This window comes from Esox lucius, chromosome 3 (genome assembly GCF_011004845.1).
Source record: "Esox lucius isolate fEsoLuc1 chromosome 3, fEsoLuc1.pri, whole genome shotgun sequence".
Classification (NCBI taxonomy): Eukaryota; Metazoa; Chordata; class Actinopteri; order Esociformes; family Esocidae; genus Esox; species Esox lucius.
Genome location: NC_047571.1, coordinates 23,014,323 through 23,115,926, shown reverse-complemented (window position 1 = coordinate 23,115,926; position 101,604 = coordinate 23,014,323). Strand labels below are relative to the sequence as shown.

Genomic DNA, 101,604 nt, shown 5'->3' with positions numbered 1-101,604 from the left:
CACATTTAGGCCTCAGCCAAGATAAGAATAGATTACAGGAGCAGCGCCCTCCTGGGTTCCTCTTCTGTGAATAAACCCAGTTCAAACAGAGCCAGACAGAAGGATAATTACCAGCCATGTTGGCAGATGAGCACCAGAGGAACGTATAGGACTGGTTGGGTTAGAGGGATTTTCATAGCATCTTGAGAGAGGGCTGATGGGTAGTGGCCTGGCCTGCATCCCAAAATGGCATTCTATTCCCTATATAGTGCACTACATTTGACCTGGGTTTGGTCAAAATGAGTGATCCATATATAGGCAGCGTTTGGGACATAGACAATACCCTTAGAGCATGAGGAATGAGGGGGACCGAGACCAGAGAGACAGCCCTCATCAGATCATGGAGCTGATGGTCAGAGAAGTGATCCAGTGGAGCAGAGGAGAGAGACGGGGGGTTGGGGGGGGGGGCAGCGCTGACTAAGCCAAGCACTGTGGACCAATCAGGACACAAACGCCATGAACATGGTGGGCCTATATTAACCACGACACTCAGAGTAGGCGTGCTGATTCAGGATCAGATTTGCCTTTTAGATCACAATGAATATGTTTTCATGCAGGGGACAGACCAGATCCTGGATCAGCCTGCCTGCTAAGAGGCGGGCCTTATGATTTGGAAACCCCAGGCAGAGGCCAAGCTAAGGTCTCGTTGTGGACTGTGCCCATTTCACCAGGCTGCCTAACGCTAAGTCCCCCAGTGTTCTCACTACCAGCCCAATCGGCCATGATGAACGAGCAGAAGGTAACTCTACGACATCCCCTGGACAAAAGTATGCAGGTTCGGATACATTTGTTCAATAAATGTCGAACCCTATTGAAATGGGATTTTGCTTATGGCAGATTTCATTGGAAAAAAAAAAAACTGACAAAGTGCCAGTGAAGACTAAAGAAAAAACTAAAACACAAGGGGCTTTGTATGTCCCAAATGGCAACCTATTCCCTACAGAAAAGTACATGTCACCAGGGCGAGGTGCCTTTTCTAGTGGATAGGGTGCAATTTGACGCAGAGCCAGGGCGATAAAGATGGCCTGACATCATCAAATCCATTATCCAAAGGTTACTGGCCAACGCTTGCTGGTCCTGTGGCTCAAGAAAAACACTATTGATATTCTGTGGGTTCAGATTGGGACAATGGCCGGTCCTGTCCCTCCCTCTCTCCCTCATGCCCTCGCCTGGCCGAGATGTCACATAGAGCTCCAAGCAAGAGGATGGAGGGGTGGAAAGAGAAGGCGCTGCGGAGGGTTGGAGGAGAACAAACGCATTGTTCAGGGTCAAGAAAGGAGCCATTGTGCACGAGACAGATAGCTGGGCGGGAGTGAGAGAAGACAAAAGACAGAGAGGTGAAACCCCTTATTCGCCAAGCAGCCGAAAAAGAATTCCAACACTTTGCGTTGATCCACAAGAGCGTTTAGGGACGGCCGGACGTCAGCAGGGAGGCTCTGTGTTTCAGCTGATATCTCTGGCCGCTAACCACCCCTTAGTGCTGTTCCTCCTGAGAACCACAGGGAATACAAGCTGCTGAAATAACATTTCCATTTCATTCGATGCCTGTGTGCAGGGGGCTGAGCCGAGCAGTGATGTGATTTGATGTGTCAGTTGCTTCTCCTTTACGTTAGGGATGTAGGAGTGTAGCCACTCAATCATGTGCACCATGACAGACCGTGATAAACAGCGTTGAGAGGAGGATTCCCAAACAGCCCCTATATCCCATACGGTACCCTCATTCTGTGGTTGGTCGGTCAAACGCGGTGTGTTATAGGCGGTGCGAGCGTGGAGGCCGGGAAAGGAGTGGCCTGGATGGTTTGGGGAACGACTGGGTTCTGATGGGTCGCGGTGGAAGGGGGAGTGGATGTTCTTGTGGCTGGGATATCATTAGCTTCATTTCTGTCTTGACAGTTGTCTTTTAATCTTTTTGTTGTGGTTTTTTCCCTCCTCTTATGGTGCTTTTTGGTTGCCGGATTTAGTTTCTTTGAGTATTGTAGTGTAATGTAATCTCTTCAATCTGTTCACCCGCATCTTTGCTCCTTAATAAAAATCTCTGAAACAGAAAAGCAGTCCACTAAAGTGGGAATAGGGTTTGATTTGGGACCCCGTCTTGGGTTTGGTTTAGCAGCTCCCAGGTGGGGGACTCAAGTGAGCAGGTTAGTTAATCTGAACCAACATCAGGCAGTCTGAACAGATGGTTTAAGTGGAAACCAGAGATGCCTCCCAAATGCTATCCTATTCCCTGCACAGTGCGCCACTTTGAGCCAGCAGTGCAATAAGGGAACAGGGCACCATTTGGTACGGCATAGCGCCGGCCTCTGTAGAGGGTGAGGCCAGAGCTCCACGACAGCACTATGCCCTGCAGGCACACGATCTGAGCAAGCTGCCCTTCGGTAAACACTAAACGTCGGCTCCCTCTGCTCCTCTCCAGCTCCCTCTGCTCCTCTCCTGCTCCCTCTGCTCCCTCTCTATCTGCAACACCACGACGGCATACTGCTGCAGAACCCAGGATGCAACACAGAGTCAACAGCTCTTTTTCAACTGGGCAAACAGTAGCTGCTTCTCCCTTTTCTCAGGTATCAATTAAATATCAAAAAGAATATGTATAAACTCTCCCTTAATTTATTCACGATAGAAATAGCTAGGAAAGGAAGGAAACCCACACAGAGACATGCAGAGAGAGGGAGGGAGGGAGGGAAGAGAGCGAGCGGAGAGAGAGAAAGAGAAGAGAGAGGAGGAGAGGAGAAGGAAAGAGCGAGGAAAAGAAAGGGGCTTGTGACTGAAAAGACAGGGAGTCGGTGACTAAAGACAGAGAAACACAGTGACATAAACAGATGGAAAAGGGCACGAAATCTGAATTTCCATGCCCAGGCTGGCACAATGGAGTTCTTCTCCTCCTCCCCCACTCCTGCTCCCCAGTGGAAGTACACACCGAAGCTCCAGCACAGGTCACACCACGGCCCACTCGTTTAGACATGCACACCACAGCACAGTCTTCTCCTCCAGGACCAGAACCTTATGGGTCCTGGTCAAACACGCTGCACCAGAGGGAACAGTGTGCCGTTCCAGGCGTAGCCACATGCAAATTGCACCAGCAAAATGTATGGCATCTTGACAAGCGTCTAACTAGCTCGCATGTCACTCTCACCACTGTTCAGCGCCGCGCTGAACAATCTCGCCTTACTTTCTGTAACCACCATATGTCCTTGACTGCCTTCTCTGACCTTACATCTTGTTAGAGGATTGGTTGCCGATTCCTTCTTGTCTTTTAGTGGATTTTCATTCTCTAAGGCAGGCTGGAAAAATGCATTTGTTTTGTACTGCTCCTTGAGCTGTCAACACCCTTTCGCATTTCATATACTTCATACATACCAGGCAGACTGCCTGCTTCATCCTTGTTCATCTGCATACACTGTGTAAGTGGAAACCGTGTTACAGCAATGTTCTGTATGAAGCCATGTTGAGAGAACCTTGGGTGCCTTGTTGCAGACCTTTATATTTTTTAACAGGGATATTTTTGAAACCATTAATTTCACTCTTATATAAGGTCTTTTGGGTGGACTAGAATGAAACTGTAGTTCCAAGGATACAATCAATGAACAGCAGTGTGGAGAGCTGACCTTGCCATCAATAGTGAAAGGTGAAAAAACTGAGAAGAATAGCATTTAACGTTGCACATCTTCACGGTTCACAGAGGCAGGGTGCGTCCCAAATGGAACACTAGAGTGTACTAACTTTGAGGAGAGCCATTGGGGCATAGTGCATTGAAAGGGATCCTGAGTGAACAAATAGCAGCATTTGCATAGTTATTTAATTTATTTAATGAACAAAGTCATAAAACATCTAATGCCCCTCTGTGGTAAAAGTGATTTCCCCCTTGTACTTGATAGCGCCAACTTTAGCTGCAATGACTAGCCCCCAAACACATATTTTATCTGTTGATCAGTCTCAACCCACTGTGGAGGAATTTTGGCACACTCACCCATGCAGAGCTGATTAACTATTGACATATGTGGTTTATTGAACATGAACGGCTCTTTACAGGTCTTGCCACCACATATTCAACTGGGTTTAGGTCTGGATTTTGACTAGGCCGTTCAGAAATGTAATATTTGTTCCTCTTCAGCCATTCTGATATAGACCTCTGATGTAATTTTGATCATTTTCTTGCTGCATGATCCAGGTGGGCCAGGGCTTCATTCATTCGCCACACATACTGGGCCTTAAAAGCTTCACATTTTCAGGAGTCTTCTCAAGTCTTAACATGTGGTTCCAGGCTGCATTTTGGCAAACCTGAGTTCAGCTTCGGAACAGTATTTTTAACAGTCAAGCTGGTAGTGCCATGTTTTGAGGATACTTTTCTGCCTCAGGACCATAACAACTAGCCTTCATTTACGGGACAATTATTCTGCTCTGTATCAGAGAATCCAGAAGGTCAACGTCAGCTCAACTTTCCTTAAATGACACTGAAGTGCACCCTGGGCAAGCAGCAAGACAAGCTCCGAAAATCCACAAGCAAGTCTATATTCGATCACAAAATCACAAAACATTCAGAAAATAATTGACCCAGGAATGTATAGTATTAAAGCTGTAAGAGTGAGAGGTACTTAGGGAGCAGTAAGAGCTTTTGGCTTACTTCTTGACTAAATTCAAAGAGTCGGTAGCATAATCATTCAGACACCAAAGCAGCATCACAGTGTGGTATTAGCCATAATAACATGTAGTCATAGTTCTTTCCCCTATATCTCAATATACTTTTTGTCTCTTGTCCTTAACTTCTCATTTTAATTATATCAGATTTGTGATTACTAGCCATTGCAGCAACTTCATAGGTGTGGAAGAGTTTAAAATTGAGACGTCCTCCAAAGCATCATATCATTATCTGTCTACTTTTAATCTCACTGCTCATTTAACCAAGATGTATTGGCCAGCACACACGCTGGAGGTGAACACATTTCCAGGCCAACAGACCTATCTGACCATAGAGGCAACCGATCTACCACGAGCCCAACAGATGGAACAACACAGTCCAATCCGATCACCCACCATTTTGTGCCCCCCTCAGCAGGAAGCTCAGGTGCTGTAGGTCTGCCACGAACAGGACTCGCACACCTGACGTCTTAAACCACTGAGCCACTCAGGGGGGCAAATAGTTATGTGCACAACAAGAAGGGGGACTCCTTCACCTTGTCAAACACACATACGTCTTATTCTTCAACTACACTCAACAAAAATCACATTCCAACTGAGGAAACCTTAACAATTCTTTAAAATTGGAATACGTCACATAACACACAGGAGCAAAAAAGAACCAAAGTTTGTTATTCTTAATCACCATCTTACTCTTCCCAGGATGATTTTCACCATTACGGTACCATAAGTAAAGTTCTGTCCAACATTTTCCAAAGGTTCCAGATTTTTGGTTTAAGGTTAAATATCTAATTTCCTCTGTGCTTTTCTGTCAACACAGCAACATGTCAATCTCTTGCAAGTACACCAATTCATTTGATTTGTGTGTTGATGCAGTTATTATAGTGTGGGAAAATGTGTTTTGCGAGTCTAACGAGATGGCTAAATCAATAACACTACCTGGCAGTGTGACCGTCCCACATAACCTGAAAGAACTATTTGGAAAAAGGGTTGGTATAGGTATGCAGTGCTAACAGCCCAATGCTGGCCAGTATAATAGTGATTTGAAACATACATTTGCATTGTAACTAAATCACCTGAAAAGCACACTCACCTAAAGGATTATTAGGAACACCATACTAATACTGTGTTTAACCCCATTTCACCTTCAGAACTGCCTTAATTCTACATGGCATTGATTCAACAAGGTGCTGAAAGCATTCTTTAGAAATGTTGGCCCATATTGATAGGATAGCATCTTGCAGTTGATGGAGATTTGTGGGATGCACATCCAGGGCACGAAGCTCCTGTTCCACCACATCCCAAAGATGCTCTATTGGGTTGAGACCTGGTGACTGTGGGGGCCATTTCAATACAGTGAAATACATGTTCAAGAAACCAATTTGAAATGATTCAAGCTTTGTGACATGGTGCATTATCCTGCTGGAAGTAGCCATCAGAGGATGGGTACATGGTGGTCATAAAGGGATGGACATGGTCAGAAACAATGCTCAGGTAGGCCGTGGGATTTAAACGATGCCCAATTGGCACTAAGGGGCCTAAAGTGTGCCAAGAAAACATCCCCCACACCATTACACCACCACCACCAGCCTGCACAGTGGTAACAAGGCATGGTGGATCCATGTTCTCATTCTGTTTACGCCAAATTCTGACTCTACCATCTGAATGTCTCAACAGAAATCGAGACTCATCAGACCAGGCAACATTCTTCCAGTCTTCAACTGTCCAATTTTGATGAGCTCGTGCAAATTGTAGACTCTTTTTCCTATTTGTAGTGGAGATGAGTGGTACCCGGTGGGGTCTTCTGCTGTTGTAGCCCATCCGCCTCAAGGTTGTGCGTGTTGTGGCTTCACAAATGCTTTGCTGCATACCTCGGTTGTAACGAGTGGTTATTTCAGTCAAAGTTATCAGCTTTAATCAGTCAGCCCATTCTCCTCTGACCTCTAGCATCAACAAGGCATTTTCGCCCACAGGACTGCCGCATACTGGATGTTTTTCCCTTTTCACACCATTCTTTGTAAACCCTAGAAATGGTTGTGCGTGAAAATCCCAGTAACTGAGCAGATTGTGAAATACTCAGACAGGCCTGTCTGGCACTAACAACCATGCCACGCTCAAAATTACTTAAATCACCTTTCTTTCCCATTCAGACATTTAGTTTGGAGTTCAGGAGATTGTCTTGACCAAGACCACACCCCTAAATGTATTGAAGCAACTGTGATCGCTTCAATGCAATCCATGTGATTGGTTGATTAGATAATTGCATTAATGAGAAATTGAACAGGTGTTCCTAATAATCCTTTAGGTGAGTGTATATCAATAAAGGAAAATACTGTATGAGCGCACATGAACTAGTTTATAACAGTTTTACATTTGAAGGTGACTCTTTGTAGGAATAAGACTGACGCCGACTTCCCACTACTCATAAAAATAGCCAGGCATGACAGGTATAAAATGCAAGATTGAAAATAGAGAAGTAGGTAGCAACTTCACATTGGGCCTTTGTAAACAACTGGAAATCCATATGTAACATGTAATTATGCTCAATGCCATCTGCTCTAAGTCTCTGTACTGCTAGGATTACGCGAATGTTATTAAAGTCTTAACTCATTCTTATTGCACTGGCTGACTCATAGAACAGCAACAAAGGGATCGCCATTTTTCAGTAAGTTGTATTCAACCACAGCCGGAATTATAAACCTGAATAAAGAATAAGCTTATATATCCTCAGAACAAAATTTTAAATATTGCTGAATACAGGTTGATTTATGGAATGCAACTGGGTGGGGTTGGGGGGAAGCAAACCATTTCCTTTCCATAGCATGAGTATTACTTCAATTATGCATTTATTTTAAGTGGCCATCTACTGGCAAAGTAGACACTCACAGGTATGAACTAAAATGAAATGCTTTAGAACACTGTCTTTAGATTAAATAAAGAAAGAACAGAAGTGTTACGGTGATATGCACTGCTAATGAATAATGACAACGCATGTCTATAACAACCTCATGTTCTTCATACTGTATCAGATGGCTTCCGGAACACAAATCAAGTCCTAGACTAAAAAGGTGTTTTTTGTCCGAAACCAGCCTTAAACTGTATTGGGAGAAAACAGCCTTTTCAATTCATAAAACAGATTCTAGGCTCAACAGCGGTTAAAACGAACACCGATTAAATATTTTAAAATTGGCAGAGCCTTTATTCAGTCACCATTGTAATTTTTTCATTGACAATTGTGGAACACATTCATATATGGTTAAGTTAATTAAAATGTCTCTGACAACACCAATGTGCACAAAACGCTGACATGTCATAAACATTGTCTAAGCCTACAGCAGTACCTAAAGCCAGACTACCACGCAGGTCTTTGTTTTTAGCTTTGACATGGCCCCATTCATATTATTTCTTTTTTATAAAAAATCTATGTACAAATCGAGAGTGCACCCGAGACAACGGCGACGGACAATCCATGGATGAGGTCAGTAGTAGTCCTCAAGGTCAGCCTTGTCTCCTTGGTTCTGAACAACCTGCTGCTTCTGGTACAAATCAGCAATCTGGAATAGATTAACACAATCACAGAAACACATTAAAATCTCTGAAATGTGATTTCAGACAGATAGGATACCAAAAGAACAGGCACAGGACAAAAACAGAATACCAAAGTTGTATAATGTGGAGAATTTGTATGAGGAGTAGAGCTGCACAACAAGAGAGTGATCATTCAAGCAGATATCTAGACAGTGCAGACATAGAAATCATCAATTGCCATGGAAGAAACCTGCCAGAGACCGAATGGGAGTCACACCGCCTCTCTGTTCTACAGGATGCACTGGAAGAAATAAGGTGCTACAAGATAGGGCATCAATTCAGCGCGTGACAAGTGTCTTCATGTACCTGTCCTCCTGAAGTGGCTTCTTCCGGCTTCTTGTCATCTCTGATCCTCAGGAAGCGTGGGAAGCGAAGAGAGATGCCCTTTTCTGGGTCACACTGGGAAACAAGAGGGCCAAAACAAAGCTATGAATCACCTTTTCACCTAAAACAGTTTGTTTGACCTCAGCTGCTGCTAAACAACATTGAAATGTGACGACCATAACAAGTCCCCCCCCCCCCTTCTAGTTTGCCTTTTGAACCCAGCAGCAAAAGACTTAAGATTAGAAACTATTGATTCAAGGACACCAAGACTTTATTTAATCTAACTTAATACCATGATATAATCAAGCTTGGTCTAGTAATAACGCAAAGCACTTTGAGACCTGACATAAATCAAAGATTAGGACCCATATAGACAAAGAGCTTTAGAGTAACAGAGGTGATATAAATAGGATTTTTGGTCAGAACTGCCACTTTGAGGTTGAATACAGGCCTTAGATTTAGTTGAAGTAAGACCTAGGCCTATAGAAATGTTGAGGGTAATACGGCCGCTAAATGGTAAGTTCACAAAAAATGATTTAAGGAAAATCAATGTGTCATTGCCCCTTGAAATATTTTTAGCAACTTTAAGAGACCAATCAACTGGAGAGAAAGAGTAATATCGGCCATCAAGTGTCGCCAAGTGGAATAAGAAAAGATGTGTTTACAAGTCAAGAAGGCCTTATCAGCTAACTCGATAAAGGCTAGCTAGCTTTACGTACTAGCTAACGTTATTCAACGTGTGGTATAGAATACCCATCGTCTAGCTTCCGGCAACTCACTTTTTAGGTCCATATCAGCCTCTGTATTCTTCTCTAGCCTGTAAGTGATTCCCACATTTAGACAAGTTCTCTCTAGAGCTTTTTGCGGATTTCTTTATGACTGGTAATGCTCTCCTTTCAGCAGTACTGCTATAAACGGTGGGTGCATGACATTTTCCACAGTAATCTCACCGTTACTGTTTTTGCTAGTGTATGTTGAGTGGGTTGCCCAACGCAAACACCACAGCTCCACTACATGACACCTAAACCCACGACGGCTCCTGCAACAACACACTGTAGATTTGCAAGAGGGCAGAATTCTGAAGTAAAATATTCTCTGCAGGTCTACAACTACACCGTCGGAACGTACAATTTCCAAATTCTTCGTACTTACAAATGATACCCTATTCCCTATTCAGAGCTACACTTTTATTGGGACAAAAACAGTGGACAACAAAGCAAACAGGAAATCCAAATGTTATCATGAATCAGCCAGGATACTAAGAAAGGCTTTACTTACCAATCCCATGCCAGCCTTGTAGATGGGCGAAAGTGACAGGTCAGCACACTTCACCTCCCATACCTGAACGGCATCCAGCCAGACATCCGGACCGGCGGAGGGGTCCACGCGATAATACGGACGGGGCTTGGGCAGAATGTGCTCCTGGAAAAAAACAAAGAGTTTAGTGGAGGTTTGCTAGAGACACTCTGGGCTCAGAGGCATTAACGTGCACAAAACAGGAGCAGACTGTCGGTTACCTTTAAGAATTTGTAATGTTGCTCCAAATCCTCATCCTTGAAACCCGTCCCAATCTGCAAAGACAAAAGAACCCATAAAATAAAAAATAAAAAAGTCCCTGTGGTGAGCCAGAAAAGACCTTTCGCAGGGGAAAAAAAGCCCTCACAAACACAGAAATGCAACAGAACTCCCAGTGCAAAATGCCTTTATCCTCTTTGGCCTGAGGCACTGTGTTACCTTTCAGAGAGATAAACCAACTGAGACGGAGCGACAAAAAGTTCCCTCGCAGGCAGGTACACTATGACGCACACACCATGACACAATGTCAAAGTCAAACGCGCACACGGACACAAACGCACACTGACCTTGCAGACAGACTGGAACTCCTCATTGTCCTCATCATAGCAGGCGAGCAGGAAGCCTCCATACATCCCCGTTCTCTTGCCCTTCCCCAGATACGCTCCGATCACACACAGGTCCATCGTGTCCCCGACCCCATCGAGATAGTCCTTCTTCAGCTAGGACGACACCAATGACCGGCATTCATGTGACGTCATTACGAGGTAACTCGCGCGTGCTTGTGTGTGCGCGCATGTGAGAGGCACATACCTTCAGCCAGTTGTGGGAGCGCTTGGCGATTTCGTAGGTAGCATCTTTCTCCAGAGTCTTCACCATAAGCCCCTCACAGGAGTCTGATTATTCATCACAAATAACAGACAGAATATGAAATGGGTGCCCCAAATGGAGCCCTTCTTTATATAGAGCACTACACTTGACCAAGCCCCATAGACTCAAAATGCCACTGGAGGAGGAGGTAGCCTAGCACTGGGTTTTGTCCAAGTAGCCAAAAGGTGCTCAAACCAACAAGTAGAAAATCTGTTGTTCTGACCTTGAGCAAGGCAACACACCCCCAGGGCTCCTGGGGCACCCCATGAGGCAGTACCCAACTTGGAGGTTTTTCTCCAAAAGCAGAAGGCAGATTTCAGTCGGACAAACATTATCACCATTATTCAAATGACAAACATTATCACCATTATTCTATATCGAGCACATTTTTCCTCATACTGTTTTTATCAATGCAGTGGGGCAGTCCCAACCAACATATTTTAAGATGACTGGATATGAAGGAGAGACAGCAGATTTCTAAGCCACGCTGCAGCAGAACGATCAACAGACAGCCTCTGCACCCTAGGAAATCAGAGGGAGACACTTGGAACAAGAACTCACTGGGGTGGGAATTTGGAATGTATTGGGACTCATGACACTACACTGTGGTTCCACTGCAACACAATGTTCAGGCAATAAAAAGAACAGATTGTCATGGAAGTTGAAGTCCTGAAAGCAAATGGTTTCTATTTAAAGACTGCAGCAGAGCTGCAGCTGTAGTCCAGCATAGGGCACTACATAGGGAATATGGTTCAAATTAGGGAACGGCCCAACACATGGACAAACAACTGGAGGAGAGAATCACGAGACCGGATTGATCTCCCATACATACACACCGCCCCGACACACGCTCGGCTCGGACACGCAAAAACACACCTCGGACAGATTGCTCCAGGAACTCCGCGATGGCGTCCGTGTCATTTGAGTCGATGGCGCGGGCGAACACGAACTCTCCCTCCTTTTCTTGAAAGCTCTCCTTCAGCAGAGCCCTACGCCGAGACAAGGTCTGCTTTACCAAAGACTGAAACAGACAACATCACCACTGAAATGACGATCATTACAATGAGGGCTGGTGGATATTCAAAGAAACAGCTGAAACTACATCTTCCATAATGGAACAAAAATCTAGATATATTTTTTTTTTTTTTTAGAACAGGTTCTCTCCGGCACTGCACACCCAATTCAGAAAATGTGGCACAGGTAGGACGGACTGTACTGTAGTTTACATCTAAAAGTGGAAGTCGCTTTACAGGTTCATTTACATTGTCCTGAAAATCGTAACTTCTGGTGGTTATCAAGTGGGTGATATCTGGTGAAAGCAAGGCATGTTCGATTTCGGAAACCCTAATTACATTTCCAGTTCTTTATGGGACGAAAGCTTTAAAGGGCCACTTTTTTCTGATGTCCAATTTGGGATTATGGCCTTGCCTCGACGGCTCGAGGCAAGGCCATAATGAAAGATTGCACCATGCCTTTCTGCAACATATCACAGCGCTTGCTCAACCAACGTGTGTACACCTGCACCCTGGAGGGGATTGCATTCCCCGGCCAATGACCACGACAGATTACAGGTCCCCGACCTACCACAAGGAGTCACTAAAAAACAGAGAAGGCTGCCGCGTCGAACACCCAACCACCCGGGGCAGCGATGATCCAATTCGCACCTCCCTCTGTGGGATCACCAGGCCAGTTGGTGGGTCACAAACAGGATTCTAACCCCAGGCCACATTGACGCAGCTGTACTGCGAGGAAGTGACTGACTACTGTGCAAGAACACAACTTTAATCCCTTTTTGAATCAGGCTAATTTTAAGCCAGCTAGCCAACAAGCTGATAACTTGACCTCTGACTAAGCTATGAAGACATCTAGAAAGCAAAGGCAGAACCGAAAAGGGACAGGCTATACTAAGAGAGGTGCTTCCGAAGTAGGCAGCTTACAAAAGTGGGGTGGGTGTGATTTTCTTTTACCGAACATAAAATTGCTCCTGACATGGTTTAAGCATTGTTGCAGAATTAGAACATCCAATCTGGTTGTTTTTCTATTTGAAGTATGGCTTTGAAAACAAAAACACTCAGCTGAAAGGAAACTCGGGAAAAACAAATAGATTAAAAAAAGGATTCCATAAAAGCCAGCAACTTACCTCTCCGTTGAGATAGAGCAGGTCAAAGGCGTACACACACACCTGGACCTTGACATCAGCTGCGTCCACATCCTGCAAAAATCACACAAGTCAGCGAACAGCTGTCAGAGCCATACTGGTGGGAGGTCACATTCCACTACCACAGCGGCCTGGGCAACTCCCATCGAGTTGGAAAGCTATGGAAATCACGGAGACCGTGTGACCCCGCCCCTCACCTTCCTCTTCCGCGTGGTGAGCACCTGGAATGGCTGGATCTGTTTCTTCTCTCGGTCCCAAGCAACCGCCTCAGCATCCAACACACAGGACACCACAGACTCCCTCTTAACCTGAGAAACATGGAGGCAGGAGACGAGACGAGACGGGGGGGTTATTATTCATGCAGTGTGTGTAGTAGTGTGCATATGAACATGATTAAGGGGCTGAGATGCTGTCTCAGGGGCAGTCCCAAAGGGCACCCTAAGAGTCTACATAATACACTACTTCAGATCAGGGCTCTTGTCTAAAGCAGTGCAATTTAGTAAATAGGGTGACATTTGGGATACATGCGGGAGGGCTAGTGTTATTACCGTGGGAATGCGAGAGATGATATCGGGATATTTGGTGGTATTGTCCTCCTGGTTGCGACTGAAAATGCGAACTTCTCCGTTCTCTAAGATATGGATCTATGAAAAAATAATAATCAAAACTTATTCAACCAATAACAAGGTCCGAGTTTCACATCGTAGGCGGAGTCGAGACAGACACAGGTAGAGTAAAAGGCCACTCAATTATTTTCCCCCAAATTCCTCATCTCAAACCCCATTGGAGAAATGAGGGGAGAGACCTGATCCACCAATATAACTATATAATGAGGAGACAGGATGCAATGAATCTCAAAGAATAATTGATACCCAACTGCGTGTGTAAACAGAAGCGCTAGAAACAGCATGTTAGAGCTCCTCCTGGTGGCAGTCACGCCGCAGCTTAATGGCCCAGAGAATAGGAGACGTCACACAGTTCAGAGAAAAATCAAGTGATGTCCATTGTTTTCTCCCCCCACCGACACCCCTGAATCCCTCCTCAACAAGCGTCTCTCTTCTCAGCCTCCTCTTCAAAACGCACTGGAGAGGAACCACCCTTAGATCTAGGGGAGAACCCTTAGATGTTCTGCTCCAATGTGCTTCGAGAAAGAGATGGAGAGGAGGGATGAGAAGTGAATGAGGAGAACCAACGTCACATGCCTCGACTGGGAGGGGCCAACTGCCAAAGAGATTAAGTAACAATAGACAAACGTCCAGGGATTTACCATAATGAAGATCTAATATTTGCACGGGTGCTCTTAACGTCACTGCACCACTACACACTCAGGACGACCAGAATGACTATTCATATTTTTAAATTGTCTGCACTGGGAGTATGTGAATCCTTATTCTCAAGTACTTCTCCAGAACATTGTCCCTGTCTTTCTGTGCCACTGAATGTTTTCCTGATGGTACATCTTTTAAATCTGAATTATGTTGTGGTCTAACAAATGACCAATAAATATACAAATCCAAACGATAAACACCAATAGATGGAGACTCTGCACTAAACGTTTGTGTGAACGGTTATTCTGTGCAAGGCAGTTAAGCTCTCTCAGTATCATACAGTGAAAATAAATTCTGAGATGTATAACACTTAATAACAATAATTAAAGCTAGCTACTTTTATTATTCATGTGAGAAACTACACACCTGTGCTCTCTCCCCATCATACTTATACTCGCAGGTGAAAGCGGCTTCATCAAACCTCTTCATCACCTCTCCTACACCTTTAGTGGGGTGAGCCAACATAGGCCTCAAAGGGATACCTGAGAAGAAGTCAAAATCAACACAAGCCACAGAGCCGCCCGCCATCACAAACCGCCCGCCCGCCCGCCACCACAAGTGTAGCTACCTGGGGTGAGTTTGCAGTGCCTGGGCAGTTCATCAATGCCTTCCTTCAGCAGGACAGGGAGGATGACATCATAGCTGGGCATCTCACTGGAGGGGACAGATGGAATAACAACAGTAAGAGTCTGCCAATTGAGGGAACGACACGACCCTAAAGAAGTGCACTTAATAATTAACCAGAAGATGTAGAAAGCCCTAAAACAGGTCGTGGCTCTAATATGGTAACAAGGCGTGGCCCTGGTCGTTGAGACTATTTGTCCACATACTTAACAAATAGTCATTTAATGAAAAACAGTGGTTCTGGGGGTATTCTGACATGGTAAATGACCAGTTCAGCCATTTCAGGGTACAAAAAGGCATTCTAGGGGTGTACAGTACCAGTAGGTCTGTTTTAGTATTAGGCTTTTCTCCTCTATCCAGGATTTCTGTTTTTCTGCACTCATTCCTTTTCCTGCATCGATTACCGCCGGAGGGAATTCTGGAAATACACATGAATGAACATCTCAGTCAGATTAAAAGAAGACAGAGACATAAGACATATCGGTTATACTGTGAAAACACTGGAGTGTTGATCCTGTGAATCCGAATTGAGAGCAAAACATTGTGATAGTGAAATCTTATATGAATCAGTGTTTAGTTGGAGGTAATGCGTAAATATTGATAATGTTCAGGGTGAAATGTTGTGAGAACATTGTGAAAACCTTGTCCCGGAGGAGTCAGACACACTGCTTGACTCAGGGCAGCTAGTACACTCTGCTCAGCCAAGCCAATCCTCAGCTTCCCTGCCAGAGACCTGTCAACCAACCAATCAATAAAATAACCATCCAATACAAATACTATATTATCTCACTCTGTTACCGTAACAACCAGCGCCTGCTGGTGAATGGGAAAACGTGCTCAACTGCGTCCCCTCCTCTAAAACAAATCAAAGTGCGCGCTTGGAACCAAAAATCAATCAAAGGAAAATTGAAAATATGTCAGTGTGCTCAGTGAGTGCAGACAGGTGCAAAGCACACTGCAAACTGCTCCCTCGTCCCTTTGAAGTGAACTACTTTTAGCCACTAACTGCACAGTTCGGCCAGAGCCAATTTCCGCAAGTGTGCCATTTTGGAGACATGCACATTCGACCAGTGGTAAAGTGAAGGCAGATTACCTGACAATGTATCTGGCCTCAGAGAAGCGGCAGGCTACAAAGAGGCCTTTGATGATGTCGATCTTCTTATTCATGGCCTGCAGAGAGGAAGAGAGAGAGAGGACGCAGATTGATTCAGAGGGAGTGTGGGAAAAAAAAAGATAATAAGAAAGGATACAGGGAAAAGGACACACAAAGTAGCACAGAACAGGTCAAAGGTAGTGAACTATGTAGGGAATAGGATGCAATTTGTCACGAACACTAAATGTAAGTAGCTAAGTGAATTCATGCTTTTCAAATTGTAGATTGATTCAAAATTTACTCATCTTATTCCCGGGACAGACTGAAATGCATGTAGATTTTAAATCAGTGAATTAATCAAAACGTTTTTTAGAATGTTAAAGGGGCATTTCACCCTGGGGGACCCTTAGGAGGTATGTATCATGTTTCAGAAATTTGTAGGTCAGTGAGATCTGTAGAAAACATAATTGGCCAGGAGGAACACAGGAATGAGCTTTGTGAGCTAAAAAAAAAAAAACACGAGTATGTTGGAATGTGTACTGAATAAATGTAGTCACATTTGGTTTAATTTCAAAAAGCTTCCACGGTGTGCAGATCAAACGCGAAGTCATTGTGTGTGTAGTCACGGTTGTCCGTTGGATAGAGACATTATGTAGTCTTCCCAAATCCAAAAGACTACAACTCTGGGAGTGCATTCCTTCCTGGTCTGGCACAGCACGACACCTAAGACAGCGTTTATTGAACTTCGGTGCCGGTTCGCTGGCTAGCTCTAACCAACGTTACGCGGCACAGTGGCTTTTCATCACGACTGAGGTTGGTTGAAGAGTTTCCCCAGTGCGGTTTTCCACAGTGATACTGAACAATACGTTGAAATAGGAGCATACCCAAGAGAATTTCAGACAGACGGACCTATGGCAGGGGACCTGAATTTCTGGTCAATCTCAAGCTATGCCAAACGATGTATTCGCTGCAAATAATGGGATCATGGCCAAGTCTTATTGGGACTAGCATGACTGATAATCCCAGTGTCAGTCAAAAACACGTTAGTGCATATCAACTGGAAAAGACAGCGGACACAGCAGAGCGTCAAAGATGCAAAAGTGCACTCCAAAGTATCCACGCCCACCGACTATTCCACATTTATTGTGGAAATATTATGGACTTTGTTGATCAGTGGCAAAACAAAATCCTGATTAAAACCATTCAAAAGAAATTTCAAAAGAGTGGAAATCCCAGAAGGGCATCTGTTTGCGAGATACTGAAACCAATGTGGCTGGCACAGTCAACCTCACCAAGCTCAAAGTCGCTTAGTTCACGCTATGCCCATTCTAGCATTCAACTGAGCAGTAACTGGACGTCTGCACCAGTCTGCTTACTGCGTGTAGTCAGCCAAGACCATGTAACTCACTGCAGGTACATGTTCCTTGTTTGTGAACCGGGAAGAGTACATAAACTGGCCAGTGAGTGCAGATGCAAACAACACTCACAGAGTTCCCACTCATGTTCCCAATGTCTTTCAGTTTGTTGAACACGCCCACCGCTGTCAGACTGGCTGGCTGGAACATAATTCTTTGGTTGCTACGGGAACTCTCAGCCACCAACCCCAAGTCTCCCTTCTCCGCAGCCTCCGCCTTGATTTTGTCCAACTGTCGCCCTGGCAACAACAACAATAAAGGCCATAAGATTGAGAGATCCGAGCCTTAAAGCAAACACAAAAATGTATGAATAACAAAGGACGATAATTAACAAATAACAAAGCAGGGAGCCTGTTTCTTACCAGTTGCTTGGGCAACAGCTTTCATCAGCACGGTCTCTCCAACTCCCAGCTCCAAGCCCAAGTAAGCGGGCCCCAGCTGATTGAGACACAGGTAGACACAGCAGAGCAGGTCCTCTGGGAAAATATGCCAAGAAATCAAACTCAGCGCACGCATCGCCGATTTACCTACACTTCACCTCAGTCCCAAATGGCAGCAAGTTCCCAAAGTGCATTCATTTTCACAAGGGACCGTAACCACTCTGCACATTATGCAGGAAATAGGGTTCCATTTGGGATACACAAACAAGGCTCATTTCATACTACATCTTTCCCAAGGGGTAATAGATGTTCCACATGCAAACACATTGGAGAATAACTCCAAAACCAAACAACAACGGTACCTGGAGAGAGAGCGATCACAGAGCGGAAAAGATTTGACAAAGTTTCAATGTTCCTCAACCTAGAAGAGACAAAAGGTTTGCATTTGGTAAACAACACAATGTGAAAGTAAAAATAAAAAGTAACATGGGAGGTATATGAAAATGTCTTACCTGCCAGAGTCTTCCTCTATCTTTTCAAAGGTGCGTGCAACAGCCAAATAAGGGACCCTGCGAAAGAGAAAATAGGCACAGACGGTTGAAATAAGTCCAGTATAGGTTGATGTATAGTCAAACTTCATAAAAGAACACTCCAGCAACACAAATGAAAACAACATTTAAAGCATTTCATTGGAAGAATGATAGACATGGCCTCCCGGTTTGGATCAGTTCAGCACCTAGTTCACACAGGTTGAGGCATGTAACAGATGAGTGTGGTCTTGTGACCATGGGTTGGACCTACCTCTGTCCCTGCACCCAACAGGCATGGTCCACAGGGTGGTAGTTGGGTCTGGACGGGTCAAACTGGGACCGGTCTGCCTTGCCACTGAGGAAAGAAACCCCTGCCAATTATACATTGCGTCGCACTATTTCACTGTAGGAAACCTTCAGAAACGGGGACACATTTACAGGTGAAGAGACACTCTGCTCCTCTACCAACGTGCGCACTCGCACGCAGCAATGGATCAAAAGGAGAAGAAACTCTTAATGAGATGGAGGGAGGAAGCCCAGGGGGGGAACAGCCTTTCATCTGACAGTCTCTTACCCTTTCTGGTCCTTAATGTCCTCAGAGGTACTGGGCACCTTGGCCCCTTCCTTCTGCTCCACGCTCTGGTCTCCCTCGCTCTTCTCCTTCTTGTCTCCCTCGCTCTTCTCCTTCTTGTCTCCCTCGCTCTTCTCCTTCTTGTCTCCCTCGCTCTTCTCCTTCTTGTCTCCCTCGCTCTTCTCCTTCTGGTCTCCCTCGCTCTTCTTCTCAGCTTTCTCCATCTTCATAGCGGCTTTCCTGGGAGCTAGATTACAGAGGAAACTAATATTCAGACTTCAACATAAGGTACAAAGGATTTTACATTTATTTGAACAACTGCCATGTCGGCAGTTTATAAGCCTCTTAAACACCTTCAAATTTCTTCAAAAACACCCCAAAACAAATTTCAGTTAAACATGACAACCATAGGCCTTGCAGCCATGGTAGTGCACTACGGAAGGAATAGAGCAATTTGGAACACCGACTCCTTCAGGTTTCCTGTAAACAAAATGCAGAAGGCAAATGTATTCATAGAGACGTGGAAGTGGGGGAGAAATCTCACCAAAGAAACTACTGATGGGGGCTTTCTTGGCTTGAGGGCTTTCTGACACTCTCTCCTCCTTTGTAACTATTTCTTCCTTTATTGGCTGCTTTTCATTTTTAGGACTTCTTTCCTTCTCTTTCTTTTGACTTCTCTGACTTTTTTCTTTTGCCTTTTCATTTTTAGGACTTTTTTCTTTCAGCATTTGAGCTTTAGGACTTTTTCCTTTCCCCTTTTCATCTTTTAACTTCTTTCCATCTTCCTCTGAATTCTTGGTCGCAGTTTCATTTGCATCGATTGCTTTCTCCTTCTCGTCTTGGTGGGTCTTCTCTTCATGCTTCTCTTTCTTCTCTGGTTTGTTCGGCTCCACCTCAAGTCCATCCAAACATTTTTCCTCCTCTCCTACCTCCATCGCTTCCTCTTCGTTCTCTACAGATGGAAAGAGTGAAATGGATCAAGACAATAGATGAAAGAGGCATTAAGAGACACTTGTAAGGGAGGAAAATGAACGTACCGGTGCTGTCCTGTTTTTTGTCAACCCTTGCCCTTTTATTCTCCTGGCCTTGCCTCTCCTTTGCCTCGTCCTCCTCCTGATCCTTCTCACTGCCACTCTGACTGTCCAGCTTCCTCTTTGGGAACTGCTTCCTGGCTACAGGTGAGACAGAAAACGTAGAGATGCATTACTTTGCATACTGGAAATGTTTATGGGAATTCAGTGCAACTCCGCCAACAAGTAGAGCAGATTCATTCAGGTGTGCGGTCCACGCATCAGAACAAAATGCCAGTGAAAACGGTTTGAAATGGTACAAATGCTGATGTTACAACAAATCTAAAATAACAGATTAAATCCAGACAGATTAAATCCAGGCACCACTTTGGCCACACCTCTGTTCTCTGAGCTTCTGTTCAACTCTTTTCTTTGAGAAATCAATTAAAAATTAACACACACCTGGAGCCAATAAGACAACATATCTGTTTTTCAGACATTTCTAACATCTGTGGAAATCACAATATTAGATGAGAAAAGACGAACAGCGTTTCATCAATGGCCACGAATAGGTAAAGTTAGAGGCTGACCGGTCCGGCGTTTGGGTATTCCGGACGGTGAGATAGATGTGGGGGTCTCGGGCGTTCCAGACGCTGCTGGGGTCACGGGTGTGGCTGAAGTCACAGGTGTGGCTGGGGTCACGGGTGTCGCTGAAGTCACAGGTGTGGCTGGGGCAGCAACAGGAGTCAAGGGGGTGGACACCGCCTTCAATTCTTCATCCTGTCAGGAAAACCGAGGTCTTATTCACACAATCCACCTCCTGTCTTCAACTGCAGAGACCAGCGGCCCTATTGAGTCGCCCTACAGGTTCTAATGGCTAAGATACCAGTCTATGTTACTATGGTTACTCCACAGGATATCATCTAAAAGTTGCCAGATTTTTTTTTTTATTTGACACATGGAACAGTGTCAAATAAATAGGAGTCTGGATTTCCTTAACTGGTTGTCTGGTAGTTGGCGCTTTTGGTAGGTGCAGTACTGGTGATTAAATGCCCAGAGGAAACATGCATAAATACTTTATGCATTGCTCTGCTGGCTTGTCTATATGTGGTTTGTATTCTCAATCGCTTGGCACATCCCACAGGATGCAGCACATGTAAACAATAGCGGCGATGTGTTCAAGTTGAGACAAGAACTCTAAGATGCCTGGTGAATAAAGACCCAGTTTGAGGGGGTGGAAACAATGATAATCTGATGTACATATGGAATCTATACCTGCTCTTTTTTTGGCTTGACAGGCTTGTCCTCTTTATCCTGTCTGACCGACTGTTCTTTGCCAGCCGACGGGTCATCGTCGTCACTGTCCAGGATCTGACGACTGCGTTTACTTGACTTCTTTACGGGGGAATCCGTCTCACTCTGGACCCCATTCTGCACTTTCAGCGGACATTTGACAGGTCTTGCAAAGACACAAATAAAAAGTTATTACACATCAGACCATTAGCTTTACTTTCACCTGGTCAAATGTCATCAAAGCAAGGACAACTCAGTTACCCTACTTCTTGAACAGAGCTCCACTTCAGACCAGAGGGATATATACCAGAAGAGATTTAAAACTCTGGGTCAATGAAAGGAGACTATTCTTCAGACTCTAGACCAATCACGTGCAGGCTGTCATTTTGCATCAAGCGGTTGCAAAGCTAACTTTAGCCGCAATGCAATGTGCTGCCAATTGACAACAAAGGTAATGAAACCAGTGCAGGTGGATAGGATTCCAGTTAGGTTTCCCCATCTCCCTAAAAGCAGGAGTGAGAAAAACACAGAAACTGCTTTGGAAGAATAGTATACTGGCATACTTTGAGGAAATTCCAACACACACACACACACAAGTTTGTACAGCTACCCTCATGGGGACCAGAAAAATGAAATTGCATGCTCCCTTGCCCTAAACCTAACCCTTAACCTAACCCCAATAAAGTAACATTTATGCCTAACCTTAACCCTAAACTTAACCAACAACGCCTGGACCTTAAAGAAACCCCAACTCTAACTATAAAATCAATTGTAAGTTTGACCCTAAACCCTGAGCCGGAAATTGACCTTTGCCTCACGGGGACTGGCAAAAGGTCCCAATGAGGTCAATTTTTTCTGGTTTTACTACTCATTGGGACATTTGGTCCCCATTCGTACAGTAAGACCTAACACGCACGCACGATCTAGACAAGCCTTCCCGTACCATTTACTGGCTGTTTTGGCGATCCGGATTGTGGCAACATTACTGTAACAATTTCTCCCACATCCCTGACAGTCAGGACACCCGTTTCACATCACAGCCAAAAGACAGTACCCCACACAGGGCAATGTCCCTTACATCACCATGGGCCATTGGGATATGACACCCTCTACTGGTCCTAAAACACCACTTCATGAAGCATCTGGTCACCCATACAGGGTCCAACCAGCTCCCAATCTCTGCTTAGCTTCAGAGGCAAACCAGCAGTGGGACGCAGGGTGTTATGCTATGGATATTGGCATCCACAGCAATTCAATAAAGTTTTACATATAATACTTCTATGTCCTTTAAGCTTTTGCCAAAAACATGGGCATATAAAATGCTTCTCTGCAGGGCTTATTCATGACAAAACTAATTGAATGCCATTTATTTCACTGTTCCTATAATGGTCCCTGTGATGTGAAAAATCAACAAGGTAGGGATTAGGTAGTTAATTGGGAAGCATCCACATACTGTTTATTAGTAACTTAATGAGAAACGTATCAGTTTCCTATACATGCAGTGGGGAGAACAAGTATTTGATAACCTGTAAAAATCGGCAGTGTTTCCCACTTACAAAGCATGTAGAGGTCTGTAATTTTTTATCATAGGCACTATTCAACTGTGTGTGACAGAATTTAAAACAAAAATCAAGAAAAACACATTGTATGAATTTTAAGTAATTAATTTGCATTTTATTGCATGACAAGTATTTGATACATCAGAAAAGCAGAACTTAATATTTGGTACAGAAACCTTGGTTTGCAATTACAAAGATCTAACGTTTCCTGTAGTTCTTGACCAGGTTTGCACAAACTGCAGCAGGGATTTTGGCCCACTCCTCCATACAGACCTTCTCAATACCCATCAGGTTTCGGCTGTCACTGGGCAATACGGACTTTCAGCTCCCTCCAAAGATTATCTATTGGGTTCAGGTCTGGAGACTGGCTAGGCCACTCCAGGACCTTGAGATGCTTCTTAGTTGCCCTGGCTGTGTGTTTCGGGTCGTTGTCATGCTGGAAGACCCAACCACGACCCATCTTCAATGCTCTTACTGAGGGAAGGAGGTTGTTGGCCAAGATCTCGCGATACATGGCCCCATCCATCCTCCCCTCAATACGGTGCAGTCGTCCTGTCCCCTTTGCAGAAAAGCATCCCCAAAGAATGAGGTTTCCACCTCCATGCTTCACGGTTGGGATGGTATTCTTGGGGTTGTACTCATCCTCCTTCCTCCAAACACAGCGAGGAAAAAAGCTCTATTTTTGTCTCATCAGACCACATGACCTTCTAATTCCTCCTCCGGCTCATCCAGATGGTCATTGGCAAACTTCAGACGGGCCTGGACATGTGCTGACTTGAGCAGGGGGACCTTGCGTGCGCTGCAGGATTTTAATCCATGACGGCGTAGTGTGTTACTAATGGTTTTCTTTGAGACTGTGCTCCCAGCTTTCTTCAGGTCATTGACCAGGTCCTGCTGTGTAGTTCTGGGTTTATCCCTCACCTTCCTCATGAGGATTGATGCCCCACGAGGTGAGATCTTGGATGGAGCCCCAGACCGAGGGAGATTTACCGTCATCTTGAACTTCTTCCATTTTCTAATAATTGCACCAACAGTTGTTGCCTTCTCACCAAGCTGATGGCCTTTTGTCCTGTAGCCCATCCCAGCCTTGTGCAGGTCTACAATTTTATCCCTGATGTCCTTACACAGCTCTCTGGTCTTGGCCATTGTGGAGAGATTGGAGTCTGTTTGATTGAGTGTGTGGACAGGTGTCTTTTATACAAGTAACGAGTTCAAACAGGTGCAGTTAATACAGGTAATGAGTGGAGAACAGGAGGGCTTCTTAAAGAAAAACTAACAGGTCTGTGAGAGCCGGAATGCTTACTGGTTGGTAGGTGATCAAATACTTATGTCATGCAATAAAAAGCAAATTAATTATTTAAAAATCGTACAATGTGATTTTCTGGATTTTTGTTTTAGATTCCGTCTCTCACAGTTTAAGTGTACTTATGATAAAAATTACAGACTTCGACAAGATTTGTAAGTAGCAAAACCGGCAGTGTATCAAATATTGGTTCCCCCCACTGTATATAAACACCATGCCTCCCTCACGCCAGGCCTTGAACACTTACTCTGGTTTCTCTTTCACTGGACCATTAGTCTTTTTGCTTTCCTTTTCTTTGCCTGTTTTGGGCTGAAAGAAAGACCTTTGGGGGAAAGGAAAATGTTAGATTAGTCAAAGAAATCGGATATGGAAAAATCCAAGTATCTGACAAAACAGCTACATTATGCCTTTATACAAAACAGCTACATGACTCGGCATAGAGGCTAATGGTAAGTACAGTACGTCGCTTTTATTTTCAGGCCATAAGTCGACTACATAAGCAACGTTTTACACATTAACAAAACGAGTAGTCATCCCAAGAAAGTGCATTGTTCACATCTTTGCTAACTAGCTAGAAATTTGGAAAAATCCACGATAACTAAAAAGCGAACTGCTTTATTTGTCTTAAACGCCTTGTGGCAATTATTATTTCAGTTAATTGTCTGCACTACTGGTTAGTGAACTATTCCAGTTCGCACAAAACTGCTAACTAAAACCTATCTTTAAGTTAGCTAACGTCATTAACTCGGCTAACAATGTTTCACGAAAAAGAAATCATGGTTACTTACGCTATGCTTCGCTGCATACTGTCTTGTAGTTTTCCTTAGGGGTCAAGTGAATTTATTTGAAATTCCCTGGTACGACCTAAAAAATTACTTTGTGTCTTGGTTAATAACCCGCGCAGAAAAGCTATTGAAACATTCGGCGCCAAAGTGACGTCAGGTTTGTCGCCTTGAAATATGTTCGTAGTGTTATGTTATCCCAAATACGGCTTTGATACTGCCGCCTGCTGGAGTGGAGTAATATCTTCTTCCTCTACGGTATTTAGCTAGGCGGTTGGCACGCAAAGTAGATGGTGCATTACTGCCACCCACTCTACTGGATTGTGGCCCTGAGTGCGAAGTTATGTAGCAGATCTACATTGCTCAAAAGTGCAGTGCAGTCTCAAGAGCCTGGAGGAGATACAAAAGAAGAGCTGGACAGGGCCGTAGAAGGGCATCAACCCAGCAGCAGGACGAGTTTCTGCTCCTTTGTGCAAGGAGGAGCACCAAACTGTCAGAAACAGACTCCATGAAGGTGACATGAGGGCCCGACGTCTTTTAGTGGGACTTGTGCTCACAGCTCAGCACCACGCAGCTTGATTTGCAGGTCCGTCATTGGCGCCGCATAGATGAGAGCAGGTTCACACGGAGCACACGTGACAGACATGAGTCTGTGATGGTCTGGGCAGGCATATACCTCCACGTGCTAGCTAACAGTAACCTGACTGCTGTTAGGTATCAGGATGAAATTATCAGACCCATCGTCAGACCTTAAACTGGTGCAGAGGGCCCTGGGTTCCGCATGGTGCAGGACAATGCCTGGCCTCATGTGGCCATAGTGTGTAGGCAGTTCCTGGACGACGAAGACATTGATGCCATCGACTGGCCCTCATGTCCCCCAGACCTGAATCCAATTCAGAACCTCTGAAACGTTATGTATTGGTAGTGATTTTGGTTCGCATTGACCGTTGTTACGTCATTTTGTTCTCAATGAACTACACAATGTACAGTAAAGATTTTGCTCTTTAATATATTTCGTTCATCAAGGCCCGATGTGTGTTTTAAGTGTTCACTTAATTTTGAGTAGTGTAAATCTATTATCTTACCCACAATGAACACACTTATTAACCTGACAGCACTACAACAATACCTAATCCACTAGTTCAAACTATAAGTCTATAACTATAAAACATGAAAAATCAAATGTTCTGAGGGATTATTTAATGTTACATTTGCATTGAAAACTTCCACACAATCTACTTTTGCACTCCTCCTTCTCCCCGTGATAATGCCTACATGCAAACAGCACATGATGAACCTACTCCCTCTCCTGGCAAATATCACTCTCTCCCGTTTCATGTTTCCCCACAACTCTCAAAATGTCATTCCACCCTGTATGTCCCAGTCAAAGCCTCAAAATGATTGACTCCTTTTGGCACTGACCAGTTGTCCTCCCTTGACCGAGGAGTAATATCTCTACAGTAATTATAGTATGATGTTGATGTCTGTACAGACCGTTTTATTTTATTTATGAAGTGCATCAAAACAGTTTAACAACTGAAATATTTTATTAGCATAAAAAAAGAAAATGCATTGTTCATACAGTGAAATCCTGAAAAACACTTGCACCTTCAGAAATGTGATGACTAAACAAATGATCTAAAAAGAGATTTGATTAAACTTCTCATAAAGCTTCTTCTCACATTTTTTAAATAAAATAAATATATGTTTTAATGCCCAAAACACACCCGAACGGTTTCTAAGAGCAGTTTAATTTCTGTTATTGCTTCATTCTCCTTTTTGACCTAAATCAACAAACAAGTTTTAGAATTTTGCAGTCCATGATTCACAATAAAATACACAGAGCGTGAGCAATTTTGATGAAAACAATGGGCACATTTCATCCTTACAGTTGTTAGAATATTATTTCAGATGAGTCAGCTGTATTGGCTGTCAACGTTCCAACAAATAACAACTCTAAGTAGTGTAAAATGAATACATCCTCAATTTGTATTTCTCAGTAATCTGGAAAGTGTCAAGATTTATTTTCATTTACCCTGAAAATGTTGCATAAACTGTGCGATTATTGTAATCCCTTTAAAGATGACATTTTAGGAGACCAAAATGTGTACAAGAGGTGTGCAGACTTCAATAGCGCCTGTATCTTAACCACAGCACTATTCCTCTTCTAAGAAGTGCTTTATAACAGAAAACACAGAAATATTCCCAATCAGTCTGTGAGGAATTATATAGAAAAATATCCACTAATAGCAGTTCTGACTTATTCTAAACAGAATAAAAACTACAAAAACGTATTATTGTTAACCCCGGGAAAATCTTTCCTCAGCATTTCTTCACAACCTCATCTGACTCTACTCAAAATGATCAGTTCCCCCTCTTCCCACTCCTTTGTCCCCACACTCTTTCCCTCCCTGTCCCACACAGAGGCTAGAGGTTCTTGTGATATTGTTCAAACCCCATTCTTTTCCGCTCTTGGTTGCCCAGACATTGGGGGTGAGATGTAGAGCAGCGATCGTGGCGGGTGCACAGCCTGCTGGGAGCTCCCTCAGATTAGAGTAAGAGCTCCCAGGGGCAGAGGGGACCGGTAGGAAGGGGAAATGTCCCTGAACAGGGTGGGAATGTGGGAATGGGAGGGGCTTTTGGAGGAGGTAGGGCAGCATTAGAGGATGTGTGGCCGACTGGAGCGCTGTCAATCCAGAGAAACACAAACCGACAATGATTTAAATGATTAAATGCAAGAAACGAATAAGTAATTAAGAAGGTAGAGCGTTGTTTGGGGGGGGGGGTGCTTACCTCTGTCAATCATGGCCCCTCCTCCACACTGTGGGACCCGAGCCCCCCCAACTTCAGAGGGAAGGACAGGAAATGGAAGAGGGGTACTCTGGATAAGCTGGGAAGAACAAATCAACAGTTTACGACTGTAAAAAAAAAAAAAAAACGTTTTTTTATTACATATCATTCTATTGGACGAGGTTAAATTGATTGTGAGATGGTGGCATACCATTTGTCTTCATCCCAAAATCATCCTTTATTTCTTATAAAATGCATTAGATTTGATCGGGGTTCATAGCTATTCGAAAGGTAACAGGGTGCTGATCTGGGACACCCCTTCGAGAAGAACAGAGAATACACTGACCTGGTGACACGGAGGGTGCCCAGGGTAGTTGACCAGGATCAGTTTACTGAAGTTGAACTTGTAGGTGAATCTCTTTCCTTTGGTCTTATGGAGGATCCTCTTGTTGTAGTAGTACCTGTTAGCAACATTAGTACCTGTTAGCAAGATCGGGATGGTGAAACCAGGCTACGGCTATATGAGTTCATTTTCATGAGAGCCTGAACATGCGTGTTGGAGTGTGTGTGGGCGCATGACTGGTGTGTCATAGTGCGTTTGTGGCATAACGGTCCCTCCGCATTCATTCAACATCCTCCATGTCACTGTCCTCATCACTGTTTTGTGTACGGTGGTGCTTGGTGCCAACCCACCTCAGCGCCCTGCTCAGCTTGTCGTAGTTCATATGGGGTTTGCCCTTCCTCTCTCCCCACAGCCTCGCCAGTCTTTCAGGGTCTCGGATGACAAACTCCCCCCACTCCCCCCCCCATCCAATTGCCCCACTCTCGCCACGCCCCAGAAGTTCCAACAGAAAGTGCCACAGCTGAACCTGTCTGGATCCAGGGGACCACGCCGGCTTGTACGCCCAATCAGGGAATAACACTGCTAACAGGACAGACGGGAGGCAGGACAGGAGGAGACAGGACAGGAAACGAGATAGGAGACAGACAGGAGGCAGGACAGAAAACGAGATAGGACAGGAAGAGACAGGCCAGGAGCAGACAAGACAGGAGGAGATAAAACAGCAGAGGACAAGAGAGGAGGAGAAAGGGTAGGAGAGAGGAGGAGACAGGTCAGTGCAAGTCTGTACCTTGGTTGTTTTTTCCCTGTTACTTGCTTCCTCCCTCCTCGCTTGTTTTTAAACCGTATTGGAAGATGGAAGATAGCCCCCCTGACCACTGTCAATTAGAAGTTTGGAAAAGGAAGCCAGGGGAGAGGAGGCGAGGAATCCAGAAATGACATGAGATGTACTTGCAGCACGTAATACAGAAATGGACACCTAAATAGACCACACACAAATCTCAATATAAAATTATAATAAATATATTGAAAAAGTATGTACACAGTGGCTATGTTATATAATTTATTTATAGCAAAATAGTGTCATGTTTTTGTGACGATCCAAAGTGGGAATCTTACTTCGGCTCCAATATGGTGATGGAAAAGATCCTATAGAGGAGCTACAGTTACACTGCATCTGGAAAATACCATCATCATCAGGGTTATTGCCACACACAAGACAGATATTCATGAATGTCTGTGAAACAAGAAGTTCATCCCTAGGTAAGGTCCAAATAATGGATACATCTCTTTTTTTATTCATTAACTGGATAACAAATTACATTAACAGCAGATACAGTGTGTAATGTTACTGTTCTGTAATACATTCACCAAACCATCCTAAGCAGCTGGTACATTTTCACAGCGATCAATAAGAATTGAATCATCATTGTTGTCATTGTCATTGTTGATGACATTTAACAATGGACAAGCACCAAAATAGAGACTAAAACATGCATTTAATAAATACAGAAAAGACAGCAACAGAAAATGTTAGGTAATCATCTGAAAGCTTCATTACAACTTCTAAGCGAACAGAATATATACAGTTATAAAAATCGACAACTACTGCAGCATATCGCACGTCACAGAACACTGCTAAGCGGACGTCCCCCCCCCGAACTTCATTTTTAGTTTAAAATGAACCGGTAGAAACCAGAGGCAGAAATGTGATCAGAAGGATGGTGATTTTGTTACTACTGTACCTCGGCGAGCGCTGCAGGCTGATGCTTCTCCAGCTTCTCCAGAGCAGAGATGTTCAGCCTCTCTGTTAGTCCCCTTGAAAAAGTCTCTGACGGAGTGTGGGACAGCAGGCTATCATAACCAAGCTTACCCCCCAACCCATCTACCTTTCTCCACCTCCCCTCCCTCCTTCTCTCTCTCTCTCCCCACCTCTTCTAGCCTGCCACCCCATGGTGTAGAGTTAAACACCAAGTTGATTACTACGCCGTTGTGGCAACACTCAAAATGCTAGTAAAAGCATCCCGTCCGAACCTACCCCTAAGGGTCCGATGGGCCCTGTGTAGGGATTACTAGTGCTCCATTTAGGACACAGTCCAAGTCTTCATCTAGGTGTGGCGTCTTAGATGGAGGGTAACACATTAGCCAGTATGAGCATGTAAATAACATATTTCCCATCGTGTAGATAGCCAATTGCAGCTGGTATCATTGTTATAAAATGATATACAGGATACATGACCGCTGTTCACTGGACGACTACAGGTTGAAACATCCAGGCTGCAGGTCTTGGTTCTATTCAAGTGTTAAAAGGGATAAACATTTTAAACAACACTTCTAATACAGCAAGTTTCTGAAGAGCACTTGAATCCCATAGCAATCACTTCAAAAAGGTATAGACTGTGCTTTTCTCTCTCTCTCTCTCTCTCTCTCTCTCTCTCTCTCAAACGACAGCTGACACCGGAGGCTTTTAATTCCAGTGTAAATACAAATACTCTTCCAGACAGACATAAATTATGCATGCTGCTAATTGAGATGAATGTTGTGCTTTTAGCAGTCCTGGGACCCTGGGTCACATGCGGGTGGATCGCCTGAAACCAGACACACAAGCATGCAAGCGTGCACTTAGCACAAACACCCTGGTGCACAGGCACACCTGCACACACAGCCATAGGCAGCCAAAGGCCTGGACTGGTGACAGAATAGTGTGGACACTGTAGATCCCACACACAGCCATAGGCAGCCAAAGGCCTGGACTGGTGACAGAATAGTGTGGACACTGTAGATCCCACACACAGCCATAGGCAGCCAAAGGCCTGGACTGGTGACAGAATAGTGTGGACACTGTAGATCCCACACACAGCCATAGGCAGCCAAAGGCCTGGACTGGTGACAGAATAGTGTGGACACTGTAGATCCCACACACAGCCATAGGCAGCCAAAGGCCTGGACTGGTGACAGAATAGTGTGGACACTGTAGATCCCACACACAGCCATAGGCAGCCAAAGGCCTGGACTGGTGACAGAATAGTGTGGACAATGTAGATCCCACACACAGCCATAGGCAGCCAAAGGCCTGGACTGGTGACAGAATAGTGTGGACACTGTAGATCCCACACACAGCCATAGGCAGCCAAAGGCCTGGACTGGTGACAGAATAGTGTGGACAATGTAGATCCCACACACAGCCATAGGCAGCCAAAGGCCTGGACTGGTGACAGAATAGTGTGGACACTGTAGATCCCACACATAGACAGAGGCCGGAGATCGAGGCATTGAAGTTGATGTTTAAAGTTGTATCTACTCTGCCTCTGCATGCAAAGGATCTAAGACCCAACCAGCACACATCCAATAGGAACTGGGTTTTACAACCACTCAATAGTATGCATGTATTCTGAATGGCATTCATATGTCATTGAGAAGACACTGATCTACAGAGATACCCTATCAACTAGTCAGTGCATATAGCTTACTGTGTTCAGTGCATACGTTCAACTTGGGAAGTAGCGTACTTTCTAGGGAACAGGTTGCCATTTGAGACACTGAATATGTCCACTGTGACTAAACTTGTACATAGTAAGTGGATGGATGGGATGGGAGACTAAATCAGGATTAGTTCTACTAAAAGGACTACTGTTTGTTTTACATCTGATGACCCAGAAGCTTAATCTGATACTTAGCTTAGCCTCTGTTCAATCTCTTTCCCCCACTCTTCCTCCCTTCATCCTTTGTCACCCCCTCTCCAGTCCAACCATTTCAATCCTTTCCTCCACCACATTTTCCTCCCATAGTTTTGACCTCTTTTGGTGACATCAGCGTCATGTGGATGAGCTCCAGAATCATGAACATTAACACTCCACCAACACTTGCTACTGCTGTCCTCCGGCACACATGCACAAAAAGCATCCACTTTCCCACTAAAACTCATTGACATAACGGAATATATATTTTTTTAAAACCCACTAAAACCTTCATCCCTCTTATTCCTAACAGGATTTGACCCTAAGACCCACAGCATGACCCTCATCCCAAACAACACTATCATCCTGTCTCTCATGCATCTCCCGCGTCCCAAATGGCATATCCATCCCCTTCATAGCGTCCTGCTTCTGACAGGAGCCCTGGGAAATAGTGACGTTTGGGACAAAGCCAGTGTGTTTAACAGGACCCAGATTACCACCCTGCTCTCCGCAGCAGAGTGGCTAGCAAGCTAATGCTAATGCCCTCTGAGCTAAAGCCACTTAAAGCCAGAAGGTTACAGAACCAATTGTCTTTTCCTCCCTCTTTCTTAGTCCGCATCTCAAACGGCACCCTATTCCCTCCATCAGGCCGGCCCCATAAGGCCCCCATCAAAGGTAGGGCACTATATAGGAATTAGGGCTCCATTCAGGATGCCAAACTTCTCTCCCTACCAAAACACTTGTCTTTTTTCCTGCTGACTCCTCTCTCACCCCTCCCTCGCTTTCTCCCCAGGGAGCTTGTGGTTTTTGAAAGGTTTCTCAATGTTCCTAATCCTTCCATCTCTATGTGTCTAGGAAAAAAATATATCCGCATGAAATTCAAGAAGAGCCCAAAGCGGCCAGGTTAGAGGTGTGCGTGAGAGGTCATAAAAAAAAAAACATATCACTGGCGTACATCGCAAGGCTTAATGGAACCTCTACAAACTTTAATTTTAACGCCTGTATAACTTATGAAGTGGCTAACAACTCAAAAAATACATTTGAAGCTAAACTGAATCTTTGGCCCATAGTCTTTGCATGAAGAGAAGAAGGTAACAGCAGACAGTGCTAGAGCTCAGAGTTAAATCCAAGCTCCCATATGCAAGAAACATGCCTAAATATTTGGATGGAGTGCATTTTAAGATAAATGGGAAATCTGAGAAGTTGGAGGTAAAATTTATTATAATGCATGGCATACACTTGCATCTTGGAAAATACACAGATTTCCCCAAATTATAAAATTTCATTTTCAAAATGTCTTTTAAGCATGGGTTGAATTAAATGTCTGCTGGAACACAATGATTAGCATTCAGACCCTAACAGCACATAACAGAATTACGTAACAGAACCCAATAGCATAGTACCAAGTTCCTGTAAATCCAGCACATTTATCCTTTATGTGGCCAAAACTCAACAGCACATGCCAGTAAGCAAAACACACTTGTAGTTTATCCAACAATTCAACACCACCAGCTGTAAAATGTGTTCACTAAATAAGGATCTAAAAGCAAATCCCCACTAAACTGATTGATGTTGCATGGATGTTTTACTTGTAAAATGAGATTACTTGGGTGAAGACTTGCTACAACCCCATTGGGGAATCGTTGCAATTGGGTTGGATACATGTGTGAAGAGAAAGCATTTGGTTAAGAAAAAGACAACTTTGGATTTTCTTACGTCATGTCTTTATTGTGTGTAAACAAACTCTGAAAATAGCATCAGCCAGGTTCTTGATAATCGGCATCATTAACATGATCAATATAGTACATAATATCATGATTTAAACATGATCATTATAATAAATAACATGATATTTTTTAAATAACTATCACAGCTATTGTCACAGTTCTGTCGAGCAGGGTAACCATCTTAAAGAGCTGTGTGCGAATCTTTGTGTGTGTGTGTGTATGTGTGTGTGTTTATTATATTATGCCTTTAGTCTGGAGAATGGAGTTTGTTGTTAGAGTTTAGGTTTTTGGCAAAGTGACCCTTAATTTCAGAGTCTGATGAACTTGTGGAAACTAAGTTTATGCATCTGCGTGCAGTTTGAAGAAAGTTACAACAGCATTAGCACAATTACTGTGAACTTGTAGTCATTGCAGTAATGCTAGTCAGTTTTGGCTTACAAAAGGGCGTAGTTAGATAAAAATAAGTAAAGTCCGACTACAGAAAAGGGCCTCATTATCAAAACCCAAACTATAACATTTAAAATGCTGTGTGTGTGTGTGTGGGGGGGGGTTAGGATTAGGACACATCCATGTGTCTAGTGTCTTAATGGGTTAGTAGGTAATCAAATAGTAACAACTTCTCAGATTCCTGTTAAAGTAACAAGGGTTGCAAAAATAACCCTATTAAATCAACAAAACAAAACTACAAACGTTCTCCAAGAATCAATAGTGTAGTGTTATGCACACAAATGCAACATAATATCTGCTTAGTAATAATTACTTACATAAACAACAACAAATATATGTACAATAACAGAAACTGTAAAAAAAAGAAAACTATTACCACGTTCAGAACCAGTGACAACGTCGTGTTATAAGCTTCCGTTTGAATAGGTAGTGTACTTATTTTCTTTACTGACCATTTCATTGCCACTCCAACGCACAGGGTTTACAACAACCGACATTTTGTTTATGGAGGCTATATGTACTTTGCCTGACTACTCACACTGCTATAACAATCAATACATAGTCCGAACCTCTTAGAAGTAATTTATGCGGATGTGATAACCTACTGGTTTCTGCTACTGGTTTCTGCAACCAATAAAGTCAATCAAAATAATTTAGTTTTCCCAAATGGAGAAAAACGGAAAGAAAGCAAAATCTAGACTCATCGTGAAGAAGGAATGTTACTAGGCATGGCGTTTAGGCATGGCGTTTAGGCAGATCATGTGGATGGGCAGCCCGGCAAACCATTGGATAGTGGGCTCACCCAAAGCCTGTTGCACACCGAGCATCAAAACTTTGGTCACTTAAAGCTCTCTAACACATGGGTTACACAGACAGCTTATGTTGACTTTACATCCAACTATTAGATGGACATCGCCATATTAACCACATCGTATTCATCTAAGAGCATAATAAAAATATGATCAGGAGTTCCCCAGTAACAAGTTCCTGTATATGAGTTAGTCTGCCTGCTACCTGTCACCCACACTTAAGCAGTTCTCACAATGGCCTTTTGTTGGCATGTTTGGGGGAGGAATGGGCGCGCAGCAGACTAGTCAGACAACGATGAGGCTTTCAAATCTACTTAGTGAAATCATACCCCTTCTCTGTGGCTAAGGCTGAGCAATGAAGGCGGGTAAGACAATCAAACATTGCTGGCATTTTCGGAAAACTAAATTGGGACAACAAGTTTCCATCCAGAGTTTTTATACAAGTGAAGTCATGTGTGAACACCTACTAAAAATGTATTCATTTATATTATTTTCCTGTTTGTAGAATAACAGTGGAGACATGAAGTATGAAATAACATGCAATCATGTAGTAACCAACAGTTTTTGATCAAAACACATATTGTAGATACTTCAAAGTAGCCACCCTTTGCATTCTCCCAACCAGCTTCATGAGGCAGTCAACAGCAACGCATTTCTATTAACAGGTGTGCCTTGTTAGAAGTTCATTTGTGCAATATCTTTCCTTCCTAATGCATTTCAGCCAGTTGTGTTCTGACAATGTGGGGTTGATATACAGAATATCATCATTATGTCTGTATTGTAGAAGTCCATATTATGGCAAGAAGAGCTCAAATACGCAAAGAGAACAGACAGTCCATCATTAAGACAAAGGTCAGTCAATACGGAAAATGTCAAGAACTCTGAAAGTTAATTCAAGTGCAGTCGCTGTGATTTACTTAGAATTCAAGGCACACACAATCAACATGGCTACCACCCCATTCTGCAGTGATATGCCATCCCATCTTATCTGCATTGGGACTAATTTGTTTTTCAACAAACCAAGTGCTCAGCATACGTGGGAACTCTTTCAAGAGTCTTGGTAAAGCATTCCAGGTGACAAATTCATGAAGCAAGCTGTTTGAGAGAATGCCATGAGTTTTTTTGGGTGTTTTGGTTACTACAAATTGTGTTATTTCATAGTTTCTTACCTATAATTTTAGCAATGGGAATAATATTAAAAATAAAGAAATACTCCTGAATGAGTATCCAAACTTTCGACTGGGACTGTAGGAATAAATATATATTTTGCCACACAAAATCAATTATTTTAAAGTGACAAAGGTTTTGTTAGAAAATATTTTTTTCAATAAAAACTGAAATAAGTATTCAACCCACTGCTGAAAGATCTTTGGTCAGGCTGTCAAGTGAAGCAGCTCACGTGAAGCAGACTAGTAAGAGGGTACAAAATAATATCCAAGTATTTGGATATGCCAGTAAGCAGTGGGATCAATAACCAAGGAATGGAAGCTGCATCACACCACCAAGTCACTGCCAAGAGAAGTCTGTTCCTTAAAACAGCACTCAAACAAGAAACATGTAAGAAGTCACAGGAACACAACAATCACTTTGAAGGAGCTCCAGAGTTTAACAGCTTGGAGCAGTGCACTGGCCAACCATATGAAGAGCTCTACATAAAGGGTGTATTGCAGGATGCCAAGAAGCAGTTACTCAAAAAGCCCCATCGCTTGAAAGTCCCCAAGCTGGGATGTGGGAAAAGGTTTCGTGGTCAGAAAATTTGAAGATAGAGCTACAGTAAAGTCTGATTGCAGCTTTAAGCTGTCGGGACATTTCTCATCAGCAGGGACTGGGCATCTTGTGAAAATTGAAGGAAGAATGAATGGATCAAAATACAGGGAAATACTTTAAGAACTTGAAGGAAATTCAACTTTCAGCAAGACAATGATCCCAAGTACAAAGCCAAAGCAACATTGCAGCAGCTGAAGAACAAAAGGTTAAATGCCCTAAAATGGTAGAGTAAAAGCCCAGATCTCTATCAAGAATCTGTCCCCATTTTAAAATTGCAGCCCACGATAGTGAAAGGTACCTGAGCCAAACAGTGTGTTGAGATGCAAGCAACATATTTCAGTCTTATAATTAAAAAAATATAATCACCCAATATAAAACAAATGTCACATTAAAATAATTGATATTAAGTTACTGAAAGAAAAGAAAAAAATACTGGTGTGATGGCAACAGGACAGGTAAAATATTAACACTCACACACATTTCTTTGTTAGAAATGGTGTGATCTTTCTTGGGTCCCTAAAATTGTGAGAAACTGCAGTCAAATTATTTAACGCGCAAATATTGAGTGTTAACTTGGCGTCACAGGACGATTATGTTCTGTGGCCCTTCCGCTAAGTCTTGGGATAGCATGCACTTGACTACATTACCGATGAAATAAGTTATGAACTTCACAGTAAAGTGCATGTGGATCATCTTGATGTTCTTAAAAGATTATTAGGCGTATTCTGGTGACATGATTTGACAAAAATAGCTTTGTTTATCCACAAAATTCTCATCATGTAGTCCAGGGAAGCCTACAAGCCCTGTTTGCGTGCTGTTGGTCAGATTGCACAGATTTGCTATTTAACACAACATTTAATTTTTGTGACGAAAGCTATTGATAAGAGTTGACAATGGGAGGGAAACACAGATACCTTAGATTTTCTTTCTATAAACTAGCACACAGGGATGTACGTTTTGAGTATGTTTTGATCAAAGATCTGTCCCCCGCTGGATGAAAACAAAGCTCAAAACACCTATCAGGAGAGAAGGCAACCCATCATCGCATTTCTTTGACTTATGACTGTATGATTGACTCGCAATTAGAAACATTGGTTCAGGACTGCATACTCTCTGAAAAAAAATCACAGTTTAAAATAATGTATTGATGTATAACAAAGCTTAAGGCATCCAAGCTACTTTGGATCAGACAAACAGTGCCACAGCCTAAGCACTGTAGAAATTGTAGGAGGACAGGGAAGGCGTGGAATGTAGGGTGTGTTCATCTTTCACTGGACTTATTTTAGAGTTTCAGCTCTTTCTAAAATTGCTTTGAGGGTTTACCAAAAACAAATTAACCAATCTCGTCAAATGCCCAAAAACGACATAAAATTAGGGTTACCAACTTGCAGTCTTATCCGAGTGCTAATTCATCATTTAAGACTTTGCTCAACTGAGCCAAGCCATGTTATGTTCTGGCCTGAGCAATGATTAAAACAGGGAAGTAGCAGAACATGTTAAAACAAACTAAACCCATTACTGGCCATAGGATTATAATATATCATCATTACTAGTAATGTATCAGTCAAGCTACTGCTCCACTGGAAGTACTTCATTATCACCCCATTTAGAAATAAATTGAACAACATACTAAAGGAGGAGAACTTCTTGTTGGTTTGATTTAAATAAATATTATTTTAAAAGCTCCCATCTCTCCTCAGCCCCTGCTGGGTTTCCTCTGGCTCTGTTGTGAAGCCCCCTAGGTACAGATCTAGGATCAGCTTCGATCCCCCCATTCCTAACCTTAACCATTAGCGAGGGAACTGCAAAACTGACCCAAGATCAGCCTCTAGGGGCAACTTCACCCCACTGATGTGTGCGGATCCGTCTATGTGAAGTTCTGCAGTGGCTCGCTAACACGCATGCAGGCCCAGTATAGAGCCCGGCCCAGTGTCACGAATACCAGCAGGATCAGGACAGCCCAGGAGGCATAGATTCCCCCGTAGTCCTGGGCCTTCACCCATGTGCCAGCCTACAAAAACAGACACAAAGAGATGGAGGGTGTTACACATACCAGCCTACAGGCAGAACATAGGAACAAGACGGTATGAAAGGGTATGTGTTCTTGATGTGTGGTGTCTGTCAAGCAATGTGGATGAACAGCCTGGTCACTCACCACCAGCCCAGCAGTGGAGATGCTGAAAAGCAAACACAGTAGAAAGCACCACAAGCTCCGCCTTCGAGGGTACCGCTGTCCAATAGAGGAGCTGAATGTCGAATGGCAAAAAGAGAAATTAAACAGTTTTGAATTTTATTTTTTTAACCATTAAATAGATATATAGACTGTAATTATTATAAAAATGTGTGATTTGCTTTAGCTGCTAAAATGTTTTTCTGGTAGCGGATTCTATTTGGACGAAATTAGGACAGTTCCTGACTAAAACAAATCTTGCTTGACCAGTGTAAAGTTTTAAACTTGTAATTGTCTATATATGGACACACTATACGTTTTAATTGAAAGGTTAGGATAGCTGTCAAATGTCTGTATTTTTAACAGACTTTCAACAAGGGCTCTAGAACGCAGGAAAACAGAACTGGGTCAAAACATACTTCTATTTACCTTTTGAGTAAATTGTATTATTTATGTAAAAATCCTGGAAACATTGCCTCCAATGTCTGTATCATAAAAAAAGATGTGCATCTCCATGAACGCAGTTTGTAAGAAGTTACGCAAATTTGCAGCACACACCCTTTATATACTCCTGCAAAAAGGTAAAAGGATAAGACAATTCTGGACCTTTCTAAAACACTACTTTAAAATAAAAAAACGGAACTTGAAAACAAATGTTCAATAGGCATATCTATTTAGGCTATACTTACTTTCAACACTCAATGAATTAGTCCTCAGAAAGGCACTAATTGGACATCGTTCTCATGCCCCATTATGAAAAACAATCTCCCCCGGCCAACAGTATATCGACCAAACAATCGCCCAATCGACTGAATGGGGTCAACACTAGTTTAAATTATTAGTCGCTGAAGCAAGTCACACTAACAAAAAGTTGTGTAAGAGTCATTAAGCGCCACAGTCAATAAGAAGCTTATCCTAAAGTCTAACGCAATGGCTAATGGTATAAGAATCTGACCTACTACATTGCTCAAATAACTTCTTACAGGTCACAAGGGGACACATTTCAGGAAAATATACTTTAGACATCAGTGCTGGACATTAGAAGACAGCTCAGTATACAGGCTTGAACAGATTAATGGATTAGTAACTAACATGGAAAGTAAGCATTTGAACTGCAAGTCACTCTGTTTTGAGCCTCATGAGTCTGCTTTGTGAGCATACTGTATAATGACTTTAAATCATCCCAGGATGAATGCAGATATATACTCACACTTTCCTGCAGTGTGGGCACCTGGCAAGTGTCCTGTCAGTAAACTCTGTCCACTGAAACAGGAGACAGTCATCAAATAACACCTAATTCTGTTCAGTATACAATATTATATAATACACAAATACAGTAGAATAGTCAACAGTTTAGCCAAATAAAATTCCAGAGCATACTAACTGCTTTGCTGAACACTGGTTCTGTCTTACTGTTCCACAACTCGCAGCATTCTCTCACCCTTCTCAAAACCCATCGAAGAGGAAGGTCCAAAGAGAGAAATCTTGGACCTTCCTCTCAATACAGTTGCAAAAGGCCTGAGAAGAAAGCCAACTTAGGGTCCCTTATAGCACAAATAACAGAGCGAGGCAATGCCAGGGGTGTGGGTTCTATTCCTGAAGAAAAGGAATGCCCTCACTACTGTAAGCCAATGGATGTGTCTTACAGGAAAATGACACCGTTATACATAGAGGGAAATGAAGGCAGGGTCATACCAGGAAGGTGTTGCTGCAGTGTCCACAGGAGACCCGAGCTCCAGCCGGCTGGGGGTCAGGGCTGGCTGGACCAGGGTGGACTGGACCCAGGTTAATTATCCTCTTACTAGGGGAACACGAAGACAAAGCTCAGCATTCAGACTACAAAGGAGTGTTCCTGGGTTTAAATACAGCGAGAACAGCCCTTCCAGGCTTGTCGACAGACTACCTAAGGATTAATGGTAAATCTGTCATGATACAACGCAATGTGGGAGATAAGCAACATCAGTTCTGGTTCTTCGGAATAGGATACGAGGCTCATAGATTTCCCCATAACTTAAAAAGATCGGGTGTCTTTGTTCGGGATCTGCTTTATATCTCTTTCCATAACATAGCCTGGGTAATGACAACAGGCAGTACTATTCTGATATTTTATTTCACTAATTGGTGTTTTGGTGAATCAGATGAGCTCTAAAAATGCTTTGATTTAAAATGTGACTGCCGAATGTGGAGGACCAATTAATATCCAGGCAGTGACAGTGACCAAAATAGCATCCTACTAACTACACAGGGCACTACTTTTGACCAGGCCAGTACACGACATAGGGACCAGGCCGCCATTTTGAACGCATGCCTCATGATAAAATAAAATGAGTCCGAATATTTAAAAACTAAATAAAGAAATACACAGTTGACTAGAAGATAGTGATGAGTTCTACTATGTGGTGATAAGGAGTACTCCAAGATAGGGCATCACAGTCCGATTTGGTAATTTATCAGTCCACGTATGCCCTCCAGTTTTACTCCATTACCCAAGAAGGTAATGGAGTAAAACAACAACTCTCCTAATCTTTTTCCCCTCAGACAGACACTATAAGGTACACAAGCTGAACAGGTACAACCACTTATTCAAGTCCAGCAAATCCTAAAGGTAATGAGGAAGTAAGAGCTGTGTTGAATATGGGAATGTGCCAATAGACTGTACACGGCCACGGGAGAAATGTTCAGGGTGTATGATTACAATGTGTACTGTGTTGAGGGTGTAACAGATTACTGTAAACAGCAGGGATGAATTTAAGAAAATGCTATCCTTTGGGGCAACAAAGTGCATCCTCTCTTATCCCAGATGTTTCCTGACACAACCTTAGTTCCCTCCAGAGACCGTGTTCAGAGTTCCGTCCCGTTGCTCTGGAAAGGAATAGCATCTGCGGCTGCCATGTCATCTTTTTCATTAAAAAAAAAAGACCCGGTTGTCTACCACCCTCAAATGTTGTTGTCTGTGTCCCAAACTGCGCCCTTAATCCTGATGGACTTAATTCCCTGTAGTGCACTCTGACCAAGGCCTATGTTCCAGCCCCCCCCTCTCCCCTCTTACCAGTAGGGCCGTGGACAAGCAATCCTCTGGGAGGTGACTTTGCAGATGAGCAGACAGTTACAGGGGCAGCGAACGTACTTCTTCCCGGCAGGTGCATTCTTAATGGGCTACAGAGGGAGCCAGAGAGCCAGAGGAGGAGAGACAGAAACAGGCGAGTGAACACATCGAACGAGATGAACCAGAAGGGTTGGGGTCAGTTCCGTTTCAAACATTCTGGGGTTTCTGGAATGGATTCCCAACATGTCACCATCAGCTTCAAGAAAAGCAGAAGGGGGCTACAAACAGACGCCTGGCCAATGTCCCTATAATGGGATAAAACATAAGCTTACATTGTCAGCTACAGAGACACCTTTTGACATCTTCAGTCTGCCGGACAAAAATCCAGAGCTACTCACTAAAGGGAATTCCTTTTATTTTCATCACGTTTTATTCTCACTTCCCAATTTTTGAGTCCGACTTGAGTTTACGGCCTTGCTGCAGTGCAGCATCTGTCAGGAGCCTCGGGAGAGTCACTGACAATAGCATCTCACCAAGCCATTCTGCATCTCACATAGTGCAGGTTCAACCAGGAAGTATTAGCCAGCACCCACATGCCAGGAAAAGCAAGCGTTAGGCAGCCAGCAACCACGACTGAACAGGCAGACCTGACCTACCACTGGATGTCGCACAAGTCCAACGAGAAACAACAACCCTTGTCTGACACCAACCCAGGACGGTGCTGGACCATTTTACAAAGCTACATGCCGGCACTGTGGTTATGACTCAGCAGCGATATCCGGCTCGTGTGCGTTTAATCTGTACTCAGACTACCCTGGCGGCTTAATCGATGACTGCAAAATCACATAACGATCACATTACACAACAGAACTGAATAACAGCACAGTAAGGTATGACGTTTCTGTAAGAAAAGAAATATCACCTCAAGGTGTTGAATGATGGCCATGTCTTACAGTAACGTTACACTATGAGATTATACACGGCTCTGTAGGATACGGTGACCATTAGGTGATTTTTCAGGCACTGATTCTGCTTTGATCTAAGACTAAAGACAGACTGTGCCAGGGAATCTTGCAAAGGGACTGAGCCAAATGTCTGCACCCATGGAGGAAGTTGTCAAAAAGTGACTTTTAGGACCTAAATACAAACACATTGAGAAAGTATAGAAAGTTGAGGACAACCATGTCGCAATCATTAAAACACTTGCACAATTAAGTTTAATATAATTTCTTACAAACAGGGTTGTCTACAGTTCGATAAAAATAAACCACTAAGTCATAAAACATAACTACAACATTCGACTTTCTTCTGAAACAACAGTCAAACGTTAATTTCTTGAATTGAATTAAGCCCAGTCCGGGCATGCAGGTCTATGACCACCAGATTCAACAGGCACAGATGTACTGAAGTGACGAAACTATAAATTGAGTATACCCACCGTAGCCTCATTACAGACTCCACATTTGACCACATGCTGGTGGATCTTCCCTTCCACGCTGATGAGGCTCTGACACACCCTACAGCTGATGACTGGAGCACTGCCACTCTCTGGGGAGGTGAGGGGGGAGTACGGGGGAGGGTCCTCCCCTAGCAGCACCGAGGGCTGGGTGGGACTGGGGAAGGAAGGAAAGCCTGAAATGCAGAGAGATGCAGGAAGGTGAGGACACGAACGTTTGGTTGTTTAGCAGACACTTGTGTTTGCAATTGATGCATTCAATTGAGGTAGGAATGTCCACCACGTCACAGTTGTTCCATATTACAATGTTGTTCAACAAAGGCACCATCAGCCAAATGTCTGCTATTAAATAGTGACAAGAGCAATGGCAGTAGAGTAAAGAATTAAGAACGGGTTAAACACAGTAAGTACAGTTCTGTTTTTTAACCTTTTAAAATGAGGATTAACAAGAAAATGGGATTTGAGTCTCGAGTTTCAACTGAAAAGGAGCTTTATGAAAGGACTGCTGGAATGCAGGGGCTGTATGTGTGTGCTTGGGAGGGCTGAGATAATAGTACTATTATAACAGAAGGAAGCAATAACCACTATACAATTTGAAATATTTATTTTGCCATGAAATGGAGGGATTATGTGCATGATGGTATTTGAACTTACACTTGTAACGGATAATGTGTACAACGTGTTTTCTTAGGTACAATAACCTTTTTGCATTATTTCATAAGCTTCCCAAGTGGTCAAGATCAGTGCCAATCAAATCAGCTGCTTTCGTTATGGTTACACGCAACATACAAGATTAGCTAGCAAGCTTGCTCGTTAGAAGCTAGTTAGAGTCAACTACGAACAGACGTGCGGTAGATATTCAAATGTGGTACAAATATAAAAACAAAATGTTCAATGTCTGTAGACCACTATTACAGAACTTGCAATATCATCACACGTGGATCATCAGGCTATGGTAACTTGCACTGCCGTACGTTACCGTCACGGATCAAATTATTAGAGTTTGCTAGGCTAGTTAGCCAGCCAGCATCCTCTCGCAGTACACGGTCTGACAAACCTTGCAAAAATCACGAATGTTTGTTTAGTGATTTGATGTAACATCTCTGCAATTATTAATACACAAACATTGCGAAATCACAAAAGGTAACAAGAATATTACCAGTAAATGAGTCGGTTATCTAGCCAGCTAGTAGTACTAGGGGTGTGTAAACAGTTTGGTGAGACTCAAGAGTCCCTGTCCAATAACATTAGCAGATAGCTAATGCTAACTAATTGGCTTGCATCAACTGCTGGCTGGCTAGCTAGTACCATAACTGAAATCAGTGCAGATAAAACCCATGTTCATCAAACTAAGCTATCTTCGTGTAGCTACATCAGACAGCAACCTGTCGGGGTCTTGCTCCTAGAACCACAGACAGGGACCGAAGACGCTTTGTCAGGTAGCTAGCTACTGCCATGTCTAGGTCAGGTGGGAGAACATCCATTGATACTCACTTTCTGGTTTATTTGGTAAACCATAGGGAGCCGAACCAGGTGACACTCCGCCATTACCGCCACCAAGAACACCATCTCCAAGGTCTGCTAGTAACGGGGACCTCTCTCCGTCCGCCATACCGAGAACAAGGCGTGAGGGAGTAGGAGACCGTGGAACGCAATGATATGGAGCAGTTGTGTCCGGGATTGTGTCAGAAACGTACGAGTCACATGATCAAGCGTTCCGCTGCAGCGACCCTCGCACCCAATCACAATTAAGGCCTACAACTAGGCACGCTAAAAAAAACAAAAAACACCTACAACAAAGAGTTTATAGCATAACGAGAAGAAAACTACTTAAATACGATTGTAACTATTTGTTTTATTTAAAACGGTCAGATATAAAATATGGAATCCATAGCTGTAGTCATTTACAATACATCTCCTGCTTCATGAGAGATAAAGGCTTTGCACACATCTGGGCACACATGTATACATTTCTCAACTCAAGCCTGCTAGAAGCATTGTTAAGAAAAGCATAAGATATACTGCAAAGTTAATAGGTTGAAATGCTGCAAAAGAGTGGTAGTACAGTTTGTATTAATTTCCAACTGGGTTTGTTATTCATTGCAGGTTGATTTGGTCCATGAGGCGATTCATGGGTAAAGTGACTTCCAACTCCTGTCTTTCACTGTAGAAATGGGCTTTTCCTTCCTGACTGTGAACTGGGTGTGGAAGGTGAAGACCTAGTTTACTGCGGACAGAGAAGAAATTACTTAATGAATCAACAATATAAGAGAAAATGTCAGCAAGAGAATTTGTCTGTGTGTTTCAAACATACAGAGAAAGCAAGAGAAGAAATATGGGATTTTCAGTAATGGCTAAGATAACAAGTGCTTTTAAATAGAATAGAGATCAAACTCCTTTTGATCTCTATTCTAAAGGTGCAAGAATGGAGGTCAGAAATTGGAGGCAACGTTTTCTGGCAATTGATAGATAGCTTGGAACTCTTGAGAAGGATCATCATCACAACCATCTTACTAGTTTGGTGTTCGCAGATCAAGGAATTTGTCCTTCACATCCAGGACTACATCTGATGCTTTGGTGCCTGGCATTTTGATTTTAACCTGTGAACAGGAAGGTTACTTTATTTTGTGTTTAGAATATGAACTGAAACAGAAATGGAATCTTACAGACATAAGGTGAGTTTTATTATAATAATTCATAAACATGGAAACAGGAAAAATAGGTGGTAAAAAGGAACAAAAAGCCCTTTGTCTCTCCCCTAGGTCAACCTGCCCAAAGTCTCTGAAACTCCCAGAATGATTAGCAGCAATAGACTTCCACAAACTCTGATAGGATTGCCAAAGATTCCAGACCAGAAACTATGCAGATTAGGACATAGGTTAGGACATAGGACAAACCTGTCGAGTAATGTGTCCTCTTCAGTTTGACATTCATCACATAGGAGAGGGGAGATCTTAATGTAGCTTAGTCTTCAAGTACTGTAGTCAATGTATAATCTGGAATTAACTGAGCTTGTATGAATGTATTATAAACCAACCTCCAAATCTGACAGTCATTTCAGTTGAGGTCCAAGCATTTTCAAAGGGGGAGATGTTTTCCTAGTCTCTAATCAGCAGATATCTGAAGTTATTTCTATGGAGGTCATAGTTTTCTCTGAGTTGATCAAAGAAGGTAAAAGTCCCTTTTAGGTACATATCCTTTTGGTGGGGATCCCCCCTCTCCACCGCGATCAAAAGCATTATTTACATTGGAAGGGGTAAAGGAACGGTTCCTATCTATTGGGAGCAGATTGACATTGGTGCAAGGTCAAAGTGCACATTAATTTGCTTCCAAATACAGATTGTGCTGTAGTAGTATTGTACAATTATGATAGGGGACACAAACACTGTGCCAACAGAATACGGGTGGCAATTCCCATGTTCTTTACATAGCACATCATTTTTTGGGGGATCTGTTTTGGCTTGACAGTCCAACTCTTCTAAACAACCTAATTCTTTGGGTTTTCCAAAAATAGTATGTTTGTTTTAATTTTGTACTTTTGAGGAAAGGTTTTCTTTAAATTGTTTGAAGTATCATTTTGTAACTTCTCAGATTTCAATCCCCAAATCTTTCTGCAGAAATCTTAAAAGGGAGATGTTCTATCCATGAGCTGATCAAGCCAAGTAAAGCTGGGATACTGATTTCAGAGTTGGTTACATAGATGATAATGTCATCTGTGTAGAGAGACATTTTTGTCAAGAGGCTTATTCAATATCATCAGTCAACATATATTAAAGAAAAACCTCAGACTGAAGAATAGGATTTTGTTAGGAAAAAAGCAGTTCTGATCCCTATTAATTACTCTGCCCACCAACAAGCTCAGATATTTAGCAAATTTGTGTAGAGGAGAGAAATCAGTCTACATGACCCTGTTTTCTTCTGGATCTCTGCCTTTCTTATGTATAATTGCAATAACAGCCTCATCCAAAATAAGCAGCAGTCCTCCCTAATTGCTGGCCTAGCCAAAACATTTTGTGCGTGTAAAATGAACAAACATAATTTGATTGAAGAATTAATTGGGGGCTACAGCCCTAGGGTCTTCTTCCTCTTTATAATTTAAGTATTTTATTGTATTTCTCTGTTACCTTTAGATTCAGGGAGGGGAGATGTCAGTCCTCCATACAGTTACACATGTTGAGGATTAGCATCTGCTTTTGATGTCTGTAAAACTGACAGATGTCCTTGGGAGATGAAACTATTTCCGCAGTAGCAGACTTTATTTTGTGGATCGCAGTCGTCAAGCCAGTCATTTCAGTGGTTTGTTACTGAACTCTACTGGTTTTGTTTTGTATGAGAAAAGGATTTACACATTCTACCTGACAGTTTCAGATTGTATTACGGCAGTTAAAGGTTCTTACATTTCTTTAGTAGGATGACAAGCGTTCTTGCTATCTAGTAAGTGCATTTTTCTTTCCAGCTCCACTATTTCTGCCTTGTTTTGATTCATTCTGGATTCCTGTAATGATAGGCCTGTAGTGATACAGCCCACAAGATAAGCCTGGGTTTCCCACTGCAGTGATGCGGAGGGACAGTGGACTGGTAAATATTCACCCATCAATGCCTTTTATGTATTTTGTTGTTTAAGAATAGGGTATGAAAATTGATTCAATTTGGATTCACTCCAGTTGGTAGATCATGGTACCCATATTATGGGACTTGTGAGGGCAATTGGTTGCACAGAATCTTGTTTAAGTGTCTTATAGCAATGAATACAGATGCTATTAAAAGTTAGTTTTTATTGTTGTGTTGCAATATAAAATGAAAATTGAGATCCTCTCCCTTTGATTAGGACCACTTTGAAATTAAAGTGCAAAATGTTGTTTTAATGTGAAGACAGAAGGTAAGTAGGCTGTAAACATTTGTTGGTTGGAATAATACTCACTCCATTGCTTTTCATATCTTGTTCCTGTAATGTTTGCCTTCTTGGCTAATTACATCAATATTTTTCAAGTTGTTAGGGCAGCTTTGGTTACTAGCTTTTTAAACTCCTTCCACAAATTTTACCTGGCCATTAGTGGACACTCAGTATCTTGTTGTTAAACCAGTCCAGTGTAGCATTTTCTGTTTAGGATCACCATCTTGTTTAAGGTGAATCTCCTCTCCAGCCCAAGGTTTCTTGCAGACTGCTGCAGGTTTTCCTCAATTATTTTGCCATTTTGGCTACATCCAGCACGTCCTCAATCATGGGACGTTTCACAGTCTCTGACAGTGAAAAACATCCCGATAAAACACAGCCGCCGCCACCAACATGAAGAGTTCCTTTGAGTGTGATTTATTTTAGTCAAAGACTAGGCTTAATCTGTGTCTGCAAAACTAGCGCATAACGTTTTTCATTTAGGCCAAAAGGGTACATTTCGGTCTCATCCGACCAGCAAGCATTTTGCTTCATCACTGTTGTGTCTTCCACAAAATCCAAATGGTTTTTTTGTGCCAGTCTTCCATACAGCGGGATAACCTATATAGACATTCTGTGTTTGCCTGATATTGAACTAAGCTACCTCGTCATATACTACAGGTACCACCCCTAATGGGCCTCGGTAAAATGTATTCATTTTACAGTTGTCACCCACAGTGGGTCTCCTAGGGTAAAGTGTAGTCTTACAGTTGGCATTGTTAATTGTTTGGAGTTATGTTTAGTCTTTTGACATGTACAGCATTTCCACTTTAATCCCCATTTCAACATCACTGTCACATATTAAAACCTATACTTAGGTCCATAAGTTATTTAGTTCAGAAAGGGGAGAGATGTAGCTACATAGTTACCAGCATGCTGTCACAGCACATGGAAGAGGGATCCTTTCCACTCATCCCAAGAAAAATGTCCTCCGTCCCAACACTCTGCTTCAACACTATGTCGTACCTGAACAAAAACACATTAAATCTAATTGGTAATCATTATAATGGCTTATTACGCACACACACACACACACATACATACATACATGCAGGTAAGCCAAAAAAAATTACATTGACCTGTGGGAGTTGAATTTTCACTCTGATGCTCTGGCAATATTTACAGTGTCTTTCCTGCCAATAAAGCAATTTTGAAATGTGAAAACATATGAGTAACTGTTTTAAATGTTTTCCTATTTTTGGTGACGGCAAACTGGTCTCTCATGTAAGGCCCCTTATTCATACATACATATATTCAATCATTTTGATTTGGGTCCACCGGTTTTGTGAAAAGCAGTGAACTATGGAATGCACAGGTGACTTACTCAGGTTGTGGCCGTGTGTCTGTGAGGTCATCAAACTGCGACCCCTCTATCACCTCCTCCTCACACCAGATGGCTTTACTGTCCGCTTTGGCGTAGGCTGTTGTACCTATATTATATACACAGCTGTCAACTGCATGTTTGCACGTTATATAGGGCATATTGTGTAATTTTGTCACTTACTAACTGGATTTGCAATGACTCAAAATAAATTTTTATCTTGACATTAACCCAGCAAAGTTGCTGTACCTGTTTTGTTGGCAACAGATGGAGGTGCATGAATATCACCGGGACTCATTAGGGCTGAGGATTTCATATTCTGTTCAGAAAACATTTTAAATAATGTATCACTTTCATTTGCAATAATGTTAGAAAGCAAATAGAAAGTAATCAGTGACACTACTACTGCACTGTTATATTGACTGTACTAATGCATAATGTTAATAATTTACTAGCTCGCTAACTTGTTTACTAAGAAAGTTTGCTAGTTTACAGGAACATTTACGTTGTTGGATAAGTGTAACTTATTTCAGTGACGAACGTCAGCAATTACTTACTTTACAATCATCTTCATCATCGTCTCCCTGCGTGGATAAGAGGGCAGAGAGCGCTTGTAGATTATGGAAAGACGACAACCCCTCCATTGTGAAATAAAAATGTTTACAACAAGTTAAACAATATTGCTGGATACTTAAATGATCGTGTTAAACTTGATGGCTAACATATATCTCTATGGTTGATAAATGCGACAAAAGCATCTTTGTTTACATTCACAGCCACTGCATAAGAAACGTGCTGGTCTGCTGTTTCCAAGGAAACGGTGACTCGCTCAGCTTTTTCTGATGCCATAGAAACCGGTACGACGTCATCACCTTGTGTTGACGTGTGGGAGTGGTGAGAACCATAGGATGACAATAATCGCCCTATTTTCGTAAACGGAACGTAATTTAACATAATAAAATGTACAGGGCTGTAGTGACTTAATTTTTATTGAAAGATGACGGGCTCTGTTAACTGCCATAAACACCCAAACCAGTGCAAGCAACAAGCTAGGCACTTTGGGCCCACCACATGGACAAAATAGGTATAACTTGCGATTACATACTGATTGTTTAACAATCTGAGTGTTATATACGCAACACGTGATTTGTTTCCCCAGCGTGTAGGTTATCTTTTCCTTTTCAACAATACACGTTGATTTAGTTGCTCATTACGTACGGGCATTGACCATTTGTTATACACTCAGGACAGTTAATTTGTATTTATTTAATTGACATTCACAGGCCAGCAACCACCTTGGCAAGTTTCACAGCCTCTGACAGTGAAAAACATCCCCACAACCTACTGTTAATAGTAACCACTTCCATGCACCGGACCTACCACTAGAAGTGGGTAGAGCGTCACAAGATGAGGCAACGCATAACCAACACCAACCCCAGAAATCCCAGATGGTGCCATTGTGTGTAAACCCTAAACACTGTTGTTTGTAAAAACTCCAGGGGGACAGCCATTTCAGAGATACTGGAATCGCAACCACGACCAAAGTTTCTTAGGTCATAGAAATCCAAAATATTGTACAATCTATGCCAATTTTCATTTAAGCTGTATTTGCGTTTTGGTTGCAAGTACCACGCTCTATGCCAAATGGTTTCTTCCTGTGGCCCTCCGGAGGCCTGTATATTTTCTTTCTACAAATGTTTGTTCTGTAGCAAAATGGTTCCCCTCGGTGACATACAGTGCAAAGGGCAATAGTAACCACATTGATTAAAGTGTAGACGGTTGATTTGGATTACAGTTTATTCGGATGTTGTTTTTGAATACTAAAAACAATTAGTAAAAATGCTCACAAATGTACGCAAAAGCAGCAGGTTCGCCGAGCTAAGCAAGACACTTTGCTTAAATCCTAATTGGTTATAAAAAGAAAATATTTCCTTGTGCTTCTTTCTGTGAAGGTGCACAGAAACCTTCCCAAGTCTGGTTTTATCTCCAAGTTGTTTATGTCTCATTATAATCAGCCTATTCGATTGGGATCCGTGATACGATCTATGTGATCAGAACATTTAATTGACCACAATTATGATTCTACATTTAAAAAAAAACAGTGGTGGTTGTTTTAATGTTATCGTAATATAAATGTCTATGTATTTTAAATGAATAATTTTTAAGAGATAAAAAAATATTAAGATAAAATTCCCAACTATTCTTATTTGCTCTACAAAAGTAGACATACAGTACCACATATTCACGTCTATCACACTCAATCAAACTATCCATAACACGCCATTCCTTTTCATACACTGAAACCCCAATACAACCGATGCATCACATGGTTCTGTTTATGTCTCCGAACTTTCCAGAATGTTCCAAAACACGGTTGTTGTTCTATGAAGCACCCTGTCTTACATTAGATAATGGAGCAATACTATCTTCACTGATGCTTATATACATACATAATAGAAACATCTGACATGAAACAATGATACAACCATGGTTCACCTTGTCTTGGAATATTCCAGCACATCTGATTGAACATCCTCTTTCTATAGGCAAATAATATTGATTACATAATTTATTCAAAAACATTGCATTAATTATTATAATGTATGTTGGCAGAGGTGATCAGAGCAGTTACAATATAAGAGAGAATAGTATAGAACAGACATTTGGTAATAATCAGATATCACCTGAGAAATATAAGATAAAATGTAACTGATATAATTTGTCAAGTTATTTGCCACATCTAAGTAAGAATAATCACATAAAGCAATGATGTAGCTATGACACTACCACCAATCTCGCCCTCGCGTGGGAAAAAAATTCTATGGCTGTATGCTATACATCATCTAAGTCATTTACAGTACTGTTGCTGTCATAAAATTAAGAGTACATCACAAATGGAACCCTATTCCTTTACATAGTGCACTACCTTTGATCAACGCTCTATATGGGATAGGGTGCCATTTTGGATCTCAGCTCCAATCTCTTTCAGGCCTCTGATTCGGACTGGTCAGTAGTAGTGACACTACCGTTTAACTCTCCCGGTCCTGATTGCTCTTGTATTCCAGTGATCTCACCTACAATAAATGTGGGGCCAACAACCCCTCCTTTCCCATTGTCTAGCTGCTTCCCTGATTGGTTTGTCAGAGAAGAGCCCTCCCATTTCTCTTCATCCAGTTTACTGGAAATAGACCAATAGAGATGAGCCTCCAATCGGGCTGCAGCCAATGAGAGTTCGTGTGCTGAGCAGGACGGAGTGTCCACCTAAGGGAGTAAGAGGTGTGAGCTGCAGTTATCAGCCACAACTTGAAAGAGGACTTTTAAAATCATGGTGCTATTATTTTGGTGACACAACAAGAGGAAGAAAGTAAGCACAATAGATGTTTTGTTGTGTAAGAATTAAATTGCCACCGCTTGTTGACACCTAGCAACCAAGCGCTATCACACAGTAAACACCTTCTTTTTTTAGCGATTCATTTTTCTGGAATGTTATGTATCTTAGTGTTCATACCTCAAAGGTTTGATGGAAGGCACCATAGTCAATGTCAAAGAACCCTTCGGCCAATGACATCATCGGGCTGAACCTGTGACCCCACTGGACCTCGTCTGCCAAGTAAGAGCTCCGTGCCTGGCAGGTCATACCTGTGGGTGCCAAAACACACACACACACACATTTCTAAATTCCTTAAGCCCAAAACTTTTTTCAGAGAGTGTGTGTTTTGTGAATGTGCGTGTGTGGGGATATGTTTGGGTATGTGTGAATCAGATCTCTGTTGGTGCACCATGCTGTACAATGTTAACATAGCAGATGGTGACCCACAGGAAGACGCACAGGAATAAGACACACTTGTGAACATGGCTCCCACCTTTCAGAGAACAGGCAGAGGCATATTTATAATTGTATAGATACTGTGAAATATGGTATGTGTACCAAATGGCCCCTTATTCTCCTAGTGAACTACATTTTTGAGACCATGACTATATGAGGCCCTTAAGAAACAGGACGCCATGTGTGTTGTTCATTGATTCACTGCAAATGTACATATAGAGAATTAAAAGGGGTGGTGTGGGTTTTTTGTTTAGTTATTATTTTCATGTTTTTACACACTTTTTAATTAGGTTGTAATGTGAGTCTCAGAAAATCGATTGTCCTCTACTCTTTCATCCAGGATGACTAGCCAGTCGGGATCTGGTCAAAAATGTTTCACTTTAAGAGGGAATATGTTGCCTTCTGGGAGTTAAACATGGACTAACCAGTGGCCTCCACCATCCCCTCCAGGATAACCACCATCTCAAAGTCATCCTTCTCCAGCTGGCCCTGAGACATGTCCCAGAAAGGAGAGCGGGAGTCAATCTCGTGGGAGATGACCAGCGGAGACACCAGGAACAGGCGGTCGTCCCCTGTTTCAAAACCCACACTAATGTCTGTCTGATCCAGAGGAATGAATTCACCTGGAGAGAAAGAGATGACAACAGAGGGTGACATGAAGAGGGTGTAAAAGACAGGAGACAGGGGAGATTGAGAAACCGGGTGAGATGAGAAAAGGTGTAGAGGAGAAACCGGATGCGATGAGGACAGGGTTACAGGAGAAACAGTGTGAGATGAGGAGAGGGTTACAGGAGGAACAGGGTGAGATGAGGAGAGGGTTACAGGAGGGACAGGGTGAGATGAGGAGAGGGTTACAGGAGGAACAGGGTGAGATGAGGAGAGGGGTAGAGGAGGAACAGGGTGAGATGAGGAGAGGGGTAGAGGAGGAACAGGGTGAGATGAGGAGAGGGGTAGAGGAGGAACAGGGTGAGATGAGGAGAGGGTTACAGGAGGAACAGGGTGAGATGAGGAGAGGGTTACAGGAGGAACAGAGTGAGATGAGGAGAGGGGTAGAGGAGGAACAGGGTGAGATGAGGAGAGGGGTAGAGGAGGAACAGGGTGAGATGAGGAGAGGGGTAGAGGAGGAACAGGGTGAGATGAGGAGAGAGGTAGAGGAGGAACAGGGTGAGATGAGGAGAGGGTTACAGGAGTAACAGGGTGAGATGAGGAGAGGGTTACAGGAGGAACAGGGTGAGATGAGGAGAGGGATAGAGGAGGAACAGGGTGAGATGAGGAGAGGGGTAGAGGAGGAACAGGGTGAGATGAGGAGAGGGGTAGAGGAGGAACAGGGTGAGATGAGGAGAGGGTTACAGGAGTAACGTGAGGTAGAAGGTGAAGTTAAGTAATGTTTTTCAGTCCAAGACTCCACTTACAAACAAGTCTTTGTCCTTAATTTGTGATTTTTACTAAGATAACACATGAAACCTTTTTAATATGTGTCTAGGAAATATTCAATTGTTGCTCCTATATCATATACATCTATACATTCTTCACCCTCACAGTAGAAATAAAAAGTTTCCAAATAAAACCTGTAGGACTCTGGTTAAAATGAGTGCACACTACAGAGAACAGGATGTCATTAGGACTGGAAAACATGGATGGTATATGGGCCTCACCTTCTTGAGTCTGTTTGGACTTGATAAGTTTAGCCCTCATGTTGGCCCCTACAATATGGGAGCTGCGCAGGTCTCCCACCCGGAACATCAGACACAGTTTATCATCTCTCAGAGAGATTACTGCATTCTTAGAGAACACAAGTGTCTCTGCACGCTTATTGGGCTGAGAGATCTTCACAAACATACAGCCCACCTGATCAGAGAAAGAAAGAGATGACCTCTCTAACTTTACACAAAGGTCTGACAGAGATCACCAGAGAGCAATGAGAGTAGTAGTATTATTATACAGGTGCTGGTCATAAAATTTGAATATCATCAAAAAGTTGATTTATTTAAGTAATTCCATTCAAAAAGTGAAACTTGTATATTATATTCATTCAAATCTTTATTTCTTTTAATTGTGATGATTATAACTGAAAACTAATGAAAATCCCAAATTCAGTATCTCAGAAAATTAGAATATTACTTAAGACCAATACAAAAAAAGTATCTTTAGAAATGTTGGCCAACTGAAAAGTATGAACATGAAAAGTATGAGTATGTACAGCACTCAATACTTAGTTGGGGCTCCTTTTGCCTGAATTACTGCAGCAATGTGGTGTGGCATGGAGTCGATCAGTCTGTGGCACTGCTCAGGTGTTATGAGAGCCCAGGTTGCTCTGATAGTGGCTTTCAGCTCTTCTGCATTGTTGGGTCTGGTGTATCGCATCTTCCTCTTCACAATACCCCATAGATTTTCTATAGGGTTACGGTCAGGCGAGTTTGCTGGCCAATTAAGAACAGGGATACCATGGTCCTTAAACCAGGTACTGGTAGCTTTGGCACTGTGTGCAGTTGCCAAGTCCTGTTGGAAAATGAAATCTGCATCTCCATAAAGTTGGTCAGCAGCAGGAAGCATGAAGTGCTCTAAAACTTCCAGGTAGACGGCTGCGTTGACCTTGGACCTCAGAAAACACAGTGGACCAACACCAGCAGATGACATGGCACGCCAAACCATCACTGACTGTGGAAACTTTACACTGGGCTTCAAGCAACGTGGATTCTGTGCCTTTCCTCTCTTTCTCCAGACTCTGGGACCTTGATTTCCAAAGGAAATGCTAAATGTACTTTAATCAGAGAACATAACTCAGCAACAGTCCATTCCTTTTTGTCTTTAGCCCAGGCGAGACGCTTCTGATGCTGTGTCTTGGTCAAGAGTGGCTTGACACAAGGAATGCGACAGCTGAAACCCATGTCTTGCATACGTTTGTGCGTGGTGGTTCTTGAAGCACTGACTCCAGCTGCAGTCCACTCTTTGTGAATCTCCCCCACATTTTTTAATGGGTTTTGTTTCACAATCCTCTCCAGGGTGTCGTTATCCCTATTGCTTGTACACTTTTTTCTACTACATTTTTTCCTTCCCTTCGCCTCTCTGTTAATGTGCTTGGACACAGAGCTCTGTGAACAGCCAGCCTCTTTAGCATTGACCTTTTGTGTCTTGCCCTCCTTGTGCAAGGTGTCAATGGTCGTCTCTTGGACAGCTGTCAAGTCAGCAGTCTTCCCCATGATTGTGTTGCCTACAGAACTAGACTGAGAGACCATTTTAAAGGCCTTTGCAGGTGTTTTGGGTTAAATAGCTGATTAGAGTGTGGCACCAGGTGTCTACAAAATTCAACCTTTTCACAATATTCTAATTTTCTGAGATACTGAATTTGGGTTTTTCATTAGTTGTCAGTTATAACCATCAAAATTAAAAGAAATAAACACTTGAAATATATCAGTCTGTGTGGAATGAATGTATACATTATACAAGTTTCACATTTTAAATGGAATTACTGAAATATATAAACTTTTTGATGATATTCTAATTTTATTACCAGCACCTGTATATGAAATGTAACAATAGAATACATACTTATTTTTTTGGACCATAGGTTTCTAGTCAAAGGTTGTGCACTAGAGAGGGAAAAACATTTTTAATTTAAGACATAGACCATTGGTCTCACCATGAAGGCATTCACCATAGATCCCAGTATGGCTTGTAGGAGGAGCAGCATAGTTCCCACTGGACACTGGTCAGTGATGACACGGTGGCCATAACCGATGGTGGTCTCTGTCTCGATGGAGAACAGGAAGGCTGAGATGAATCCATTCACATTGTTGACGCACGGTGTCCATGTCTCATCATCCAGGTGATCTAGATCCCCTCTGGGAGGGCGGATGAGACCAGCAAAGAGGCAACAAAATGTGAAAAAACTGTCAACTGACATGGGGTACGTTGGGGTATATGGCTATTATATACAGTATCACATGCAATGGCTTTTGCCTCATTGCTTACATATATACTTACCCTTGCTCTACAGAGGGAACCTTTTAAAACTTTTTCCATTTCACAGACCCGCAAATATTTTGGCAGTATATGGAATATAAACAATTGGGAAACTCATGCAAACCGGCCAGTGTTCTCACCCCTGCCATTTAAGATGTTGAAGTTTTTTTTTGTGTGATTCTAAACCCTATCCCTATTTTAATGGATTGGTTTGTATGAAAAGGCAAGTTTAAGTCAACATTCCATGTTGTCGTCCACATAATATCCACACATTTGTAACCACAACAACCACAACAAACCAATTTGCAACAGCGTGAAACGAAACAAAACGTCTACATCCCTCATGTAACCTGATCATTAATACAATTTGTGTGCAGCAAAAACATATGACCATGGGTGAGGGAGAATAAGAGATATGGAAATAATGATAATTATTACCAAATGCATGTTCTGAAGGCTCTGTAATAAAAAAACAATAAGGGGGCAGACTTTACTTTCTTTATTACAGTTTATTCCGCCAACAACTTGGGTCTTTCTGGGTGGAAGCACTGAGCTCTCTCTTTTACTCTTTGAAGAGGAACAGTTTCAAATGTTTCATAGGGTGTCACACTATTGTAAGAAATCTCAGACTGAGGCAACAGAAACAGGCCCAAATCAATCAGCGACTAATTCATTTATTTGCTCACCAAAATAAAATAAACATAATATCACCTTTTACTTTGCTTATTTTTCACCAGAAATTCAGATACATCAGATACAACCTTATTTCCAAAAAAGTTGGGACGCTGTGTAAAATGCAAATTAAAATAGAATGCAATGATGTTCAGATCGTTCTTCCCTATATTTAATTGAAAATAGTACAAAGACAACATATCAAATGGTGAAACTGTGTTATTGTTTTTGGAAAAATAAATGTCAATTTTGCCTGCAACACATTTAAAAAAAGTTGAGCCAGGGGCATGTTTACCATTGTGTTGCATCACCTCTTATTTTAAGAATACTCTGTAAGCGTTTGGGAACTGAAGACACCAACTGCTATAGTTTTGAAAGTGAAATGTTTTCCCATTACTGCTTGGTATAGGATTTATGCTGCTCAACAATTTGGGGTCTCCTTTGTCATATTTTTCATAATGCGCCAAATGTTTTCAATGGGTGACAGGTCTGGACAGCAGGCAGGCTAGTTTAGCACCTAGACTATTTTACTAAGAAGCCTTGCTGTTGCAATACATGCAGAATGTTGTTAGGCATTTTCTTGCCGAAATAAGACGTCATTTGGATGGCAGCATATGTTCCTTCAAAACCTGTATATATTGTTCAGCATTAATGGTGCCTTCACAGACGTGCAAGTCACCCAGGCCATGTGCACTAATGCACCCCCATACCATCACTTATGCTTGCTTTTGCACTGTGTGCTGATAAGAAGCCGGGTGGCCCCTCTCCTCTTTAGTCCAGAGGACGCGGCATCCATGATTCCCAAAAATAATTTCACATTTTGATTTGTCAGACCACAGGACAGTTTTCCACTTTGCCTCAATCAATCTTAAATGACCTCGGGCCCAGAGAAGGTGGGAGCGGTTCTGGATCTTGATTATATGTTTTTATTCTTTGCATGATAGAGTTTGAACTTGCATTTGTGGGTGCAGTGACTGTGTTCACAGACAATGGTTTTGTATGAGCCCATACAGTAATTTCCACTAGAGAAACGTGTCTGTTATTAATGCAATTCCATCTAAGGGCCAAAAGATAACGGCCACCCAATATTGGTTTTTGGCTTTTTTCCATGCATACAGAGATTTCTCCGGATTCTCTGAATCTTTTAATGACACTATGTACCGTAGATGATGAGATCCCCAAATTCTTTGCAATTTTACGTTAAACTGTTACACTATTTGCCTGTGCAGTCTTTCACAGAGTGCTGAACCCCACCCCATCCTCACTTCTGACAGACCCATCCTCTCTGGAACAATCTTTTAATACCCAATCATGTTACTGACCTGTTGCCAATTGATCTACTTAGTCAAGTTAAGACCTAAGTTAAGACCTAATTTGTAAATTGTTTAACATTACACAACTTTTCCAGTCCTTTGTCCCAACTTTTTGAAATATGTTGCTGGCATCAAAATCAAATGGGCATATATTTTTCAAGGAACAAAATAATTCTCAGTATCAACATTTGATATGTTGTCTTTGTACTATTTTCTACTGAATATAGGGTTTAAATCATTTGCACATCATTGCATTCACTTTTTATATACATTTTAAACTTTTTTGGAAACAAGGTTGTAAAAAATTATACTTCAGTAATTGGTCCTATTTGATCTAGGTGGGCTTAGTTTCATAATGATTCTATTTCTCACAAAAATTCACACCAACTAAAATCAGCAAGCACCTCAATGCAATTGCCTTCCCACAAACAGGGTTTGACACATTCCCCATCATGTTCTGTGTGAGTGCTGCCCTGGCCCTGATTGTTCTCTCACTCACCTGAGGTAGGCGATCAGGTACCAGATGGCCCCGAAGAAGAGCCAGGTGATGGCGTAGGCCATGACGAAGACAAAGAGAGAGCAGCGCCAGTTGAGGTCCACCAGGGTGGTGAAGATGTCTGTCAGATAACGGTAGGTCTCCCTCATGTTGCCGTGCGACACGTTACATCGGCCGTTCTTCTCCACATAACGCTGCCTCTTACGTCTCTTCGCTGCACACAGGAAGCCAGGGAGTGGAGAGAGGGAAATAGAGAGTGTGCATTAGGGCTGCACCATACATCGCTTCAGCATCAACATTGCGATGTACGCATCCACAATAGTCACATCGTAGAACGTGCGATTTATTAAGGTAAACATATCAGTCTACAATATATATTTTTTTCAAATGGAAAACCAGCATTATATCTGTCTGATATAACGTAATTTACTGAGTTATTACTGAGATACACAGTTTATTATTATTTCGTTGCTGCACTTAGTTGACATGCAGGCTCTGCTTGCGCGTGACGAAATGATGAGCGAGGAACAAGCAAAAAAGACCGAAATTGAGAATTTGGTTGCAAAAAGAAATGCATTGTCAATTACATGTAAATATTTCGGCTACAGACAAGATGATGTTGACCAAAAGCAGGTACTTAGTTGAGAGTGCCTTGCAATTGTTGCCACAACACGACCAATTTGTTCAATCATTTAAGGCGGCACCACAAATCTTTCTATGAGGAGTGCAAAGCACCTCAATGCCATCCAAACAATTTCGGATGCCTTTCCCAGTATTACACCATATGAGAAAGGTTCCAAACGGCAGAGAGAAATCATAAAAACATTATCCGTTTGCTTGACAAGCGGTATGTAATGCCATCATGCAACTATTTTTCCAAGTTGCCATCCCAGAGTTGTATGAGAAATGCAAGGCACAAGTTGAAACAAAACTGTCACAAGTGGAATATTACACAGCAACAATGGACTTGTGGTCCTGCCGGATAACGGAGCCCTACATAAGTCTGACCGTACACTTTATTAATGAGGACTTCCACCTGAAAAGTCGCTGTTTGCAAACTGTATTTTTCCCAGAGGATCATACAAGTGAGAACATCACAACAGGGATGAGAGAAGCTTTAGCTGATTGGGGCCTAGATGAGAGTCGTCTAGTCTGTATTACAACAGACAATGGCGCGAACATGGTGAAGGCTGCCGCTCTGAACAAGTGGACCAGATTGCAGTGCTTTGGCCACAGACTGCATCTTGCAGTATGTTATGCCCAATTGTGCATTCTATTTGACTACTGTTGCTATTGCTATACTATTAATGTTACATATTATTACCTAGCAACCTGTTCTGAAATATATATATTTTTTCAGGTTGATAGCCAAAGCTCTTTATGAAGACATCCTGTAGTTTTATCGCAATACATATGGCAGAAAAACAAAATATCGCAATGTCAGTTATTTCCAATATCATGCAACCCTAGTGCACGGGTGTGAGAAAGAGAGGGTGAAAAAGAGCACTTAAGAGAAGGGAATGAAAAGAGGGAGAGTGCAGAGGAGTGTGTGTGTGAGCGAGCGAGCGAATGAGAGAAATAGAGGGAAAGAAAGAGTGTGGGAGAGAGAGGGAGTAGGAGGAGGAAAAGTAAGAAGAAGGAAGAAAGGAGAGTGAGAGGCAGGGAAAGACTACTGTAACATATCGGCAATAGAACTACAGGGAGTGATAAATAGGAAGACAGGCTAAGAGAACAGAAGGGAAGAAGGACATGTTTGGTCAATACAGCGTGAGCATGGAGGGGGAGGGGGGACAGATTAGTGCATAGCTCAATAACTCCCTCCAAGTGGCACCTTATTCCCTACTGGATATGCTTTTGACTAGGCTCCAGCTAGGACTCTACAGCAAACAGGGTTTCTTTTGGGTCCAGGACTGCCTGTCAGTGTGAATCTTTCTAAAGCCAAACATAAAACATTTCCTCTCTTACATTGGTCACATAACACTGTCAGATGGTTGCTTGGTAACATCTCCTTTTACTGTAGATAGATTCACTCTCATGGTGCCAACCGTGTCACAGGGCAAAGAAAACAGTCCTGGGCGAGAAAGTTTGTCTCCCAAATGACATCTTATTCACTATCCAGAAGACTACTTTTGACTAGAGCATGTGTGGGATGCCAACAGGGGGCCATTTGGAACATACATTAACAGCACTACTACTCACCCCAGCCAAATCTGCCCCTCTCCTTCTCCATCACCCGAGGCAGCTTCTTGACATACTCATCAGATGCTGCATTAGCCTGCCTCTCTGCCAGCTTGGACTTCCATGATCTGTTAGCAGAGGGCTGGGCGGTATCCGTGGTAACCACATGGCCCAGTTCATCGGATACATCAAACACTTCAGCAGCCTCTTCCACCGGCCCCTCCCCTTTTTCCACCACGGGAAGAGACAGGGAGTCTGTCCTCGACTCTGGCCTCGAAATGAAGGCAGTGTTCTCAAGCGCCATCAGGAATGATGTGTATGTGTTTGTGTGTGTGAGCGTTCCTGAGTCTTGGATATATTCCTATGGCAGACCCTGCCCACTGGTTATTGTCTGTTTCATCTGTCTGACAAGGTCCTGGAATACAAAACAAGGTGAGAGAAATTGAGATTGGAGAACAGTGCTCTGGACTGAGTACATGTGTTCTCCAGTGCGTGTAGAACTCTACATCGGTACCCTAAATGGTACCTTATTCCCTCCCTATAAGCCCTGGGCAAATGTAGTGATCACTATAGGAACCACTCTTTATAATCCAGGGGCTGGTTTCGCGGACACATTAAGTTTAGTAAACTTTGTCAGTGGAAATCTCATTTAGCCTGATGTTTTAGCCCAGGACACCTAACCTGTGTCCGTGAAACCGGCTATAGGGGTTCAACCAGTATTATTTTGAGACCCTCAACTTTACCGTAGTGTTATTGGAAAAACACCAGAAAGGGTTATTTCAAGAGCCCCGTAGGAGAGGATAGTCAAGGAACATTCTTAGTTGGTGGGTAGTCTTACAGCAACCAAACTGCCCAGTGGTAAAACACACATTTGACAACAACGGGGGCAGGGACTTGAGTTAAAATATATAGATCTCAGTTTTTAGGCTAAGGTTAATCCTTAGTATGATCTAAATGCACATTGTTTTAGGATAATATAATCTATTATTTCCCTTCCCTTTTTCAAAAATAGAATATGGATACAGCAAAAAAATGGGTGAGAATATGAATAAGACTTGTTGCATAGGTCACAGATGACTAAACTGCTCCATGTTGTTTCAGTGTCTACAAGTACAGTACACTGACCAGCAGGTTGACAGAAGCATGTACTATTGGCGCTGGTTGGCCTATCATATTCAAATTAACAATAATTCATGGTTTCTTTAAAAATGCACAGGACTCAAAGTCACAGCAGCCACAGCTTCCTCCCCTCAGTGAATATCCCAGAGGCCTCTACATTATTGAAAGGGTACGTGCTGAATATAAAAGCCAATGCGCAAAATTCCAACCTTTGAATTCTGTTGTGTCCAGGTGTCGTTAGTAACATTTTGTTCTATTCAGACTTCACCCTCTGTAAACCTCTGGATATTCACTGCAAGAATAGTTCTGTCTACGGATACAGAGAAAATCAACACTTCTACATAAACATGACAGAGCATATTCCCACTAGACATGTGGAGCTCTGCAGGGAGTTGACCACATATGTAGTTTTTTTCCCTTCTGTTTAGCCACTAAAATCCTGATGAACACTGAAAATTAATAATTGTGTTATTTTCTTTTTTGTTATTGCAACTTCTTATTAATTATTGTAATGAAGGAAAAAAATTATCTCCAAAATATGAATAATAATATTACGGGTATGTGTTGTTGGTGGTACTGTATTAGATATTAGGTGGTACTGTACTGTATACACTGTCATGTGGTGGCAGTGACTTTCCTCAGAGGAACATAACCAAATGCCAAGGCATATACATTGCTGTGCATATGTTCTCTAATAAATGGTTAAACTAATATGTGGTGTTTTCTGTCTGAATTTGTAGTGTGCTCAAAAATGTGGGGTCTATAGTCCGAAAAATATGTCCACAATCAATAAATATGAACAATATTTTTATTCATATGCTTTCTTAATATATCTTTTGATATATATTTCTTTTTTACATTTACAGGAACTATATACTTTTCAAACACATTTACAAAGTGGGTTCTCAGCTATTTTTGACTTATTAACTTATTAATACTTACTATAATATTTAAGTAATCTCCCTCACCAATGGTGATGTTGGTACACAAACATGATTTCACTGAGATTAGAAAAAGAAATGTAACTACAGTTATTGCAAAATGAAATGAGAATTTTTACGATTTATGATTACATCAAGAGAAATAATGAGATGTGGGAGGTTTGAGAGGGTTGTTTAGACTTATAAACAAACTAAACCAAACATTTTGTGTTTTAGTTTATCTACAGTAACTATTTTTTTTTAAATCCTGAGAATATACTCAGGACTAATTCCAGTACAGAAAAACGTTCAGGATCATAATATAAAAATAAACAATTGTTTTAATGTTGACATGCTTGAATAGCCCATAAATACATGATTGCTGCAGACTTTTGTGTGGGGTCGTTTTAGAACACATTGCAGTGTGGTTGTTGGTAAGTCCATCCACTATCAGTAGTATGCAGTATCTCATGCAAGTGACTACGATAAAGATGCTTAGGAATGGAACTTTGACTGAAAATAACTGTCTGGTAGTGTAGATGCAACAACACTAAAAGCATTGATGTAGTCTAGTCACTGAACTTTGAGTCCTATAGTTTTCCATGTTCCCTGTGTTTAAGTCAGACTCAAGTCACAAATCCCTCAGGTTAAGTCTGAGTTGTCCAAGTCTGCAAAAATGTCCAAGTCACACTGAATAAACGTATGCGGGAAATTAGGTCTAACACGCCAACAAACTAAATCTATTTTTGTTAATTGCGGTGGAAACACAAAATGTTACTTTTAGTCGATAGATGAGAAAATAATATGTAACCACACTGTTTCTACCTGCAAAACATTATGTTTGGTGTAAACAAACCTCATAGGTAAAATGCCTGTATACTCTCATGAAAATCTTTCACCAATTGGATGGAAACCTGGAATATGGCCCCCACTAAACTGTCCTGTTTTGTCTTTGGCTGAACGTTCTCTGCTCCACCGATTCCATTGCCTTTATTCTAATCTATTTTAATGGAACAGATATGATTTAACACGATGAGCCCAGAATACTTCCAATGACTGAGACATAGGCTATTGGACATATTTCTCCAGACTTGCTGTGGGGGATGGGGAAAGTGAATGTGGTCCTATAACCGCACATTTAGTTTCCATGCCATATCTTTAAAATAACGTACTTTCATAGTGAGTGTGATAGTTATCATGTATTGTGTGGGTGTTTATCTGCTTGGGGGGCACAAGTATTTAGATACAGAAATATTTTCGGAGTAATTAAGCTATTGTTACTCCGAAAATGTACAATTCCACTTAATTCATTAATAATTAATAAAACCCTATTATACAACAAAACATCAAAACAATTTTAATTCTAAAAGTATGAATAATCATCGTGGAACGTGTAAAATGGAGACGGGGTTTCCTATACATTCACATATAACACTACTAGAAAGCATATTCGGTAAATTCGCGTGGGGTGATGGCCTACGATGCTGAGTATTCAATATGACGCATGACATATTTCCAATGAGTTCGATCAGAAAATGCTGATTTGTCAACAATAACTGGAATGATCACCAATATAAAACCGTATGTATCTTACCTGGCAGGAGTTTGGGCAGTCTTTCATCTGCTTAATGGGATTATCTAATATCCAGTGTTCGTTAAACGGATTTTATGTGAGGATTGTCCAACACTGACCCTCGGAGATATACGGCTCAGGTTTAATTATCCGACCCATTGTTTTTATGTTAATCATCGGTTCTGGTGATTGTGTTGGTCAAAATGTTCGACGCAGCATCCGTCCTCTCCACTCCAACCAGGAAACAAAGGCAACTCCACCAAACGACTCTGTGCTGGTTGGATTTCTGTAATCCTCAAGAAGAGACAGCCCTAATATTGAATTATACCATTTCAATTTCACAAGCTAAGTTTGATAGTGGCAGAAGTTCTTCCGTACTGTGTTAGCAGCGCCACGGATCTGCATCCGACGGATTTGTATGAATCACCTGCAGCTTTGCATGTGGGCTATTGACGGTCGAGGGGATGCTGTCATCACACTCATCATCCACTATCACCCATATGCCGTGTGTCTTATCATGATAGACATTAATGATATAAGCCTTTGGGCTTTTTCATAGTTTTTCGCCAGATGAATATTCTGAAAATTCTAAATGAAGATTATTTAGAAAGCAGCATTTAAAATCACAGCTAGGCGGCTTCCTTTGGTAGGTAAATATACTTTCATGAGCTATTGTATTCTTCAACAGGCTAGCATTAGTTCATTCGTTCTGTGTACAATAATGTTTTGGAAATGATTTCCTATCAATGTTCTCTAAATCAACTGATGTCCTATATAGCCACCTATGAAAGCAACACAATGGGACATAATTTTTGCCAATAATGCCAATAAGAACTTATTTTACGTAGCAATAAAATGTTATTGCCTTAGAACCAATATTTTCTCCAAATAGCTCCTGTACTTTCATAATATTTATTGTTTCATTTATAAGTTTCTGTTTCAGAGATTTACACCAAATAGCGACAATATCTATGTATTTTAAATTTGTATTGTGGACACCTCTACTTGCAATTCCTACTCCGCTTCAGTAGATGACGTACGTTTTCTTCACTCTGAGATAAACCGAGTAACCGACCGGAAAAGTACGTTTCTTCTTTTTTGCATTTCCAACATGTCGGTGTACGGACCCGTGGTGAAGATTCACCCTGTCGTTCTCGCATCCATCGGCGACTCCTATGAAAGGAGAAATGAAGGAGCGAGTCGTGTCATCGGAACATTACTTGGTAATGTTAAAGTACTCCGTTTAATTAATGCGTTAGCTGGAAAGGATTTTAATATATAGCAGCAAGGACTTCGTCGGTAGTTAGTTGCTAGCTAAAGCGGCTCAGTGCCAGCTATCGCAGTTTCTCGCTAACTTAAGCTTTTTGCTTGGAAAAATTCCGTATTAGGTTTGGAACATAAGAACAAACCTAGACAGGAGCCATACTCTGAAGGGTGGCCAGTCCTTTTCTGACTGTGCTGGGTGACGTTTGTTAGGTTACATCAATGTGTTCATAAGACTAGCGTAACTAAATGCATGTGGGCAGGTGAGTCCAAAGTGTTAGGGCAGAATTCAGATTAGCTGCGCAACCAGGTGGAACAAGGACAGGGACCATCAGGTGGGTTGTGGGCAGTGACAGCAGGAATCATCAGGCAACAGCTAGCTCTGCAGCTCAACCAGGATAACTTTTGACAGGGACAGCTAGGAGTTGTCAGGTCTGGTAGTCCAAGTACTCCGGTCTTCCCAAGATTCAACAGGACACCAGAATGATTAGAGAAATCATTCTTTGGATCAAAAAGGGTTCCTCAGCATATATTATTGAATTACTGAATATATACTGAATGTATTATTATATTCAGGCTGATGCTAGTCCCCAGTCACATAAATGAATGCAAGGTAAACAGTTTGCAAAGAGACTGGACAGGCTGACCGTAGTCCCCGAGCACAGAACAATTGCATAGTAAAACCATGGACTAAGATGTTGGGGTTGGGAGACTGTAGCCCAATCCGAAGATTACCCCAGAAAGGTTTCTACAATTGGTCTTCTGTATTTCACCGTTACCCTTACTACGCTGGGCACCCCATGCCTGACTCTAACCTTAATAGGCTAGAATATCTTGCCACTCTTATTTTCAGATGGGTGAGGTGACTGGAGTGGGTCTTTAAAAAAACAAAAAGCTCATTTTAACTCTCAGGTTTGACATTGTGGTTTTTGAATCAGACTTCGTGGCTATATCTGTTAATGTCGGCGCCTTGTTTTTTCATCAATGTTTTCAGATTGAGTAGAACGCTTCAAATGAACTGTATGCTATTTTTCAACTTACATGAAATCGATGAACCCAGAAAGAAATGCAATTCTGTTATGCCAAAAGTTTGTTCTATACCAGTGGGTCCCAACTCCGGTCCTCCGGTACCCCAACAGTGTGTGTTTTTGTTGTAGCGCTGAACAAACACAATGAATTCCCGTCAATGACGGCCTGATAATTAGTTGACAAGTTGAATCAGCTGTACTTCTTTTTCGCTATTCCGAAGCTTTCCAAACAATACATCTTTTTGATGTTTTGTCCTTGAACTTCTTTTGCAATTGCATATCTAGCTTAATGACAGAGCATAAAAAATTGTTTATCAAACTCTATCTGTTGAGTAGCCAATATATTCTGACATTATAGCACATGTAGGGCTGGTGGTTGAAAGCTACCTTACTGGGCAGATAGGGACTCCTCAGCCTAGATAACTGCACAGCTGAAGCCTGCGGTTTACATACATTTAGGTTGAAGTAATTAAAACTCATTTTTCAACCACGCCACAGATTTCATGTTAACAAACAATAGTTTTGTCAAGTCAGTTAGGACATCTGCTTTGTGCATGACGCAAGTCATTTCACCAACTGTTGTTTGCAGACAGATTATTTCACTTACAGTATAATTCCCTATTTTACAGTTCCAGTGGGTCCCAAGTTCTCACACACTAAGTTGATTGTGATGCTAAAATAAAGTGGTGAACCCGAACTGACCTAAGAATGTTTGCCTGGATTAAATGTCAGGAGTTTGAACTGCGTTTCAATGTATTTGGCCTAGGCGTATGCAAGCATTCCACTTCAGCTGCATATGGAGAAGTTGAACATATTATCCCCGTATACCTGATTCACTTGCCTTTCTTCTTTTCCTCAGGTACTGTTGACAAGCACTCCGTTGAGGTTACCAACTGTTTCTCTGTCCCCCACAATGAGTCTGAGGATGAGGTGGGTAGAAACACTTCCTCTCACGACCTCTCCGGGTCCGAATGAAGTTTAAACGTTGAACTCCACCGGTTGTTCCAGCGCGCCCTTTTGTTCCCCAGTAGGAATGTGAGAATGTATCCTCAGGACAGTGTCATTGGGAGGCTGATGTGCCGTGTGTTTTCTTCAGTGTGGGGGGGGGGGAAACCAGGCTTAACTTTTAATAGGGAAAACTCAATTGTGCGATTAGTGTTTGTCAGCGTCATCTGTGGGCTTGTACAAGTAGACGTGTAAAGGGCTGTCCCCAGAGTGTTGTTAGGTAAGGTGAATATAGCAGAGCGACCTGCAGGAGATAGTCACCGCCTTGATGTTTGGCAAGGCGCTTTGCACTCAGTGAGAGGCACACCAAGGGGTTTTCTGTTACAAATATATCCAAATGTTTGTCCCTTTTGAACCTCTGAAATTACTAGACATTTTGGCTTTTGGTGTGATGCCTTGTATATGTACATTCTGCAGTCATATTCAGTATTAATAATGAATTATTCATCTGTATAAAGCAATGTGAACATATTTCAATTGTGATAATCAAATCCTACGTGTGAAATGAGCAGCATTCTCATGCATGTGCTCCTGTATGTGACCCTGGTGTCGTTGTCACGGTGACAGGTGGCTGTGGACATGGAGTTTGCCAAGAACATGTATGAGCTCCATAAGCGGGTGTCACCCAGTGAAGTCATTGTTGGATGGTGAGTTGGCCTGTGGTTTTGGCTTCCCATTGCTGTACCATGTCCGTGTGGACGTTAGTGGTTACCGAAGAAAATGCCAAATGCCTGTTGAGTTAAAGCTCTGCTCTTAATTGAACCAAATGCCGTGGACAGGTATGCCACTGGCTTTGAGATCACTGAGCACTCTGTGCTGATCCATGAGTACTACAGCCGCGAGGCCACCAACCCCATTCACCTGACCATGGACTGCGCCCTGCAGAGTGGCAAAATGAACATCCGTGCCTATGTCAGGTCAGTGACCTTTTTCGCGACCAGTTATTCATTGTATCTCTTTAGTTTTTCCATTGAGAAGGTGCTGACTCCATCCCAAGCACAAAATTACTTCAACTGATCGTATCTTTCTGCTTTTTGTTTGCAATTGCTGTTTCATTTGAGATTTAATGTAATGGACACTGTTCGTTTTGACATGGCTTCTTCTTTATCCCCGACAGTGCCCCGATGGGTGTGCCCGGAAAGACCGTCGGTGTCATGTTCACCCCCCTGAGCGTCAAATACAAGTATTATGACACGGAGAGGATAGGCGGTAAGAACCTTCATTTTGGGGTTGTGCCGTATTACCAGACCACCACATGTAGACCAAGTTAATGGCGACGGTATGATGTCACCAATGTGGTTTTTGCGTATTTGAACTTGACTTGGCAACGAGTCTGGCCGCCGGCAACAGTGAGGCGCGCTGGGCACACCTGGCCTGTTGCTTTGCAATGACTTGGTCAGTAGAAGACAACCAATCGGTCGGTGGAACGCGGTCAACGACCACTGGTCGGTAGAGGATGGGTCTCGGAACAGCAAACGCTGTAGGTTAATTCCGTGTTTGTCGCCACAAAAGCGGGATCGTGGAAAGATGTGGTAAAAATATATAAAGTTACAATTGTGTTTTTTTTTATGTTCCAGTTGAGCTCCTACAGAGGACAAGGGACGCCCCTAACGCCAGCAGTGGGCTGACCTCTGACCTCTGCCAAGTGGGCAAGGCAGCATCCCGGGTACAGGACATGCTGGCCACAGTACTGACCTACATCGAGGATGTGTTGGTGAGAACACACAGAGCCCACATATGGCACACTATTCCCAATGTCGCGCTGCTTTTGACCAGAGGTTTTCAGGCTTGGTTTCTGCGTTTGCTTTGCAGTGTAGATGCCAGCTTCATGGTATGTTACAGGCAGAAGTGCGTGTTTCTAAGTCTGTCTGTCTGTCTGTCTCAGTCTGGGAAGCAGGGAGCGGATAACAGTGTTGGACGTTACCTCATGGATCTGGTCAACAAGGTCCCCAAGATCTCCGCGGAGGACTTTGAGACCATGCTGAACTCTAACATCAATGTGAGTATACCTCCTGTATCTCCTAGGGATCTGTTTCATGCGGGGTGTTCTCTACTCAGCCGGCCCTGGTTTATCTGTACCAGACATGTTTTTCCCTGGATGTTGCTCACATGAGGTGTATTCCCGTCACCACGGCTGGTTCCCGTGTGAGCTGTTCAGACTTTATTGTCAAGTGTTTGATTTCATCTGCACAAAATGTGTTACTGTCTTTTAGTGAGATTTGTCTTATAGATTCCTGCCCTGTCTTATAGCGTGTGCTCCTCCTGCCCGGTCTTATAGCGTGTGCTGCTCCTGCCCGGTCTTATAGCGTGTGCTGCTCCTGCCCGGTCTTATAGCGTGTGCTGCACCTGCCCTGTCTTATAGCGTGTGCTGCTCCTGCCCTGTCTTATAGCGTGTGCTGCTCCTGCCCTGTCTTATAGCGTGTGCTCCTCCTGCCCTGTCTTATAGCGTGTGCTCCTCCTGCCCTGTCTTATAGCGTGTGCTCCTCCTGCCCTGTCTTATAGCGTGTGCTCCTCCTGCCCTGTCTTATAGCGTGTGCTGCTCCTGCCCTGTCTTATAGCGTGTGCTGCTCCTGCCCTGTCTTATAGCGTGTGCTGCTCCTGCCCTGTCTTATAGCGTGTGCTGCTCCTGCCCTGTCTTATAGTGTACACCACCATATTGGAAAGGATAAAATGACAGACAGACATTCAGTGGGCTCAGCAATGTTAGCAATTTGAAAGTTGTATTCAAGGGGTTTTCAAACACTTTATTTCAAGGACCCCCAAATACTATTTGCCCCTAGGCAAGAACCTTGCATTAAAAATGTATAACTTATTGCAAGCAGCCAATTAGGTTCCTGAGATCAAAATGCGGCTTGTGAGCTCTGCATTGAATACCAGTGGTAATCCTGCTGTGCTACTCATTTTGCCTGGAGGCTGAGTGAGACATTTGCGGTTTTAAAGCAAATGTTCTGCTTTTCTACCAATTTTGTCCTGCCTTATGCCGTGTTAAAATTTTGTCTGAGCAGGTCCTGCTCTAGTATTTTGGGCTCCAATTACATTTTGGTTTGGGTGCTGCCCAAATCAAATTGACCACCTGCTGCCGGAAATAATTGTAATTGTGTTAGGACTCTAGAGAATGTGGCCTGCAAGTCTGTTTGACTACCATGTGTGTTGGGACAGGCAAGTGCAAAGGCTATTTGCATATGAATGGGGGGGGGGGGGGCTGTTAAGCAAATCCCTGGTGTACCGTGCACCAGTCTTTCGATATGTTTAGCCAGATCAGTACGTTAATGTTTTTTTTGTTGTAAATGTACCCCTTCTGTTATCCGCAGGACCTGTTGATGGTGACCTACCTAGCCAACCTGACTCAAGCACAGATTGCCCTGAATGAGAAAATCGTGGTTCTCTGAGCATTGAGGAATTGAAATGGTCAATTTTAACATTTTGTTTGACTGATGGATATGTAATTATTTGGGTATACTTCTGAAAATGAAATAAAGATGAAATAAAGATGTTATATGATTGCTTCTACAACATATATAACACAGGTTCTACAATGTAGATCTTTTAACTATAGTGTGAAGGTAAATGGTCCTATTTTCCCCTGTATGTTTTGTCACAAGAAATAGAAATTGGGCTCTTGCTTTATGTCGATTTAATTAACATTTTTAAGATGCAACCTTGAAGTTGACCACAAGATGGCACTACAGAGCACAGGCCTGTTGCCTGGCACAGTGGGGGTTTTGTCTAAAAGGGATACTACTTTTGTCAGATTTGACTTTTTATGGAAGACTATGAGAACTTGTACAATGTGTTTGGGGTTAAGATTAAGAAAGTGCTCAGGGTGTACTACCCCCCCCCCCCCCCCCCCCCCCAAAAAAAAAAGAAAACATGACATGTTTCTTTAGTCTTTTTGACAAAAGCTGTATCCTTTCTAGCCAAGACCAACTGTGAGGGCCTGGCTGTTTTTCCTTTGAGCCTCTTATAAGAGCTGGAATACCAACATGTCATTATGTTATAAAAAAGTGGTTACAACATTGACCTTTCCATATATCTCTTAGAGGCATTGTGTAATCTTAGCATTGTAATGTAACAACTACAATCTATCTGCAGGATACTTTCACAACATTTACACACCAGATATTTAGTGAGTGCGTCCTAAACTTGTAACTGTCAACACAATTCCCTTCCGTTATCGTCCCTAAGATGTGACCATCTTTCCCCAAACCGTCAACGGCAGACTGGGGACGTGAGAAGTCTCTGATTCCCTGGTTGCTGGACGTCTGCACCGTTCAGTCTGTTTCAGCTCTGTATTGTTTGTGTCCTATGGTCAGCATCTGGATGTCTTGTTCCTTGACATGACAAATGGCAAATGGTAAAAGACAACTGGTCAAGGATTTCCGGTTCCAACTGTGTTTTATATTTTCACCCCGTTTTGTTGCTTCCTGCTGGGACGCTGCAGACTATCATGTCACTGGCAGGAGCTAACAAGGTCATTTCTTTCCATCCCACTTCATTATATTTGACTTAGGGTAGCAGGCTACACAAAAAATGGGATGTGATATTGGGATAACGTTAGTAACTAGTTGAATGTGTACAAAGTGAGGGGTAGCTACAGTGGGGAGAACAAGTATTTGATACACTGCCGATTTTGCAGGTTTCCCCCCTTATAAAGTCTGTAATTTTTATCATAGGTACTCTACAACTGTGAGTGACGAATTCTACATTTTTTTTTCTATTGGGTTCAGGTCTGGAGACTGGCTTGGCAACTCCAGGACCTTGAGATGCTTCTTACGGAGCCACTCCTTAGTTGCCCTGGCTGTGTGTTTTGGGTCGTTGTAATGCTGGAAGACCCAGCCACGACCCATCTTCAATGCTCTTACTGAGAGAAGAAGGTTGTTGGCCAAGATCTCGCGATACATGGCCCCATCCATCCTCCCCTCAATACGGTTCAGTAATCCTGTCCCCTTTGCAGAAAAGCATCCCCAAAGAATGATGTTTCTACCTCCATGCTTCACGGTTGGGATGGTGTTCTTGGAGTTATACTCATCCTTCTTCTTCCTCCAAACACAGCGAGTGGAGTTTAGACCAAAAAGCTCTATTTTTGTCTCATCAGACCACATGACCTTCTCCCATTCCTCCTCTGGATCATCCAGATGGTCATTGGCAAATTTCAGACGGGCCTGGACATGCGCTAGCTTGAGCAGGGGGACCTTGCGTGCGCTGCAGGATTTTAATCCATGACGGCGTAGTGTGTTACTAATGGTTTTCTTTGAGACTGTGCTCCCAGACCTCTACATGCTTTGTAAGTTGGAAAACCTGCAAAATCGGCAGTGTATCAAATACTTGTTCTCCCCACTGTAGATTGAAAACCAGCATTTCTAACCTCCCTGGAGTTGCTGTGATGTCACCTGTATCCCCATTCTATTACTAAAAATGTAAGCACTACCAAAGGTCTGTTAGATAAACTGTCCTAATTTATCAAAGTAGCAGTTCATTTTTATCACTCTCATTGGCAATAAAAACACATCACTTGGTGGCCAGCCAATTTATTTTCACATGGGCAGATTTAACTTGCGGTAGGGCCTCTTTACAGCGCTAGATCTCAAATCCACTGCTATTTTGTTGTTGGTTCCTTTTCATCAGGGGCCGATTTAGACTTGGGACACCAAGCGTGTGAAATACCCTAACGATAGAAGAGCCATTCAGCTGGCCCTGGGCCTCGCAGGGTAACAGTTGATTTTCCTGCCCTACATCCTGCGCTGCAGTTGACTCGCAACACCTGCTGGTTCTACAGACGGAAGATGGCGCCTTTTGGATGGAGCATTTAAGTGGGAGTTTGAAGCGGATAAAGTCTGCGTATTCAGCTGAAGAAGAGTGATGTAGTTAATCATGGTCAGTTAGTAACATACAGAACAACAAAAGAACTTGTGTATTTCTCCGTGGAGACTGCCTGACCCATTGTGGCGCTTGGAAAGGGAAGTGGTCTGAGACAAGGGCAATGTGTATTCACATTGCTTTACACTCATTAGTTTGGTCATGGTGACCGGTGCGCATGGAAGTTTCCTAAATTCCACCCTATTCCCTACAAAGAGACTCCTTCATTAATTACACAATGTAGCGATAGAAAAGGGCTCATTCTATTTGGAAAATGTTAGCCTTACTGTGAGTTATATTTTTCCTTTGTGTGCTCCACTGTTCAACCCTGAACTTGATGAGTATTTCTCCTGTCGTTGGTTTTTGTCCCAAATATTTCCTATGCAGGTCTCCATTTTCATCGGGCACTGGTCAAAAATAGTGCGTTACATCATGTGTAGGGTGTCATTTGTTACCTTGCAACTATCTCACCCTCCCATGGCTTATTTTCAAGGAATGCCGAAAAGGACACGTAATTCCAACTGGTAATGGAAAACACTCAGGAAGTGCATGGTATTTAGAGAATATCGATATGTACGAATGGGTCTTTTCTCTAATCACTTTGGCGAAGCGCTATCCCAATATCCCACGTATATGAATGTTTTGCAAGACCTGAGCCTGGCCATTCCTGTGGTGAAATGTACTGCTTCCTGTCATCTCGTGAAGCAGTCGGTTTGCCCCAAATGGCTGTCCTTTCTCTTTTCTTTTTGCAGGTACAATAGGGCTCTGGTCCAACTTAGTGCTCTTATTACAGAACAGGGTTCCGCTTCAATCCAATACACATTATGATCTGCATCACCAAGGTGGCGTCGCCCTACACTTCAGTTCAGAATCTACAGACGCACCCTTAAAAACAATGCTCCTGATTACAAACTAGAGTAGGTGTCAAAGGGGCACACTGGAGTGCCCAGATTCTGGTAAGATTTCATACCTCCACTCTATCGAGGACAGCAGAGAAGAGAGAAGTAACAGCTCTCCTCCGTATGTCTGTCATCTGAAAGGGTTTCCCTGGCCCTCCTCTATCCTGCTCGTTCTTTCGTCCTGCCTACTCGTACCCTCCTTTATCCTGCTCATTCATTATCAATCACATTATAATATAGAAGCACAGATTCAAAAAGCCAGCACAGTGTTTCCTCACACTGCGTAAGTCATATTTAGGTTGGACCGTGTGTTCCGCTGATGACTTCAATGGACATAATATTTTAATTTAAATAGGAATACACTATAAATGTATCGTTACCTGCGCCCCTTGTTTTGTAAGCTAATATTCATATTTCTATTTTAGGTATTTTCTTATAGGACAATTTTATAGCAACCACTCGTATGAGATTCATTTGGGACCGTCCTTACAGGAGGGTCACAATACCACATCCACCAATACAAAAACTCCAATAAGAATCCTATAGGAAGGTTCCAAATGGTGAAGGAAAACACTACGGCTGTTTTGGGTCATAAGCACTTCTGTTCAAACTATTGGCTGCGGTTCTCCAAAAGCTTTGGTGCACCTTCTATTAGGCTTCAACTGTACGGCAGTAAAAGAGCTGAAACATAGCCTGTGTGGAGCGTTGGAGGATGACAATGACTGGTCAGTGAGTGTGTGTGTGTGTGTCCCACCTGTCCAATGGCAAGACCGCTTGGGTAATTAAATGCTCTCTGCTCGGGCCTTCCTTCCCGTGCCAACAGTGACATACTGCACTCAGAGGGGATCCGAAGTGAGGCGTGACCAACTTACTGCTCTCTGAGATAGGTTTTTTTATGGACCAACCAAGTGTTACCATGTAGCCCTGCTCTGTCCCCTACATGGGAAATGTTGCATGCCACAGTTGTATTAAGGTCAGTATTTGTAGAGAGAGTAGATGGCTGGCGTCCCCTTTTGCTACATGTAGTCAACACTAATGTGCCCTGCTTCTGGACCAACTCCTATGGGGTCATGGAGAGGATGGTACATTATGGGAACAGGATTCAATTCACATATAATATGCAAAATATGCACACAGTTGAGTTGTGCGTATGAGATCCAAATCTGTGCGCACATGTGAAGTCCCAAGAACAACTGTGATACCTGAAAAATCTTTGCAAGTACCAAATATGGAAAATGACATTTTCGGCATTGAGGGAAAAATATTAGGTTTAGGGAACCTAAATATTTTAGGCTTTAACAGTTAGATTTAGAGACTGGCTTTAGATTATTGTGGTTAAGGTTAGAAAATAGGGAGCTTGGATTGCTGGCACTGGGTTAGGTCTCATCCTTGCAAAACAAACATCTATGATCCATGTATATGTGGGCACCTTAGACCAGAGGTAATAAAGGATTTCAATCTGAATTTGTTTAATTATTCCATAATGTATTTATAGTATCCATCACTCTATAACTATGGGGTAGACATGTCAGATCTTGTTGCTAACTCACCTAATGTAACATAAAAATTGAACTTACAGTTAGGTCCAGAAGTAGTTGGACACTGACACAAGTTTTGTTATTTTGGCTGTTTAACAAAATACATTCCAGTTAAATAATGAATAAAATAGCTTTTATTTGGAGGAAGGTTTAGGAATTACAGCTCTTTTATATGCAGCCCCCTCTTTTTCAAGGGACCAAAAGTACTCAAAAGCTGTTTCATGGACAGGTGTGGGCTATTCCTTCATTATTTTGTTCATAAATTAAGCAGGAAAAAGGTCTGGAGTTGATTCCAGGTGTGGCATTCACAATTGGAAGATGTTGCTGTGAACCCACAAAATGCGATCAAAGGAGATCTCAATGCAAGTGAAACTGGCCATCCTTATACGGCAACAAAAAAAATCCATCAAAGAGAGCAGAAATATTAGGAGTGGCCAAATCAACAGTTTGGTACATTTGAAGAAACAAAGAACGCACTGGTGAGCTATGCAACACAAAAAGGCCTGGACATCCATGGACGACAACAGTGGTGGATGATTGTAGGATCCTTTCCATGGTAAAGATAAACCCCTTCACAACATCCAGCCAAGTGAAGAACACTCTCCAGGAGGTAGACATATCATTATCCAAGTCTACCATAAAGAGGAGACTTCATGAGAGCAAATACAGAGGGCTCACCACAAGGTGCAAACCATTGCCAAAAAACATCTTTAATATGCCATCCCAGTTCTGGAACAGCATTCTTTGGACAGATGAAACTAAGATCAACCTGTACAAGAATGATGGGAAGAAAAAAGTATGGAGAAGGCTTGGAACGTCTCATGATCCGAAGCATACCACATCATCTGTAAAACACGGTGGAGGCAGTGTGATGGCATGGGCATGCATGGCTTCCACTGGGTCACTAGTGTTTATTGATGATGTGACAGAAGACAGAAGCAGCTGGATGAATTCTGAAGTGTATAGGGATATATTGTCTGCTCAGATTCAGCCAAATTCAGCAAAGTTGATTGGATGGCGCTTCGCTTTACAGATGGACAATTACCAAAAACATACTGTGAAAGCAACCCAGGTGATTTTTTTTGACAAAGAGTGGAATATTCTGCAATGGCCAAGTCAATCATCTGATCTCAACCCGATCGAGCATGCAATTCACTTGCTGAAGACAACTTAAGGCAGAAAGACCCACAAACAAACAACAACTGAAGACAGCTTCAGTAAAGGCCTGGCAAAGCATCACAAAGGAGGAAACCCAGCATTTGGTGATTTCCATGCATTCCAGATTTCAAGCAATCATTGCCTGCAAATGATTCTCTACAAAGTATTAAAAAGCAACATTTTATTTATGATTGTGTTCATTTGTCCAATTACATTTAAGCCCCTGAAATAAGGGGACTGTGTATGAAATTGGTTGCAATTCCTAAACATTTCATACAATATTTTTGTTCAACCCCTTGAGTTAAAGCCGAAAGTCTGCACTTCAATTGCATCTAGGTTGTTTTGTTTAAAATCCATTGTGGTAGCATACAGAGCCAAAATTATCAAAATTGTGTCAGTGTCCAAATATTTCGAGACCTAACTGTATGTCAGGCACTCAAAAGAGAAATGAAAAGCAAATAAATCATGAAAAGGCTGTTATATCTGTCCTTGAAAAATGTCTGTAGTAAAGTTGTTGTGCAACAGCAGCATGAGAGGATTGATAGGCCTAACGTTGATAACAGTGTATCTACTAACAGTGACAATGACAGCATGGCAGCATCAACTGAGAGAGAGATGTCAGTGATAATGTAGTTCTATGGGCAGCTACAGCCACAACTCCTAGTAACTGCAGGAATACATTTATGTAGTCTAATACAAAGCTTCTGGTCATTTGTGGTACAATGAACAAAAACATTTAAACGCAATATGCAACAATTTCGGTGACACCTATCAACTGGATAACCAATAGGGAAAATTGGCATCTAAAGGGTCATATTTACAGAAGAACTTACAATTGGACATGATGTTAGAACTGGGATTATTTTAAGTCTCAGGGATTACTGTGTAACTGTTATGTTAAGGTTAAGCATAAACGTTAGCTTATTGAGGTTGGTTTAAATTCGGGTTAGGGTGTACCCTTCTTTCCCTAACATGCCAGGTCCAACATGTCCTGACGTACATAAAAACATAAAATATGCTGAAAAGTCAGGACATTTTGCATGTCAACAGTTTTCCAAACGATTTAACAGGCTTATGGGTTAGGGTTAGGTTATGATAGAGCATAGCGCTATAGCAATGCCAGGGGTGTAGGTTCGATTACACAATAGATTAATAGGTTTCTTAAGTTTCACCGTCTGGGGAAGGTTTTTTGACTGAAGAAGAGAATGTTTGTCCTGATAAGTCATGAAAACATGTTTTGTGTGCATGCGTACATGCGTGAGATAATATATAAGCCGTATATTTATGGAATAATGGCTTTTTATGTACGGACACATGCTTCAATTTCAACGCAATCAATTATATGGAAAACATTATTAGCGCCTCTGGCAAGAAAAAAAAAACTTAGTTTGGAAGAAACCATTTTGAAATCCCTTTTAACTAAGGATGATCGCACAGTGTAGCAGGCTATTGGAATAGAGGGTGAGAAGAACCCACTTCGTCCAGGCAGCGCGTCTTTCCTTTCCACTCGTAATAGGCATGCTCAGCAGAAGGGCGCTGTGCAGTGCTCTCAGCGTCTGAAGCTGGGCGCAGGGGAACTGCAACGGCCGCGCCAAGCATCTACTAGGTAGGATATGTATCTCTGTCATTAACCGTTTCTAACAATCTCGCAAATAGCTATTTATGCGTTTTATAGTAGAAGCATTCTGTACCATGCAGAGATATTTTTTCCGGGGAGGGGCTGCCTATTTTTGCTTCACGTACACGGTGGCTGTGTGAGTCTTGGTAAACACACAGTCAGCTAAGACGCATCTGCAAAAGCCTTTTAATTTACTGCGCTTTAAACTTGCAAGCGCGGAACACGTTCAGCCTTCGACTAATCAACGTTTAACAGTGGTTGATAGCATGATTTTAATATGCATTTCATGACATGACGGCTTTGGGGGTGCATGTAAAATTGCAATGGGGTTATGATTTGGCAAACGACCGTTCGTCAGCACGACCGTTTCTAAAACGTTCAACTTACTGTAGTCTATAGGTGTAACTATAGATTTCCCCCCAGGACCTAATATATCCCAGCCTACCAGCAGTAACCTATACCTTAGCCTACTGCGTAAGACAATGTGCTGTGTATGAAGTGCAAAGCTGACTTGAGAAATCATTCTTAACAGCCAAATGTATGTAGACTGTTCCATCTAACACTGCAGTATATCAAGGCTCCATACATACAGAAGGTGCTGTATCTATCTAGAACAGGAGTAATCTGTTAATGATGGACAGTAGTGGCATATAGCCTAGCAGGCCTATATTGTATGCTTCAAATGATCTGTGCATAGAGGTAGGTGGAATCATGTATGGAAATAATCATATTGCATGAAATCCAAATGATATCTAAGACAGGGTCTCCACATGAATGCATTTATTTAAACATATGGTTGAAGTTAGATTGCAAAGTTCAGACAGCAGGCTAAGCTGATATACAGGACTACAGGATCTAAAAAAACAACAACATGCCAGTGTCTTTCAGACTTTCAGGTCTCTGGTGAAATGGCGTGATAAGCATCCACCATAAGCCAACATTCAAGTTGTATGGTGCATGGAGTTAGAAGGCCTGCAGTGGCATCCTGTCCTGTAGTGCACTTCTTATTAGGGAAGCCAGCTAGTGGAGGGGAGCTGTGGAAGAGGTGTGAGTCAGGTCAATAGCAGACAGTAACTCTGATGTGCTTACAACAGTCTCTGCGTTCCCATTTCCCCCCGCGAGCGTTCAGTCAGGGTGTCGGTCCTGTGTGTTACTGCATGTCATTGCAGTCGCTGCTGGACTTTACATGGAGTGTCCAAGTGTTTTTGACCTTGCTCACCGATGCGCTATCTAGTGCTCTGTTCATTCCTATGGAAGACATACAGTGCCATTTTTGGTGGCCCGAAACTGAATGCATTCAAGGACTCTTTCAGCTCCTCAAAACCTTTTGTCTTTAGGGTACAGGAGCCCTGACCATGGTAACAGGTAGATCAACTGAGCATCTACTTCCATTGTGTCATTTTGGACTAGTTCCTCTTCTATGTAGTGCTAGGTGTATGAGCAAACCAAACCTCTGAGGATGTCTTCTGTGGGTTACTGTAGAGTAGCGGGCAGCAGGTGCTTTAGCTGGTTCCTTAGCCACACGTGAGGAGCTTGGAGTCATCAAACAGCATTTAGGGTATTTAACCTCAAGTGCTCACCTTTGGATTTTTACTTGAGAGTAAATTCCCAAATGGCACCTATTCCCTGTAGGATGCTCTCGTGTGCACAATATAGACACTAAGGTACCATTTGTGACATATGCTATATATTATTTTAAAATTATGAATGTGGTAAGGTCAATTTGAGGTCATGAGAATTTGCTGTAATGTTAGTAGACTGAAAGTGAAGAATATATGTAACTTCAAGTCAGTAGTACATGCGAAATGGACGTGGATGTTCAACATTATTTTGCGTATTCTAGTGGCCACATTGGTTCATGTGAAAAGAATACTAACCAAATGGTATCCTATTCCCTTAAAAGTGCACTACTTCTTACCACAATCCAAAAGGGAATGGTCAAAACTTGTGCCCTGTATGCAGACAAGGGTGCCATTGGGGATGGATACACAGCATGAGTCCTGGGTGAAAACAATTGTAAGAACTTCCATTGGAAAACTGCTGATATGAATCAACCCTGTCCCATATGCCTACAGTTTCAAGGTTCAATGTTTCTCCTTTCTCTGACTATATTAATAAACGTTAAACACACATGGCATTTAAAGTTCAAAGTGTTACCCGTGTAATTTGTTGTAACCCAGAGTTATTGTGAAAAGAGTTAATGAACTCCTGCTACATTTCCCCTCACACACATGATCTACTTGCAGTGTGGTTTCTAATGGTCAAGTAGACTTTATGCGTGTCCCAAATGGCACCCATTCCTACTACAACAGCCCTAATATACACCGATCTGCCATAACATTATGACTACCTGCCTAATATTGTGTGGGTCCCCCATTTGCTGCCAAAACAGCCCTGACTCGTTGAGGCATGGACTCCACTAGACCTCTGGGGTGTGCTGTGGTATCTGGCAACACCTTGAACTCATTGTTGTGTTCCTCAAACCATTTCTGAACCACTTTTGCTTTGTGGCAAGGCACGTTATCCTACTGAAAAATTCCAATGCCATCAAGAAAGGGTGCACATGGTCTGCAACAATGCTTAGGTAGGTGGTACATGTCAAAGTAACATCCACATGTATGGCAGGACCAAAGTTTTCCCAGCAGAAAATTGCCCAAAGCATCACATTGCCTCTGCCAGCTTGCCTCCTTCCCATAGTGCATCCTGGTGCCATGTGTTCTCCAGGTAGCAATGCACATGCACCCGGCCATCCACATGATGTAAAAGGAAAACGTGATTCATCAGACCAGGCCAACTTCTTCCTTTGCTCCGTGGTCCAGTTCTGATGCTCTCGTGCCCATTGAAGGCACTTTCGGCAGTGGACAAGAGTCAGCATGGGCACCCTGACTGGTCTGCGGTTACGCAGCCCCATACGTAACAAACTGTGAAGCACTATGTGTACTGACACCTTTCTATCAGTACCAGCATACATTTTTCAGCAATTTTAGGTGGTCATAATGTTATGGCTGATGAGTGTAAGTTATTAATTTAATCACCAAACCCATATTGAAAAACAGGTGTTGTACTTTTAAGGAGACATTTGAACTGTAATGTAATGTATGTCATGTAATGTAATGAACAAAAAAAATGCCCTTGGCCTGTAAGCAGCCTATGGACAATGGTAACCCTATCTTTGTTTGACCCTTTTGACTGTCCCCAGATTTAGAACAACACTGGCTCGATTTTGACAAAACTTGAGTAATGTCATGTACAATATAACACAAATTGGCCAAATTGCGGTGCTATAAGAAGCTGTTAAAATTAGCAAACATAGCAAGGTCACTCCCCTCACATCGTTTGTTAAAATTAGCAAACATAGCAAGGTCAGTACATTCGGTACATAGGTTCGTCTCCTTACACCCAACTCCTATGACTTATGAGTTGTACCCGTGAGGTGAGCAATGATGGATTGTCCAGAATTTCAAAATTTGTGAACAACTTGCTAGTCCTTTGGAACTGATTGTCCAATCTGCACAAAACCTTTGGATATGTTAATAACCAACGTTCCCTGAAGGACAAACTAGAAGGCAACACAATGTTTTTGTTTTTTTATGCACTGTTGTTTATGTTTTATTTACTTTGACACAGCATTGATCCACAGTTTGCAGAAATCCACTCCCTCAGTTATTGTTAAAAGTTTTGTGGACTTTCACAAACATTTCAGAGATGTGGTCTAACTTCATTGTTGCTGCATCTTTGTCCTTTGCCATTTATTATGTTAGCTAGTCAGGGATGCGTGACTCTTCTTACTGTAGCTAGCTGGCACACTGTTGACCCTACTAAACCCATAATACATAGAGAATTCTACCCAAAATACACAGTATGTTGGGGTTCTTTCTATATTATTATTTTAAGCGGACCATGGGTTTGGTTATTTGGTGCGTACCTGGATTTGGGAATACCTGGGTATTTGCGTGTTTTCATGCCGAAAACTAACCAGACTAAGGGGGTAAGACTCCAGGGTTGGATTCAACTGGACTAAAGAATCTAGGTTTGAAAGCAACCTTATTTTACATTAAAAAATAATCTGCGTTTCTTTGATCCCAAACATTCCACTATAAATTCCACTATTAATGCAGATATATTATGGACATTTTCTGAAATTGTAATGCAAAGATTGTGCTTATTGCTCCATCAAGTGGAAGAGCCAAACAAATGCAGTAACAGGGGTTGCATCAGTCAAAGTCCAGGAACTCAGACGTCCAAGTCAAACTCCTGCCCCTGTTGTTGGAAACAGATTGATGTTGTCTTGCAATGCTAGAGTCAATCAGACATAAAAAAGGATTGTGTTACAGGTTTAAGTAACACTGTATTCCACATTTGGTGCAGCATGTTAAGACATGGCTCACAGTCAAAAGCACAGTCTGTAGTCAAAAGCATTAAGCTAATAGGGTGTATTTGGGACACACTGGAAACACACTAATCTACTATTCACTCAATTGAGGGATCGGTCTGTTATATAAATTACTTTCATGTAATTTACTTCCTTATCTATTTTTTTAAAACACTACTAGCATATTACTTCTGGGTTTTGGAAGTGGACTGATCTCTTGTGGTTAGTTGACTGGAGGTATTGCCTAGTGTTGTCTACTGTCTGCCCTCCAGTGGCATAATCAGATGCAACAAGCTCTAAAACCGACTGTATCCTAATTGACATGCTGTCTCTAAACTAGTTGGTAGCGGTTGGCCTAGCAGTTAGCATGTTGGGCCACTAACTGAATGGTTGAAAATTTGAATCTCTGATCCCTCTGATAAAATCTGTCAGTGTGTCCATGAGCACTTAACTCTTAATGCTCCTGTTTCACCATGGATAATGACAGACCTTGACCCCAATCTCACGTGTGATGTGCAAAATAATATTCATGTTTCTAATACCATTTTACTAATACACACTTATATATGTGTGCAATAGAACAAATATAAGCTCCAACTTAAGATCCCGCGGGGCTATGGTTAACAAGTAATGCATCAGGCAGGGCGACGTTTGGGACGTCATCACAGACCCCTTATCCTGTAATATCACCCCGCACCCACTTGTGCATTTTGTAAAGTCTAAGGGAACAGGGCTTTCATTTGGGACGCTTGGTCAGGAGCAGTGCTCTGTATATTCAGGGCCCCTGGGACGCTGCCTTAGAAGAATGTTACCTGTTTCCTGGTCTCACTCCGCCTGTTGGTTATCCTGATGAGATGCTCGGCTAGCTAAACTGAACCTTTTCCCACATCTCTCTTCTCCCTGTAGTGATGGCCTCCGCCGAGCTGTCGTTCCACCAGCAGCGCTGTGCGTAAGCGACACAAGCAACACCTTTGCCCCCCCCCTGCTGCCACGAAGGACAGAGAGACACGCACCACCATGTACAGTGTGGAGGACCTTCTCATTTCTCATGGATACAAACTGCCCAAGACAAGCGTCCCCTGCCCCTCTTCAACCTCATCCGCCACCACGCCTTACGACAAGAAGCTCCACACCGCCAGCGAGTGCCAACGTGACGTCCCAGCGCCAGAGATCCTGAGGCCTGCTCGTGGCGGATCGCTGAATGCATATGAGCAGGCTGCTGACAGGGGGGTCTGCGTCTTCAGCAGCAGCCGGCAGGCGCTACTGGCGAAGGGCTACCCCAACGCCGCTGACAATGAGAGTGGCGGGGAAAAGAACCAAAGGAGAAAAGAACCTGGCAGCGGTAACCTAGGTGACAGCCTAGCACAGCCCCTGGGTGATTCTCTCGCCACGGATAGCGGGTGAGTTTCTTTTTTTTTTTCCTCCTCTCTCTTCTGAGACCCCCATACCCCCCCGCCCCCACCCAGGCTCTTCGGCATTGCTCGCAGAGCCCAGCCACTCAGCCTGCACTGCGCAGGAGGGTGTGTTTTTTCTTTTCTCCCTTCCTTCCTTCCTTCCTTCCAGAGCTGCAGAACAAACAGCGAGGCTGCAGCACCACTGCCTTGTCTTGCCTTACGCTGTGATATGACGAGCTCTGCGCTCCAAATCGCACCCTAGTCCCGGCATACAGTGCCCGTGAGCTGTTGGTAGTGCACTATATTAGGAATAAGGTAATTTATGACAAAGCCAGGCCGTGTAAACAGCAGCAGAGGCTGAGTGGCGGAGAAGCTTACGGTACATGTCCTGAGAGTGTAACCAGCTGTAAACAGCTCATGCGCCCTGAACTGTGCACACACCCCTCCCAGTAAATACCACTGGGAAAGAGGGGTTAAATGTCTTCTATGTACCAGGGCTGAGTGCTGATGCAACACAGATGTACGTGTAGTTACATGAAATAAAACCTCTGCGTAAAGCTCACAATCAATGATATGATAGGCCACCCTGATTGTCTCTCCTTTGCTGCTCTGGTTTATTGATATATTATCATTCCAAATGGCATACCTATATACTGCCATTCTAATTCATTATCAGCAAATATATACTATGTGGTCACTGCCAAGTCTTTTATTTGATCAGTGTGGTATCAAGAAAATGCCATTTGATAAGCATATGTCATGTAGTATCAGACGCACCATGGTTTAGATTTGTTTCTGACAATGTTTTTCTGACGGCTGTTCTTAGGACTGGGAGCTTGCCTTGTAGACCGATCATGTAAAGATAATCAGGCGCATCACTCAGCCTGAAGGCCTGTTCATTTTGATTAGGTGAAATTCGGGGATCATTATTACACAATTAAATTAAATGCTATGTTTGGTCCTCTGAATGTGGCAGTGAAAAGTAGCCCAAACATTGAAAAATATGTTTTTATTTCATGTCTACATAACATATTGAAAACAAGATTGATTTTGGAAATAAAGCCCCACTGTATATGCTCCACCAAGTCTCCTGCATTTCGTTCAAATCACATGATGGTGAACGAGCTTTTAAAAACAAAGAAAATCAGAACTTCCTCAGATTTGAAGCATGCTCGGCCGTTGGTGGCAGCAGCAGGGAGACCCGTGGGCCTTGGTGAAAAGTAGTTTCATTTGTGACAAACCCTTGTTTTCTGAATTAAGGTCGGCATGTGGTTTAATATGCAGATCATATTGCAGCAGGCGAACAATTTCATGGTATCTTCAAGGGAGTTGGGAGCTGCTGACTCAAGCACTTCTGTCAGATATGTGCGCTGCCTGGCTTTCCCCTCTTGGGTTGAAGATGGAGTGACTGATTCCAAGGGCTTAGTCCAAAATGGCACACTATGTGCTTTATCAATGATTCAGCCTCAGATTTCAGCCAGAGCGGATGGTTGAAGGGCCAAAACATAATTATCAAAAGTCATTTATACAGATTGATCACATTAAGCCCAAAAAGAGTATGCATTTGGAAATATTTTGTACCTTGAGACATGATCTCATAATGTCTCATATTTTATTTGTGGGAATATTTGGTAATGGATTCCCTAAATAAAATATTCATACTTAGCCAAAACGTCCACTTGAGGCAGCTGATCAGCATTGTGTCATCAGCATAGTTAAACAGAGCATGGAGCATGTATATGGTTGGAGTGAGCACGAATTAAAAAGCAGTAATCTTATTTTCATTTTTCTTAATTTTGTTCTCTTGTAGTCAGATTTCTGTTGTGCGATTATGTTTTAGCATTAAGTTTTAGCATGTGTCCAAAATGGCACTCTATGCCCTATATATTACACTACTTTTGACCAGTGTATGGTAGATGCCAATTGTGACACAACCACAGACTCCCAGGTCATTTAAAGGTCAGTTGACTTCTAAATTACAACTAAAGAAAGTCCACATCATTTTGTTGGTATTAAATGTTTCTATACCTACAACATAAAACGCTTTTGAGTTCAATTCCACTCAGGGTTACCATTTTAACCTCCGTATAGTTATGCCATTTATGTTCACAGGCTAAAAACAATAATCATACATATGGATTTTTAGTGTTACAACATTTGTTGTTCAAAATGTTGCTTTTCTTGTAAGACATTCAATAGGAATGAATGAATAACTACAGTTATGGGCCAGTCATTTGTGCTTCATTCTCTTTCCAGGTTCTACGACGCACCCAGTTTGACATATTCTGAGCAGATTGAGAGAAGAGAGCAGTTGGACGAAAGGGATGTCTCCTACTGGAGGAGGAGGGGCCAGGATTTCAGTGTTCTTCTGGATTACGCCGATGGCCGGGAATTGAGGGCATCTGCTGGCTTTCTGAAGGCCTCAGAGGCAGCATGGCGACCACAGGCCTTGATTGCAGAGGACCACAGGGTGGAGAAGGAGAGGACACAGCAGCAACAGAAGCCACTTTGGGAAGACACCTCTATCTCCTGGCTGAGAGAGGCCGATGCTGCTCCTGGACAGTTGAGGGTCATGACAGGGGTAACTGGGGAGCGGAAATGCCAGAGCCTGGGCACAGAGGAGTGGAAGCCTGCAGTCGGGCTGGGGAGGCAGCTGTCGGATGGGGAGGGTGAGAGGTGGGCCCAAGAGCAACTGCAGCGCCTAAGGACACCAGAGAGTTCTGGTTCTCTCCTTCCCAGAACCAGAGGGAAGTCTCAGTCCCTCCCCAGGGTGCTGTCGCCTGATGGAACTACTGAACCCACAGACACACAGTCCAGCTTGGTCAGTGTCCAGCTTCGACCAGGCCAGGTTGATAGACAAAGAGTTAACAGCACCGTCTTTTCCGGGCCTTACAGTCGGTATTACCACAGCGCTGCAGTTGGCCGGGACCGGTGGGCCAGGAATAGTTGGCAAAGCGGTGGTCAAGTTGCACTTTTACCAAAGCCCAGGTTCAGCAGGCCTGTCAAGCCTCCGTCTTACGAGATACACCAGCAGACTAGGGGTAGCCAGGAGACGCTCGCTCTAGCTGTAATAGATCAGCAAGGGGCGTCCAAACAACACATAGAAAACAAGCCTGTCTATTGCCCAAGGGGTGGAGAAATGCAAAGACAAGAATATTTGGCACAACATTCTGCTATCTTTGGCATGGAGCCCCCTGGTTACATCCCGCCCCCGTCTTATAAGAGAGCCCCACCCCCAATCAGGGGAGTCCCAATAAATCGCAACGAAGTCATGAACTATAGGTGGAGGGGGGAGATGCAGATACAGATGCCTATGAGCTCAGAGGCGCGAAAGTGGTTTTCCAGACAGACAGGAGGGTCGTGGCTGGAACATTATGGGGATCGAGGTATATCCTACCGGAAACAGGTTAACCCTAACCCAAACCTTAACCCTGGATACATGGAGGAACATCTAGGGCATGTTCACTATTTACCCTTTGATGATCCACGAGTGAGACATATCTCAGGAGGGCCTGGCGGAAATTCTCTCACTGACTCTGACAAGTTGATCCGAAACATTAACAAAGAGATTCCCTGCGCTAAGGTTTTTGGACAATCTACACATGATAGTGCCTTCCCCCCCCAACAGGGGCTATCTCTCAACACCGACAGCCGCAAAACATCTCTCAATGACAACGACAGTAGTAGTACTAGATGGTGCAACAGGGGTTTAATAAACAAAGGAAGTTTAGACAGTGTTGCTCCAGATCAGAACTCAGCTTTTCAGGTTAGACTGCCTCAGCAGCAGGTCAGGCATGTAGACCAAGGTCAATGTGTGTCAGAAAATGTAACTATAGTGAAAAAATCTGTCAATGAGTCTGGCTACTCAGAGAAAGAGAAATCAAGAAAGCCTGACTTAGAGAAAGCTGAGAAGGCAGAGAAACCAGAAAAAAAGAGTGTAAAAAAGAAACTTAGTGAGACGATATTCTGTTTGGTGTCTGTTCCCATCGCTCCTACACCGGGGGCTATATCCCGTGATCAAAATAACAACGACGAGAAGCCGCCAAGCCCAGTCAGGCCACCTAGCCCACTTCGTCCACCAAGCCCAGTCCGGCCACCAAGCCCAGTTGACAGTCCGAGTGAGAACAAAACAGGCCACTTAACAAACCAAAGTCTCCAAAGCACATCTTCAGCAGAAGCTGAGCTGCAAGCACTAACCGGTAGCATAGCTAGCAGCAGATCAAGCAGCAAAATAGTGAGAAAACCACATTTTAAGCCTCCAAAAATAAACCATCACAAGGAGCTAAAACTCTCTGGTTCCTGGCCTGGTAACCAATACCGGGACCAGGAGACCCAAACTAGTCCAGAGGCCCGGAAACCTCATCCTCCCCCTCCTCCAGGTCCTGAAAACAAGGAAGCACAAGACCCTCACGTTCCTGCCCCGGGCTCTTCTGACGTCATCACCCCAGACCCCAGCAGTGTGGGCAGCACTGCATTCAGCTATTCCATAAAAGGGGTGAAGAGCCTGAAACCATCCAGCAACAGCGCCTTTTCCAGAACAGCCACTTTCTCAATCTCCAGCCAGCTGAACAAGAGCACAGCTCAGCCGCCAGCAGCAGCTGCACCACCACCACCACCACCACCACCCTCAGGAAACATGATGGAGGAGGCCAAACCAGCAGCAGCCTGCAGTGGGCAAGAGGCTTTCGGTCAGTTCCTGCTGAAGCCCGTCAGCAGGCGGCCATGGGATGCCATCGAGGAGCTAGAGACTATCAACAAAGAACTCCAGGATCAGCAGCAACAGCAGCAGAGCAGCAAGAGACCCAGTGTTGACCAGTGCATCGAGGACCTTAATGAGGCCTACAAAGACATCCTAGAACTAGGCACTGCCAGCAATAATGTTCACAACAATGGCGGTGCTGTACAGATCCCAGAGCGGATCAAGATAAGGCTGGCGGGGGAGGTGGGCCTCAGCAAACCCAGCAGCCTTAGGCGGAGTATAGAGAGCTGGACTGTGGCTGTTGACCCAGAGTACAGGGAGGTTAAGAGCGCCTTCTCCAGACCTGCTGAAAGAAAGTCTGTGACTTTCAGCAAGCAGCTAAGAGAGGAGCTCCCCGTCCCGCCACGCGAGCCTACGGGTTTCAGAGAATACAGGGTTGTTTCGAATTTGTCACAGAGGAGAAGTAGCTGCAGTGGCAGGACGGTGAAGCTTGACCTCGCTTCACCTTCAGAGACGCCGCCGCCTTGTGACTTCACTGGTCCTAGTGACTTCACTGACGACTCTTGTGATCCAAGCGAGACCAGAGACTTTAGCCCAACAACGCCGCTAACGCACACCGCAGCCGAGGTTCCCTGGGCAGATAGGCAACCAATGCAGGATGCCTCCACACTTACAAGTCCCCCTGACTATGAGGACATATGCCAGTCTTTACAAAAGACCCGAGACTCAGACAAAATGTTGATGGCCAAATCTAAATCTGGTGGTGGTAGTGGCAATACAGAGTCTCCGGGGGGCGCCTTTGTAGACTCAGAAGAGGAATGCCCCATTTGTAAAAAAGAGAGTGAGAGCCAGATGACCAGACCAAGCCCAATGTCACCACTCCAAGAGGAGTCAAGCCCAGACTTATCTGATCAAAGTAGCGCAACAATTGTCGGCGACAGTGGCAGTCCACATGTTGCTGAAGCATCTGAAGAACCGGCTGAGGATGAAGACATGAAGAAATCCCCTGAATATGTCTCAAATCATTCAGAGACTCAAACTTTATGTCCCGATTGGAGTGAACAACTGTCACTTACAAATGAGAATGTGGGTGAGACTAGTGCTGCTGCTGAGATGACCAACCAAAACCAAGCTTTAGCAGTGGCAGAGGACCTCAACAATTTATACGTAGTGATAAGTTCAGATGAAATTCCAGAGAATGAATCCATAGAGGAGAGGGCAGCCAGGATTTTAGGGATTGACGTGCCAGTAGAGTCCTTAGTCACAGGGGAGGACAGGGTTAGCGAGACAGCGACAGAGGACATTGAATTTAAAGAGAGTGGACCTACTGCTCGAGAGGAACCAGCAGAAAGCAGCAGTGCAAGGGAACAAACAGTAGATGTGAGAGCTGTAGAAACTGACAGGCATGAGGCAAAAGAGAAGGATCCACCACAGGATACTCCGGAGCGCATCAGGAGTGCCAAAAGGACCCATCTGGGTCGAGAAACTCAAGGTATGCAAGAGTTTCCACCTGACAGACTACCGCTTTCCATTCCCATCAACCCCGACCTTAAGCTGTCCCACAGTCTGGAGGGAGAGAGGAGGGCCAGAGGCCCCTCACAGCGTATAGAAGCTCTGCAGGATAAGCTGTCTGCCTCGCCCAGCCACCGGGTGGCTATGGAGCGCCTGGCACGGATGAAGGAAGTGGACTCAGTGTCGCGCATGAGGCGTCTCAGTATAAGGAGCACTGACTCTGGGGAGACCGACGGGGCGGAGGGGTTTGCCAGGGATTGCAGTGGGCAAGTGGAAGAGCTCACCCTCCCTGCTCCCTTGCAGAGGGGTACAGTGGATGACAGAGATGCGTCTGAAGATGCAGTGTTGCAAAAAGAGGAGGTGTCACCTCTCTTAGGTAGCTATTTCAGAGATTTGTGTTCTGTTACCTTTATTGAAGTATTTTTTTTCTTTTTTCACCAGAAGTTAGAAGACATAAGCAGTATATAGTCAAGGTTTGACCATAGTCCATGCTTTGCTTTAGTTCCCTATCACTATTTCCATATGCTAACATTTTAGCAGCTATGGAAGTCCTTAACATTTAGTACAAAATGTTATACCATTTTATATAGCCATATAGCCTACCATTGGTGTGTTTCTCAAAAAATTCTGTTTCTGATAAAGCATAGTTGGATGTGTTTCCATAATATTTTGAGATATAGTGAGTGTATTATTTATTTTGGATATTTCACTCATTTAACCGACACTCTTATCCATAATAACTTACATCCATTACTGATTTGAGAGATCGACTGATATATCAGATCGCCAATATAGATGGCCGATAGGGCCTTTTCTAGTCCATTGGCTATAGGACTAGAAAAGCTATCGGTCTCTCCTGAAATTTGGTGTTGCCCCTTTTTAACTTAATGTAGCCATTTCTTGTAACCATCTATAATTCTCTCAGATTGGCTGGGAGAACTTTTTGTCCACTCTTCTTTACAGTGCTGCTTCAACTGTCATGTTGGTAGGTTTCCTCCATGTTGGTGCACAGCCTGCTTTAAGTCTCCAGTGACATTATCATAGGACTGAGATCTGGGGTTTGACTCAGTCATTTCATAACCTTTGTTTTCTTCTTTTTGAGACATTCTTTTGTAGCTTTGCTTGTGTGCTTTGGATCATTATCCTGTTCGTTTCAGCTTCAGCTTTTTGACAGATGGCCTCAGATCCCCCTCAAGAATTCTTTGGCATTTAATGGCGTCTGGCATTGTAGCCAAACAAGTCCACCTTTGACTCATATATCCAGAGCTTATTGTTTCAGTTGTTTTGGTCTTTACCCAGGTGCTGTCATGCCTTGGTATTATTTTTTGATTTCTTTCTTCCTCTAGGCCAAGTTTGTGCAGTCTTTTTCTGACAGTTGACCTGTATTTGTATGAAATCTAAGCTAAAAAATATACAAAAAAAAGATTCTTTTTGGCAGGTTTTAGTACTTTTTCACATGACTGTATGTGTCTGCTCTAACTATGGGCAGAATCAGTCAGCTGGACAAAACATGCATTTTATCCTATTGGATAAAAAAATCCATTATCGTATCACCAGACAAGACCCTTCATAACCATTGAAAAGGAGCATTAAGAACATACATGTGCACTTTTGCATTCCGGTGATGTTCATCATAACCTATTTCACAACTAGCCTAATAAACTGATTTCCTGGGTCATAGCGTGAGGATTGTAGAAACTAATTGTTGCGTTACTTCAAGTTTACTTTGATATTATGGTGACTTTCTGACAAACGGCGTTGGCCGTGAAGTGCCCTACTGCGCATTAGGATTATGGTACCATTTTGAACAAATACATTTATTCTCAATGATTAATCATATCCCCTCTTTCTTTGTGTCACACCAGAGGCCTACGACCCAAGCCAAGTGGAGAAAGTGTAAAGAGACTAAGATGCCCATCATCTTTCTCCACGTGAGGTTTAGCTCCCTCCAACACTGTGACCTGGCTGCCCACTAGAATGCCTTCATCTCATCCCAACACAGAAATGGCCTTCTTCTCCGACAAGAGCATTGTGTACACCCTCATCCTCGGCTTCGTTCAGTACTAACAGTACCAAGTGTTCTACTGCCAGAAGGGAGGTGTCCCCCCACCTAGGGGCAGCTTCCAACTAAACCCCCTTCTCCTCCCCACAAACCCGTTTCTCTAATTGGGTTTTTTCCACTAGTGTGTGTCACTTAAGGCACCCTACTGACTCTGTAGTGCACCACTTTTATGCTGGTCCCTGCTTAGGCGGTGCGTTATTTGGAGAATTTGGTGCCATTTGGGACTGTACTCCTAGTCTTCTTGTAGCGGCTTGTCTTTCTCCTTTTATTGTACTCTCCCAGATGCTTTTTATTGGCAGACATTATGCAATTCTGTCAAGCGTATAACAACAACAAAAGATCCATAGTGAATACGGTTTGTTGACTCATCATTCACATGCTGTATGAATCTGTTTGTTTATGGGCGAGCTGTTTAGATACGAATGTAAGCACCTGTGTTATACACAACAAAGTAGACATAGGGAGAATAATTGTTATAAAAGCTGTTCTGTTACATTCAGAGTCGATACACCAAATTAGTTGCATTTGATTGTTATTATGGAGAGGTGAGAAGAAATGTATTATAGAGGATATCTATGTCTTTGGCTCAATAACTGTTTTCCTTTTCAGAATTTATCAATCAAACAATCGATCAATCTATTATTATTTTGATACACTGTGGCCTGTCTGTCTCATTGCTTTCAAACTCTATATTCATAACCCATGAGGCTCAGAGAACAGTCTCTTTACTTACTGTATTTTTCATACTGGTAAATCAGTCATGTATTCTGTGAGGCATTGGTTCTACGTTATGGGGGAGGGGGGTTTCCTAGTCTGACTGGCAGCATGTTTGTTTTATATTGCCAACTCCTTTTCATTCACTTAGTGGCTTACATGGTTGGGGTCAATTCCATTCAAATTCCTGTCTATTCACAAAAGTGACATAATTACAATTCAAGGTTTTCCTAATTGAAAAGCATAAAAGAGAAATGTAGTTGTGTTTTCAGCACACTTCCTGAATTGGAATTGACCCAAACCTTGTTGAATTGAGAATGGGCAGTAGAGTCGGCAAAAACCACTCTGGAACGAGGTGTTGCCTTCCGTATCCAGATCCATATATATAGACATATATAGACATATATATGTGGTGTTATGCTCTATTTCCCCAGGTAATTTCAGGAAGCAATAATGGTATGGAGTGTGGTAGTTTGAATAGTTAACAAGAACGATATGGGAACAGCAATATTGCCAGATAAACAGTCAGTGGAGCTGGGAAACATTGCCAAATGTGTTACTGTACTCATCTCACATGGCACACCATTCCCTATATCAGGGATGGGAAACTGGTGGCCTCTTTTTGTATGACCGCTGATCAGTCTTCAAAAATGTATTGTATTTTGTACAGTATAAACATACTGTTGAAAGCTATTTCTTTTTTACGTTGGTCTAGCGGTCAACTATCTAAAAATGTGTAGTGATCTTGGTCAAATGGCCTACCGGAGGGGCTCCATTGATTTTGCGTGTCGCGTAAATGAACTAGAAACATCTCTCCACCCTATGGCAGAAAGTGTCGAATTGCAGGAGATTGTGTAGAACAACATTTTGCTTCGGGACCCTAAAAAGCTAGGATCAGTGTGTGTATTTATGGGAGTTTCTCTGTGGTCCCCATCCCAATCGAAGATGTCCATCTCTGCCCTACATAGTGCCCTACGTTTGCCCAGAGACCCATGGGCCCTGGTTAAAAGTAATGCACTAAATTGGGAATGGTGTGCAATTTGGGATGGACCATTTTGACAAGTCATTGTTTCAATCACCCTGTAGGTACATTGCAGTGTGTCAGGGTACATTGGTGTGTACTGTGGGCGGGTGCTCATCTCATTGGAAATATCAGTGGCCGTTCATGTGTATCATGTGAAGAAACTACGTCTGTGGCTGAAATGGCATGCTATTCTGTACTGTGTACACTACTCTTCACCAGGGCATAATAGGGCTCTGGTCAAAAGTAATGCGCTGCACAGTGAATAGGGTGCTTTTGGGACACAGTCTACATTTCACAAAATATTTATTTTTGTTATCATTCAATTGTTAATCAGTTTGCATAATGTACAAAATAAAGTATATTTTAAATATTTTAAGAGATATTTTGTATTTTACCATTCTATTTTATTTCTCCACACTTTGATCACATGTTGAAGTATCATAATGTCTGTACAGTACCATAATGAGAGTATATAATTTTCTAGTGCTTAAAAAAAAACTAGATTGACATAAAGAGGGATGACCTTACATGCAAAGCTGTCTGAAGTGTGCCTTGATCACACGGTCGTTCTGTTTAGTGACAAGATGAGGGTTTATCTTTTTGAGTCTTGATGGGAAATTCTGATCATGCCATGAGTTCCTATTTGTAGTTCTCACATGCTGTCAGAAAAACAGTTGAACCTTTTTGATGTTGGACGCTCTTAATGATATTTGATACATCAATCCATCTCAGCTTTGTTCTTACGTTTATGGTCTGCTATAAACTGCAGTGTTCTGGTCAATTCCATTTCAATTCAGGAAGCAAACTCAATTTTTTTCTCAATAATTCAGAATGGTAAACATTTTGAATCAGAATATTAGTTCATGTCTGTAATTTTCAGTGTAGAAATGGAATTGACCCAAACCCCTTCTGACCCGTCATATTTTTGTCTTTGTACGTCTTCCAAGCCAAATCATGTACTGTTGTTTTGTCGCTGATTCATAGCAACATGTTTAGAAATAAAAACAAAAAAATCAATTATTTTATTCATGCAACTTTAAATTTCTTTCTACATTGAGAAATGTGTTAGATTTTTAGCCTGCTGTCAGTTATACAATGGTTAGTGAAGGGTGTATAATGCATTGATAAAGGTGCACATTAATGCTGTTTGTCAGGTGAACACATTTACTGTTCAGTCACATAGTTTTATATTGTATAATGTGATGTAGCATTATTGCAGTTGTAGCATTTAATTGACTTAGAACTTTGTCTTAACTACGCTTCTATTTCTGACCAACATATTTGCATTTTCTTGAATAATCATGTCGCCTTAGGCAATTTTGTGCATTACATTATTCTTAGGGCAATGCCAAATAATTACTAATTGCACATGTTTCATAATATTTGGTTCTACAAAAACGTATTCCGCCATTTCTTATGCCTGAAGGGTGGCAATGTTAACTGTGTAACTACATAGTGACTGCTTTTCAGTTTCATTTGTGTGCCTGGGTAATTCAAAAGTCAGGAGAACAGTGAAGTTAGTCCAACATAATACAGACTTCCTAAAACGCACAAACTCCCATTTAAAATAACCATAGGCAAAAACTAAAATGTAATTCAGTAGTTCATTGATGAATTAGGGTCACCAATCAACATGTTTGATCAATGTTATGTTATTAAAAGAAAACCTGTGGATAGCTTGGCCACCCGCTTTGGCCGCCTGCGTTTCATTTGAATGAAGTAGCCTGCCATTCTCAAGACTTTTGCTTGACAGTAAGGAAGGTCTCAGGCTTAAGAACTAAACTGCCCCTCGATCACGCCACTAAAATGGCCGTTACGGATCACCCTGTAGCTACTCCCCATGAATTGGCATGCTTGATTAAACTGGAACTTGGTGTCATTTGACTTTTTGTACTGCAGGTTATGTGCAACATGTAATTATGCACACTTGTTGTAATATTTTCTATTTTCATATGAGATTTAATTCAGTGCTTTTTGTACTCACTGACATCTTTTTTCTTCCTTGCATGAAATGCAACAGAGAGGAGAAAAAATGTTTTTGCACACAGTGTATTCGCATTTGCTACTCTCCAGTAGTCAAAGGAACCAATGGGCAACCATTACCTTTCATAATTTTATTTACAAACTATGCCAAGTATTTAAATGCTATTTTTAGAATAAAATCTAAAGGAAACTAATTTATTTCTTTTTTCTTTGAAGGTATACCTTTACCTTTGTATTGATGAATATGAGCATAATACATAGTCATATGATTGTGCTACTGTTGTATGACACTGCAGTCTGATTCATAAATAAATTATTTGCATGAAGCTTGTCTTTGTGATCAATCGAACATTTAATTCTAGGGTGTTAGTTCAATTCTAGGGTGTTAGTTCAAATACAATATAATGTCATTTCGTTCAAGAGTGTTAGTTCAGATACAATATCATGTCATTTTGTTCTGTTTGTAATTCAGATAAAATATAATGTCATTTCTTTCTAGTGTTAGTACCAATACTTTATCATGTATTTGTTATCTACAGGGGTGGTTCACATACAATATTATGTCCCTTTGTTCTGTTATGTTAGTTCAGATACAATATCATGTCATTTTGACATAGATGAAGCATTGCAGCCCACTGTAAGCAGTCACATAATACCACATAAATTGTATCCCAAACAGTCCTATTCACAAACTACTGGAAAAAGTAACAACTGAGAAATATTTTCCAATTGATAACATCATGGTCATGATGTTATCTAATATAATAATAATAAATAAAATTTCTTAGCAGAGATATATCCCGTAGGTTGTGCTAGATTGTGTAGCAGGTTAAATAATGATGTAGCATGATTGTGCAGCAGGTTAACTTAGATGGTGTTGCATATTAACTTTGATGGTTAAGCAGGTTAACTATGATGGTTTAGCAGGTCAACTATGATGGATAAGCAGGTTAACTATGATGGTTAAGCAGGTTAACTATGATGGTTTAGCAGGTTAACTATGATGGATAAGCAGGTTAACTATGATGGTTAAGCAGGTTAACTATGATGGTTTAGCAGGTTAACTATGATGGATAAGCAGGTTAACTATGATGGATAAGCAGGTTAACTAAGATAGTGTTGCATATTAACTTTGATGGTTAAGCAGGTTACCTATGATGGATAAGCAGGTTAACTATGATTGTCTAGCAGGTTAACTATGATGGATAAGCAGGTTAACTATGATTGTCTAGCAGGTTACCTATGATGGATAAGCAGGTTAACTATGATGGTCTAGCAGGTTAACAAAGATGGTGTAGCAGTAGATGGAGCAGGCATCATTACATTCTTTCTCTTTCAGTCCCCTCTCTGGTTAATCTTCAACTGTAGCACCAAGATGTTAAGACCATCTCTCCCAGCAGTGAAGCCTCCTCTTATTTCTTCTCAAGGAATCTTTTAGTTTTCAATGATCTTATCATTCTCAAGGCAATAAATAAGACTCATCAAGACTCACTTTGTAGACCATCTTTCCCGAGTTGTATCCACGGTGATGCTGTTTCACTGGCTGTTGACAACGTTTTCTGTGTTACTCTGATATATATGTGTTTTTTTGTCATAGAAACAAAAATAGATTATTTGAAGACAAACACAACAATGACAGTGTGTGTGTGTTTGTGTGTTAATGCTAGTTTTCCGCTCATTACCCTGCCAGACCGTCACACTGGGCATTGCTCTGTATGTGGGATCAGAACTTTGGCACAGGTTTTTGTGAATGGAACTAACCGTAGCTTGCAGAAACTCGCCAGCATGCTCTCTGAGTCTTGGAGTCAATCCATTCTCCTTTTCTGCTCAAATTAATAGAGATCCCTGTGTGTGTATTTGGATTCTAAAGGGTATGCTAAACACAGTGTGCACTGTGCAAACTTCAGACCATATGGGCACATAATTGTAATGGTTGATCAACTGTACTGCAAGGAAACGCTGTTTTGTGGGATGTATATGAAATACCATTGTTCTACCTGGAACTAAAAAAGTTATTCTTAAAATTAAAAAAGGTTTCCCCTATAAGGTGCTTTATGGAGAAAAAAATTTGAGAGTGAAACAAATGAGCCTATATGGTTATATTTGGCTCCTTTTCTTTCCCCTTTTGGGGAAAACTTTTTTGGTTTGTAGTTGAACCTTCTGAACAATTTCAGGGTTGATGGTTGAATGTTTCAGAACCAAAAAGGGTTCTTCTTTGAACAAAAATACTATGGAACACTACAGGCACAGGGGCACCATTTGGAAAACAAACAACAATTTAAGTGTGAAAAGTTTAGTTTTTTTCTTGGCAAATCAAAACCGTTCAGAGTTATATATTATGTATGTACATAAGACTAAGCAGTGTCATGCAAAAAAGATTAAGGGCTATGTTTAGAATTAATGCCAAAGTGATTAGAAAATGACTCTTACCTAACTAACTGTAAGTAGCCAGACAGACTATAGCGGTCTTGCTCAATAAGTGGACTGCGGCCCAGAATGGGACTCAAAAAAGTGACAATATGGTCAGTCCCAACTTACGTTTGTTTTTGAAATAGTTTGGATTAGACATTATATGAACACATACAGTGGGGAGAACAAGTATTTGATACACTGCCGATTTTGCAGGTTTTCCTACTTACAAAGCATGTAGAGGTCTGTAATTTTTATCATAGGTACACTTCAACTGTGAGAGATGGAATATAAAACAAAAATCCAGAAAATCACATTGTATGTTTTTTAAATAATGAACTTGCTTTTCATTGCATGACATAAGTTTTTGATCACCTACCAACCAGTTAGAATTCCGGCTCTCACAGATCTGTTAGTTTTTCTTTCTGTTCTCCACTCATTACCTGTATTAACTGCACCTGTTTGAACTCGTTACCTGTATAAAAGACACCTGTCCACACACTCAATCAAACAGACTCCAACCTCTCCACAATGGCCAAGACCAGAGAGCTATGTAAGGACATCAGGGATAAAATTGTAGACCTGCACAAGGCTGGGATGGGCTACAGGACAAGAGGCAAGTAGCTTGGTGAGAAGGCAACAACTGTTGGTGCAATTATTAGAAAATGGAAGTTCAAGATGACGGTCAATCTCCCTCGGTCTGGGGCTCCATGCAAGATCTCATCTCGTGGGGCATCAATGATCATGAGGAAGGTGAGGGATCAGCCCAGAACTACATGGCAGGACCTGGTCAATGACCTGAAGAGAGCTGGGACCACAGTGTCAAAGAAAACCATTAGTAACACACTATGCCGTCATGGATTAAAATCCTGCAGCGCACGCAAGGTCCCCCTGCTCAAACCAGCACATGTCCAGGCCCGTCTGAGGTTTGCCAATGACCATCTGGATGATCCAGAGGAGGAATGGGAGAAGGTCATGTGGTCTGATGAGACAAAAATAGAGCTCTTTGGTCTAAACTCCACTCGCCGTGTTTGGAGGAAGAAGAAGAATGAGTACAACCCCAAAAACACCATCCCAACAGTGAAGCATGGAGGTGGAAACATAATTCTTTGGGGATGCTTTTCTGCAAAGGGGACAGGACGACTGCACCGTATTGAGGGGAGGATGGATGGGGCCATGTATCGTGAGATCTTGGCCAACAACCTCCGTCTCTCAGTAAGAGCATTAAATATGGGTCATGGCTGGGTCTTCCAGCATAACAACGACCCGAAACACACAGCCAGGGCAATCTCAAGGTCCTGGAGTGGCCCAGTATATAACATTATCAATCATTAATCATTACACAGCAAGAGTGACCAAACCTATTATCTCAAGTAATCATATACTATAATGAGAATCACTTTTTGCATTTAGTTCTTATATCAATAATCTCTTAAATCAATCAATGATTTTGTATTGCAAGTGCATCCACATTTTCAGGCCAGGCTTATTCAACACCCCATATGTACATATTTCAATACCAGATAGGCGAATTGCTGTGAACAATGAAGAACAAAAAAAAAACAGCTGTGGCCTTGTACACTGATGAACACACGTCCTCAAAAAGGACGACGTCAGGCACACTGCAATAAGACGTGCATAATTGAATAATGTTTCATGACTTCATTCGGAAGTGAATAATTACTAAAAAGGTTTTGAAATCATTCATAATAACTGTGTTTAGAAACAGAACATA

General features: G+C 42.5%; 7 protein-coding genes across 8 annotated transcripts; 2 read left to right on the top strand and 5 right to left on the bottom strand.

Annotated features, from left to right (window-relative positions):
• Window positions 1-7,847: 7,847 nt before the first annotated feature.
• lig1 (ligase I, DNA, ATP-dependent) lies at window positions 7,848-24,954 on the bottom strand. The gene is made up of 27 exons (XM_010894556.3): window positions 24,799-24,954; window positions 24,258-24,332; window positions 21,131-21,314; window positions 20,446-20,635; window positions 19,883-20,017; window positions 19,390-19,797; window positions 18,849-19,092; window positions 18,546-18,629; window positions 18,257-18,313; window positions 18,107-18,165; window positions 17,727-17,840; window positions 17,437-17,603; window positions 15,950-16,026; window positions 15,498-15,589; window positions 15,175-15,274; window positions 14,801-14,886; window positions 14,599-14,714; window positions 13,453-13,548; window positions 13,102-13,212; window positions 12,887-12,958; window positions 11,623-11,767; window positions 10,690-10,772; window positions 10,446-10,598; window positions 10,101-10,154; window positions 9,862-10,005; window positions 8,566-8,658; window positions 7,848-8,225 (listed from the first exon to the last, which is right to left on the bottom strand). Exons 1-27 carry the CDS (start codon window positions 24,813-24,815, stop codon window positions 8,151-8,153), a joined length of 3,231 nt encoding a protein of 1,076 aa, XP_010892858.3. The 5' UTR covers window positions 24,816-24,954; the 3' UTR covers window positions 7,848-8,150.
• A 1,421-nt stretch (window positions 24,955-26,375) lies between these two features.
• On the bottom strand, window positions 26,376-29,771 carry LOC105024580 (ETS domain-containing transcription factor ERF-like). Its single transcript, XM_020045619.2, has 6 exons — window positions 29,668-29,771; window positions 29,042-29,099; window positions 28,276-28,507; window positions 27,929-28,043; window positions 27,586-27,682; window positions 26,376-27,478 (listed from the first exon to the last, which is right to left on the bottom strand). Exons 2-6 carry the CDS (start codon window positions 29,097-29,099, stop codon window positions 27,144-27,146), a joined length of 837 nt encoding a protein of 278 aa, XP_019901178.1. The 5' UTR covers window positions 29,668-29,771; the 3' UTR covers window positions 26,376-27,143.
• Window positions 29,772-32,799: 3,028 nt separating this feature from the next.
• pip4p1a (phosphatidylinositol-4,5-bisphosphate 4-phosphatase 1a) lies at window positions 32,800-44,720 on the bottom strand. The gene is made up of 7 exons (XM_010894557.3): window positions 44,516-44,720; window positions 43,004-43,197; window positions 41,569-41,675; window positions 40,215-40,320; window positions 39,730-39,782; window positions 38,505-38,595; window positions 32,800-38,360 (listed from the first exon to the last, which is right to left on the bottom strand). The coding sequence occupies exons 1-7, from the start codon at window positions 44,631-44,633 to the stop codon at window positions 38,217-38,219; spliced, it is 813 nt and encodes a 270-aa protein (XP_010892859.1). The 5' UTR covers window positions 44,634-44,720; the 3' UTR covers window positions 32,800-38,216.
• A 136-nt stretch (window positions 44,721-44,856) lies between these two features.
• On the bottom strand, window positions 44,857-50,075 carry dnaaf6 (dynein axonemal assembly factor 6). The gene is made up of 6 exons (XM_010894558.4): window positions 49,833-50,075; window positions 49,525-49,594; window positions 49,279-49,384; window positions 48,824-48,920; window positions 45,536-45,621; window positions 44,857-45,248 (listed from the first exon to the last, which is right to left on the bottom strand). Exons 1-6 carry the CDS (start codon window positions 49,917-49,919, stop codon window positions 45,119-45,121), a joined length of 576 nt encoding a protein of 191 aa, XP_010892860.1. The 5' UTR covers window positions 49,920-50,075; the 3' UTR covers window positions 44,857-45,118.
• Window positions 50,076-51,058: 983 nt separating this feature from the next.
• kcnj9 (potassium inwardly rectifying channel subfamily J member 9) lies at window positions 51,059-67,779 on the bottom strand. 2 transcript variants are annotated; one of them, XM_020045616.2, is made up of 8 exons: window positions 67,640-67,779; window positions 61,745-62,138; window positions 59,549-59,759; window positions 56,742-56,943; window positions 54,757-54,949; window positions 53,527-53,724; window positions 52,784-52,914; window positions 51,059-52,536 (listed from the first exon to the last, which is right to left on the bottom strand). In XM_020045616.2, exons 2-8 carry the CDS (start codon window positions 62,025-62,027, stop codon window positions 52,261-52,263), a joined length of 1,494 nt encoding a protein of 497 aa, XP_019901175.1. In that variant the 5' UTR covers window positions 62,028-62,138; window positions 67,640-67,779; the 3' UTR covers window positions 51,059-52,260. The 2 variants fall into 2 exon arrangements, with proteins under 2 accessions (XP_019901175.1, XP_012995298.1); XM_013139844.3 differs by lacking the exon at window positions 67,640-67,779 and adding an exon at window positions 65,357-66,030.
• On the top strand, window positions 66,415-72,148 carry LOC105024558 (eukaryotic translation initiation factor 3 subunit F). The gene is made up of 8 exons (XM_010894560.4): window positions 66,415-66,558; window positions 68,486-68,556; window positions 69,199-69,278; window positions 69,411-69,548; window positions 69,749-69,840; window positions 70,209-70,345; window positions 70,517-70,630; window positions 71,943-72,148. Exons 1-8 carry the CDS (start codon window positions 66,447-66,449, stop codon window positions 72,018-72,020), a joined length of 822 nt encoding a protein of 273 aa, XP_010892862.1. The 5' UTR covers window positions 66,415-66,446; the 3' UTR covers window positions 72,021-72,148.
• Window positions 72,149-79,553: 7,405 nt separating this feature from the next.
• LOC105024581 (junctional protein associated with coronary artery disease) lies at window positions 79,554-97,633 on the top strand. Its single transcript, XM_010894611.3, has 4 exons — window positions 79,554-79,688; window positions 84,979-85,472; window positions 87,723-92,053; window positions 93,543-97,633. Exons 2-4 carry the CDS (start codon window positions 85,090-85,092, stop codon window positions 93,575-93,577), a joined length of 4,749 nt encoding a protein of 1,582 aa, XP_010892913.2. The 5' UTR covers window positions 79,554-79,688; window positions 84,979-85,089; the 3' UTR covers window positions 93,578-97,633.
• Window positions 97,634-101,604: the final 3,971 nt, after the last annotated feature.

Coding starts and splice junctions, on each gene's coding strand:
- pip4p1a (XM_010894557.3), bottom strand. CDS start 44,633: ATGGCGGACGGAGAGAGGTCCCCGTTACTAGCAGACCTTGGAGATGGT. Junction 43,198..44,515: donor TTTACCAAATAAACCAGAAA/GTGAGTATCAAT, acceptor TCTGCATTTCAG/GCTTTCCTTCCTTCCCCAGT. Junction 38,596..39,729: donor TGCCCACACTGCAGGAAAGT/GTGAGTATATAT, acceptor TTCGACATTCAG/CTCCTCTATTGGACAGCGGT.
- LOC105024558 (XM_010894560.4), top strand. CDS start 66,447: ATGTCGGTGTACGGACCCGTGGTGAAGATTCACCCTGTCGTTCTCGCA. Junction 69,549..69,748: donor AACATCCGTGCCTATGTCAG/GTCAGTGACCTT, acceptor TATCCCCGACAG/TGCCCCGATGGGTGTGCCCG. Junction 70,346..70,516: donor CCTACATCGAGGATGTGTTG/GTGAGAACACAC, acceptor TGTCTGTCTCAG/TCTGGGAAGCAGGGAGCGGA.
- LOC105024580 (XM_020045619.2), bottom strand. CDS start 29,099: ATGCAGTGTAACTGTAGCTCCTCTATAGGATCTTTTCCATCACCATAT. Junction 28,044..28,275: donor AAGCTGAGCAGGGCGCTGAG/GTGGGTTGGCAC, acceptor TGTTGCTAACAG/GTACTACTACAACAAGAGGA. Junction 27,479..27,585: donor AGGGGCCATGATTGACAGAG/GTAAGCACCCCC, acceptor CTGGATTGACAG/CGCTCCAGTCGGCCACACAT.
- lig1 (XM_010894556.3), bottom strand. Junction 15,590..15,949: donor GAGGCCAGATACATTGTCAG/GTAATCTGCCTT, acceptor GTTGGTTGACAG/GTCTCTGGCAGGGAAGCTGA. Junction 10,599..10,689: donor GCTCCCACAACTGGCTGAAG/GTATGTGCCTCT, acceptor GTGTCGTCCTAG/CTGAAGAAGGACTATCTCGA.
- dnaaf6 (XM_010894558.4), bottom strand. CDS start 49,919: ATGGAGGGGTTGTCGTCTTTCCATAATCTACAAGCGCTCTCTGCCCTC. Junction 49,595..49,832: donor ATGATGAAGATGATTGTAAA/GTAAGTAATTGC, acceptor TTTTCTGAACAG/AATATGAAATCCTCAGCCCT. Junction 49,385..49,524: donor ATCTGTTGCCAACAAAACAG/GTACAGCAACTT, acceptor TATATAATATAG/GTACAACAGCCTACGCCAAA.
- LOC105024581 (XM_010894611.3), top strand. CDS start 85,090: ATGTACAGTGTGGAGGACCTTCTCATTTCTCATGGATACAAACTGCCC. Junction 85,473..87,722: donor TCTCTCGCCACGGATAGCGG/GTGAGTTTCTTT, acceptor TTCTCTTTCCAG/GTTCTACGACGCACCCAGTT. Junction 92,054..93,542: donor GGAGGTGTCACCTCTCTTAG/GTAGCTATTTCA, acceptor GTGTCACACCAG/AGGCCTACGACCCAAGCCAA.
- kcnj9 (XM_020045616.2), bottom strand. CDS start 62,027: ATGGCGCTTGAGAACACTGCCTTCATTTCGAGGCCAGAGTCGAGGACA. Junction 54,950..56,741: donor CTATGGTGAATGCCTTCATG/GTGAGACCAATG, acceptor TTCTCTGATCAG/GTGGGCTGTATGTTTGTGAA. Junction 52,537..52,783: donor CCTTCCATCAAACCTTTGAG/GTATGAACACTA, acceptor TTACTCCCTTAG/GTGGACACTCCGTCCTGCTC.